The 121896-nt window shown below is 47.9% G+C and overlaps 2 protein-coding genes across 7 annotated transcripts; one reads left to right on the plus strand and one right to left on the minus strand.

Moving 5' to 3' along the window:
• The first annotated feature begins 32762 nt into the window (after window positions 1-32762).
• Window positions 32763-107921, plus strand: USP7 (ubiquitin specific peptidase 7). Of its 3 annotated transcripts, none has more exons than XM_055240743.1 (31): window positions 32763-33469; window positions 68528-68632; window positions 75852-76050; window positions 78312-78450; window positions 79158-79246; window positions 80459-80567; window positions 82362-82492; window positions 82969-83023; window positions 84002-84082; window positions 84183-84273; window positions 89027-89109; window positions 91745-91854; window positions 93610-93766; window positions 94856-95000; window positions 95606-95736; window positions 97287-97421; window positions 98218-98319; window positions 98513-98618; window positions 99458-99550; window positions 99635-99702; window positions 100068-100168; window positions 100947-101100; window positions 101519-101586; window positions 102068-102176; window positions 102270-102347; window positions 103574-103674; window positions 104949-105048; window positions 105539-105658; window positions 105834-105905; window positions 106053-106143; window positions 106587-107921. In XM_055240743.1, the coding sequence occupies exons 1-31, from the start codon at window positions 33388-33390 to the stop codon at window positions 106691-106693; spliced, it is 3312 nt and encodes a 1103-aa protein (XP_055096718.1). In that variant the 5' UTR covers window positions 32763-33387; the 3' UTR covers window positions 106694-107921. The 3 variants fall into 3 exon arrangements, with proteins under 3 accessions (XP_055096718.1, XP_055096720.1, XP_055096719.1); XM_055240745.2 differs by lacking the exon at window positions 32763-33469 and adding an exon at window positions 61285-61394; XM_055240744.1 differs by lacking the exon at window positions 32763-33469 and adding an exon at window positions 69373-69547.
• A 7396-nt stretch (window positions 107922-115317) lies between these two features.
• LITAFD (LITAF domain containing) lies at window positions 115318-120614 on the minus strand. 4 transcript variants are annotated; one of them, XM_055242690.2, is made up of 5 exons: window positions 120517-120594; window positions 120204-120318; window positions 117398-117463; window positions 116232-116382; window positions 115318-115481 (listed from the first exon to the last, which is right to left on the minus strand). In XM_055242690.2, exons 4-5 carry the CDS (start codon window positions 116360-116362, stop codon window positions 115373-115375), a joined length of 240 nt encoding a protein of 79 aa, XP_055098665.1. In that variant the 5' UTR covers window positions 116363-116382; window positions 117398-117463; window positions 120204-120318; window positions 120517-120594; the 3' UTR covers window positions 115318-115372. The 4 variants fall into 4 exon arrangements, with proteins under 4 accessions (XP_055098665.1, XP_063472978.1, XP_055098666.1 ...); XM_063616908.1 differs by having other exon boundaries at window positions 115333-115481; window positions 120204-120250; window positions 120517-120614; XM_055242691.2 differs by having other exon boundaries at window positions 115333-115481; window positions 116232-116462; window positions 120517-120606.
• Window positions 120615-121896: the final 1282 nt, after the last annotated feature.

The raw sequence follows: 121896 nt of genomic DNA on the forward strand, positions 1-121896 counted from the left end.
GCCGGGCTGGGTGGCTCGCACCTGTAATCCCAGCACTTTGGGAGGCTGACTGGCCAACATGGCAAAACCCCATGTCTACTAAAAAATACAAAAATTAGCTGGGTGGGGTGGCAGGTGTCTGTAATCCCAGCTACTCGGGAGGCTGAGGCAGGAGAATCACTTGAACCTGGGAAAGGGAGGTTGCAGTGAGCCAAGATAGTGCCACTGCACTCCAGCCTGGGCGACAGAGTGAGACCCTGTCTCAAACAAACAAACAAATCATGGATCCGATATAAAATAATCCTACTCCTGGTGTTTTACAGAGCAGGGAGAAATCACCAAATTCACCGTGAAAAGGACATGGACTCACTGTCCTGGGCATTGTGACCCAGAAAAATGGGAGAGACCTGTAGTCAAACTGTCTAGCAGGACGCTTTTAGGGTTCATCAAAAGGATTTCTTTTAATATACCCACGGAGCCTTCTCCTTGTGGAAGCTACTCTCACTGATGCCAGAGCTGCTTCCTAGAATAGCTACAGTTCAGGGGGGTGGAAGTGGGTATATTCTCATCCATCAACCACAAAGAGTCAAACATCATTTTTCATCACTACCTCCAGGGACAGCCAGCATCACCACCACCAACCGTTCCTTGGTAAACTGGGTATAATCCCAATCTCACCTCGCCGGGGTATTTGGCAAGTCTCTCCCTGTCAACGCAGGAGAATGATAGCTGTAACCAAATGCTTCCTCTGTTGTTAGGCATCTGCTGAGCCAGGAATGCAGCTATCTTAAGCAAAAGGGAGGGTTTGCTATAAGGATACTGGGCATCTTGCAAAACTTAAAGGCCCCAGGAGGGCCCAGAAATGGAAGCCATCAGAAACACTGGCCAGGGGTCGGGCACAGTGGCTCATGTCTGTAATCCTGGCACTTTGGGAGGCTGAGATGGATGGATCACCTGAGCTCAGGAGTTCAAGACCAGCCTGGGCAACATGTTGAAACCCTGTCTCTACTAAAAATACAAAAGTTAGCTGGGCGTGGTGGCACATGCCTGTGGTCCCAACTACTTGGGAGGCTGAGGCAGAAGGATCACTTGAGCCTGGGAGGTGGAAATCGCACTGAGCAGAGATCATGCCACTGCACTCCAGTCTGAGCAACAGGGTGAAATAGAAAGAAAGAAAGAAGGAAAGAAAGGAAGGAAGGAAGGAAGGAAGGAAGGAAGGAAGGAAGGAAGGAAGGAAGAAAGAAAGAAAGAAAGAAAGAAAGAAAGAAAGAAAGAAAGAAAGAAAGAAAGGCCAGGCGTGGTGGCTCACGCCTGTAATCTCAGCACTTTGGGAGGCCAAGGCAGGCGGATCACTTGAGGTCAGGAGTTCGAGACCAGCCTGACCAACATGGAGAAACCCTGTCTTTACTAAAAATACAAAATTAGCCAGATGTGGTGGCGCCTGCCTGTAATCACAGCTACTCGGAAGGCTGAGGCGGGAGAATTGCTTGAACCTGGGATGTGGAGGTTGCAGTGAGCTGAGATTGCGCCATTGCACTCCAGCCCAGACAATAATAGCAAAACTCCATGTCAAAAAAAAAAAAAAAAAAAAGAAAGAAAGAAAAAAGAAAAGAAAAAGAAAAAAGAAACGCTAGCCAGGGGGAGTGTGGTGGCTGTGGCCTGTAATCCAAAAACTTTGGGAGGCTGAGGCGGGCGGATCTCTTAAGGTCAGGAGTTTCAGACCAGCCTGGTCAACATGGTGAAATCCCGTCTCTACCAAAAAGACAAAAATTAGCTGGGCATGGTGGTACTCACTTGGAATCCCAGCTATTCGGGAGGCTGAGGCAGATGAATCTCTTGAACCCAGGAGGCGGAGGTTGCAGTGAGCCGACATCTTGCCACTGCATTCCAGCCTGGGCAACGGAGCCAGACTCCATCTCAAAAAAACATATAAAAATAAAAGATAAAGTCAGCTTGGATCAGGCGCAGTGGCTCACACCTGTAATCCCAGCACTTTGGGAGGCCAAGGCAGGAAGATCACTTGAGGCCAGAAGTTTGAGACCAGCCTGGCCAACATGGTGAAACCCCATCTTTACTAAAAAGACAAAAATTAGCTGGGCGTGCTGGTGGGCGCCTGTAATCCCGGCTACTCTGGAGGCTGAGGCAGGAGAATTGCTTGAACTCAGGAGGCGGAGGTTGCAGTGAGCCAAGATTGCGCCACTGCGCTCCAGCCTAGGTGACAGAACAAGACCTTGTCTTTAAAAAGAAAATAAAAATTAAAAATAGCTGATTAGCAATCTTAATTTCTGCTTGACATGTGAGGTAACATAGGCACAGGTTCTGGGGATTAGGGTGTGGACATGTTTGGGGAGCCATGATTCTGCCCATCACACCACCCCTCTGAGGAAATGAGTAACTGGAGCAGCCGCAAATCAGGTCTCATTTTATATCTTACATAGAACCCGGCTCTGCTGGCTGCTGCGAGCCGGGGGCTACCCTGGGACGCAGAGTGCATGTGGTTCTCACAAACTGGAAGAGACAAAAATAAGCAGGGTCTCTCAGAGGCATCTCTGACCTCTGCAGAGGAGACAGGGACCACCAGGTACCAAACCTGCTATCTGCTTTATCTTCCCACTGTGTTGATTTGCATAGGGATAGGGGAATAATCATCAACGTTTATAGCAATAAAGTAAGAAGCAATGTTTATAGCATAAGTGGTGCCCTGCTTAAAATAAGCTTATTGTTTTGGGGGGGCGATTTTTTTTTTTTTGCTGTTGTTTTGTTTTGTATTTTTGAGATGGAGTTTCACTCTTGTTGCCCAGGCTGGAGTGCAGTGGTGAGATCTTGGCTCACCGCAACCTCCACCTCCCGGGTTCAAGCAATTCTCCTGCCTCTGCCTCCCAAGTAGCTGGGACTACAGGTGTGCGCCACCACGCCTGGCTAATTTGTATTTTTAGTAGAAATGAGATTTCACCATGTTGGCCAGGATGGTCTCCATCTTTTGACCTCGTGATCCACCCACCTCGGCCTCCCAAGGTGCTAGGATTACAGGTGTGAGCTACCACACCTGGCTCTTTTTCCTTCTTTTTTTTTTTTTTAAACAGTCTTCCTCTGTCACACAGCCTGGAGTGCAGTGGTGTGATCATGGCTCAACTGCAACCTCAACCTCCTGGGCTCAGAGATTCTCCCACCTAAGCCTCCTGTAGTTGGAACTACAGGCATGCGCCACCGTGCCTGTTTGGACTTCCTGTTCTTTGTGCTCATGGGAATCTACCATATGCGTAGGGTATCTAGTCAATGAAGGCAGCACAGCCTGGGGGTTAAACACTCAGCGTTGATTTCAAATCCCAGCTCTCCCATTTACCAGTTGGGATTGGCTGTTTCCTCTGAGAAATGGAGATGATTATTATAATACTGTCTCCTGGGAGTGTTGTGAGGGTAAAAATGCAACTGCGGATGCAAATGTCATGCAAATTTGCCTAGTAGGTCCTAAATGAATGTTTGCTCTTGCTTTTACTATGATCTCAATAGGAGTGATTAGAAATTAAGAGCTCAGGCCGGGCGCGGTGGCTCACGCTTGTAATCCCAGCACTTTGGGAGGCCGAGGCGGGCGGATCACGAGGTCAGGAGATCGAGACCACGGTGAAACCCCGTCTCTACTAAAAATACAAAAAATTAGCCGGGCGTGGTGGCGGGCGCCTGTAGTCCCAGCTACTCGGGAGGCTGAGGCAGGAGAATGGCGTGAACCGGGGAGGCGGAGCTTGCAGTGAGCTGAGATTGCGCCACTGCACTCCAGCCTGGGCGACAGAGCGAGATTCGGTCTCAAAAGAAAAGAAATTAAGAGCTCAGAGATTTTCCAGACCCAGGTGATTCTGTCAGCTGTTACAAAGGTGTGTGAAGAGAGAAAAGACATTCACGCCCAGTTTAGCCATTCTCATGTAAAATTAAAATACCTTTCTAAAAGCTGGACATGGCTGGAACCCAGGAGTTCAAGTCCAGTCTGGGCAATGTAGGGAGAACCTGTCTCTAGAAAACATAAATTATGGGGCCGGGCGTGGTGGCTCACGCCTGTAATCCCAGCACTTTGGGAGGCCGAGGCGGGCGGATCACCAGGTCAGGAGATCAAGACTATCCTGGCTAACACGGTGAAACCCCATCTCTACTAAAAACACACACACAAAATTAGTCGGGCGTGGTGGCGGGCGCCTGTAGTCCCAGCTCCTCGGGGGGCTGAGGCAGGAGAATGGCGTGAACCCGGGAGGTGGAGCTCGCAGTGAGCTGCAATCGCGCCACTGTACTCCAGCCTGGGCAACAGAGTGAGACTCCGTCTGAAAAAATAAATAAATTAATTAATTAATTAATAAAATACCATATAGGCTGGGCGTGGTGGCTCACGCCTGTAATCCCAGCAGTTTGGGAGGCTGAGGCGGGTGGATCACTTGAGGTCAGGAATGTGAGACCAGCCTGGCCAATATAGTGAAACCCTGTCTCTACTAAAAACACAAAAATTAGCCAAGTGTGGTGGTGTGTGCCTGTAGTCCTAGCTCCTTGGGAAGCTGAGGCAGGAGAATCGCTTGAACCCCAGAGGAGGAGGTTGCAGTGAGCCGAGATCACACCACTGCACTCCTGCCTGGACAACAGAACGAGACTCCGTCTAAAAATAATAATAATGATAATAAAACACCATATTGCATTCCTAGGGTTTCTCAAAGGGTAGTCCAAGAATCACCTTTATTTTTCATCTTTAATTTTTTTGAGAGTGGGTCTCACTGTGTCGTCCAGGCTGGAGTGCAGTGTCGTGATCTTGGCTCACAGCAGCCTCGACCTCCTGGGCTCCAGTGATCCTCGTTCCTCAGCTCCCCAGGTAGCCAGGACTACAAGCATGTGCCACCACGCCCCGTTAATTTTTGTAGCGTTTTTGTGAGCTCAGGCAATCTGCCTGCCTTGGCCTACCTTGGCCTCCCAATGCTGGGATTACAGGCGGGAGCCACTGTGCCCAGCCCATAAGAACCACCCTTCTGAGGCTGGGAGGGGAGCTGGTGAATACCGCAGAGGTAGGAGGACTGAGGAATCTGCTTTTTAAAAACTCCCCAGGGATTCTTGGATTCTTATTCTACTAAATATAAAAATGATTCTCTCTTTGTAAAGAATCTCAGCAGGAAAAGGGAAATGACTGTCTATGTGTGGTTTTTGTTTGTTTTTGAGACAGCGTCTCGCTCTGTCCCCCAGGCTGGAGCGCAGTGGCGCAATCATGGCTCAGTGCAGTCCCGACCTCCCGGGCTCAAGTGATCCTCAGCACCCCAAGTAGCTGGGGCTATCAGTGTGTGCTACCATGCCGAGATAGATAGATAGATAGACAGACAGACAGACAGATAGACAGATAGATAGACAGATAGATAGATTTTAATTTTAGTAGAGACGAAGTCTCACTATGTTGCCTAGGTTGGTCTGGAATTCCTTTTTTATTTTTTTTTTTGAGACGGAGTTTTGCTCTTGTCACCCAAATTGGAGTGCAATGACATGATCTCAGCTCACTGTAACCTCCACCTCCCAGATTCAAGCGATTCTCCTGCCTTAGCCTCCTGAGTAGCTGGGATTACAGGCATGCATCTCCACGCCCAGCACATTTTTGTATTTTTTTTTTTTAGTACAGACGGGGTTTCACCATGTTGGTGAAGCTGGTCTCAAACTCCTGACCTCACGTGATCCGTCCGCTTTGACCTCCCGAAGTGCTGGGATTACAGGAATGAGCCACCGCGTCCGGCCTGGTCTGGAACTCCTGAATTTAAGTGATCCTTCCACCTCAGCCTCCCAAAGTACTGGGATTACAGGCGTGAGCCACTGTGCCCACAAGGTCTATGCTTGGGATGTCCTGAGCATCTGGGAGTGGCAGCTGGAGGGATGGAGCCTCTTCCTTCCCACTGTCTGGAGGTTCTTTTCCCTCTGACGGCAGACAGGCTGAGAGGAAGCTGAGTGCTGGGCCTGAATCAGCTGCCATCCTGCCCATGTCAGGACTGAAAGAGTGTTTTGTGGTTTCCATGAGGGCAGCAGGGCCGCTCACAGGTCACAGCTGGTCACAAGTCCTGGGGAAAAAGGCACTCGGAAGCTCATGACCTGCTTCCCGCCCAACAAGCGACAGCCAGGCTAGAAGAGGCCACACATCAAAGAGAAGGGGCCGGGGGGCCAGAAGGATGCCTTCTGGGAATCCGCCCTGTTTCACTGCAAGCAACAGGTTTGTGCCACCTACAGGTGGCGCCTGGGTTGAGTAAACCAGCCCCTGCCCCCAGCCCCCAGCCCCCAGTTATTCCTTGGGAAACTTTAATCTCTAACCCTGTCCTGCTTCTGGGAAAACACCAACTGCTCTGATTTTGCCTCAGGTTGGCACTGCATGGAGGTTAAGAGTGTGGACTTTGGGCTGGGTGCGGTGGCACACGCCTGTAATCCCAGCACTTTGGAAGGCCGAGGTGGGAGGATTGCTTGAGCCCAGGAGTTCAAGACCAGCCTGGGGCAACATAGTGAGACCTTGTCTCCAAAAAAAAAAAAAAAAAAAAAGTTGGGCGTGTCTCTGGCTTGAGCCCAGGACTTTAATACCAGTCTGGGCAACAATGTGAGACCCCGTCTCAACAAAACAATAAAATGAAAATTAGTCAGGCATGGCCATGCACGCCTGTAGCCCCAGCTTCTCAGCAGACTGAGGCAGGAGCATCACTTGAGCCCAGGAGGGTCAAGACTGCAGTGAGCTAGGATTGCACCACTGCACTCCAGCCTGGACAACAGAGCGAGACTGTCTCCAAGAAAAAAAAAAAAAAAGATTGTGGACTCTGGAGCCAGGCTGAATCCCCAGCTCTGCTGTGTGATATTAGGCTGGTTACTGAACCCCTCTGTTATCCTCATTACTTCATCTGTAAAATGGGGATCACATAACCTGTACCTCATTGAATTGGGATGAGGACTGAATGAATTTACAATTGTCCAGGGGCCCAGAGCACTCACTGCTTGCGCGGGCAAGTGTGAAATAAGTGTTTATTGGCATCATTGTCACACTACTAATAATAATTAGCACCGTTTTTGGCCAGGTGCAGTGGTTCACACCTGTAATCCCAGCACTTTGGGAAGCCGAGGCGGGTGGATCACGAGGTCAGGAGATCGAGACCATCCTGGCTAACACGGTGAAACCTGGCCTCTACTAAAAATACAAAAAAATTAGCTGGTGCGGTGGTGGGTGCCTGTAGTCCCAGCTATTCAGGAGGCTGAGGCAGGAGAATGGCCTGAACCCGGAAGATGGAGCTTGCAGTGAGCCAAGATCATGCCACTGCACTCTAGCCTGGGCAACAGAGCAAGACTCCATCTCAAAAAAAAAAAAAAAACAATAATAATAACAATTAGCACCATTTTCAAAGCATTTCTCCCATCCCTGAGCCTGGGCTGAAAACTTTAGGCCCGTAATGTCACTGAATTGCACACCTGAAAATGGTGAAAATGAAGCTGGGCACGGGCCTGTGGTCCCAGCTACCCAGGAGGCTGAGGTAGAAGGACTGCTTGAGCCCAGGAGTTCAAGCTTGCAGTAAGCCATGATCCCACCACTGCAGTCCAGCATGAGTGACAGAGCGAGACCCTGTCTCTAAAAAACAAAGAAAATGGTGAAAATAGTGATTTTTTTGTTATACATATTTTAACACAATTTTAAAAATTCAATAGGCAATCGGGCACGGTGGCTCACACTTGTAAACCCAGCACTTTGGGAGGCCAAGGGGGTCGGATCACCAGAGGTCAGGAGTTCAAGACCAGCCTGGCCAACATGGTGAAAGCCCATCTCTACTAAAAATACAAAAATTAGCTGAGTAAGGTGGTGCAAGCCTGTAATCCCAGCTATTCAGGAGGCTGAGGCAGGAGAATTGCTTGAACTCTGGGAGGCGGAAGTTGCAGTAAGCCGAGATCAAGCCATTACACTCCAGCGTGTATGACAAGAGCAAAACTCTCTCTCAAAAAAAAAAAAAAAAAATCCAGTAAAGCAGGAGCTACTGTGATCACTCCATGTTACAAATGATAAACAGTGAAGTTCAAAGAGCCCACACACCTCACCCAGGTTGAGCCCTGGGAGTGGCTAAGCCTGGACTTTATCCCAGTGTGCCTAACACTGTCATGAATGCAGAGACCTTTGTGCATTTATCCTTCTGTTCTTTCACTGAACAAACCTTGACTGGGCACGGTGGCTCAAGCCTGTAATCCCAGCACTTTGGGAAGCCAAGGCAGGCAGATTGCGTGAGTCCAGGAGTTTGAGACCAGCCTGAGCAACATGGCAAAACCCCGTCTCTATCAAAAAATACAAAAGTTAGTCGGGCATGCTGGTGCGTGCCTGTAGTCCCAGCTAGTCGGAAGGCTCAGGCAGGAGGATTGCTTGAGCCTGGGAGGTCAAGGCTGCAGTGAGCTGTGGTTGCACCACTGCTCTCCAGCCTGGGCAACAGAGCAAGATCCTGTCTCAAAAACATAAAACAAAAAAACCAAGTTGCCTCCCTACTAAGTGGTAGGCCCTGTATGAGATACTGAGGGTTCTGCAGACAACAAGAGAGTCGATGATTAAACACTTGCCCAAATAAACGTGTATTGACAACAGGAACAAGTACTGAGGAGGAAGGTGCCCGAGGGAGATGCTGATGAGGGGTTGAACTAGTCGGGGAGTGCACGAAAGGAAGTAGGAAGCAAAGAATTTTCTTGTCAGAGGGAGCCACTTTTGCAAAGGCCCTGTGGCCTATGTGGCTGGTGAGGAGGGGTTGGGAGAGGTGGAAGCAGCCGAGGATGCAGAGAAGTGCAGAGACCAGACCACCCCCTGGAAAGCTTCACCTTTGTCCCAAGAGTAATGGGGACCCTTGAGGGTTAGAAGCCAGGCTGGGTGTGGTGGCTCACGCCTGTAATCCCAGCCAAAGCCGGCAGATTCCTTGAGGTCAGGAATTCAAGACCAGCCTGGCCAACATGGTGAAACCCCATCTCTACTGAAAATACAAAAAATTAGCTGGGTGTGGTGGTGGGTGACTGTAATCCCAGCTACTGGGGAAGTTGAGGCAGGAGAAACGCTTGAACCCAGAGGGTGGAGGTTGCAGTGAGCCGAGATTGCACCACTGCACTCCAGCATGGGTGACAGAGCAAGACTCTGTCTCAAAAAAAAAAAAAAAGAAAGAAAAGAAGAAGGAAGAAGAAGAACAAAGAACCCAGGGAGCCAGAGAATGACACAATCTAATTCACCACCCCTAGAAAAGATCGACCACCTCTCCCTGGCCCCAGGCTTGGCATCCCATCAGCAGCAATCAGAAGTCCCAGCAGTTGGCCACTCCTGATGAGACCCCTCCTGCCACACCCTCCCCACACCCCTCCCTGCCTGGACACCACCCTGACCTCCAGAAGCCAGGGTTCTCCTGGTTCCTCGCTCTCCGCCTGCTTTCTCCCTGACCCCAGTCCACTGAGACTCCTGTGTATTTCACTTCTCGCCTAGTCTCTCTCCCTGAACTGGAATAAAAGCTTTTCAGGGTCAAAGACATCTTGCTCCACAGTGACCACAATACCCAGGACAGGGCCTGGCATCTCACAGGGACTCAATAAAAAGGCACTGAACTGTTCAGTGGAGTCCTAACAGCCCCTGCAAATGGGAAGGGAGCAAGAGTAGCCATGGGAGGTAGAATAGGTACCAACCGCAGGAGACAGAGTCTCACTACGTTGCCTGAATTTTTGTTCATTTCTTTGCAGCCCTGTGTCCAAGGACCATTGTCCCCTGCACAACCATCCCAGACAGAAATGGGGTGCGGGGGAGGCAATGGTGCTTGGACACAGGGCTGCAAAGAAACCAGGAGGCAGAGGTTGCAGTGAGCCAAGATCCCACCACTGAAATCCACCCTGAGTAACAAAACTCTGTCTCAAAAAAAAAAAAAAAAAAAAAAAAAAATGGCCGGGTGCGGTGGCTCACGCCTGTAATCCCAGCACTTTGGGAGGCTGAGGTGTGTGAATCACGAAGTCAGGAGATCGAGACCATCCTGGCTAACACGGTGAAACCCCGTCTCTACTAAAAATACAAAAATTGGCTGGGCGCGGTGGCTCACACTTGTAATCCCAGCACTTTGGGAGGCCGAGGCGGGCGGATCACAAGGTCAGGAGATCGAGACCACGGTGAGACCCTGTCTCTACTAAAAATACAAAAAATTAGCCGGGCATGGTGGCGGGCGCCTGTAGTTCCAGCTACTTGGAGAGGCTGAGGCAGGAGAATGGCGTGAACCCGGAAGGCGGAGCTTGCAGTGAGCCGAGATTGCACCACTGCACTCCAGCCTGGGCAACAGAGCGAGACTCCGTCTCGAAAAAAACAAAACAAAACAAAACAAAAACAAAAACAAAAATTAGCCGGGCGTGGTGGTGGGTGCCTGTAGTCCCAGCTACTCGGGAGGCTGAGGCAGGAGAATGGCGTGAACCTGGGAGGTGGAGCTTGCAGTGAGCCGAGATGGCACCGCTGCACTCCAGCCTGGGCGACAGAGAGACTTCGTCTCAAAAAAAAAAAAAAAAAAAAAAAGGCCAGGAGCACTGGCTCACGTCTGTAATCCCAGCACTTTGGGAGGCTGAGGCGGGCTGATCACCTGAGGTCAGGAGTTCGAGACCAGCCTGGCCAACATGGAGAAACCCCATCTCTACTACAAATACAAAATTAGCTGGGCATGGTGTCGCATGCATGTAATCCCAGCTACTCGGGAAGCTGAGGCAGGAGAATCGCTTGAATCCGGGAGGTGGAGGTTGTGATGAGTTGAGATCGCGCCATTGCACTCCAGTAGCCTGAGCAACAAGAACGAAACTCTGTCTCAAAAAAATAAATAGAATAGGACATGGTCCAGAAATGGTCGGGAGCACCCCTAGAAGGGCTTCTAAAGGTCATCTCATGGTGGGAGATGAGCCAGTGTTTCCTTCTCTGAGGAAAGATGGCTTAAGATCAACCTGGGTGTTGGAGCATTGGAGCCGAAGGAGATGAGAAGCTAAATCTAATCTCCACTCAGGAGCCTAGGGGCTTTTTTTATTTAATTATATTTTTAGACATAGGGGTCTCATTGTGTGGCCCAGGCTGATCCCAAATTCCTGAGTTCAAGCCAAACTCCTGGGCTCAAGCAATCCTTCCACCTTGGCCTCCCAAAGTGCTGGAATTCCAAGATCTTCTGAAAACCCAAGTCTGATCAAGTCAACCCAGGGAGAGCCCATCTCAGTCTTCTCACTGCTCCAGAAACAGCCAGTCACGTCCCTGCAGGCGGGACACCTGATGCCTTGGAACTTCTGTCTGTGTGGTTCTTCCCCACCATCTTTGTCTAGCCTCAAGGCTCGATTTATTTTGTTTTATTGTTAGAGATGGAGTCTCACTCTGTCACCCAGGCTGGAGCGCAGTGGTGCAATCTCAGCTCACTGCAACCTCTGCTCCCCGGGTTCAAGCGATTCTCCCGCCTCAGCCTCCCAAAAAGCTGGGATTACAGGCACCCACCACCATGCCTGGCTAATTTTTTTATTTTTAGTAGAGACGAGGTTTCACCATTCTGCCCAGGCTGGTCTTGAACTCCTGACCTCGTGATCCGCTCGCCTTGGCCCCCCAAAGTGCTGGGATTACAGGCGTGAGCCACCGTGCCTGGACTATTATTTTGAGTGTTCTGTATGGAGGTGAATGGACCCACTCCTCGGTCCCAGGCACGGCATCAGAATCAAGGCAGACGTCCTAGAAACAGGGCTTGCTGCCCGCACACTCAGGATAATAACGGCGCACACCTGGGGGCCTCTGTTTCATTTCATTGCCTCATTCCATCTTCAGAGTAACTCCAGGGGGGACCATCAGTACCTCCATTGTTACGAATTCAAACACTGAGACAGACCCAGAGGGGGGCCTCAGCCTGAGAAGCAGTGGTGCTGGCTGTCAGCGAAGCCCAGGGCTGTCTGACTCGTGGTCCCGGTCACCTCCTACAAGGTTGCCTTAGGCCCCATTCTGGGAAGAGTGCCCTCCACCACTCTCTCCCCCCTCTGCCTCCTGCCGCTCACAGATGTGTTCATTTCTTGTCTCACTTTCCCACCAGAATGTAAGGTGAAAGGGACACTCAAAGATGAATTATCCCCTGCCGGTGGCATCACGGACACAGCTGAAAGTCATTTGATTTAGGGAGAAATGAGTATAACAGACTTGAATGAACCCTTTAAAATCATGCCACTTTGTGGTTTTTTTTTTTTTTTTTTTTTGAGACAGTCTCACCCTGTCACCCAGGCTGGAGTGCAATGGCACGATCTGAGCTTATTGCCACCTCCACCTCCCAGGTTCAAGCAATTCGCCTGCCTCAGCCTCCCAAGTAACTGGGATTACAGGCATGTACCACCATGCCCAGCTAATTTTTGTATTTTTAGTAGAGACAGGGTTTCACCATGTTAGCCAGACTGGTCTCAAACACCTGACCTCAAGTGATCCACTGGCTTTGGCCTCCCAAATTGCTGGGATTACAGGTGTGAGCCACCGCGCCCGGCCAAACCGTATCACTTCTGGCAGCTCTCATAGTTGCTGAGATGGTTGCCACACTTGTTTTGTTCACACCTGTGTTCCCAGTGCCTAGTACAACCCCAGGCACATAGTACGTGCTCAGTAAATGCCTGTTGAGAGATTTAATTAATGAATGGAACGATTTCAGTCTTTTTTTTTTTTTTTTTTTTTTTGAGACGGAGTCTTGCTCTGTCACCCAGGCTGGAGTGCAGTGGCGCGATCTCGGCTCACTGCAATCTCCGCCTCCCGGGTTCACGCCATTCTCCTGCCTCAGCCTCTCCGAGTACCTGGGACTACAGGCGCCCGCCACCACGCCCGGCTAATTTTTTGTATTTTTGGTAGAGACGGGGTTTCACCGTGGTCTCGATCTCCTGACCTCGTGATCCGCCCGCCTCGGCCTCCCAAAGTGCTGGGATTACAAGCGTGAGCCACCGCGCCCGGCAAGGAACGATTTCAGTCTTTTCTTTTACTGCTGAATTATATCCATATTGTCCTCATCCCCTTGCCTCCTTCCTTCCTTTCTTCCTGCTGTTCACAGCTTTTGACCCCCTACCAGATGTCATGCACGTTTATACAGGCTGCTATAAAAAGCTAAAAGTGACATGAAGCCCATGATAGTTGCTTCAATGTGTATTTTAAAACTCCTCCCTTCTTTTTTTATTTTTATTTATTTATTCATTTATTATTTATTTATTTTGAAATGAAGTCTCCTTCTGTTGCCCAGGCTGGAGTGCCCTGGCACAATCTCGGCTCCCTGCAACCTCCAGCTCACGGGTTCAAGTGATTCTCCTGTCTCAGCCTCCCGAGTAGCTGGGATTACAGGGGTGCACCACCACGCCTGGCTAATTTTTGTATTTTTAGTTGAGACGGAGTTTCACCATGTTGGCCAGGCTTGTCTCGAACTCCTGATCTCAGATGATCTGCCTGCCTTGGCCTCCCAAAGTGCTGGGATTACAGGTGTAAGCCACCACGCCCAGCCTAAAAATTCCCTTTAATATAATGTGAAGGCTGGGCACGCTGGCTCATGCCTGTAATCCCAGCACTTTAGGAGGCTGAGGCAGGCAGATCACCTGAGGTCGGGAGTTCGAGACCAGTCTGAACAATATGGAGAAACCCCATCTCTGAAAAAATACAAAATTAGCCAGGCATGGTGGCGCATGCATATAATCACAGCTATTCGGGAGGCTGAGGCAGGAGAATCACTTGAACCTGGGAGGCGGAGGTTGCTGTGAGCTGAGGTTGCACCATTGCACTCCAGCCTGGGCAACAAGAGCGAAACTCCGTCTCAGAAAAAAAAAAAAAAAAAAAAAAAAAAAAAAAAAAAAATATATATATATATATATATATATATATATATATATATAAAATGTGAAAAGCACTATTTTATTTTTTCGTCACTTGTTCTTTTCTGCAGCTTTATTGAGGTATACTTTTTATTTTTTGTGGGTTTTTGTATTTTGGAGACAGGGTCTCGCTCTTTCTTGCAGGCTGGAGTGTAGTGACACCATCACCGTTTGGTTCAGCCTTGACCTCCTGGGCTCAAGGGATCCTCCTGCCTCAGTTTCCCAAAGTGCTGGGATTAGAGGCATGAGCCCACACTTGGCCTACTCTGCCATTTGATAATGGACTTCAGCATCCTCAAACTGTAGAATCAGTGGAACCAGTCTCCTGCAGATGCAACGGTGGACTTTGTGCCTTTTTTTTTTTTTTTTGAAACGGAGTCTCGCTCTGTCGCCAGGCTGGAGTGCAGCGGCACGATCTTGGCTCACTGCAACCTCCACCTCCCAGGCTCAAGTGATTCTCCTGCCTCAGCCTCCCAAGTAGCTGGGATTACAGGTGTGTGCCACCACGCCCGGCTAATTTTTGTATTTTTAGTAGAGACGGGGTTTTACCATCTTGGCCAGGATGGTCTTGATCTCTTAACCTCACGATCCGCCCGCCTCCACCTCCCAAAGTGTTGGGATTACAGGCATGAGCCACCATGCCGTGCCAATTTTGTACATTTTAACAAGCTTGGACATACGCATATACCCATGATACCATCACTATAATGAAGGTAAGAGACACATCCATCATTCCCAAAATATTTGCTGGGTCCCCTTGCTTTCTTTTGTGTGGTTTTTGTGGCAAGAACACTTAATTAATATGAGATCTGCCCTCTTCACAAGATTTCCAGTGTACAACACTGTATTGTGTATTAACCGTAGACACAATGGTATCCAGCAGATCTCTAGAACTTATTCTTTTGTATTCTAAAAACAAAATTAGAGGCTGGGTTGGTGGGGGCAGGGGGGTGGTGGCTCATGCCTGTAATCCCAGCACTTTGGGACACCAAGGTGGGTGGATTACCGGAGGTCAGGAATTGGAGACCAGCCTGGCCAATATGGCGAAACCCTGTCTCTACTAAAAATACAAAAATTAGCCAGGCATAGTAGTGGCATGCACCTGTAGTCCCAGCTACTTGGGAGGCTGAGGTAGGAGAATCACTTGAACCCAGGAGGCGGAGGTTGCAGTGAGCTGACATTGTGCCACTGCACTCCAGCCTGGGTGACAGACTGAGACTCTGTCTCCAAATAATAATAATAATAATAATAATAATAATAATAATAATGACGTTACCAGATTATTTCACATTAATAAACTAATGAGCAGAAGTAATGTATAAACTAAGCAACTTGGGAACTACTTGTAAAGATGTAATATAAATAAATAAGCAACAACAATATATAGTATGGCCTGCAATTGTGCTAGGTTAAATTATGTTTCTGTTAACCACGCACAGACCCTGTTCTGTAATGTAAACAATGAGATACTATGGTGAAGATGATAAGGATACTATCCAAAGTGGACCTGTCTGCATAGCCCCCCAAGGCACATGGCAGAAGCAAACACTGGGACCCGTGAAGGGCTAAATCTGGAAAACAATACGTACAATGAAATGCACAACATTTACATGGCAGACACTTATTTGGACCATTGCTAAATTTATCTGTGTATCTATGTATTGTTCATCAAATTGTCCTGGCAGATATTTGGAGAGTGACAGTGTTTTTTCTTTTTACTTTATTTTTTATTTTATTTTTTTTTTTTTGAGACGGAGTCTCGCTCTGTCGCTCAGGCTGGAGTGCAATGGCACGATCTCGGCACACTGCCACCTTTGCCTCCTGGGTTCAAGTGATGCTCCTGCCTCTGGCTCCTGAGTAGCTGGGATTACAGGCGCCCACCACCGTGCCTGGCTAATTTTTGTATTTTTAGTAGAGACGGAGTTTCACCATGTTGGCCAGGCTGGTCTCAAACTCCTGACCTCAGGTGATCCACCCACCTCAGCCTCCCAAAGTGCTGGGATTACAGGCATGAGTCACCACTCCCAGCCTTATTTTATGTTTGAGACAGGTTCTTGCTCTGTCGCCCAGGTTGGAGTGCAGTGGTGTGATCATGGCCCATTGCAGTCTCAACCTCCTGGGCTCAAGTGATCCTCGCACCTCAATCTCACAAGTAGCTGAAACTACAGGCATGTACCACCATCCCCAGCTAGTTCTTTTCTTTTTGTCTCTTTTTTGTAGAGACGGGGTTTCACTATGTTGTCCAGGCTGGTCTTGAACTTCTGGGCTCAAGCAATACTCCTGCCTCTCAGCCGAAAGTGCTAAGATTGCAGGCATGAGACATCATGCCTGGCTTTATTTTTATTTTTTATTTAATTTTTGTAGAGAGGCGGTCTTGCTATGTTGCCCAAGCTAGTCTCGAACTCCTTTGCTCAAGTGATTCTCCCACCTGCTGGGATTATAGGCTTGAGCCACCACACCAGGTCCTGTTTGTTTGTTTGTTTGTTTGTTTATTGTTCTGAGATGGAGTTTCATTCTTGTGGCCCAGGCTGGAGTGCAGTGGTGCAGTATTGGCTTACTGCAACCTCTGCCTCCCGGGTTCAAGTGATTCTCCCTGAGTGGCTGGGACTACAGGCATGTGCCACCATGCCCAACTAATTTTTTTTTTTTTTTTTTTTTTTTTTTGAGACGGAGTCTTGCTCTGTCTCCCAGGCGGGAGTGCAATGGCGCGATCTCGGCTCACTGCAAGCTCCGCCTCCCGGGTTCATGCCATTCTCCTGCCTCAGCCTCCCGAGTAGCTGGGACTACAGGCGCCTGCCAACACGTCCGGCTAATTTTTTGTATTTTTAGTAGAGATGGGGTTTCACTGTGTTAGCCAGGATGGTCTCGATCTCCTGACCTCGTGATCCGCCCGCCTCGGCCTCCCAAAGTGCTGGGATTACAGGCTTGAGCCACCACGCCCGGCCCGCCCAACTAATTTTCATATTTTTAGGAGAGAGTTGGGTTTCACCACGTTGGCCAGGCTGGTCTCAAACTCCTGACCTCAAGTGATCCTCCTGCCTCGGCCTCCCAAAGTGCTGGGATTACAGGCGTGAGCAAGTGCTCCCGGCCTGTTTTTACATTTTTTAGTGAGACAAGTCTCACTCTGTCACCCAGCCTGGAGTGTGGTGGCGTGATCACAGCAATCCTCCCACCTCAGCCTCCTGAGTAGCTGCAACTATAGGTGTGTGCCACTACTCTTGGGTGATTTTTTTGTTTTTAAGTTTTTTGTAGAGATGGGGTGGCCATGTTGCCCAGGCTGGCCTTGAACTCCTGGCCTCAAGAGATCTTCCTGCCTTGGCCTTCCAAAGTGCTGGGATTATAAGTGTGAACCACCAGGACCAGTGCCTGCACCTTTTTCTAAGTACACTACAAAAATGTCTCAGGTAAAGACTTTCATTCTCTCCTTTACTTGGGAGGCTGAGGTGGGAAGATCACTTGAGCCCAGGAAGTCTAAGCTGCAGTGAGCTATGATTGCACCACCGCACTCAGCCTAGGAGACAGAGAAAGACAATAAAGAAACAAATGAAAAGAAAATCAAGGAAGAAATGGAGGGAGGAAAGAAGGAAAGAAGAAAAAGAAAGAAAGAGAGAAGAAAGAAAGAAGTGCAGTAGTTTCTCATAGAAATTTCTGGGGCTGCACATTGCCAAGACAATCCTAAGCCAAAAGAACAAAGGTGGAGGCATCATGCTACCTGACTTCAAACTATACTACAAGGCTACAGTAACCAAAACAGCATGGTACTGGTACCAAAACAGAGATATAGACCAATGGAACAGAACAGAGCCCTTGGAAAGAATACCACACATCTACAACCATCTGCTCTTTGACAAACCTGACAAAAACAAGAAATGGGGAAAGGATTCCCTATTTAATAAATGGTGCTGGGAAAACTGGCTAGCCATATGTAGAAAGCTGAAACTGGATCCCTTCCTTATACCTCATACAAAAATCAATTCAAGATGGATTAAAGACTTAAATGTTAGACCTAAAACCATAAACACCCTAGTAGAAAACCTAGGCAATACCACTCAGGCCATAGGCATAGGCGAGGGCATCATGACTAAAACACCAAAAGCAATGGCAACAAAAGCCAAAATTGACAGATGGGATCTAATTAAACTACAGAGCCTCTGCACAGCAAAACAAACTACCATTGGAGTGAACAGGCAACCTACAGAATGGGAGAAAATTTTTACAATCTACCCATCTGACAAAGAGCTAACATCCAGAATCTACAAAGAACTTAAACAAATTTACAAGAAAAAATCAAACAACTCCATCAAAAGTGGGCAAAGGATATGAACAGACGCTTCTCAAAAGAAGACATTTATGCAGCTAACAGACACATGAAAAAACGCTCATCATCACTGGCCATCCGATAAATGCAAATCACAAACCACAATGAGATACCATTTCACACCAGTTAGAATGGCGAACATTAAAAGTCAGGAAACAACAGGTGCTGGAGAGGATGTAGAGAAATAGGAACACTTTTACACTGTTGGTGGGACTGTAAACTAGTTCAACCATTGTGGAAGACAGTGTGGTGATTCCTCAAGGATCTAGAACTAGAAATACCATTTGACCCAGCCATCCCATTACTGGGCATATACCCAAAGGATTATAAATCATGCTGCTATAAAGACACACGCACATGTATGTTTATTGCAGCACTATTCACAATAGCAAAGACTTGGAACCAACCCAAATGTCCATCAATGATAGACTGGATTCAGAAATGTGGCACATATACACCATGGAATACTATGCAGCCATAAAAAAAGGATGAGTTCATGCCCTTTATAGGGATATAGATGAAGCTGGAAACCATCATTCTGAGCAAACTATTGCAAGGACAGAAAACCAAACACCGCATGTTGTCACTCACAGGTGGGAATTGAACAATGAGAACACATGGATACAGGGTGGGGAACATCACACACCGGGGCCTGCTGGGGGGTGGGGGGAGGGGGGAGGGATAGCATTAGGAGATATACCTAAAGTAAATGACGAGTTAATGGGTGCAGCACATCAACATGGCACATGTATACATATGTAATAAACCTGCATGCTGTGCACATGTACCCTAGAACTTAAAGTAAAATTAAAAAAAAAAAAAGAGGCCGGGCGCTGTGGCTCACGCTTGTAATCCCAGCACTTTGGGAGGCTGAGGCGGGCAGATCACGAGGTCAAGAGATCGAGACCACGGTGAAACCCCGTCTCTACTAAAAATACAAAAAAAAATTAGCCGGGCGTGGTGGCGGGCGCCTGTAGTCCCAGCTACTCAGAGAGGCTGAGGCAGGAGAATGGCGTGAACCCGGGAGGCGGAGCTTGCAGTGAGCCGAGATTGTGCCACTGCACTCCAGCCTGGGCGACAGAACAAGACTCTCTCAAAAAAAAAAAAAAAATGTCTGGGGCTGGGCGTGGTGGCTCATGCCTGTAATCCCAGCACTTTGGGAAGCCCAAGGCCGGCGGCTCACTTGAAATCAGGAGTTTGAGACCAGCCTGGCCAACCTGGTGAAACCCTGTCTCTACTAAAAATACACAAAAATTAGCCAGGTGTGTGGCACGTGCCTGTAATCCCTGCTACTTGAGAGGGCGAGGCAGAAGAATCATTTTAACCCAGAGGGCAGAGGTTTCAGTGAGCTGAGATTGCACCACTGCACTCCAGCCTGGGTGACAGAGTGAGACCCTGTCTCAAAAAAAAAAAAAATTAAAATAGAAGAAAGGCCGGGCGCGGTGGCTCACGCTTGTAATCCCAGCACTTTGGGAGGCCGAGGCGGGCGGATCACGAGGTCAGGAGATCGAGACCACAGTGAAACCCCGTCTCTACTAAAAATACAAAAAATTAGCCGGGCGTGGTGGCGGACGCCTGTAGTCCCAGCTACTCGGAGAGGCTGAGGCAGGAGAATGGCGTGAACCCGGGAGGCGGAGCTTGCAGTGAGCCGAGATTGCGCCACTGTACTCCAGCCTGGGTGACAGAGCGAGACTCCGTCTCAAAAAAAATAAATAAATAAAATAAAATAGAAGAAAAAGGAAAGAAAATAAAAACAAAGGTGGAGGCTTCAAAATTACTTTAGCCTGTTCTTTTGTTCTGGGACCGCCTTAAGTAAACCTTTAAGCTATGCAAATGAGGTAAGGAGTCCAGATCCAGCCTTCAGTGAGCCGGGTGGGGAAGGGTGGGGAGGTGGGAGTTGAATTATAAGAAGCTGGAGGCGGAGAAGGCAGGGATCACATCACTTTCTCTTATTTCCTATTTTCATCTGAATGGGCTCAGAAAGCTCAGGAAGGCCCCAGACAGCTTGCTTGCCGGAGATTCCCCATGCCGCTCTTAAGACCGATTCGGAAATCGAGGCATCAGCCAAGCTTCAAGGGTAGCCAGAGGCGCAAATCTCAGCCCCTCCCCAAGGCCCTGAGGTACCTTCCCCAGGAAGACCCAAGTACCAGCCACCAGTCCCTATGGCTACTGGCTGAGTTCAGCTGCAGTGATCGCAGCACAAAACAAGGTATGTTTTGTAAAATTATATTTTCCAACTTTATTGCTGGCTATAAGAAAACTTCATGGACATAGATAATGCTGTTGGCCACCTGAGAGAAAATGTACAGTGCTTTCGAGAGCTTGTGTTTCCTCTGGAGGGTTTTAGGCATGCAAGCATGACATTTCCACATCCGTGTTTGGCCTCTTCTGTTGCAGTTGAGCTTGTGTTTTCTCTTCTTGCCTTTCCTGGTGTTCCTTGGAAATGGATTGGATTGATAAAAATGGAGTTGGTCGTGTTTTTTTTATTTATTTGTTTGTTTGTTTGATTTTTGAGATAGGATCTCGCTCTGTCACCCAGGCTGGAGTGCAGTGGTGCCATCTTGGCTCATGCAGCCTCAGCCTCCCAGGCTCAAGCAATCCTCCCATCTCAGCCTCCCGAGTAGCTAGGACTATAGGCGTGCACCACCATGCCCAGCTAATTTTGTTTATTTTTTGTAGAGATGAGGTTTCACTGTGTTGCCTAGCAGAATCCCCCTCATCTTGGCATCCCACAGTGCTGAGATTACAGGCATAAACCACAGTACCTGTCTAGGAGTTGGTCTCTTGAGCAACAAGTGGAAGGAAGAATTTGGGACACAGGCTAGAGGCAGGGTGAAGAGCAAAGGGTGAGATGCGACCTAGGGCAGCAAGGGTAATGGCTAAAGGACTCCTGCATAGAACAGAGGTTCCGAGATTGAAACAAATGCCAAAATCAAGTAGGATCATAATTACCCTTAAATCCCTTAAATCACCTTTGTAATCTCTTCCAAACTAGAACAGATCACCTCATTGAGTGCTGCTGAATTGACTATTTAGCAATATCATTACATCTCGCCAAGAAAGGTCTGCTGGCATTATCAATGTGAGCCACTGCGCCCGGCCCACACTGAACGTTTTCAATACTCAATGTACAATTCAATGGTTTTCAGTGTATTCACAAAAGTATGCAACCATCACCACCATCTAATCCCAGAACATTTTCTTTTTCTTTTTTTCTTTTTTTTCTGAGACAAGGTTTCACTCCAGTTGCCCAGGCTGGAATGCAGTGGCACAACTTCGGCCCACTGCAGCCTGGACCTCCTGGGCTCAAGTGATGCTCCCAGCTGAGCCTCCTGAGTAGCTGGGATTACAGGCGTGCGCCACCACACCAAGCTAATTATTTGTATTTTTAGTAGAGATGGGGATTTCACCATGTTGCCCAAGCTGGTCTTGAACTCCTGGGCTCAAGTGATCTTCGCACCTCAGCCTCCCACCATGCTGGGATTACAGGCGTAAGCCATGACACCCAGTGTCCTCAGAACACTTTCATTATGCCGAAAAGAGACACCATACCGGGGGTGGGCGTGGTGGCTCGTGCCTGTAATCCCAGCACTTTGGGAGGCTGAGGAGGGTGGATCACTTGAGGTCAGGAGTTCGAGACCAGCCTGGCCAACATGGTGAAATCCCGTCTCTACTAAAAACAAAAAAATTGACTGGACATGGTGGCTTGCACCTGTAGTCCCAGCTACTAGGGATGCTGAGGTGGGAGGATCACTTGAACCCAGGAGAGGGAGGTTGCAGTGAGCTGAGATCCTGATACTGTGCTTGAACCTGGGCAACAAATTGAGACTCTGTCTCAAAAACAAACACCGTACCCATTAGCAGTCAGGCCGCTTTTTTCCCCCTCTTTTCAGCTCCTGGCAAAAGCTAATCTACTTTCTGTTTATAATTTGCGTAACCTGAATATTTCTTATAAGTGGAAGCATATGTGACCTTTTGTGTCTGGCTTTTTCTCTTAGCATAATGTTTTCAAGATTCATCCAAGTTGTAGTATGAATCTAGTTTATTTCATTTTATGGCTGAATCGTATTTTATTATATGGAAGATATATTTTATTTATTATTATTTTTAGAGGTCATGTCTGTGCTATGCTGCCCAGGCAGGTCTTGAACTCCTGGCCTCGAGCAATCCACCTCAGCCTCTGGAGTAGCTGGGATTACAGGCAGCTGAGAGCATAGTGCTCAGCTCTTAGATCCCATTTTATTCGTCCATTCATTCTTTGATGGACATTTGGGTTGTTTCCACCTTTTGGTGACTGAATAACACTGCTATGTGTGTGTACATGTATTTGTTTGAGTCCCTGTTTTCAGGTCTCTTGGGTATATACCTAGGAGTGGAATTCCTGGGTCCTATGGTAACTCTTTAGCTTTTGGAGGAACTGCCTTTCACTTTGTAAAAGTTAATGTCGGGCGCAGTGGCTCATGCCTGTAATCCCAGCACTTCGGGAGGATCACGAGATCAGGAGTTCAAGACCAGCCTGGCCAAGATGGTGAAAACCCATCTCTACTAAAAATACAAAAATTAGCCGGGTGTGGTGGCAGTCACCTGGATTCCCAGCTACTCAGGAGGGTGAAGCAGAGAATTGTTTGAACCTGGGAGGCCGAGGTTGCAGTGAGCTGAGATCTGAATTCGCGCCACTGCCCTCCAACCTGGGCAACAGAGCGAGACTCCGTCTCAAAAAAAGAAAAGTGGCTGGTACAGAGTGGATAAGGGAAAACAATGGCTATTTGTATACATTCAATGGCAGAATATTAATTTAGGGTTTTCTTTGGATGTGGGTTTTGAAAAATTGATAAGCCTGGGTGAAGACATGATAGGACTCATTAGGAACTCCAGCGGGGAGTTGAAACCTCTTAAAAATAAAAATTAACAATAACAGCTTTTTTTTTTTTTCTGAGACAGAGTCTCACTCTGTTGCCTAGGCTGGAGTTCAGTGGTACAATTTTGGCTCACTGCAACCTCCACATCACAGTTTCAAGCAATTCTCCTGCCTCAGCTTCCTGAGTAGCTGGGACTACAGGCTCCTGACACCATGCCTGGCTAATTTTTGTATTTTTAGTAGTGACAGGGTTTCACACCATTGGCCAAGCTGGTCTTGAACTCCTGACCTCAGGTATCCACCCACCTCAGCCTCCCAAAGTGTTGGGATTACAGGTGTGAGCCCCCACCGTGCCCGGCCAATAACAGTTTTATTGAAATATAATTCACCTACTGCACAATTTGTCTGTATTAAATGTACAATGCAATGGTTTTTACTATGTTCAGAGAGTTGTACAACCATTACCACAGTCAATTTTAAGACTGTCATTTCTCCCCCCAAATCCTATACCCATCCGCAGCCACTCCCCATTACCCACCTCCTGTGAACCGCAGGCGATTGCTAGTCTGTTTTCTGTCTCTATGGATTTGCTTATCATGGGCGTTTCATAATCAATTAATCATATAATATTTCTCCTTTTGTATCTACTTTCTTTCACTTAGCATGGTATTTTCAAGGTTCATCCATGTTGTAGCATGAATCAGTACTTCATTCTTATTTATGGCTGAATAATATTCCATTGTGCTGATAGATCACTGTTATTTACCCACTCACTTGTTGATGAATACCGGGGTTGTGTTCAGAGTTGACATCTCGGTGTTGCTTCTTACTGGACCAGTTTTGGGGCCATTAGCCTCTTGCTGCCTTCGTGTCCTGTTCTGTAAAATGGGAGTAATCATAGCACCTCTCATAGGCAGGGCTGGTACTATTTTTTTTTTTTTTTTTTTTTTTTTTGAGACGGAGTCTCACTCTGTCGCCCAGGCTGGAGTGCAGTGGTGCAATCTTGGCTCACTGCAAGCTCTGCCTCCCGGGTTCACGCTATTCTCCTGCCTCAGCCTCCTGAGTAGCTGGGACTACAGGCGCCCGCAACCGCGCCAGGCTAATTTTTTGTATTTTTAGTAGAGACGGGGTTTCAGCGTGGTCTCGATCTCCTGATCTCGTGATCCGCCCGCCTCGGCCTCCCAAAATGCTGGGATTACAGGCTTGAGCCACAGCGCCCCGCCGGCACTAGCTTTTACAGTGCCCTTGTGCAAGCTAGTGGTGCCCCTCTGGGCAGACACCTGCCTCATCCCATGGCCAGGTAAGTAGGTGAAGCCTTTGGTGCCAAAAGCAATGTTGGTTGGGGGTAGTTCTTGGGCTAAATTGAGTCCTACCCCTCTTTAAAACATGTAGTTTTAGGCCGGGCACAGTGGTTCACGCCTGTAATCCCAGCACTTTGGGAGGCCAAGGCCGGCAGATCAGCAGGTCAGGATGAGACCATCCTGGCTAACGCAGTGAAACCCTGCCTCCACTGAAAACACAAAAAATTAGGGGCCAGGCACGGTGGCTCACGCCTGTAATCCCAGCACTTTGGGAGGCTGAGGTGGGTGGATCACGAGGTCAGGAGATCAAGACCATCCTGGCTAACACGGTGAAACCCCGTCTCTACTAAAAAAAAAAAAAAAAATGCGAAAAATTAGCCAGGCATGCTGGCGGGCGCCTGTAGTCCCAGCTACTCTGGAGGCTGAGGCAGGAGAACGGCGTGAACCCGGAAGGTGGGGCTTGCAGTGAGCCGAGATCGCGCCAACGCACTCCAGCCTGGGCGACAGAGCGAGACTCCATCTCAAAAAATTAGCCAGAATGTGGTGGCATGTGCCTGTGGCCCCAGCTACTCGGGGAGGCAGGAGAATCACTTGAACTCGGGAGGCGGAGGTTGCAGTGAGCCAGGATCGCACCACCACCACTGTCCAGCCTGGGCAACAGAGCAAGAGAATCTGTCTCAAAAAAAAAAAAAAAAAAAAAAAAAAAAAAAATGTAGTTTTAAGGCCGGGCATGGTGGCTCATGCCTGTAATCCCAGCACTTCGGGAGGCCGAGGCGGGAAGATCACCTAAGGTCAGGAGTTTGAGACCAGCCTAGCCAACATACAATGAAACCCCGTCTCTGCTAAAAAGATACAAAAATTAGCTGGGTGTGGTGGCGCACACCTGTAGTTCTAACTACTTGGGAAGCTGAGACAGGAGAATCGCTTGAACCCAGGAGACGGAGGTTGCAGTGAGCCGAGATTTGGCCACTGCACTCCAGCCTGGGTGACAGAGCAAGACTCTATCTCTAAAAAAAAAAAAAAAGGTAGTTTTAAATTTTAGCTTTACACTTTCCATTTAAAATGCCAATTTCTAGCCAGGAGTGGTATAATCACAGCCTATAATCCCAGCATTTTGGGAGGCTGAGGTAGGAAGATCACTTAAGGCCAGGAGTTCAAGACCAGCCTGGGCAACGGCAACATAGCAAGATCTTGTTAGTAACAATTTGACTAATTTTCCTAAAAATAAAAAATAAGAAAAGAAAAAAGATGACACTGATGCTGGCTGTCCATGTTCTCACTGACTGTCATTGCAACTTCATCTAAATGTGAGCCAACCCAGTCACTCTACCAAAGCATCTCTGTCGAGCTGTTTTCTTAAAAATGTTGGCCGGGTGTGGTGGCTCATGCCTGTAATCCCAGCATTTTGGGAGGCCGAGGCGGGTGGATCACCTGAGGTTGGGAGTTCGAGACCAGCTTGACCAACATGGAGAAACCATGGGCATGGTGGGGCATGCCTGTAATCCCAGCTACTCCGGAGGCTGAGGCAGGAGAATCACATGAACCCGGGAGGCGGAGGTTGCGGTGAGCCGAGATCGTGCCATTGTACTGCAGCCTGGGCAACAATAGTGAAACTCCGTCTCGAAAAAAAAAAAAAAATGAACACGACTCCAACCACTATACACACACCTGGCCAACTGGGAGCAGTCATTTTGGCATAAAGCTTACATTTGCCTTTGGCTGTCTCTCTTCCAAAACCAATCCCAGAAGAATGCTGGTCACATGACTTCCTTTTATTTAGCCACTCTGTGGCAGTCACTTTTGCTATTCATTTAGCCTGAGGCAACAGGGTCCCTATCTCATAATAGGCACTCATCCCATAAACACATTTGAGTGAAAGGATGGTGGATTTCGGGGGTCAGGAATTGGAGGCTGGGGTCTCATTCTGTTCTTTTTTTTTTTTTTTTGAGAAGGGGTCTCACTCTGTTGCCCAGGCTAGAGTGCAGTGGTGCGATCTTGCCTCACTGCAACCTCTACCTCCCGGGTTCAAGCGATTCTCTTTCCTCATACTCCTGAGTAGCTGGAATTATAGGTGCCCGCCACCATGCTTGGCTAATATTGTTGTATTTTCAATAGAGGCGGGGTTTCACTACATTGGCCAAGCTGATCTCCAACTCGTGACCTCAGGTGTTCTGCCCGCCTCAGTCTCCCAAAATGCTGGGATTACAGGCGTAAGCCACTGTGCCCAGCCTCATTCTTTCTGTTCTTAGAACAATGATCTCACAACCTCTGATTTTTTTTCCTTTTTTCTTTTCTTTCTTTTTTTTTTTTTGAGGTGAAGTCTGTCTCCGTCGCCAAGGCTGAAATGTGGTGGCGCAGTCTCAGCTCACTGCAGCCTCCACCTCACAGGTTCAAGCGATTCTCCTGCCTCAGCCACCCAGGTAGCTGGGACTAAAGGCATGCACCACCATGCCTGTTTTTTTTTGTTGTTGTTGTTGTTTGTTTGTTTGTTTTTTGAGACAGGGTCTCACTCTGTTACCCTGGCTGGAGTGCAGTAGTGTGATCTTGGCTCACTGCAACTTCCACTCCTGCCGGGCGCGGTGGCTCACGCTTGTAATCCCAGCACTTTGGGAGGCCGAGGCGGGCGGATCACGAGGTCAGCAGATCGAGACCACGGTGAAACCCCTTCTCTACTAAAAATACAAAAAATTAGCCGGGCGTGGTGGCGGGCGCCTGTAGTCCCAGCTACTCGGAGAGGCTGAGGCAGGAGAATGGCGTGAACCCGGGAGGCGGAGCTTGCAGTGAGCCGAGACTGCGCCACTGCACTCCAGCCTGGGCGACAGAGTGAGACTCCGTCTCAGAAAAAAAACAAAAAACAAACAAAAAAAACTTCCACTCCTGGTTCAAGCGATCCTTCCATCTCAGCCTCCTGAGTAGCTGGGACCATAGGCGCAAGCCACCACACCCATCTAATTTTCTTTTTTTTTTTTTTTCCCCTGAGAAGGAGTTTCACTCTTGTCGCCCAGGCTGGAGAGCAGTGGTGCCATTTTGGCTCACTGCAACCTCCACCTCCTGGGTTCAAGCGATTCTCCTGCCTCAGCTTCCCATGTAGCTGGAATTACAGGTGCACACCACCACACCCAGCTAATTTTTGTATTTTTAGTAGAGACAGGGTTTCACCATGTTGGCCAGGCTGGTCTCAACCTCCTGACCTCAGGTGATCCACCCACATCAGCCAACCAAAGTGCTGGGATTACAGGCATGAGCCACTGTGCCCGGCTACACCCCGCTACTTTTCTTGTATTTTTTGGTAGAGACAGGTTTTCACCATGTTACCCAGGCTGTTGTCAAACTCCTGAGCTCGAGCAATCTGCCCACCTCGGCCTCTCAAAGTGCTACAGGCGTGAGCGAATGCACTGGCCAACCTGTGGATTTTGAAGCGTTTGATATTCTATGGTTCCAGGTAGACTGTTTTCCCATTTCCCTGATAAGAATCCAGAATTAGAAAAGGTTGGGCCGGGCACGGTGGCTCACGCCTGTAATCCTAGCACTTTGGGAGGCTGATGTGGGTGGATCACCTGAGGTCAGGAGTTTGAGATCAGCCTGACCAACATGGTGAAACCCCGTTTCTACCAAAAAGGCAAAAATTAGCCAGGTGTGGTGGTGTGCACCTGTAATCCCAGCTACTCAAGAGGCTGAGGCAAGAGAATCGCTTGAACCCAGGAGGCGGAGGTTTCAGGTAGCCGACATTGCGCCATTGCACTCCAGCCTGGGCTGGACTCCGTCTCAAAAAAAAAAAAAAAAAAAAAAGAAAGAAAAAAGAGAAAAGAAAAGGTTAAGTAAGCTTCCCAAATTCAAGTTTATAGAACCCTGTATGGAGCTGGGTTCCATCTGGTTTCTGAATCCTAAAGCCCCTTACTTTCCCACACTGCTTGACCTTGGCTAGGTCCCTTATCTTCTCTAAACCCAAATCCTCATCAGTAACCTTGTGGTATGGGACTAGGTCATCTTTCTAGGTATGGATTATTTAGGAATTTAGTTATCCCGGCAGGGCGGGGGGTGGGGGCAGATGAAGGCATGGAGAGGGAGAAAGCTGGTAATCCCATTTCTTCTCTGACACTTCTATTAAATAATTTTAGACCCTGACCAACATAGCTTCCAAGTAGATAAATATTTTGGTTCTCAAGAAGAAAAACCAACCCTCTGTTTATGCCAAGTCATGGCATGGCCCTGGGAGCAGCAAAATATGTTTCGCTCCAAGTAATGATAGGGTGGCCCCTCCCTGCCCTTTACTGGCTCTAGCTAATGACAAGTCAGTTTCTCCAGCGGTTCCTGTCTCCCCGGTTTTTCATCGTCTCCTTAGTCCCCAGTTTCTGAACCACGGTAGGGGGTCATGAATTTTTTTTTTTTTAAATTGGCAGTGATCAAAAATGGTGCCCTCAGTCATCTTCCCCTTCAGAGCCCTTCATGTTCTTTGGAGGCATCTTGGCATTCACCCTCCAAGGAAGCAGGCATTACTCAGCGGATTCACTTCTGCCGAGTCCTTCCAAACACACCCGTTCTGTGTGCAAATGGACTTTATAGCCAATGCAGGCTTAATTCTACCAGGGGAGGAAGAAAACAGGCCAGCCGAGCCTGCTGGAATAATCGAGTGGGGGCCTTTTTAGTGGGCCTCCAAGGGCACTGGTCTTGCTTTTCTCATAGCTGTGGTGCCCTAGAAATGAACTCTCCCTCCACCATCCACTCCTCAGTGAAAGATGTGTACCAGCCAGGAAGAAGCAAAGAAGTGCTGTTTTATTGACTCCAGATGAGAGGCCTTCCAAGCAAGCAGGCACTGTCATTCCCAGCCTGTATCCCAGAGGCTCTGAGCTCCTAGCAGGCAGTAAACAGTTGCAGGGGTGAAAGCATTCATTCGGCAAATCGGCAAATCTTCACTGAGCATCTACTATAAGCTTGGTGCTGTACTGAGGATAGAGCTGTAGACAAGACAATTTCTTCCTCAAGGTGCTTCTAATTAATTTTTTTTTTTTTTTTTTTTTTTTTTTTGAGACGGAGTCTCACTCTGTCACCCAGGCTGGAGTGCAGTGGCGCAATCTCAGCTCACTGCAAGCTCCGCCTCCCGGGTTCACGGCATTCTCCTGCCTCAGCCTCTCCGAGTAGCTGGGACTACAGGCGCCCGCCACCACGCCCGGCTAATTTTTTGTATTTTTAGTAGAGACGGGGTTTCACCGTGGTCTCGATCTCCTGACCTCGTGATCCGCCCGCCTCGGCCTCCCAAAGTGCTGGGATTACAAGCGTGAGCCACCGCGCCCGGCCAAGGTGCTTCTATAAAGAGAGATAGATATTGTTTTTTGTTTTTTTTTGAGATAGAGTCTCGTTCTATAGCCCAGGCTGGAGTACAGTGGGGCAATCTCGGCTCACTGCAACCTCCACCTCCCAGGTTCAAGCGATTCCCGTGCCTCAGCCTCCTGAGTAGCTGGGATTACAGGCGCGCGCTACCACGCCTCGCTAATTTTTGTATTTTTAGTAGAGATGTGGTTTCACCATGTTGGTCTGGCTGATCTCGAACTCCTGACCTCATGATCCACCCGCCTCAGCCTCCCAAAGTGCTGGGATTACAGACGTGAGCCACCGCGCCCAGCCAGATTGGTTTTGTTTTTCTTTTTCTTTTTTTTTTTTTTTTTGAGACGGAGTCTCGCTCTGTCGCCCAGGCTGGAGCGCAGTGGCACAATCTCGGCTCACTGCAAGCTCAGCCTCCTGGGTTCAGGCCATTCTCCTGCCTCAGCCTCTCCGAGTAGCTGGGACTACAGGCGCCCGCCACCACGCCCGGCTAATTTTTTGTATTTTTAGTAGAGACGGGGTTTCACCGTGGTCTCGATCTCCTGACCTCGTGATCCGCCCGCCTCGGCCTCCCAAAGTGCTGGGATTACAAGCGTGAGCCACCGCGCCCAGCCTGCCAGATTGGTTTTGAACTCAGTGATGAGGATAAGGTTGGCCAATGTGAACTGACAGCCGTGTACATAACTTTCTGCCACCTTTTCCTCTGCCAGAAAGGCACTTTCTTCCCTCCCCCAAGCTTCTAGAATACTAGAGAGAAGGATTCTTTTGCATCTGAACACTGTTGATTAACATTTGTGAGAATCTGTGTGACTAACAATACCTCTTCTTCAGATTCTGGGGGTGACCCAAGGGATTCCTTTGAAGTGACTGGGCTCTCCCCTGCTCACCTCTGTGGTCTGGCAGGAAATATACTGGTGAGAAACCTTCAAGTGTACGAAATGCTGGTGAGGGGGATCCAGTCACGCTTGGATCATATGTTCATTCAACCAGTTGACTGATGATTGATTAATTGATTGGATGATTGAGATCAGGTTTCCCTATGTTGCCCAGGCTGGTCTCCAACTCCTGGGCTCAAGTGATTGATCCTGCCACCTCAACCTCCCAAAGTGCTGGCATAAGGGGTGTAAGCCACTGTGCCTGGCCCATTCAACCAATATTTATTTATGTATTTATTTATTTTAGATGGAATCTCGCTCTATTGCCCAGGCTGGAGTGCAGGGGTGTGATTAGCTGACTGCAGCCTCCACCTCCTGGGTTCAAGCAATTCTCCTGCCTCAGCCTCCTGAGTAGCTAGGATTACAAGCATATGCCACCATGCCCAGCTAATTTTTTTGTGTGTATTTTTAGTAGACATGAGGTTTCACCATGTTGGCCAGGCTGGTCTCGAATTCCTGACCTCAGGTGATCCGCCCACCTCGGCCTCCCAACGTGCTGATAATACAGGCGTGAGCCACCGTGCCTGGCCCAACCAAATTTTTTTTTTTTTTTTTTTTTTTTGAGATGGAGTTTCGCTTGTTGCCCAGGCTAGGGTGCAATGGCGCGATGTCGGCTCACCGCAACCTCCACCTCCCGGGTTCAAGTGATTCTCCTGCCTTGGCCTCCTGAGTAGCTGGGATTACAAGGCATGCGCCACCACGCCCTGCTAATTTTGTACTTTTAGTAGAGACGGGGTTTCTCCATGTTGGTCAGGCTGGTCTCAAACTCCCGACCTCAAGTGATCCGCCCGCCTTGGCCTCCCAAAGTGCTGGGATTACAGGTGTGAGCCACCTCGCCCGGCCTGGCCCAACCAATTTTTATTGAGCACTTGCTGTGTATCCCAGGCATTTGTGATACAACAGTGAGCAAAACATTCTTTCGGGGGGCGGGGAGATGAACAGTACATAAACGGGAGAAAAATGCAGGGAAAGCTGGTATAGGGAGATGGAGAGAAGACAGGTACCACAATCTTGTGCCCTTGTTAGGGCGAAATTCTATTCTCCCCTGAGATGTGTAGAAATGTATATCGGTTTGCTCCATTTTTATTGACCCACACTGCCTTGATTAACTGGAAAAGTTGAGACCCTAATCATCAGTCTGTCAAAGACTGAATGAGATAGGACAGCAGATACATTCACTGAATGTCTCCTGGAATAGGGAGGCCTCGGGTGAATGATCCCAGACTGGGTTGATAGGAAGGAAGTAAATTAATGCCAAATGTGAGGGGTAGTGGGCTTGTTTTATTTTTATATTATTATTTTATTATTATTATTAGTTGAGACAGGGTCTCATCCTGTTGCCCAGGCTGGAGTGCAGTGGCGCCATCTTTGATCACTGCAGCCTCAGTCAACCTCCGAAGTGAAACTCCAGCCTCAGCCTCCCAAGTAGCTGTAACTACAGGCGCGAGGCACCACACTCGGCTAATTAAAAATACATTTCAAAAATATAAAAACAAAAACCAAAAACTTTGTAGAGAGGGTGGTGGTCTCTTACTCCTGGCCTCAAGTGATTCTCCCGCCTCGGCCTCCCAAAGTGCTGGGATCACAGGTGTGAGCAGGTGCGCCCCGCTTGGTTGCTCTTGAGGAGCCAAACTTTGCCAGATTAGGCTGACAGTGAGAAAATAAATTCTTCCACGGTAGATATTGGGTGAAAAAGTGCAGGTCAGCGGGCGTGGGTAAATAACGACAATAACAGGAACTTCTAGGCGCTGACCCCAAGCTCCCTTCCGGGCCCTGTCCCGAGCAGTCCCCGGGCAACCTCCGCCGCTCGCCACGGCACGCTAGGCTACGACCTGAACCCCGGCTGCCGGGTGGCTTCTGGGCCCCTCCTCATTGCCGCTCCTGGGTCTTTGGGGGTGTTCGGCTCCCCAGGATGGGGAGGATTCCGGATCACCCCCGCAGAGCTAAGTCAGCGGGCGGCCCGCCAGGGACCCCAGGGCCCGGGGGCAGCGAGCGCCGAGGGTCCGCCGCTGGGCTGCGGGGCAGGCGGCGCCGGGGCGCGGCGCTGCGGGACAGGCGGGCCTTGGCGGCGGCGGCAGGCGGGTCGCTCCCTGCTCCGCCTCCCGTGCTCCGCCCTGCGCTCCCGCTCCGCCCTCCTGCTCGGCGCCCGCCCGCTTGCTCTCCTCGCTCGCTCGCTCGCTCCGCGGCCCCCCATGCGGATGTGACATTTCACGCCGCCGCCATTTTGAGAGCGAGCCGAGCCGAGCTGCCGGGCGCCGCGTCCGCTGCCGGAGCCCCGACGACGACGCCGAGGAGGCGGAGGCCGCGGCTCTCGGAACGCGGCCGGCCCGTCGCCCGCCCGCGCCGCCGCTCCCGCCGGCCCCAGGGCCCGCAGGCCCGCCGCGGCCGGCCAGGCCTCCCGTCCGCCGCGCCCGGCCCGAGGCGGGGCTGACTCCGCGGCCCCCGCCCGGCCGCCCTCCGCCCCCGGCCGGCCCGCGGCCCCGCAGCCCCGGCCCCGGCCCCGGCGGCGGGAGGCGGGCCCCGCGGCGGCGGCGGCGGCGGCGGCCGCAGCGAGCGACGAGGCCCCCCGGCCCGGCCCGCCGGCCGCCCGCCCGCCTCGGCGCCGAGATTGGGCGAATCGCGAGCAAGTACGTGCGCGTCTCCCTGCCGCCGCCGCCGCCCGCCGCGGGCCGCCCCGGGGCCGCCGTCGCCGACGACGCGCGGGAGGAGGAGGAGGAGGCCGCCCCGCCGCCGCCGCCGCCGCCGCCGCCCCGGCTCGCCGCCGCCCGCTCGCCGGGCTCGCAGCCCCGGCCCCCGGCCGCAGGCGAGGCCCAGGCCGCGGCCGACATGAACCACCAGCAGCAGCAGCAGCAGCAGCAGAAAGCGGGCGAGCAGCAGTTGAGCGAGCCCGAGGACATGGAGATGGAAGGTGAGGCCCGCGGGCTAGCCACGGCGGGGCCGGGGGCGCCTTTCATTGTGGCCGGGGGAGCCGCGGGAGCCACGCGAGGGGCTCGCCATCTTTAACCAGGCCCCGGGCGGCCGCCGGGCCTCGGCCTGGCCTCCCGGCCCCGGCCCGGCGAGGCTGCAAAGTCATGCCGGGTCCGCGGGCGAGGGGCGGCCGCCGGGACCCCGGCCCCGTGCATTGTCCCGACCCCGCTTCCGCCGGGCCTCCCCGGCACAAAGCGCCCGGAGTTGTAAATTCGAGCGCTGTGGTAGCGGAGGGACGGAGGTGTTTTGTCACCCAGGTTGGGAGGCGGACTCCGGGAACCGTCCCCGTTCTGGGGCGTCCGGTTGGATCTGGTGTGGCTGGGGAACTCCTGACCTCCCCGGGCGCGGGGCTCGCACGCACCTGCTCCGGTGCGCTCCCCCGGAGGGCGCGCCGTGGCTCGGAAGCGCTCTTCCAAATCACTTTCTAACAGCACTACCTAGCGTCGTGCTAGGTTCGAAAACACCTGCAAGGATCGCAGATGTTGTCAGGCTTTGGACTGGCCCAGAGTTCTGACCCGGGCGCTGTTGGTTTCCGAATGCACCTGTTTTTCGGGGAGTTTGTACCTGGCAGTGTGTGGTGCAGCCAGCATCCGGCCAGGTGTGCGCTTGCAACCGTGCGAAAGCCTCGCCGCACATGGCTGACTGCATCAGAATCAAACCTGACTCGAAAGGTAACTCGGTTTTCTGCCGATGTGGCAGTAATTTTCCAAGGCACTGTAGTTTGAGGTATAGAGTCTTGGTTATAAAGGTTGGATGTAAAGACACTGTAAAGAGAAGGGTGTTGGATTTACGGAGTTGGTCATTGGAAGGCACTTTTTCTCACGACCCATTCCACTGAAACAAAGCAAAGTCCAAATGGTCTTTAAAAAGTTTTCTTACCTACGTGACGAGTTCAGGCTGTCGGGAGTCAAATGAAGGCCACCTGAATAAAAAGGGCGTGGAATGCTTTAGTTTTGCTTTTAGCAAGGGATCTTGGGTTGCCTCAATGAATGAAGCTCCAGGGGAGCTCAGGAAAAGCAGTATTTGTCCTGTGCGGTGGCTCCAAGTGTGGGGCGCTGCACACCGGTTGGTGGGAACACTTAAGCGTGACTGGTGTTCACCTCTGAATAACTTACTTCCAGCGATTGGATAGTCACTGAAAAAATGGCTGGCCAGGTTGCAAATGGCAAAGTGGCTGGGATTCTGCAGTAGGCACTCCCCAGTGGTATTTATCAATGGCAGTAATGGGGGACAGAAGAGCGGAGTCCACGCCAAGGACTGGGTTATCTGTTTCACTTGGCCCCAGCAAAGCAGCAACTAAGCAGAGCGCCTGGTATATGTGATTAAACCAAATTGCTCAAAAGAAGTACTTTACTGAGGGAATTTTGTGTATTCCTTTTGTGCTGTATTTTGCAGCCCATCTAAAACATAAAAAAAGATTGCTTTTCGGTTTCCTTTTCAAATCGTACCCGGTCAAGACAAAAATCCAGTAACACAAGCATATGGATTTCCCATGACATTGTCCTACCGCTTTCCAGGTGTTTGTACACTAGTGAGAATAAACAGACGTTACTGCAGAGCATGTGTGTTACAGACCTGTATCTTTGGGAAAATGAACAGGTCCACAAATTTCAAGGTTTTTGCCCCCCCCCCGCCCCCCCTTTTTTTTTTGAGACGGAGTTTTGCTCTTGTTACCCCGGCTGGAGTTCAGTGGCGCGATCTCGGGTCACTACAACCTCTGTCTCCCGGGTTCAAGCGATTTTCCTGCCTCAGCCTCCCAAGTATCTGGGATTACAGGCATGTGCTACCACGCCTGGCTACTTTTGTATTTTTGGTAGAGACTGGGTTTCTCCTTGTTGGTCAGGCTGGTCTCGAACTCCCGACCTCAGGTCCTCTGCCCGCCCCGTCCTCCCAAACTGCCGATGTGCCCGTCTCGATCTCCCAAACTGCTGAGATGACAGGTGTGAGCCACCGCGCCTGGCTGATGTTTGCTTTTAAAAGACTAGAGGGTGTTGAATTTTTAGAAATTCAGCAGTCTCCATGCACATTTTCAGGGCTACTTTCTTTTCTCATAAAATGAAGCTTTATTTTCATATTACAGTTTGTATTGGAAAGGTAACCCCTAGGACAGTTAATCTGTAAATTTACCAGAATGTCAAATTGGATGGCAGAGGTTTTAGTTACTAATGCTGATTCCTTAAACTTAAGAAACTCATTTCTTCTGACTGGGCCTCTGTTTAAATTTCATTACCCAGAACTTCCCTTGTCTTGTAGTGAGCACATGAGGCTGTGGACAAATAATAGTGCCCTGTGAGTACCCACTGGTGTGTGGTTTAAAAATCTACTTGTGTCTTAGGCCATCTATTTCAGCCTTCCCAATCCTGAAATGTGGTGCTAGCCTTACGATTAGAATGTGACTTAGGACCCGAAAGAGTGACAGAACACTTCTGTTAAAAAGCCAGAAGGGTGGAATTTAGTGGACTCTGGTTGGCTTCATGGACCAGGCTGTGAGTGGGGTCCGGGTCAGAGCTGGAGACTTGGCACCTGTTTAGTGTCTGCCTCGGTTCCTAACGAACTAGCAGCTGGAAACTGTCAGGGTCTGAACAGCTTGAGGAAGGGAAGGCTTTGTAATAAACCTGGAGCATCCTGCCTGCACCTCCTGGGCAGAGTGGTTTCGAAGGAGCCTGGGAGACTGGTTCGGTTGGTGGTTTTTTCTCTATCAGTAGGTCAGTGTGAGTTTGTTCTCCGGCCTCACATTCTTGGGGTTGCATTTGCTTTTGAGTGAACTCTGCACAGCCCTTGCATATTCACTGGAAAACAGCGGTGCTCTGGAATAGTTGTTTTTGAAATGCCCTGAGCAGTTAGGAAAGTGATGAATGGTGAAGTGCGGAGAGGGAAGAGGTGAGGGGCCTGATGCAGTTTGCTGGGGTTGCAACCACACACTCCCTGTAAGGCCTGAAGCAGCCAGTTGCACGTTTCTAGTTGGAGGGCAGATAGAGCTGTGGAGGTGGTGGCATGATTAGGTCTGGCTGGGAATAAGGTTGCTTGGCAGTGTATTATTTATTCGCTAACTTTGGTGGCCATGGAGGTCTACGGGCTGAAGGGAGTGACTTGCATGGGTCTCTGCCCACTGAATACTCAGATGGTCCGTGTAGACGCTATTGAATCAACAGGAAGTTATCCGGAGGCCTTGCTTCTGCATACAAACTGTTTTTTCCCTGGTGTGGTTCTTCTGCCCGAGTGAGCAGTCTCTGTTTCAGTGTCAGCTCTGAGATGAATGGGATAGATGTTAGACTTTTGTATGACACTTAGACTGCTGCTATTAGGAGCAAATTAATGGGTCAGCCGCAGCTTCTGATCTAGGCTTCTGTGTTTTTGTTACGGGGGTGGTGGTGGGTTTCTTCCAAACTTGTGCAGTCACTTTTCTGCTGAAGCACGTTTGGGAGTAGAAAGTGAGTTCTCTTGAATACACCCAGCCAGATAAACTTGTGCTGTTGTAATTATAACCAATAGAAGATTCTTTCGGGCCGAGCGCGGTGGCTCACGCCTGTAATCCCAGCACTTTGGGAGGCCGAGGCGGGCGGATCACGAGGTCAGGAGATCCAGACCATCCTGGCTAACACGGTGAAACCCCGTTTCTACTAAAAATACAAAAAAAATTAGCTGGGCGTGGTGGCGGGCGCCTGTAGTCCCAGCTACTCGGGAGGCTGAGGCAGGAGAATGGCGTGAACTCTGGAGGTGGAGATCGTGCCACAGCACTCCATCCTGGGCAACAGAGCAAGACTCCGTCTCAAAAAACAAACAAAAAAAAGGATTCTTTCAAATAGCACTGTAACAAGACAAAAGTCAAATAATTCGAGGGTGTTGATTTTCCTTACATTGGCTTATGTTGCTAAGATAATTCTTTGCAAAGTTACAAGATGAACATCAGCTCAGACAACCCAGTAGAGAAGAAATTAGGCCAAACCTAGCATCTCACTCTGATGTGAGCATGTCAGGTTTTAATGATTCAAAGCGATTCCCCAGGCTCCAGCTCTCCTGATTCTTTCAGGCTGCTGATATCCTCATTATTAATTTTTTCTCTATAATGAAATGGTCGATATTAGCAAATATAGGAAGAAAGTATCCTTTTTTTTTTTGAATTGGTGTTTTGGAAAAGGAGAAAGAGGTCATTAAGTTAAAATTCATGATAGAACAGACTGTGGTGGCTAAGGCAGTCTAGATTTAGAGCCATGCCTGGGTTTGAATCTGGGTTTTGCCATTTAATTGCTGTGGGACCTAATGCACATTGCTTAAGCTTTTGGTTCCTCAGTTTCTCCATCCCTTAAAGGAGGTCATTCATGCCTGTCAAGGTTGTTGTGAGACTGGAATCGCCAGGCACATATAAAGTGCCTGGCATGGAATTTGGAGCATAGGAGGTGTTCAGCGTGTAGTGTTGCCTTGGTAGTAGGGCTTTTGCAGCCAAGAAAACGTGACACTTATGTTAGAACTAAAGTGGGGCACACACCACAGGTGGGGCCATCGAAATGGGTGCTATGCCGAAAGGGCCCACAGTAACCATATTCGATGTGGATTAGGAAGAAGCCATCCGGCCTCTGCCTAAGCAATGCTATTCGTGAAATCTTGGGCTTGATGTGCCTGAATAGGGATTTTAATATTAAATGTGTAATATTGTGAGAATGATTCACTGTATGATAAAAGTCAAGGGGATTTGGTGCCATGTGCCACTGATGCTTAACTCTAGTCAGCCTGGTGGCCTTCTGATGATTCTTGCATGAGTGCTAGAGCTCCCTGCGATGAGTGTGGGGAAGTGGAGCACTAGTTAGTGGCAGGAAACCAGGTCCCTGAGTGTGCAGACGTTGGGAGTCGGCCTTGAACTCTGCCATCTCTATCCCACATCCTGTTGCCAGGCCCGTTTGGCTTTCTCAGACATCCCCTGAAAGCAGGCCCTTGCTGCCTCATGCTGGAACTGTGGTGGTAGCCTCCCTCTTGGTCCTGCTTCCAGCCTACCCGACTCCACACATTATGAAAGCTGCTGCCCACAGGACTTCTGTCGTCACTGCCTTGCTGAAAAGGACTCCTTTTCTACAGGAGTCCTGCCTTCTCTACAGGAAGTCGCACAGCCAGAGTCTCAGGATGGCCCCAGCCTCCTTGGTGCTACTGGTTCCCAGCACACATGCACTTGTGTGGGCACAGACAGGACAGATACCCCAGGAAAGTGGTTCAGAATCTCACTCAGGGGCCACCTTTCCCCTAAGCCTTTCTGGTCGCCTCTCCCCGTTGGCTTGCATAAGACCCATGCACGTTTTCCCCACTTGCTACTGTGCTGGTGGGATGGGCGTTCGGGTGCCTCTTCTACACCGTTAGCTTGTTTGCTCTGAAGGTGACCGTCTTAGTTTCCTTTTTTGTTAAATTTATTTGCGGGAGATGCTCATTCAGGAAACACTTTTTTCAGTGTACTCTGAGAATAAACGGTAATGCAGGAGATGGCTGGCTGGCAAGTGGTTCTCAGAAAGAGACACTGAAGCCATAAAACGGTATTGCTTTGATAGACGCTCATTCAGTTTTATTGCTTTTAACGTTAATGTAATGGTGTTTTTTTGATCCTTTTGAAAGCAGAAGCCCGTTTTCCAGACAAAGACATTGATAGACTTTCATAAATAACTGAAAATTTCTTTTGGGTATTTTGTAAAGTCTATTTTTGTTATCATTTTTGTGTTTTTAAAATTTTTTTTTTTTTTTAATTTAAGAGACAGGGTCTTGCTCTGTTGCTCTGGCTGTAGTGCAGTGGGTGATCATAGCTCACTGCAGCCTTAAACTTCCGGGCTCAGGTGATCCTCCCACCTCAGCCTTCCAAGTAGCTAGGACCACAGGGTCGGGGTGACCACATTTGGCTAATTTTTTTTTTTTTTGAATTTTAAGTTTTGTAGAGATGGGGCCTTGTTATGTTCAGGCTGGTCTGGAATTCCTGGCCTCAAGCAATCCTGCCTGAACCTCTCAAAGCACTGGGATTATAGGTGTGAGCCACCTCACCCAGCCTGTTTATGGTTTTTTGCATGAGTAACAAATAGCGTGGATACCCTGCTTGATTTCCAAGGCAGAGAAATTTTATCCTGGAGAACAAGAGTTGTAACAACATATTTCTTGCCATGTACCATGACAGAGTTAGATGTTAAATGTCACCTACTTTAGAAATTACTTGTTCTAAACTAATTTGGACTTAAGAAAGTTGGAGGAAGCAGGGTTTTAAGTGTCATGCGTAGGCAAGAAAGTCAGTTATGCCATTTTTCTAGTAAGTTAACACATGCCTCAGCTAATGAGAAGTCAGATGTGTTGAAATTTTTGAAGAGAAGCAGGTCTACTTCTGAGGGTTGGTAATTTTAACTTTTTATTTGGAAGCTGGAAACAATAATTAGTACGTTTCTTGTATGGGGAAATACACCAACCTGAGCCAGAGCAGGGATGCTTCCAGAATTCAGTGATGACACTCCTGAGAGAAGCTGGCAAGAACCCAGCATGGGATGGGCAGAGGGGCGTCTGGGAGAAGGCACCCTGAGAGATAGTGTCGACTTGTCTGTGTTGTGCTGCCCAGAAGGGCTGGGCATGGCTGAGGCTGCGCTGGGAGTCCTGGTGGATAATGGGGCACTGCCTGCAGGGGAGCTGGGCTCTCACTATCCTGTGCCTGTGGCTGTGTAAAGCAAATTCAGTTGTTTTTTTTTTTTTTTTTTTTTTTTAATACGAAGTCTTAATTTGTTGCCCAGGCTGGAGTGCAGTGGGACGATCTCAGCTCACTGCAACCTCTGACCCCTGGGTTTAAGCCGTTCTCCTGCCTCAGCCTTCTCAGTAGCTGGACTATAGGCACACGCTTACCACGCCCGGCTAATTTTTGTATTTTAGTAGAGATGGGCTTTCACCATGTTGCCCAGGATAGTCTTGACCTCCTGAGCTCAGGCAATCTGCCTGCCTCGGCCTCCCAAAGTGTTGGGATTACAGGCATGGGCCACCGCACCTGGCCCGAATTCAGTTCTTAGCATGCCCCTTGAGGGGTGGAGACACTGTTGTGAGGTCACAGCTGTTCATAGTTGCAGAGATGCCCATGTGTCGTTGTAAAGAGCCCATGTTATCTGCCAGGAGCTTTAACTTCATGAATGTTTGAAACCTGAGAGCGAGCATTGTGGCCCATTCTCAAGGTGGTGATCATTCTCTTTGGGTCATTGAGAATCTAAAAGCTACGTAGAAGGAAGGAGGCTCCCTTGTGAAACCAGGACAGGTCATGTGATTTTCCTGCCTGCCATAGAAGATTAAAAAATCCAGGCCCCTCTGTTTTGATTACATGTCAGTAACTAAGGTTTCCTGACATCCCAATACTGGGAGGGCAGCGTCCTGTGTTATGTACTAACCTCCAGCTCTCGCAATAAGTTGTTAAACTGGCATCTGGTTTGGAAAGTGTGCTGTGTGCGTTTGGTAGGGTGACTTGTATTGCGGAACGTGGTCCCATCCCAGGGTGGGGCTGCAGGTGTCTGGGTGGTAATCTAACTTCTGGCTGTCTCTCTTGCCACCCCATTCACAGTACTTCAGAAAAAGTTGAGAGGAGTGTTTCCAGGGGACACCATGCGGCATTGCTCTGAATGTGTAGGCTGAGCAAACCTTTCTACTCCACAGCCCCTTAAAAAAGCTGTAAGCCATTGATCTCAAGTTGCAAGCACATTTCATCAATAAGACTTTGGGGAATAAATTATATTTCATGACTCTTAATTGACCCCGTGCAATGTCTTTTTTTTTTTTTTTTTTTGAGATGGAATCTCGCTCTGTTGCCAGGCTGGAGTGCAGTGGCGTGATCTCTGCTCACTGCAACCTCCTCCTCCCAGGTTCAAGCGAGTCCCCTGCCTCAGCCTCCCAAGTAGCTGGGACTACAGGTGCGTGCCGCCACACCCAGCTAATTTTTTGTATTTTAGTAGAGACAGGGTTTCCCCATGTTGGCCAGGCCTGACCTCATGATCTGCCCACCTCAGCCTCCCAAAGTGCTGGGATTACAGGTGTGAGCCACTGCACCTGGCCATGCAATTGCTATTTTAAAATAAGCTTGTGAGCCTGGGCATGGTGGCTTATGCCTGTAATCCCAGCACTTTGGGAGGCCAAGGTGGGGAGGATCACTTGAGCCTTGGAGGTCGAGGCCACAGTGAGCCAAGATTGCATCACTGCACTCTAGCCTGGGGTGAGACACTGGCCCCAATACTGTCCATCATATGGAAATGAAATGCAAACAGATTAATAAGAAGTAAAAAAAACCAGCCATACAGAAAGAGAAACCCCAGTTTATTAAATACAACAAATGTAAAATTACATTTCAGCAGTTATTCTTAGAACAAGCATACGTGGGAAGAAATAAAAGAATTGCAGAAACTGCAGATTCATAGAAAGTGGGTATAGGTGGTTAATTGAGTGACTCGTCCACACATCACTGTCATTCATCCTGTGGTAGCTGAGCAGAATGTTGTGTGAAACAGCAATTGCTGTTACTGTTTTTTTATTTTATTTTTATTTTTTGAGATGGAGTCTCGCTCTGTTGTCAGGCTGGAGTGCAGTGGCACGATCTTGGCTCACTGCAACCTCTGCCTCCCAGGTTCACGCCATTCTCCTGCCTCAGCCTCCTGAGTAGCTGGGACTACAGGCGCCTGTCACTGCCCTGGCTAATTTTTTTGTATCTTTAGTAGAGGCGGGGTTTCACCGTGGATGGTCTCGATCTCCTGACCTCGTGATCCACCCGCCTCAGCCCCCCAAAGTGCTGGGATTACAGGCGTGAGCCACCGTGCCAGGCCCGCAATTGCTGTTATTAAACTACGAAAACCTCAAATGAATACATACCTTCATATTTAGTTAGTAAAGTTTTTGGCAAGTCTTCATCTCCGTAGAAAGCTTCCAGAATACATCCTATATTTTGTTTATTTATTTTTTTTTTTGAGACGGAGTCTCGCTCTGTCGCCCAGGCTGGAGTGCAGTGGCGCGATCTCGGCTCACTGCAAGCTCCGCCTCCCGGGTTCACGCCATTCTCCTGCCTCAGCCTCTCCGAGTAACTGGGACTACAGGCGCCTGCCACCACGCCCGGCTAATTTTTTGTATTTTTTAGTAGAGACGGGGTTTCACCGTGGTCTCGATCTCCTGACCTCGTGATCGGCCCGCCTCGGCCTCCCAAAGTGCTGGGATTACAAGCGTGAGCCACCGCGCCCGGCCCGAGAATACATCCTATAAACTTATAGCTAAATTGTCTTCCTTTGCAAAAAATAGATTCTGGATTTGACTTTTTGAATTGTGGTTAACAGGGCAATCCTAAAATCTCACAAGCTGTAATGTGGTCCCATTGCACGTGACCTGAATGCAGTCACGCCTGATGTGATGAGTTTGAGAACACCCTAGCTACCTCATGCTCTGTTTAGAGAGATGAGCAAGCCCACTGAACATGTTTGGATGTTGCAGCAGAGTCAGATTTCTTAAAAAGGTATCTAAGGCTCAATCTCCATTTCCTTTAGTTTCCCAGGGGCACCTGTTCGAAGTCTCTGCTTCCAGTGGCACTGCATGGGGCATGTGTCTTCTCCCCAACCCCCGTTTCTTACTGTCTTGGTTTCCCCTTGGATCGTAGCTCAGACTTGACTTAGTGGCAGCAGGGGTGTCCTTGGTGTCCTGTAGTGTCCATAGAGGCTGGTGTAGGCTTTCATTCATCAAACATCTCCTGACTGGCAGGAACGGGTCTGGCTGCTGGGTTATGGTCCCAGCGCTGCCCCCGATGGGACTGCCTCAGAAAGTGAAGGAGCCCTGAACACGTGTGCAGGGGAGGGCTTCAGCAAAGCAGCTGTGGCATAGGAGAGACAAGACTGGCTTACCACGGGGAGGGGGAGCCTCAGGTGAGGCCTCACAGAGAAGGCGACACAGCTGATTGTGAAAAGAGGAGGTGAGGCCAGGCATAGTGGCTCACGCCTGTAATCCCAGCATTTTGGGAGGCCAGGGCGACAGATTACGAGGTCAGGGGTTCAAGACCAGCCTGACCAACATGGTGAAACCCCATCTCTACTAAAAATACAAAAAAATAGCCTGGCATGGTGGCACGCGACTGTAACCCCAGCTACTTGGGAGGCTGAGGCGGGAGAATCGCTTGAACCCAGGAAGCAGAGGTTGCAGTGAGCCGAGATTGAGCCACTGCACTCCAGCCTGGGCGACAAGAATGAGACTCCATCTTAAAAAAAAAAACGAATGTGGTCACAGGCGGGAGGGGTGGAATAGCAGGATGAGTTTGGGAACTGCCACACTCTGTGACTAGAGGTTTAGGGTCTGTGGTTGGCAGAATGATGCTCCTGTCCCCGAAAAGTGTCCATGTCCTAATCGCTGAAACCTGCAAATGTTACGTTATGTGGCAAAGGGATTTTGCAGACCTGATTGAATTCAGGATCCCTAGTGAGGAGGTGGGCTTGCATGCCCCAGGTGGGCCCAGTGTACTCACCGTCATCAGTGCCAGAGTGAGGGGACCTGAGAAGACAGGTGCAAGGGGGAGCCCAGGAATGGGGTGGCTCTAGGACCCGGAAGCGGCAGGGAAACTTTTCCCCCTAGAGCCTCCAGAAGGAATGCGGCCCTGTTGGCACCTTGGTTTTAGCCCAGTGAGACCCATTTCAGACTTCTGACCTTCAGAGCTGTGAAAGAACAAGGTGTGTCAACTTACCTGGGTCACCCAGAGCAAGTGGCAGAGCTGGGATTGGAACCCATGTGGTCTGGCTTCACCATAGCCAGTACGTGCTATTGGTCATAAAGTAGTGGTTACTGATTTTTAATTAATTAATAATTAAATTTTAATTATTTTTTTTTTGGAGTCAGGGTCTCCCTCTTGCCGAGGCTGGAATGCAGTGGTGCAATCACCGTTAACTATAGCCTCAAACTTCTGGAGCTCAGGAGTCCTCCCACCTCAGCCTCTCTAGTGACTGGGACTACAGGCATACCACCCCCAGCCAGTTGTTTTTTCTTTTTTGTATAGCTGGGGGTCTACTTTTTGATTTAAACACCCTCCTGCTTTCATCCATTTTCGTACCTCACCACCCAAAAGTCATGAACTGCAGTTGGGCTTCCCAGTCTGAAGGTTGTGGTGTGGTTCCCCACATGCTTTGAATATAGAATGTAGCCCACTGCCTGAAGTAGGCCAGGGCCACTGATACGCTGCAGGTGGCATTTGGTGGCATAAAAAGAGATGAAGCAAAATAACGCATGTTGGTAGATTTCTTCCTTCGTGAATCAGGTGTTCAGTAACAAGTTTTAATGAGATCCTGAGCTGAATGAATCGTTCCTAAAGCAAACCATCCTGGGCTGTATGTGTCTGAGTGTATGGAGAGATTTAAATGTGAAAAGGCCTGAGTCTTGTCTGCCAGGGCTTAGGGTGCAGGTGCACAGCGTCTCAGCATACCCAGGTCTCTAGATGTACAGTTAGATATTACAGCATTTTACACCTAAGTATAGCCTCATGCGCTCAGGTCCTCAGTCATCCTCATGCCCACACCTCAGTCATCCTCATGCCCACAAGCCCTCTGCATTTACAGATGAGCAAATAGGATATCCAGGCGCTCTCTCCAAGCCAGCAGAGCTCATCACATGAATCCGGCTGGCTCCGGGCCAGGTGGGTAAGCCCCCTGCTCCCCGGGCCGTGTTCTCTGTGGAGCCTTGGCCAGTTGGGGTGGTGTCCTTCCTGTTGCCTAAATCACCTGGTTTCTTTAAGATGGCAGCTTTCCCAAGGTGGAAGGAAAACTGGGTCAGGGCTACCAGAGGCTCAGGATTCCTTAACTGAGCAGAGGTTGAAGGAAATTAGGTGACTTAAGAGGCCAGTCTCCTTGCTTCATTAACTTGTAGCTAGCTGTGTGGTATTTATTGTTTTTGTGGCATATTTTGAATATTTTCCATGTGGGCCTCATTCCCTGACAGTAGATTTTAAAGATTAAATATATATATATGATGTACATCTTCATAGGCAACTTTGGGAACAATATTTAGTTTGTAAAGTGACTGTAGCAGTCAAACAGTGGCAAGACTACAATTTTAAATACAGAAGTCCTTACTTGGTTTGACTTTATGTCTTGCCTGTTGAGTCACTGAAGAAAGCAGAAATAAACGTGGCTTTTTAATCTTAGTTTTCTGCATGTCGCTGCTGCTTACACAATGCACAAGAGCTGTGAATTCTTGGGACGCTGCATCAGATCAGTTTTTTCAGTCCGTGCCCAGATAGTAGCTTGAATGGTTACTTACTGGTCACCAATTGTACATGAGGTTCTCTTGGGAAAAATAGGACAGGAGACCCAAGTTCTGGCTCCAATGAACTTGGTCAGGAGTGACTGTGTGCGCAGAAACAAATGACACATAGTGCCCGCTCAGATCACTGTCGTGCGCTCGTCAGTGCCTGGGGAAGACATGCATGTAAGCCAGGTCACCCTTGGGTCCCTCGCCAGTAGGATGTGGCCCTCCAGGTGACTGGTTGAGCTTCAGGATGCAGGGCAGCCAGGCACATAGCTTCTGAATGTTGGACAATTAGCAGTGCCATGTTCGTGGCAGACAGGGCTGGGGTGGTAACTGAGACTGTTGTCTCTGTCAGCGCCCAGTCCTCTGGGAAATGTGCTGCTGAAAGCTTTGTCCCAGCCCAAGTGATCAAAGTCTTCAGTGTTCTCAAGTTGGGGTTAATTGCCTTGGGGTAAGGGGTCTGGAGAGGAAGAACTTGCACCACACTTATTCTTAATGATCACACTTTACTCTTAATGATCAGTATTTCCTTTGGAAATCAGAAGCTGTTACTTAAAATCGAATTCTTTTTTGGTGACATTAAAGGGCTTTTATTTTTCTTAAAATACTGTTTTAATCTTGAGTGTTTATCAGAGAGCACTGGGTCCCATCTTTTTTTAGAGCAGAAAATGTCTGTTGTGTCCTCTACTCTACAAGCCTAGAAACCAAGGCTCTGAGTGATAAAATTATTTCTAGACCTTCGCTGTCCACTGTGGCAGCCACTAGCCACATGTTGGTTGATTAAATTAAATACATAAATATTTGATTTTTTGGTCTCCATGGCCATATTTCATGTGCTCAGTAAGCACATGTGGCTATTTAAATAAAATTAAATTGAATAGGATTAATAATACCAATTCCTCTGTCACAACAGCCATGTTTCAAGTGCTCAGTTGCCACATGTAGCTCCTGGCTTCTGTGGTTGATGGGACAGCGCTGCTGTTTAAACAGAGCCTGTGAATGGGGGTTTTCATTTGCTATTCTAGGGAATAGCAACCGTTAGACCTCCTTGACCAGGATGGTTTAGAATATGGAAAGCCAGGCATTTTCATGTAATAACTTCTTAGAAGGAGCTTCCTGAAGCTCAGCTTAGGGCATACTTGCTGGTAATCACTGCTTCAGGCCCTGGGGGCTTGGAGGGGAAGCAAAGATGAAGTGATAAGGTGTCTCTGCCTAAGGAAAGCCAGCATGGTTCAGATAGGTCATATGAGCAAATAATGAGGGCAGAAGGTGATGAATGCCCAGAGGTGAGCAGATAGGGGCCTGGAAATTGAAGAGTAGGATTGCACTCTGAGAGCAGGAGGCATGGTGAAGAGGTGGTGTTGTGGTGGGCCTTAAAGTAGGGTTAGGACTTGAGCTTGGGGAATTGGAGGTAAGGATGGCAGCAGCAAGGTTTCTGGGTGGATGAAAATAGAAGCACCGGCTGTCCTGGGCATGTCCATTGTATTGGAATTGCCACGTTGTGTTGTGTTACTTTGCTTTTCTTCTCCACTAGACTTTGAGGTTGTAAAGTTCAGGGACTGTTCCCTGGGCATTTTCAATGCCTCGAACAGTAGTTTCTCCCTCCATAGTACCCAATAATCATTTGCATTGCATTTTTATGTCTTAGTTTCAATCCGAGTGGAATGTGCCATGATGTTAAATGCCAGTTAACCTTAATTTTACCTGGTTTGGTAACAGTTGTAAAGGATTAGATTTGCATCTGTGCTTTTTGATAAAGTTCGCTAACAATCATGATTTTTAAAATAACTTCTTTGAGAGATAGTTCACATACCGCAATTCACTCATTTAAAGTGGGTTCAGTGGTTTTTAGTATTCACAATTGTGTGACTATCAGCATTCAATTTGAGCACATTTTCATCACCACAAAAGGAAATCCTGTACCCATTAGCAGTCACCACTAATCTATGGATTTGCTTATTCTAGACATTTCTTTTTTTTTTTTTTTTTCTTTTTTTTTTGAGACAGAGTCTCGCTCTGTCGCCCAGGCTGGAGTGCAGTGGCGCAATCGCAGCTCACTGCAAGCTCCGCCTCCCGAGTGTGCGCCATTCTCCTGCCTCAGCCTCTCCGAGTAGCTGGGACTACAGGTGCCCACCACCATGCCCGGCTAATTTTTTTTTTTTTTTTTTTTTGTATTTTTAGTAGAGACAGGGTTTCACCGTGGTCTCGATCTCCTGACCTTGTGATCCGCCCGCCTCGGCCTCCCAAAGTGCTGGGATTACAAGCGTGAGCCACCGCGCCCGGCCTATTCTAGACATTTCATAGACTGTAAGCTTTTTCTTCCCCCTTGGGAGACAAGATCTTGCCACCCAGGCTGGAGTGCCGTGGTTTGATCATAGCTCACTGCAGCCTTAAGCTCCTGGGCCAAAGCCATCCTCTCCCATCAGCCTCCCGAGTGGCCAGAACTACAGGCACACGCCACCACGCCCGGCTAATTTTTGTATTTTTTTCTAGAGACGGGGTCTCGCCATGTTGTCCATGCTTATTTTTGGCTGCTCTTACTTAGCTTAATATCCTTAAGGTTCATCCATATCGTGGCCAGTAGTCGTTCCCTTTTCTTGCAGAATAATATTCCATCGTGTGGAACTTCACCATGATTTAGCAAAGAGATATGCAGGTTCTTAGGATTGTGTCATCTGTAATAGGCTTTAGTCAGTATTTTTAAAGGGATTTGAACTTTTTTTGTAGTTAGGAATATGCTTCACTTACTAAGTTGAGTTAACTGGGGGCCAGGTGTGGCAGTTTATACCTGTAATCCCAGCACTTTGGGAGGCTGAGGCTGAGTGGATAGCTTGAGCCCAGGGGTTTGAGACCAGCCTGGGCAACACGGTGAAAGCTCGTCTCTACAAAAAATGCCAAAAATTAGTCAGCCATGATGGCGTGTGCTTGTAGTTCCAGCTACTCCAGAGGCTGTGGTGGGAGGATTGCTTGAGCCCAGGAAGTTGAGGCTGCAGTGAGTTGAGATGGTGCCACTCATATTCCAGCTTGGGCTGGTGGGAGGGAGGAACCAAGGTCAGTTGAGGGTTCCATCAGGGGAGCAGAACTGTGGGAAAGGGATACGGGGATTTATTACTGGGATTTTACCGGACACAGTGGTGGGTGCATCTGGGTCTGGTGCTAGAGCTGACTGACGTCTGCAGGGCATGCAGTCTTCGAGAGGTGGTAGGTGGTAGAGGGGAGCCAGGCAGTGCTGTACTCCAAAGTGCCTGTCACCATGTCCAAGCCTCCAGGGCAGTAATGGAGCCTAAAGACCCTGGAGGCAGAGAAACCCCCAGGCATAAGGGCATGTGGCAGCTGCTTTACTCTCATGTTCCAAATTGCACACTGAGGGTTTCAAAAGTGGGAGCTATGCAGGGAGGGGCATGGCATGCCCACCTAGCTGAGGCAGCGTGGCACAAACCCATCACGCAGTCCCACATCTGGAATAGCTAAGCATTTGATGGCAGGATCCTGTCCTACTGTTATTTACCATATAGAAATTAAGGGCAACCTTAAATATTTATTGATTGAAAAACAATAAGCGAACACCGGTAATCCCAGCATTTTGGGAGGCCGAGGTGGGTGGATCACTTGAGGCTGAAAGTTCGAGACCAGCCTGGGTAACATGGTGAAACCCAGTCTCTTCTAACAATACAAAAATTAGCTGGGTGTGGTGGTGCATGCCTGTAGTCCAGCTAATCAGGAGGCTGATGTGGAACAGTCGCTTGAACCTGGGAGGTGGAGGTTGCAGTAAGCCGAGATGGCACCACTGTACTTCAGCCTGGGTGATAGAGTGAGACCCTGTGTGTGTGTGTTGGGGGGCGGGGGGGCGCTGTGGAACAACAATAAACCAGCACATGGTAATGTTGTATAAAAGATAATTATTTTCCAAAAGTGTATTGAGAGGAATGGCATTGCTTTACATTTTTGTGAATTTCTTTATTGTCTGTCGCAATAGAAGACTTCTTACCTGCCTGTGCGTTCAGTCAGCTGCAGTGTAATTTTAATTAAAATATGAAAAAAACCCAATCTTACAGACATATACCGAAAAAAACAGGAGGAATGCTTTAGTAGCCTTTTTGGATGACTATTTTTTTTTTTTTTTTTTTGAGACAGAGTCTCGCTCTGTCGCCGGGGCTGGAGTGCAGTGGCGCAATCTCGGCTCACTGCAAGCTCCGCCTCCCGGGTTCACGCCATTCTCCTGCCTCAGCCTCCGAGTAGCTGGGACTACAGGCGCCCGCCACCGCGCCCGGCTAATTTTTTGTATTTTTTAGTAGAGATGGGGTTTCACCGTGGTCTCGATCTCCTGACCTCGTGATCCGCCCGCCTCGGCCTCCCAAAGTGCTGGGATTACAAGCGTGAGCCACCGCGCCCGGCCAAGGATGACTGACTATTCTCAGATACTACAGCAAAGCAAAACAAGTGCTGACTTAATGGAGGTTAACTCCCCCCCTCCCCGTTACCTTAAGTTCGTCATGCACTTTCAGTGGATTTTTTCCAGTTGCATTAATTGGCCATTTGGAAAATACGGATTCATCAAGTTGTAGAGGTCTGCTAAATGTTGATACATTTTATTATACAGTTATGTTAAAAAGTTGAGTTTATATGCCCAGACATCGGCATTGTTGGAAACCCTGCTGCTGTTTGCTCTGTAGGTGGAGCCTTTTGTGTGCTGGCCGTTGGTTGAGTGGTGGAGCGTGAGTGGCTGTGTGGAGGCTGCCTTTGCATCTGCCGGCGTGTGGCGCTGGGGTACAGGCCAGTGACCAGACTATCGGAGGTGTGCATTTGCCATGCCTGTGTGCTCTTCAGAATGCCAGTTCAGGTGTTCTGACTTTTTAGTTGGGTTGTGTCCAGCTGTTGAGTTTTGTGAACTGTTCATATATTTGAGATTTGAGTCTTTGTAAGATATGCGATTTGCAGATATTTTCTCCTGGTCCGTAGCTTGTGTGTATTCTCTTAACAGCTTCTTTCTGGAGCAGAAGTCTTTCTGGAGTGCAGTTGATCAACAGTTTTTTTTTTTTTTTTTTTGAGACGGAGTCTCGCTCAGGCACCCAGGCTAGAGTGCAGTGGTGCGATGTCGGCTCACTGCAAGCTCCGCCTCCCGGGGTCACGCCATTCTCCTGCCTCAGCCTCTCCGAGTAGCTGGGACTACAGGCGCCCACCACCACGCCTGGCTAATTTTTTGTATTTTTAGTAGAGACGGGGTTTCACCGTAGTCTCGATCTTCTGACCTCGTGATCCGCCCGCCTCGGCTTCCCAAAGTGCTGGGATTACAAGTGTAAGCCACTGGGCCCGGCCTAGTTTTTTTCTTTTTAGAGTTGCGGTTTCACCATGTTGACCAGGCTGGTCTTCAACTCCTGGCCGCAAGTAATCCTCCTGCCTCAGCCTCTCAAAGTGCTGGGATTACCGGCGTGAGCCACTGCCGCCTGCCGTTTTTTTTTTGTTTTTTTGTTTTTTTGAATCTTGCTTTTGGTATTATGTCCAAATATTTGCCCCACCCATCATGACAGATGTTTTCCTGTGTTTTCTTACAGTCTTACGGTTTTACATTTCATTGTGAGCTACGTTTTGTATAAGGTGTGAGGTTTAGGTTGAGAGTCTTGTGGGGGAGGGGCTATAGAGTCCAGTTGTTCCATGGTTCCATGACTTTTGTTAGAGACTGTCTTTGTCCATTGAATTGCTTTTGTACCTTTGTCAAAAATCAAATGGTATCTGTTTCTGGACTCTTCCATTCTCCCCTGTCCGTTCCTTTGCCAGCAGTGCTGCCTTGATTATGGAAGCTTCACAATCGGGTAATGTGATTTCTCAATCTGTGCTGTTGTTTTTTAATTTTTACTTTTTTTTTTTTGGCAATGGGGTCTCGCTGTGTTGCCCAGGCTGGTTTCTGACTCCTGGCCTCAAGCAGTCTTCTTGCCTTGGCTTCCCAAAGTGCTGGCATTATAGGGTATGAGCCACCACACCCGGTGGATCTGTGTTATTCAAAATTGTTTTACCTACTCAGTCTTTTATTGTTCCATATAAATATTAGAATCAGCTTGTCCATAGCTATTAAAAATCCTGCTTTTTAATTGGACTGTGTTTAAATGTATGGATTAATTTGGGGAGACTATCTTTACTGTGCTGTCTCCCACTCCATGGGCACGGTGTGTCCCCAGTCTCAGTGATTTTACCTCTTACGAATGGCTAGCATTCACAGTACATCACTAGTGCACAGAAATGTTCAAGGTGTCTGTTGGTTTATAGGTTGAACTGTTCCCCAAGCTCCCACTACCCCATGAACAAATAAAACAAGATTTCCTTTGCTACTCTCTGGACAACTAGTCATCCCAGGAACTTTTTATTTGTTTGTTTGTTTGTTTGTTTGTTTGTTTGTTTGAGACAGCAACTTGCTGTGTTGCCCAAGCTGGAGTACAGTGGCATGGTCTTGGCTTACTGCAACGTCCACCTCCCAGGTACAAACGATTCTTGTGCCTCAGCCTCCCGAGTAGCTGGGATTACAGGTGTGCACCACCACACCTGGCTATTTTTTTTTTTTTTTTTTTTTTTGAGGATGGAATTTTGCTCTTGTTGCCCAGGCTGGTGTGCAATGGCAGGATCTCGGCTCACTGCAACCTCCGCCTCCCGAGTAGCTGAGATTACAGGCGCCCGCCACCACGCCCAGCTAATTTCTGTATTTTTAGTAGAGATGGGGTTTCATCATCTTGGTCAGGCTGGTCTTGAACTCCTGACCTCAGGTCATCTACCTGCCTTGGCCTCCCAAAGTGCTGGGATTACCGGCGTGAGCCACTGCGTCCTGCCCACCCGGCTGATTTTTGTATTTTTAGTAGAGGCAAGGTTTTGCCATATTGGCCAGGCTGATCTTGAACTTCTGACCTTATTCCACCTGCCCCCGCCCCCCGAGCCTCCCAAGTGCTGGGATTACAGGCATGAGCCACCCTGTGCAGCCGCCAGGAACTTTTCAAAATACCTTTGACGCTAGTTTTTCAAAAGATCTGACAGCCCTTGAATTGCAGGTGTTCCATGAGAGTCTGCGTAGGTCCTCTCTAAAGGAGATTTAAATCTGAATGGTGGTCTGTGTCTCCGGTGGCCTAGAGTAGACTGGCAGCCTGTGACATGGTGCAAAAGAAAAGAAATAGTTTTCTTTCTGTACTAGGTTGTTCCCATTTGTGGTTTTATTCAAATAAAGGAAACTGTTTGAAGTTGGTTATGTTTGACTATTTTTAAAGGACTTAAATTAGCACAACCAAGAGTTTGTATAAAAATCTCCTTTCTACCTCTGACCTCATCCCCAGTCCCCAAACTGGCCTGTGTTTTCAAATAATTTTTAGGGAAAAACAGACATTTAAGAGAGGAAGCTGCTAGTTAGTTGCCAAGGTGTAAATGGACCTTCCAGGCCACAAATAGCCCAGGCAATTCCTTTGTTCCAGGACTCTGGCCTCCTCCTGACTCCAGGAGGGCAGCTGTTGCACCCCCTCTCTCAGCTGCCAAGGGGGTGTCAAGCCTCAGCCAGCATTTTGGCTGTGCTTTTTTTGCACCTCTGTTGCTCTGCGTATTTTTGCTTTTGTTTTAAGAATAATGCATATTCCCAGAAACATTCAAACATGCAAGCAAAAAGGCAAGAAGGAGAGTTTCTGTTCCTCAGAGGGAACTACCATTATATACTTGATGTATTATGGATACTGTCCCAGTTCATTCTTTTTTGTTTGTTTTTAATTTTAGAGATGGGGGTCTCCCTGTGTTTGCCCAGGCTGGTCTAGAACTCCTGGATACTGCCTCCCCTGCACCTTACAGTTTTGCCTTAAAACCCAGTTATTGTAGAATAAGCAATAAAATAAATTTAATAGAGAAATGAAATTTTAAAAACCAAAATGTTTTCCTGTAAAAAATTAAACTTATGTTTAATTTAAAGTTGTGTGTCAGTGCAGGAAGCACTGTTTGTGTTTATCCCCAGGCATGAATGCTCATTTTCTTGGGGAATGGGTTTTTGTGGTGACATTTCAAAATGAGTGAAAGGACATTCAACATTTTGGTTTTGATACATATTGCCTTTGGGAAGGACAGTTTAACTCTCAAAAAGTGTGTTCCCGTCAGCCATTTGACACTACCCATATGCTAGACCTTCAGTACTGGTGGGCATCTCCATTGCTTTTCACCATTAATCCAGCAGAGGAAGAGTGGTATCCCATGTTAACGAGGGAAGTGGAGCCTGTTGGTTAGTCCTTTGTGTTTCTCATGGCATTGGGGCCCTGCATTCTCGGTGTTAATCCTTTGGCTCTTGTGTGTCACAGATCCCCATCCAGGTGGTGGCATCCTTTGCCCTAACTGCGTCTGTGTAGCTCGGTTCCGGCCATGCGTGCTGCGACTTCCACTTGCGTTGTGCTGCACAGTTGAGCAGATAATCCTGTTTCTTTTGTGAAGCAAACCATACATGTAGGAGCAGTACAGGCATAATTATAAGCTCTGTACTTGTGCTGTATTTTAAACCCGTCAGTGCGCGACACAGCATTAAAACCAATCATCAGTGTTTGGATAGGCACTTTTGGTAGTTAGGATGATCTCTAGGGAACAGATGATTTTTACATAATGAATCTAAACTGAAAGCTCCAAACAAATAGTTTTATTTAAGGATCACATATTATATGTGGCCTTCTTTGGGGCTTGGTTTTCATATAGCTAATTTACATCAGGATTATTTCAGCATATAGAACAAACCGTCAAAGTGGGTCCACTTCGAACACTCAGGCTCCACTGCCTTAAAGCCAGGTGGGTGGCTGACCTCAGGGCCCGCAGTGCCTGAAAAGGCACAGGACTGAAGGCAACCTAGCTTAGTAGGACAGGACTGTCCCCTGGAAATGGCTTTCCAGCCAGCCTAATGAGGGTGCATATGGCCAAATAACTAGAGTGTATAAAATCACAAAGTGGCTGGACGTGGTGGCTCATGTCTGTAACCCCAACACTTTAGGAGGCCGAGCTGGGAGATTGCTTGAGGCCAGGAGTTCAAGACCAGCCTGGACAACGTAGTGAGACCCAATCTCTACAAAAAATACAGAAACTAGCTGAGTGTAGTGGTGGGCACCTGTAGTCCCAGCCACTTGGGAGGTTGAGGTGGGAGGATTGCTTGAGCCTGGGAGGTCATGGCTGCAGTGAGCCATGGTGTCAGCACTGCACTCCAGCCTGCCCAACAGAGCGAGACCCTGTCTCAAAAATAAATAAGCCATAAGCCAAATATTGTTAATAAGACCAGGGGAATTCAGAGTTACTTAGGAGGGCCCCTGTTTTAGAGTACACAGGGATCTACTTTGACAGGCTGGGGTGAGGTGCGGGTGGTCACACCCTCACAGTCCTGCAGAACAGCAAAGGAGCTTGTAGGGAGATCCCTAGCATGTGATAAGGGTGGGACAAACCCCACTGCTGTGATATTTGGCAAGGGCTGGCACCAGGATTCCCATGCTGGGGCTGTCTCAGGTCCGACAGAGCTCTCCACCAGGCATCCCAGTCACCCCGAGTGTCCCAGTACCTCCCAAGGACACGGATGGCTTCCTGTTCATTGGGTGGAGCACCTGCTGGGAGGGAACATTTTAGAGTGAAGTTAAGAATCCTTATCATGGCCTTCAAGGCCCTCCACAGCCTAGGCCCTGCCCACCTTCTACTTCCCACCCACCCCCTTCCCACTGCCCTGTTCCTGTTCTTGTTCCTGTTGCGGTTTGCTCTACCTGGACGGCACTTTTCCATCTCTGGCAGGCAGGCTTCTTGCACTCTGTGCCTGCCACCCAGTTGTCTCCTCCTTCATGACTAAGGGACATGAACCAGCCCCGTGGCTGTCACTGTGTGCCGTTTGCCCTCTATTGCAGTGATCACCAAGGGATTTGCCTCCCACTTTCTAGTGAGCACCAGGAGACCAGGGGGCTTGTCCACCCAGTTCCCTACCGAACCCTGGGCCCAGCCATGCTTGGGGCACGTACAAGTTACTGGACATGTCGGTTGACCGGCGAGAAGTGGGTGGGCTCTGCTGAACTGCGGCTGGATATACATGCCTTTACCCCTCAGGTCCTTCCTGCCTTGAAAAATAATGTATTAGGCTACAGAATAAAATGCTGCCTTTGTTAAAAGAGTTGTTTTTTTTTGTTTTGTTTTGTTTTTTTGAGACAGAGTCTGGCTGTGTCCCCCAGGCTGGAGTGCAGTGGCACCATCTCGGCTCACTGCAAACTCTGCCTCCCGGGTTCACGCCATTCTCCTGCCTCAGCCTCCCAAGTAGCTGGGACTACAGGCGTCTGCCACCATGCCCTGCTAATTTTTTTTGTATTTTTAGTAGAGACAGGGTTTCACGATGTTGGCCAGGATGGTCTCGAACTCCTGACCTCGTGATCCACCCACCTCGGCCTCCCAAAGTGCTAGGATTACAGGCTTGAGCCATCGCGCCCGGCCTAAAAGAGTTGTTAACTGCAGACTGCAGGATATATAGGGTATGTCCACCCTTTAGGGGATGCATGAAATCCTAGCTAGTGGCAACAGCTTAGAAAGGTGCTTTCAGGATTATTTTTGAGCATAGTTGAATTTTTCCACTTAGGTTCATGTTCTGGAATTGGTTCCTTCCAAGAGGTTTCAGGTGTCCAGTCAGGCACAGAGAGCGTGAGGGCTGGGAAGTATTGGGGGGGGGTCCTCATGGCCCATGGGCATGAGACATGGGCCCCATGTGAGTGGGGCAGCAGCTTGTTAGCAAACAAGGACAGTGTGGCCTGGCCAGCACCTACCACTTTCCAACCAGTGGCTGGAAGGGGTGGTGAACCTTGAGTCCCTGAGTGCTGGACGAGAAGAAGGGTCCTGGGGTGGGAGGAGAGATAATTATTTCCTGCTGTTTCTGACTTGATTGTATCCTTTTATGACCTTCACCCCCACTTGATTACCTCCAGGTTCTGGAGACTGTATATATTCCAGGTTCTGGACACTGTATATAAGCGATTTTCCTGCCTCAGCCTCCCGAGTAGCTTGGATTACAAGTGTGCACCACCACGTCCGGCTAATATTCCAGGGCCCTACCTGAAGCCAGCTTGAGCTTCACCTAGGAGACACCTCGCAGAGGGGATTGATCTCACTCCACAGCCTCTGATCTTTCCCACTCCCTGGAAATGTCCAGAAGATGGCTGTCAGGAGCTTCTTAGGGAGTGTGGTAACTCCGTCTTTATTGGCTACCGCCATCGTCCCTGTTTCTGTGGATGCCTTGGGAGCTCACAGGCTCCCACCTCTCCCTTCCTGATGCGGGGGCCATTGCTGTAACTGCCCCACCTCCTGCCCTGGGTTGCCTGGTCCCAAGGTAACCCCTGCCCTCCCACTCTGATCAACAGCCCTGATGGTGGCACTCAGCTTCTTGGACATTCCTAGTACACCTTCTGCCTCTCATTGTGTTCAAGAAGCCGAAGAGTTCTCCTGAACACTGTGCTGGAGCTCGCCAGAGCATTTGGTGGTGTTCTGGTTCTTGGATAACAGTGTTGACATTTGCCATTGGACAAAGCATGGTTAGCTACTTGCAGAGGCCAGATGTGTATATGACCTGGTTATAGGATGTGTAGACAGGTGACCTGGCTATAGGATGCATAGATAGGCAGCAGAATGGGGAGCCACAGGACAGAGCTGTTTGTGGGAGCATCATTTGGAGTCACAAAAATAAAATAAAAAACCTGGATGGATGTCCAACAACGATAGACTGGATTAAGAAAATGTGGCACATAAACACCATGGAATACTATGCAGCCATAAAAAATGATGAGTTCATGTCCTTTGTAGGGACGTGGATGAAACTGGAAACCATCATTCTCAGTAAACTATCGCAAGGACAAAAAACGAAACACTGCATGTTCTCACTCATAGGTGGGAATTGAACAGTGAGAGCTCATGGACACAGGAAGGGGAACATCACGCTCCGGGGACTGTTGTGGGGTGGGGGGAGGGGGGAGGGACAGCATTAGGAGATATACCTAATGCTAAATGAGGAGTTAATGGGTGCAGCAAACCAACATGGCACATGGATACATATGTAACAAACTTGCACATTGTGCACAGGTACCCTAAAACCTAAAGTATAATAATAAAAAAAAAGGACAAAAAAAAAAAAAAAAACCTGGATGGAAACAGTCTTTATTTTGGAGACAGAGTCTTGCTGTGTCACCCAGGCTGGAGTGCAGTGGCGTGATCTCAGCTCACTGCAACCTTCGCCTCCCTGGTTCAAGCGATTCTTGTGCCTCAGCCTACCAAGTAGCTGGGATTACAGGCATGCGCCACCATCCTCAGCTAATTTTTGTATTTTTAGTAGAGTCGGGATTTCACCGTGTTAGCCAGGATGGTCACGATCTCCTGACCTCGTGATCTGCCCGCCTCAGCCTCCCAAAGTGCTGGAATTACAGGCGTGAGCCACCGCGCCTGGCCAGAAACAGTCTTCTTTAGGGGAGTGGTTGATAAATCATGACAGTGTTTTGGAGTTACTAAACCTACCCACATAATGCGGATAGTATATGTGTTTTCCTTCATGAGAAAAAGTGCATGCACAATGTACATAATATGTACATATGAACATTACATTGAGAATGCCTGGAGGCGAAACATTCATGGTTTCCTTCATGTTAGCAGTCGGGGAAGGCCAGTTGATTTCTCCTTATTCATGTTTGCATCGTTGCTAGCTAACATTTGCTTGCTTGTGTTTACGTCTTTCAGAACTCAAAAGTAGAAATAAATAGAAACCAGGACCAGTCAAATATTTTCATAGCAGCTTTATTTGTGAATTTCCTGTATCTGGAAAGGACCCAGATGGGAGCAAGTGAATGGTGAAATGGCGATCCATCCCTGCCATGATATCCTAGAATACCAGAGAAAGGAACAACTCATTCCACACTGTGTCCATTTATATAGCATTGGTGAAGTGACAAGATCCCAGAGATGCAGAACATATGAGGGTTGCCGGGGATGATGGGGGAGCACGCACGCCAGGGTGGGTGGTCATAACAGGGCCACCGAAGGGATCCTTGTGGTGTTGGAACTGTTCAGGAACTTAACTGTGGTGGTGGACACACAAATCTACACACAAAATAAAATTGCAGAGAACTAAATACACATAAGTACATGTAAATGTGGAGAAATCTTCATTGGGTTGGTGGGTTACATCAGGACGCTGGCTGTTGATACTGCAGGGTAGTTTTGCAAAGTGGTGCTGTAAGGGGAAACTAGGAAAAGGGTACGTGGTCTCTCTGTGTCCGTTGGTATTAATGGGGGATTGGTTCCAGGACCCCTCTCGGTATCAAAATCCACAGATGCTCAAGTCTTCCTCATACAAAACAGTGTAGTATTTGCATATAATCTTCACACATCTTCCTGTATGGTTTAAATTATCTCTAGGTTTGCTTATAATATCTAATATAGTGTAAATGCTATGTAAATAGTTGGTAGACTATTGTTTTGGAAATAATGACGTGGAAAAAAATCTGTACATGTTTAGTACAGACTCCCCTCCCGCCAATTTTTTTTTGAGACGGAGTTTCGCTGTATCGCCCAAGCTGGAGTGCAGTGGTGTGATCTCCGCTCGCTGCAACTCTGCTTCCCGGGTTCATGCCATTCTCCTGCCTCAGCCTCCTGAGTAGCTGGGACTACAGGCGCCTGCCACCGTGCCCAGCTAATTTTTTGTATTTTCAGTAGAGATGGGGTTTCACCGTGTTAGCCAGGATGGTCTCCATCTCCTGACCTGGTGATCCACCCGCCTCGGCCTCCCACAGTGCTGGGATTACAGGTGTAAGCCACCGCGCCCGGCCCCCCGAGTGTTTTTGATGTGCAGTTTGTTGAATCCACAGATGTGGAAGACTGACTGTATTATTTCTTAAGACTGCGTTTGAATCTACAGTTATCTCAAAGTTTAATCAAGAAAAGTTTAATCAAGTCAGTATAGTATGGTGTAGTAGCAGTCCTACAGGAATCTGGGTTATTTTGGGAATATCCATATTTAAAAGCATATGTAGTCAAAGAACTTCAGCCTTCTCGGAGTGTCGTGCCTGTTTGCTCAGGACTTTTCCATTCTTCCTGCCTAGGGCCTCTTTTGGCAGTGCCTTTGCCAGTCCAGCTGTCACCCTGGTCTGGTAACATTGGGAGGATATTCTGCCCTACCTTACCCTGGAGCCAGTGACGATTACCTGAGAATTGTACAAGGCCTGGCACATAATAGGGGCTCATTGGAGTTACTGATTCATGAAATACTTAAGCAGATGGTAGTTCCTTCTCACGTGGTCAATATTTTCTCTCCCCCTCTTGCGCCCACGGAGATGCAAGCTCCCCAGACTGGCGACAGGTCTCCTGAGCAATTCTCTTGTCCAGTTGTCTCCTGGCATCTGTGTGGGAAGTGTTTTGTGTTTCACCTCCCAAACTGCTTTTTTGTCTGCCTTGAATTGCTTGAGAATTTAAGCCATGCTCTATGTAGGTGCATAGTGCTGACATTTTTCCTTTTCCATTTTTTTTATAGCCTATTTAGAGACAGGGTCTTACTTTGTTGCCCAGGCTGGAATGGCAGTGGTGCAGCCGCTGCTCTCTGCAGCCTTTACCTCTCACCTCAGCCTTCCAAGTGGCTGGGATTACAGGTGTGCACCACCACACCCAACTTACTAATTTTTTTTTTGAGACAAGAGTTTTACTCTGTCCCCCAGGCTGGAGTGCAGTGGCGTGATCTCAGTTCACTGCAACCTCCGCCTCCTGGGTTCAAGTGATTCTCCTGCCTCAACCTCCCGAGTAGCTGGGATTACAGGCATGGGCCACCACGTCTGGCTAATTTTTGTATTTTTAGTAGAGATGGGGTTTTGCCATGTTGGCCAGGCTGGTCTCAAACTTCTGGCCTCAGGTGATCTGCCTGCCTCAGCCTCCCAAAGTGTTGGGATTACAGGCTTGAGCCACCCTGCTTGGCCCAGATTGCTTATCTTATACACGTTGTTTCCTGTTAATCCTTTTTTTAAAAGACAGAGTCTCACTGTTGCCCAGGCTAAAGGGATCTTCCTGCCTCAGGGTCCTAAGTCCCTGGGATTACTGATGTGTGGTAAGGTGCCCTGAAATTTTTCACTTACATCAATTATTCCTCCTGGTTGTTAGGCTGAGAGGGCATTCTACTTTGCCGTTTTAAAATTAGCTTTTAATTTTGCAGTAATTCTAGATGTACAGAAAAGTTGCAAAGTTATGACAGAGCTCCTGTGTGACCCCCACCGACTTTCTTGGGTTGTTAACAATTTCTCTCACTGGTGTTTGATCCAGTGTTTTAAACTAGAGTTCATCACAGCCAAGGAACTGGCACTGGTGTGTTACTGTTAACCAGACTCAAATTCTTTCAGGATTTCACCAGTTTTTCCATTAATATCCTCTTCTGTTCCTGGACTGCCTTATCTAAATTGATGTTGATTGAATATGTTTCTGGTCCTAAAGACAAGGCTTCTGTGGGATGCTTTAAAAAATAAAAAAGAATGCTGAGATAGAGCTCCTAGAGATTCTATGCAGTCACTCTGATGTGGGTAAGAGAACCTCCCCCATCCCCCAGCAGACGCCACTGCAGAGCCATGCAGAGATGGCTGGGAACCACAGGATTGGGCTGGAAGGTGAGTCAGGTTTTCAGGTTGGGCTCCTTATGCTGGTGATGGATGGAGATAACCAATACTGACATGTCTCAGCCAGACTTCTGAAGTATATTTGGGGCTATACATCTAGAAATTGTATCAGTAAAATTTATATAAAGATCACTGCTTTCTAATTTACCTCTATAGCCTCTATTTTAAGTCATACATTTAAATGAGGTCAGTGTGGGGAGAGGAGATGAGAGGTCAAGAGAGGACCATGCAAAAGCCAGAGGGAGTTCAAGGTGAACTGATGGGGGTGGGGTGAGATTGGCTGTAGGGCACCATTTGAGCCACCCAGAGACCAGGTGTTGGCTCGTGCGTATCTGCCGTAATAACAGCTGTAGCTTTGATCACTAGGTTGTCACTATTGGAAGGATCAGGGGGGCTGAGTGGAGACACCTGTGGCTCAGAGGCTGAGCTGGATCTTCATGGACAAGGCACCACCTGGTGGCAGGACATGGACTTTTAGTTTCAACACACCAGGGTTTTATTGTGTTCACAACCCCCGCCTCCTGCCAGCTTTTTGGGGGAGGATTGATAAATCTTTGTGAAGTGGCAGAAAACATCAAAGCCAGCCAGTTGGAATCTTGCTTATTGTGATCTGTTATCTCAGGAGTGAGATTCGGGTGCTGAAGTGGTCTACCTAACTTCTATAGCGATTGGGAGGTGTTCTCTGGTGGGGTAACAGTTCTGTGTTATGACATCACAAATGGAATTCATGGGGAGGAAAGCTGGGTATAGGAGTAGGTGCCCAGTAGAGCAGGTGGGAATATAGGCCCTGGAACTAGCCAGGGAGCCTACTTGGTGTTTCGAAAACATATTTTCTGCCTTTTCATATACATATTGCATTAAAAGGCCTAGCAATCACCAATAATGGAGACTGTCTTTTATTTCTGGGTGGGATATGCATATTATGGGATGGTAATTTCTTTATATCCTACAGACGTTTTTCATCCATGGCTTGTCTGTTTGACATTGCACATTGTCACTTGTGTTTGCCAATCATGTCCCCAGTCTTTTTTTTTTTTTTTTTTTTTTTTTTTGAGGTGGAGTCTCGCACTGTCGCCTGGGCTGGAGTACAGTGGCTTGATCTCAGCTCACAGCAACCTCTGCCTCCCCAGTTCACACGATTCTCCTGCCTCAGCCTCCCAAGTAGCTGGGATTACAAGCATATACCACCACACCCAGCTAATTTTTTGTATTTTTAGTAGAGACGGTGTTTCACTATGTTGGCCAGACTGGTCTTGAACTCCTGACCTCGTGATCCACCCGCTTCGGCCTCCCAAAGTGCTGGGATTACAGGCATGAGCCACAGCGCCCGGCCCCCATTCTTATTTGAGATAATTTTGTGTCAAAAATAGTGCCATAGTCCAGGCATGGTGGCTCACGCCTGTAATCCCAGCACTTTGGGAGGCCGAGGTGCGCAGATCACGTGAGGTCAGGAGTTCGAGACCAGCCTGGCCAACATGGTAAAACCCCGTCTCTGCAAAAATACAGACAAATTAGCCGGGAATGATGGCAGGTGCCTTTAATCCCAGGTACTCATGAGGCTGAGATGGGAGAATCACTTGAACCCAGGAGGCTTGAACCAGGGAGGTTGCAGTGAGCCGAGATCACACTATTGTACTCCAGCCTGGGTGACAGAACGAGACTCTGTCTCAAAAAAAAAAATTAGTGCCTTAGCTCAAGTGTTTGGCCAAATCAGTTCCCAAGTCTTAAAAACTTCCGAAAAAGTGGGATATAAAACTTGGTATTACATCACACTTACATGGCAGTAAATGTATGTGCATGCCAATCTTGTACATCTGTCTTGAACAACAAAAGAAGGCAGCCTTATCGTTTAAGCTATTTCTAGAAGCCTAGTACAGATTTCTTGTGTGTGTGGCTGTCCTGTGCTTTCATCATTTACTTCTGGACCAGGGATTTACCATGTCTTAATTAAAATTTTAATCCTCTTGTGGAGCTAACTCATTTATGAGGAGCTTTTAAAAATGGGATCTCCTGCCCCTGGGAGCTGGGCTGGAATCACCTTGGCGGCTGCTTGGGCACCCATAGGGCTGTTGGTGGCCAGGACCCACCCCTTATGTACTCGGTGGCCAACCAGTGGCCTTTTGCCATTTCACAGCCACTGGCCTTGACCACTTTCTCTGCACCTGTCAGGTGGAAAAGGGCAGATTGGCCAAACCAACTCAGATGTGTTAATTTAGATGTAAAAGCTGGGGTCTTGCTCAGATTCTGTGGCAACCGCAGAGCTCTGCTTGCTTTGCTTTTTCAAGGCCAACTGCAGAGAAGCCCTAACTTCGCACAAGAACCATTTCAGAAAATAATAGGCTTTCTTGGCCAGGTGCGGTGGCTCACGCCTGTAATCCCAGCACTTTGGGAGGCCGAGGCGGGCGGATCACGAGGTCAGGAGATCGAGACCATCCTGGCTAACACGGTGAACCCCCATCTCTACTAAAAAAACACAAAAAACATTAGCCGGGCGCAGTGGCGGGCGCCTGTAGTCCCAGCTACTCGGGAGGCTGAGGCAGGAAAATGGCGTGAACCCAGGAGGCAGAGCTTGCAGTGAGCCGAGATAACGCCACTGCACTCCGGCCTGTGCAAAAGAGCGAGATTCTGTCTAAAAAAAAAAAAAAAGAAAAGAAAATAATAGGCTTTCTTTAGTCATCACACTGCAGTTAATCGCACTGCTGAAAAATGGGGGGTAGAGCTTACACATTTCCCCCACCCCATCCTGTAAGATGTTACGCGCTCTTGAATTGGTTTTGGTTTTTATTATTGCTCTAACTTTTGTAGACGATGCGGTCTCTCTCAAGTCACCCAAACAAGCCCTTCTTTGAGCTCTATTCTGAATTCACTTGTGTCTTAGTCTGATTTTACTGGACCTCGTGAAACCATAAGCTATACCTCAGAATTACAGAGCAGTTGTAGAGTTCAATTGTTTTCCACGCTTTAGACTGCTTACACTTAACATATGATCCTGATTTTAGACATGAAGTTTTATGTACAGAAAATGAACGCTCATTTTTGCATCCATGCATTAAAACCATGTTTTAAAGCTATTGTTGTAGGATAAGTTTGAACCAAGGAAGTTAAAAGTACTAGGTGTACCTCTAGCAAATTACTTCTAAGATTTATAGGCCAGGCGTGGTGTCTCATGCCTGTAATCTCAGCACTTTGGGAGGCCAGGACTGGCAGATCACTTGAGGTCATGAGTTTGAGACCAGCCTGGCCAACATGATGAAACCCTGTCTTTACTAAAAATACAAAAATTAGCTGGGCATGGTGGCACACGGCTGTAATCCTAGCTACTTGGGAGGCTGAGGCAGGAGGATTACTTGAACCCAGGAGTTGGAGGCTGCAATGAGCCGAGATCACACCACTGCACTCCAGCCTGCGAGACAGAGGAAGACTCCATCTCCAAAAAAAAAAAAGGTTGTATAGGCATGGCAGGGTGGCACATGCCTGTAATCTCAGCATTTTGGGAGGCTGGGAGGGGTGGATTGCTTGAGTCCAGTTGAAGACCATCCTGGGCAACGTTGTGAAATCTTGTCTCTTTAAGGAAGAAAGAAAATTGTAGCGCATACACATAGTGTGAGTGTGTGCATATACAGTGAAGAAACTCTACGTTGCTTCTGTGTAACCCTAATCTCTAGTAGGTTCTTATGTATCCTGCTGTTTCTGTAGACATCTTTTGAATTTTATAAAGGGAAATATGAAATTATATATTTCTATTTCAACACAGCTCTCTCCTTTTCTAACAGAGGTTGTATGTGATACATATCGCTTGGTACCTGAATTTTTTTGTTTTTAATAGAGTTGGGGATCTCACTAATTGTCCCGTCCTGGCCTCCCACAAGTGCTGGGATTGATTATATAGGCATGAGCCACCGTGCCTGGCTAAATTTTTTTTAACATTCCATTGGGAGCTGGGCGCGGTGGCTCAGGAGTGATCCCAGCACTTTGAGAGGCCACGGCAGGTGGATCACTTGAGGTCAGGAGTTTGAGACCAGCCTGACCAACATGATGAAACCCTGTCTCTACTAAAAATACAAAATTAGCCAAGTGTGGTGGTGCACACCTGTAATCTCAGCCACTTGGGAAACGGAGGCGGGAGAATCGCTGGCACCCCGGAGGCAGAGGTTGCAGTGAGCCCAGATCTCGCCACTGCACTCTAGCCTGGGCAACAAGAGCAAAACTCCATCTAAAAAAAAAAAAAAATTCCATTGGAATGTGCCATAATTTATTTAATAGGCCTTCATAGGTTTTTTTTTTCCTCTTCAGTTAGTATATAAATATATTCTTAAGTTTAAATATATGTTACTTCTTAAAAATTTTTCATCTTTAAATATCACAGATAAGGCACTAGCTTGCTTTGTCCATCCCCAGCCCTGTTCCCTTCTTGCCTCCTCCACTTTCTAGGGCCAGTCACTGTCCTTGGTTTACAATTTATAAATAATATAAAACTTCTTTTTTTTTTTTTTTTTTTTCTTGAGACGGAGTCTCACTCTGTCGCCCAGGCTGGAGTGCAGTGGCGCAATCTCGGCTCACTGCAAGCTCCGCCTCCCGAGTTCACGCCATTCTCCTGCCTCAGCCTCTCCGAGTAGCTGGGACTACAGGCGCCAGCCACCACGCCCGGCTAATTTTTTGTACTTTTAGTAGAGACGGGGTTTCACCATGGTCTCGATCTCCTGACCTCGTGATCCGCCCGCCTCGGCCTCCCAAAGTGCTGGGATTACAAGCGTGAGCCACCGCGCCCGGCCTAATATAAAACTTCTTAAAGATTTGATGTAGTTCTAGGAAAATGAATGTGGATGAAAGACTTTTCAGAGTATCTGATTTTTCTTTTTTTTTTTTTTTTAATTTAGCACATATGTTTGATTTAGAGCATTTGAGCTAGTTAACCAGCAAAAAGACATTTTTCCTTTTCTCCGTCTTGTGTCTTGAGTGTACATCTGAGTTCTTTTCCTTAACCCCCTTCCACAGTATTTCTGTCAAGACATGATGGTCTAGGGACTAGTTCAGAAGTATGTATATATGTTTTCAGAAATAAGCTTTAAAAATAATAATAAATTGAAATGAGGTCTCACTATGTTTCCCTAGTTGGTCTCAAACTCCTGGGCTCAAGCAGTTCTCCCACCTTTGCCTCCCAAAGTGCTAGGATTATAGGCAATGAGCCACGGGTCGGACCAGAAATAACTTTTAATGCATCATTAATTAAGTGTATTAAGAGACTGTCAACACTGAAATTGATCTTTAATGTCTTAATCTTAAATGTCTGGATGGTAATACCTGTTTCTTGGTATTTTGAATGTTTTGAGATGCTTGGGTGGCGGGGAGTACCATTTTATTCAGGAATTATTGAAGAGGTTTATGATATAATCTAAGCATTGGGGTTTTGGAGAGTTCCTGGAGGAGGAAGTGAGCATGGCACTGTCCATGGTGCTGAATCAGATTACTTGCTGGTTCCAATGGCAGAAAGGCTTTGAAATTGTGCAGACCACACACACAACTACCTGGCTGTTAAAAAGCACATCTCCTGTCTGCAGTTGAGATTCTTAATTTCTGTTGGTGTCCAATGCACCAGGGAAAGCCAACTGTGTGGGCAACCGTGGGACCAGCATTAGTTGCAGTGAGCTATTCTAATATGTGGAAAAACAAATTGATTTAAATGGGACGTGTGAGCCTAGGTAAAACCTAAGAGTCCTGCTGTGATTATTCTGCTTGTAGAATAACCACCCGTGTCACTGTGAGAAATTTATGCTTTGAAATTAATGAAAAGTGATTGGAATATTGTTGTAATTTACACCTTATTTGCCAGTGGTAACTTAAAATGTTTTGAATCCGAACTTGAGTTATATGTGTTTTTCAGCCCAAGCATTTAGCATGCATTTAGAGTGATCAAAGAGTTTTATCCTTTCCTAAATACTTTCCAGGCTCTTTACATAATTATACAGTAATTGTCCACTGACACCTTGAGGATGATGATTTGATGTTTTAAGACATTGGCCATGGGTGGGCGATCCCAGCACTTTGGGAGGCCAAGGCAGGTGGGTCACTTGAGGCCAGAAGTTCGAGACCAGTTGACCGACGTGGTGAAACCACATCTCTACTAAAAATACAAAAAATTAGCTGGGGTGTGGTGGCACGTGCTTGTAATCCCAGCTACTCAGGAGGCTGAGGCAGGAGAATGGTTTGAACTGGAAAGGCAGAGGTAGCAGTGAGCTGAGATTGCCCACAGCACTCCAGGCTCAGGGACAGAGCGAGACTCTGTCTCAGAAAAAAAAAAGAAAAAGAAAAAAAAAAAAACAGATACTGGCATGTGTTCATGATGAAAAAGTTTAAAATATTTGTTTTAATGTATACCATTTGCATATGTTCAGCAATCTTCACAACAAAATTGCCTGTAGAGTTGTTTTAATTACTAGGAAACCTATACTAAAATAATGACTTTGCACAATTAGATAAAGGTTCTTTACGCTGATTAGCTATTGTAAAGTAAGAACTACCTAAGGAATTTTTTTTTTTTTTTTTTTTTTTAATTTGAGTCTGAGTCTCACCCTGTCGGCCAGGCTGGAGTGCAGTGGCACGATCTTGGCTCACTCACCCTCCGCCTCCTGAGTTCAAGTGATTTTCATTCCTCACCCTGCCGAATAGGTGGGATTACAGGCATGCGCCACCACACCCAGCTAATTTTTGCATTTCTAGTAGAGACGGGGTTTCACCATGTTGGCCAGCCTAGTCTCAAACTCCTGGCCTCAGGTGATCTGTCCGCCTTGGCCTCTCAAAATGCTAGGATTACAGGCATGAGCCACCATGCCTGGCCTACATAAGAGATTTTACATAAAAAGTTTTGTGCAGAATATCATTGCAAATAAAGCCAATTACAGTGTGGTATAGCATGTTTTCAAATTCCATTTAGTGTTTTGAAACAACGAAAGTTTATACATAGTAAACGTTAGTATAAATATTTTTTGGATTAGAATGAACCTTTATTGTGGTACAATTGGAATTTATTAATGATTAGGCAACATCAAAAGTATAAGTTTATATTTTGCTTATTCCATTAAAGCCATAAATGTAAAACTCGTGGAATTTCTTTTTCTTCTTTAAAGCTGGAGATACAGATGACCCACCAAGAATTACTCAGAACCCTGTGATCAACGGGAATGTGGCCCTGAGTGATGGACACAACAACGCGGAGGAGGACATGGAGGATGGTAAGTGCCTGTGGTTCGCCTCCTCGCAGCGGGCGGAAACCTTTCAGAAAACAGATTCAGATCCATGTTTTTTCCTTGGGTACTTCTGAGCTTGAGTGTAGCTAGTTTTCAGGAGGCTGTAACTGAGGAAAATCCTGTTTGGGTTTTGAGTTTCAAGATTGCCTACACCATTTCCAGGTAAGTAGAGTCTCCCTAGCCTAGGCGAGGAGGTGTAATGTAGGTTTAAATGTAATAGGTGGGTATTTACTCATGCCTGCAGGTCTCCAGCCACTGCTAGTATTGGGAACAACAAGCATGTCTTACTCTCCTTCCTGTTTGTTTGCAGCAAGATACGTGCAGACATTGGAACTTGGCTTTCCATTGCATTCTCATTGCAGGGTGTATATCAGTTGATGATAGCTGAGAATCCCTCCCCGCTCCTGTTAGGGATGAAATCAGATTCAAGCTTTGGCCTTCATTTTCCCTCACTGAGTTTTGGTCTATAGCTTCTCTGTGAGAAAGCATACTCATATGTATGTGCATGGACATTTTTTGTGTAGGAAATCAGTTTTTTTCTTCCGAGACCATTCCTTCTTTAAATTTATCAGATTAGTGACCTCAACATTTGCAAGGTCACACTTGTGAGTAGGGAGCAGCCAGTAATTGCAGTATGCAGCCCCTGGAGTCTTGAGTGTAATATGAAACCATGTTCTGTCAAAAAGCATGTCCATCAATCCTCATGAGGGTTGTGTCCTTCCCAGGGGAGTAACGGGGCAGTTGAAAGAAACCATCAGTCACGGGCTGCACCACCAGAAGGACTGCTGTTCAGACCTCCTGCCAAAAGTTCAGCCTCCATGAGAAACTGCAGCCGTAGTTGAGAGTTCTCTCACAGTGCGGTTTACCCCTGGCAGCTGGCTGAGGCAATATCTGAGGAAGGTAAAAAGGCGTGGTCTAAACCCGCTGCTTTGTTACCTGTGGAGTGCGCTTTCCACCGTAGACAAGGGCAACGGTGTGGGTGTGGTCTCGCTGGTTGTTGGGCTTTTGGAGGTTTTACTTCAGACATCAGAGATGCTGAAAGCGGTTGAGTGAGTGCATTTGGGAAGGCATGGCCAGCTCTGAGGCGCCAGGTGTGCGTTTGGGATCAATTCTAGCCACTTGTGTAGCAGTGACAGACCCTGCCCTATCGGAGCATTCCCGGTGTAGTTCCCACAGAGCAATCTGTTCCAACATTTCCCTACTTTTTTTTCTTTTTTTTAGGGGGGAGGTCTTGGGAGGAGACATAGATATAGGGCAGAGCTTCTCAGCTTCTCATGGCAACTTGGATAATTCTTGGTTGTGGGAGGCTGTCTTGTGCATTCCAGGATGCTCATGGCCGCTGCCCCCCGCTTGCAGTCATGACATGTCTCTAGACATTGTCAGGTGTCTCCTGGGGAGAATGACTTATGAGGGGACAATATGGGTAATAGTCCCCTTCCTTTTGAGGTACACTTCACTAAATTAGTAGACAGTGGTCCCACGCCATAGGACCCGAAAGTGGAAATGCCCTTCTTGTGACCTCCTTGATGGAAAAAGCCTATAATCCGAGAAGGTTGAGTAATCTTCAGTAGCACCTTTCCTTGGTTTGGAACTGTGGTTGCAGTTGAAAGACCCAGCATGTGATATCTTTCTGATGGCAAAGTGCACGGGAGGGAGGTGCTCCTGACTGTAGGAGAAGAACTTGTAGCTGAGGGCAGCGTTTTCCAGCTGCAGTACAAATTGCGCATCCCTCTTCTTCAGGGGATAAGTGTGTTGTGAAAAATGCACAGGATTCTAGGAAGTTGGAGATGTGCTGGGCTAAACAAGCTTTATTTACCGTCATAAATCTCAGGGTTGTCTTATCAGAAGCAACATAAATTGCTTCTCCAAAAGAAGTTTTTGTTAATGATTCCCTAAGACTCTGAACTTCAGAGCTCCCCTTTTTTTGAGTGTCCTGTTTCCTTGAGTGTTGAGTGTCCATTTCAGACTAGGACACACAATCTGGGAAGCACCTCATTAGAAGTTTTGTCTGTATCCAAACTATCAGCGACTTGACTGATTTGCACAGAAGACTTCTTAGTAAGGGACATTTCTTGTGTAAGATGCTAAATAGCTAATGACAGAAAGAGATGGGAGACATATATAGTTGAGGAAGAAAACTTATTTAAAAATCCTGTTAACATAGAATTATTGGCAAGTATCAGAATTATCTTTTACTGTATCTACTCATTCTACTTTTAGTTCCTCGTTCACTGCTTTTCGTGAGATAACCAAGGAAGTACCGCCATGTGTGGCTAATTGTTTGTAGTGATGGGATGTCACTGTGTTGCTCAGGCTGGTCTCGAACTTCTGGGCTCAAGCAGTTCTCCTGCCTTGGCCTCCCAGTGTGTTGGGATTATAGGCATGACCCATTGCACTTGGCCCAAGGAAGTTTTATTTTATTTTATTTTGACATAGGTTCTTGTTGTGTCGCCCAGGCTAGAGTACAGTGGTGAGATCTCAGCTCACTGCAGCCTCCACCTCCTGGGTTTTTGCGGTTCTCCTGCCTCAACTTCCCGAGTAGCTGGGATTACAGGCACATGCCACCACGCCTGGCTGATTTTTGTATTTTTAGTAGAGACAAGGTTTCACCATGTTGGCCAGGCTGGTCTTGAACTCCTGACCTCAGGTGATCCACCTGCCTTGGCCTCCCAAAGTACTGGGACTGCAAGCGTGAGCCACCAAGGAAGTTTTAGAGCAAATATGGCCTCTGAAGATCTAGATGGATCTAGATTTAGAATGTTGTTCTCCATGAAACTAATTTGTGGGGATTGACTAGGACTTGCAAGAACTTGTGTTAGAATGAAGATCTGAACTTTGCTAAAATCACTGCAACAGCACCATTTGGAGAAATTTCATCCCAACCTTTCTGATTCAAAAATTTGAAGTATTGTGTTTTTCTTTAACTTTCTTTCTTTTTTTTTTCTTATTTTTCTTTTTTTCTTTTTTCTTTCTTTCTTTTTTTTTTTTTTTTTGTTTGAGACGGAGTCTCGCTCTGTCGCCCAGGCTGGAGTGCAGTGGCGCAATCTCGGCTCACTGCAAGCTCCGCCTCCCGGGTTCACGCCATTCTCCTGCCTCCGCCTCTCCGAGTAGCTGGGACTACAGGCGCCCGCCACCACGCCTGGCTAATTTTTTGTATTTTTAGTAGAGACGGGGTTTCACCGTGGTCTCGATCTCCTGACCTCGTGATCCGCCTGCCTCGGCCTCCCAAAGTGCTGGGATTACAAGCGTGAGCCACCGCGCCCTGCCTTTTTCTTTTTTTCTTTTTGGCCAGGCTGGAGTGCAGTGCCGCAATCTCGGCTCACCACACCCTCTGCCTCCTGGGTTGAAGCGATTCTCCTGCCTCAGCCTCCCAGGCAGCTGGGACTACAGGCGCCTGCCACCAGGCCTGGCTAATTTTTTGTATTTTTAGTAGAGACAAGGTTTCACTATGTTGGCCAGGCTGCTGGTCTCGCACTCCTGACCTCATGATCCGTCTCGCCCACCCCGGCCTCCCAGAGTGCTGGGATTACAGGCGTGAGCCACTGCGCCTGGCCTACCCTTCTTTTTGCAACTGAAGCCCAGGCCGGTCCATTGGCCTTTGCCCTGGGAGGATAAAATTGGTGTAACAAAGTGCACAGTGGGAACTTCGTGCTGTAGGTAATTGTCACTGCCCCTGCTACAAGAGTCTCCAGGGGCCAGATTGGAAGGTAGTGAGTTATCAAGGAATCTGGTTGAGGATTTGTGGTGACACCAGTTTGCGGAAGTTTGTTGCTCTGTCATTTACAATAAAAAGAAGCATGCGGTAATAAAATGGTACTCTGCTAATGTTAGTGGCATCGAGGCAGATTGGAGTCTTTGTGGCATCCAGGCAGATTGGACTCTTTGTGCATGAAGCGCTAATTTTGCAGTGAATGTGGGTGTCCTTGCTAATCTCTAGTATACTTGGAAGTTGCAAAAAATAGTACATAGGATCCAGTGTACTGTTAACTATTTTCTTGGGCAAAGATCTCCATCGACTCAGTCTCATGTAATAACTCGTGGGAGGACAATCTGGCTGACCGTATCTGTGAAAGCTGATTTCCAAGTCCACTTCTCCTTTTTATTGGCCCTCCTATCTTGTCTTTTTTTGGAGACCGGAGTTTTTAGCTCTTGTTGCCCAGGCTGGAATGCAATGGCGTGATCTCAGCTCCCAGGTTCAAGTGATTCTCCTGCCTCGACCTCCCAAGTAGTTGGGGTTACAGGCACGCACCACCACACCTAGCTAATTTTTGTATTTTTAGTTGAGACGGGGTTTTGCCACGTTGGGCAGGCTGGTCTCAAACTCCTCACCTCAGGTGATCCACCCGCCTCTGCTTCCCAAAGTGCTGGGGGATTATAGGCGGGAGCCACCGCACCTGGCCGACCTTTTGTTTTTTTAGTAAAAGTTTTTCTTTTTCTTTTTCTTTTTTTTTTTTTGAGACAGAGTCTCGCTCTGTCGCCCAGGCCAGAGTTCAGTGGCGAGATCTCAGCTCACTGCAAGCTCTGCCTCCTGGGTTCACGGCGATTCTCCTGCCTCAGCCTCCCTAGTAGCTGGGACTACAGGCCCCAGCCTCTGCGCCCAGCTAATTTTTTGTAGTTTTGGTAGAGATGCACTTTCACCGTGTTAGCCAGGATGGTCTCGATCTCCTGATCTCCTGATCCACCCTCCTCTGCCTCCCAAAGTGCTGGGATTACAGGTGTGAGCCACCGTACCAGGCCTAGTAAAAGTTTTCAATTATTCTATTAGTATGAAGAGTTTTCAGGAAGCGAGGTGAAATTTTAATACACCTGAAGTATCATCTAAACTTTGTGCTTAGCAGATTTGATAAGTCTGTTCTAAGAAATGTGCCTTGAGTGTGAGGCTGAAATTGAGTGTGCAGTGCACTAATTGTGAACTAACCACTGTGTGTCAGGGCAGTGTCACACTCGGGGGCACAGAGATGGATGCGTGGTGGCATCTGCGGGGCTGGGCAGCAGGTGGATCAAGTGCAAACTTCAATTCTGAGTCTCACCATTGTTTGGGTCTTTTTAATGTTTTAGGAATACCTTGGGAAATTTAATGTATAGGGTGAAAGTTCAAAAAGCACTCATAGTATGTATTGATTTTGTATACATAAAATAAAACCCTATAAAGAGCTGAATTATAGAAAATAGATTAGTTGGAAGAGAGGCATTACCTTGTTTCTTTAGCTTTTTAGGTCCTGCAGTGATTTTCCATTTGGTTGCTTCTGTGCATTTCTGTATACATGGGCTGTGTAAAGCGGGCAAGCTAGTAGTCTCATTTTGTTGAGGCCTGCGTTTTGTGAGTGTCATGGTAACTTCCAGAAGTGGTATTTTAAAAACCAGAGTCAGGGTCACTGCGCATAGTGTCTTGATAAGTCTTGGATATTAAAATCCTCTATTGTCACTTTGTAAAACAGCCTTGGCGAATCTCCGTTTCCTCACCTAAAATGTGGGCCTTGACATCTGTCTCTTGTCTACCTTGCAGAACTTAACTCCTGATGAGCTGTGAATTGCATGATCCTAAAAACACATGGCAAAACTTATTCCACCACGCCATTCTAGACGTTATTATCTTAAACAAGTTTCTTGCCTTTTAGTAGACTTCTGTCCCTCAAAAGGATTAGGGGAATACCACTTGAAGAGGCTCAAATAAATAATTCTTTTGGACAAGATGCACCTCTTTCAGCTGCTCATCCTTCCGAAGTGCCTGTGCTGTAAACAACTCAGCAGGGTTGTGTGGAATACAATAATTTGGGATGAAGAGTGTCTCAAAGGAGGTAGAAGTGCTTATCGTCACACATACTTTTGATATTTCAGTACTACCCTCCCAGGAGGACTGATGGACATGTTTTCTTAAGACCAAACTCAGTCACAAACTTCAAGCAAATTCTGTTCCCGGAGAAGTGGCTGATGCTGAGAACTCAGTTGTTAGTGAACTTTGGAGTCTGAAGGGTTGTTGGATGCCATGGTGACTGCCTTCAGGGGCCTGAAGATGAAGGATGGGAGGATGTTCTTATGCGCTCTTTACCCAAGCCTACAAGTCTCGTTTTGTGCCTTAGGAGCCTGGTGGTCAGGGATGTCAAAATACCACCTGATTCTAAGCCGGGAGCAGCCTTCCAGGCACTGCCTGTAGAGCTAGGCCCTTGATGTGGCCCTGGGTCTCCTTCCAGTCAGTGAGCTGTGTGCAGGCTATAATGAGATAGGTACAGAAAGTGAAAGGAAGCGTTTAGAAGCTTGTGTAGCATGTTGACCTTGCTGTGGCAATTTCATGATGCTTTATAAAAGTATTGGTCAATAACAGATTGGTGTGGGTGTGGGAGGACTGTGCCTTCGCAGGAGTCGTTCGAGAGGCAGTAAGATGCTGCAGGGTTTGTCAAAGGTGATTGACCCATGGCCACATGCAAATGAATAGTCACTGTCATCAGTGAAAGATTGAATTTTAAATGGAGACCTTCAGTTGGACCTCTGCTAAGAGGCACTGTGTTGTCAGCAACTTAAATATCTTAAATCAGCCTTTGGTCTTGTTATCATTGAACAATTTATACTACTCATGTGGGAAAAAATACCAGTTCTTAAAAAAAAAAAAAAATTATTCCACCAGGGTGTCCAGGCTAGTATTTTTGCAAAAATCGTGAACTAACGAGGTTACCGTTTATTATTAGGCTACTGTTGTAGCCATTGTCTTGCCTCTGGGCAGTGCTGAGCTTCCAGGGGGATGGCTGTTTCCCTGGCTCTCAAGTCCTACCTGTGTGTTCCGTGCTCTCTAAAGTCAGCCCAAGTCCCATGTCGTGGTCTTTCCCCCCAGAAGTCCTGTCCTTGAACAGATATGAGCCATGTCGTTCCTTCTCTCCAAGGTCTCTCCACTCACTTGGTGCTCGGGGTGTTTGGGAATTCAGCTTTAGTAAAGTAGACATTGTTCTCATGTGGAACTCAGTCTGACAGGAATGGCAAGTGTATGGTTAGCACTCTGAGTTTTGGACTTCATAAGGAAGAATTAATCCATTCAGAAACTGAATGTCATCTTCAGTCTTAGGCTTTTAATAAATTGGAAGCAATGTTTTCAAACTGTTAGATTTTAGCAGTTAAATCAAGATGTATAGAACAGTTTACTCCATGTCGATTAATGCTAGTGCTTTTGGTCAAATGCACAGGCTCTGTGACTGATGATGTGTTTTTTTTGCAGACACCAGTTGGCGCTCCGAGGCAACCTTTCAGTTCACTGTGGAGCGCTTCAGCAGACTGAGTGAGTCGGTCCTTAGCCCTCCGTGTTTTGTGCGAAATCTGCCATGGAAGATTATGGTGATGCCACGCTTTTATCCAGACAGACCACACCAAAAAAGCGTAGGATTCTTTCTCCAGTGCAATGCTGAATCTGATTCCACGTAAGACAGTTTAAATGATGCAACTACAAACCCCCACATAGTCGTATTACATTACTGGAAGCCAAATTTGATCAGCCTAGTGCAATTTTATCTTAAGTTATTTGCTGCCTCTACATAGCCTTTTGATTTTTAAATTAGATTAAATACATCTTTCTCTTTAAAACCCACTGGTGTATGTATAATACCCAAGCTAGAAAAGTATATTTTTATCTTGTAAGTAAAAAAACTAAAAATAGTTTGTTAGGATCTACCAGCCCATGGAATCAGGGCTGGCTGGATTAGCTGACCATTGAGCCACCAGGCTTAATTCTTACTCTGTCAGTGACTGCCTGAGCAGAAAATGGCAGCTGTCAGAGCCAGACATCCTTTCCATTGTGTGATAGCTAATTTGTCCGGGTTGTCCAGAAGGTACAAGTAAAACATACTTTGTGAAGGATTTATACAGCACGGCCCTCTGACTTGAGGAACATGTAAAGATTCATGTATATTATGAAATGTTCAAAAACTGAGAAATCTTTTTTTTGTTTTGTTTTTGAGAAGGAGTCTCGCTCTTTCGCCCAGGCTGGAGTGCAGTGGCGCTATCCTGGCTTACTGCAAGCTCCGCCTCCCGGGTTCATGCCATTGTCCTGCCTCAGCCTCCGGAGTAGCTGGGACTACAGGCGCCCGCCACCACGCCCGGCTAATTTTTTGTATTTTTAGTACAGACGGAGTTTCACATTAGCCAGGATGGTCTCGATCTCCTGACCTCGTGATCTGCCCGCCTCGGCCTCCCAAAGTGTTGGGATTACAGGCGTGAGCCACGGCGCCCGGCCTAAAACTGAGAAATCTTGATGGTCCTTCTATTTAGATGAATTAGAAAATTAATTCATCTTTTATCAAAAACACAGTTGATTCTGGGAGTGTGGACCACTTTGTCAACCTGTCTGCGTTGGAGCCAGGGGAGGCTGCTGACTTGGACTGCACCTGTCCTAGTCTCTCTGCCACCCCACACAGTGGCCCTTTGGAACCCTCAGTAACATGTTCCCCGGAGTGAACTGGCTCTAGCTGTTCTATCAGTTCCCCCAGGGAATAAAATTTACGGAGTCTTGCTCTGTCGCCAGGCTGGAGTGCAGTGGCTTGATCTTGGCTCACCACAACCTCCACCTCTTGGGTTCAAGCAATTCTCCTGCCTCGGTCTCCCAAGTAGCTGGGACTATAGGCGTGTGCCACCACACCCAGCTAATTTTGTATTTTTCATAGAGACGGAGTTTCACCCTGTTGGCCAGGCTGGTCTCGAACTCCTGACCTCAGGTGATCTGCCTGACTCGGCCTGGCAAAGTGCTGGGATTACAGGCGTGAGCCACTGCACCTGGCCGTACTTTCATTTTCTTTAATGTTTAAGGTAATTTTATGATGCAGCCAGGGCCTGTGGATGGTTTTCCTCTTCTGTTCACATTATAATGTGATCTGATGAGTATTTGGGCTAGGTTTGGTTTAGTCTAATGGACAACTTTAGCCTGAAGAGCACTTTGGAAAAACAGTGAATGGTCCATACCCAGTGTCAGCGTCCCGAGCAAGCAGGAAGTGCTGTGGGAACAGCACTGTCCTACCCTTGTCCTGAAGAGTCAGACCATTTCAGGGTTCATTGCAGCATTGATTGATAAGGCCCCACTTTAATCGCAAACCTTAACTTTCTTTGGCTTAAGTGCTGTATGTATGGTTTTTGAACCTGGATTTAGAGGCCCTTTTGTGGTCCACCCTACACTTGACTGCATATACAGTAGTTCTCTTGTGGTTGTAATTGTGTGCCTCATCAGTGAATTCCTCGATGCCGGGGGAGGACAGCAAGCTCTAAGGCCACAGAGCTCCCCGGTGCTGGTTTTTCCCCAGCGTGTGCTGGAGGGCATCCCAGGAGAGCTTGAGAGGCATGGCACTGAAGGGCTGCAGGGGCAGGAGCGACGCTGAGAGGTGAATCCTATATCAGCAGTAGAAGCAGAGGTCAAAATTGTATAGATACAATTAAAGAAAATTTGTTTCAACTTCTGAGGAATTAAAAAATGAAACCGTGAGTGAAATCACTACAGAATATACTGGGGGAGCCCCAAACACCCTTTTCTCTATTAAAGGTAAAAATGCCTCCGTCCTACCTTTAACCCCAACCCGAAAGGAGAGAGCAATGAAAACATAAATGGGAATTTTGGTGTGCTATGTTAACTGTCTTTAAAAATGTGTAACATCTGGTAAATAATGTCAACTAAGGCTCAGATTATTCTTTTAAACAGGTCATGGTCTTGCCATGCACAAGCAGTGCTGAAGATAATAAATTACAGAGATGATGAAAAGTCGTTCAGTCGTCGTATTAGTCATTTGTTCTTCCATAAAGAAAATGATTGGGGATTTTCCAATTTTATGGCCTGGAGTGTAAGTAACAGTGTATTTAGTCTGAACAATTGGTGCATTACTGCTTGTTGTTCCCTTAACTTTTTGATTTTTCAAGTCCTTTATTCATTTTAGAGTCAGATTTTTGCTTTCTAAATTGGACAGGTGTCTTTGAAAACATGTTTTCTCCAGTTTCATATCTTAGGTTTTTAGCAGCTTTCTGGATTCATGTCTCACTTTTTAGTCAGACATTCAAAGGGAGTTCCCAGTGGGCTAAATTTCCTTTAAAAGACATAATGCTGTTTGAGGTCCTTTCATGATTCAGGCACAGTACTGAGTGGTTCCATGTGACTCCAGTAACTTCATTCAGTTCATTTTGGCTCCTTTTTGCAGAGGTGGTAGCCAGTGGAACAATCTTAGGAATGTTACTTCTTACTACGCTAAGTCACTTATCATTGCATTCTCCAGCCCCTCCCCTGCTTAGAGGGGCACAGATTTCTCCTGTCCATGCTGTGGCACTGAGCCCCTGCGTACCTCTGGGATGCCTCTGAGGTGCCAAACATTTGCTGTATTTGTTGCGAGACCACTGTTAAAAGTAAATTGAAACAGTCTAAAATTAGCAACAAAGTTGGGATGTATTTTTTAAAGAAGTATTTTCATCTCAAGTAAAGGGCAGTAATGTAATTTGTCTCTTGGGAATAAAGTGTGTGTTCTTATTCAAGCTGGATATTCTTACTTACGTTTTATAGGAAGTGACCGATCCTGAGAAAGGATTTATAGATGATGACAAAGTTACCTTTGAAGTCTTTGTACAGGCGGATGCTCCCCATGGAGTTGCGTAAGTTTTTCTTTAATTGGGTGCTGTTAAAAATGTCTTTCATGCTGCAGTGAAAGAAGCTTTAGCATGCGTGTAACAGAGATGCACATATTTAATCAGTAAGCGTCCTCTCTGCACTTGCCCTGTGGCACACGGAGTCACACCTGCTTGACACTCGTTTAACAGATAGATTGAGCAGTTTCTATATGTTAGACCCTTGGAACATAATTGTATAATTATGGCCAACTAGACAGCTGTGGTTTTCTGTTCTTAGAGAATGTACACTCAGCTTTCATAGAGGAGCTAAGACCAGTACATAAATACCCAGAGCAGAGATGCTCTGTTGTTACTTTGATGAGGACAGGGAGGAAGTCCTCTCCAAGTGTGAGGAAGGGGGGATTGGGGGAAGAGGTGAGCATCACTGACAACATGGTGAGCGAGGAGTAAAGAGGGGTGACCAGGCCGTTAGGTGTACTTGAGCATTTCCAAGGATGGGAGCTCACCCCTGGAGTGGCAGGGTGTTGGTGAATGGTACTGTGCAGTAGGTGTCTCCTCCAGCACTGGTCCCGCGTGGTGACTGTCGTGTGTTCAGGTCGTGGCAATGTGTACAGAAGGAGATGGGCGTGGAGGTGGGAGGATTGCTCTGCTTTCTGGCACTGTTCTCTGTGGCTTCCTTTTACTACTTGGGGTGGGGGTGGGAAGGTACGAGACACAGTTAATTCTGAGAATCTTATCTTGCCCCCAAACAACCACCAAAATCACAAAATAAAAAAAGCTCTGGGAGTTTAGAAGTCTGAGGCGAAACTTGGCGAATACACACTTCTGTTTCTTCTTGTGTGTCTACAGAAAAGATGAGTTTCAGCTTTTTCCATGTTGTGCTGACCTCGCGTGTGATAAGTGTAATTATGTAACCAAACTCTACCGTGAGGCATGTTGGGTATGAGCATGCAGGTCTCTGTTAAGTGTCTGTTGGTGCTGGGGTTGATCAGTGGCAGGAGTGCCACCGTCAGCAGGCAGGTGCTTCGAAGGCTGTGCGAATGTGGGGGTTGCATTTGCACCAGTTCACACACTGGGGCAAGCAGAAGGGAATCAGTGACCATGGAAGGATGTTGTGTGATAAGTGTTCCTGGCCTCGGGTTCCTTAAGGCTGACCTTGAGTCAGATTGCTCCACACATACTGCAGGAGCAGTGGGGTATCTGTAAGATCCCCTCAACCTTGAACTGATCTTTCAGGTGGGATTCAAAGAAGCACACAGGCTACGTCGGCTTAAAGAATCAGGGAGCGACTTGTTACATGAACAGCCTGCTACAGACGTTATTTTTCACGAATCAGCTACGAAAGGTAAATGGATAGTGTTCCTGTCCTGCAGCCTTCCACCCACCCTTTCCTCTCAGGTATATCAGAGCAAAGTCCTCTCAGCAAACATCCCGTCTCCCTCCTCTAGCCCTGTCTTATTAGATGGGTGCTAGTTCATGCTGTGTTTTCATTTCCAAGTGCTGGGACACCTCCTTTGTAACCTGCCTCAGTGATTCAGAGTTACCACCGCCAACCTTTTTCTTTTTTGAGACGGAGTCTTGCTCTGTCGCCCAGGCTGGAGTGCAGTGGTGTGACCTTGGCTCACTGCAGCCTCTGCTTCCTGGGTTCAAGTGATTGTCTGGCCTCAGCCTCCCGAGTAGCTGGGATTACAGGCACCCACCACCACAGCCAGCTAATTTTTATATTTTAGTAGAGTCAGAGTGTCACCGTGTTGTCCAGGCTGGTCTCGAACTCCTGACCCCAAGCTATCCACCTGCCTCAGCTTCCCAAGGGGCTCAGATTATAGGCGTGAGCCACCATGCCTAGCCATGACCTAATTTTACAGACTTAAAATTCTGTTAGAAATCACCTTGTGAAGGTATTTAGAAAAACAACCATAAAATTCATTAACAGCAACATTTGCAAAGTTTTGTATCAAAACTGAGTTGAAAAGTCAAAGCAACTTTTATTGAAAATTTTAATAAAAAGAATAGACATACATTAAATCTAATATAGATGTGTCAGTTCTATTTTGAGAATTACTTGTGATTATTATGAAGCAGTACAGGAGATCGGCACTCCTGGTTGTGGGATGGGCAGGGAGCTGGCTGGCTTGTCAGCCTTCAAAGCATGTTTGCACAGCCACCCAGACAGGTTGTCTTAATATATCCCAGGGACAGCTCAGTGTGGGTAATTCTAGTCACATTTAAGTTTTTATCAAATCTTTTGTTCATAAGTAATGGTAAGTTAAGAAATGGTGCTCCATGGCCAGGCGCAGTGGCTCACGCCTGTAATTCCAGCACTTTGGGAGGCCGAGGCGGGCGGATCACGAGGTCAGCAGATCGAGACCATCCTGGCTAACGCGGTGAAACCCCGTCTCTACTAAAAACACAAAAAAATTATCTGGGCGTGGCGGCATGCGCCTGTAGTCCCAGCTACTGGGGAGGCTGAGGCGGGAGAATGGTGTGTACCTGGGAGGAGGAGATTGCAGTGAGCCGAGATCACGCCACTGCACTCCATCCTGGGTGACAGAGCAAGACTCCGTCTCAAAAAAAAAAAAAAGAAATGGTGCTCCAATAAGTAGGAAATAAAAGTAGTTCTCTGAGGGGTGATTTTGTTTTTTGTTTACTTCTTTCTGTATTATCTTTTTATCAAGAACCTATGGGTGAGGCTGGGTGCGGTGGCTCTCGCCTATAATCCCAGCACTTTGGGAGGCCAAGGTGGGCAGATCCCCTGAGGTCAGGAGTTTCAGTCCAGCCTGGCCAAAACCCCGTCTCTAGTGAAAATTCAGAAATTAGCCTGGCGTGGTGGTGCGTGCCTGTAATTCTAGCTGCTTGGGAGGCTGAGGCAGGAGAATTGCTTGAACCCAGGAGGCAGAGGTTGCAGTGAGCTGAGATCACGCCACTCTCACTCTGGGCGACAGAGTGGGACACCGTCTCACATGGGTGGTGATTGTCAAAATTTATTCTTGCGTTGTGTTTTCCAGTATTCCTAAAGACGTTCATGATTGTGTTACTAGAAATGATTTTTTTAAACATGAAGATTAAATTCTTACTGTTTTTTAAATTCCCCTGCATCTTCTCAGAGTAAAGGTCCTTATTTCTGAATTAATTCTTTCAGGCTGTGTACATGATGCCAACCGAGGGGGACGATTCGTCTAAAAGCGTCCCTTTAGCATTACAAAGAGTGTTCTATGAATTACAGCACAGTGATAAACCCGTAGGAACAAAAAAGTTAACAAAGTCATTTGGGTATGTATTAGACATCTGCCTTTGCCATTCTGCTTCCTCTTTTTTTTTCTTTTTTTTTTTTTAGGACAAGTGAGTAGAGAATAGAAAAGTTAGTAGAGCATACTGTAAGCACTTAATTTAGGGAGGCTTGAGCATTTAATGTTGTCAGTGCTTTTATCATTGTATTTTGTTTCATCTCTTTGGAAATAGACACTTTGTTTTAAAATTTTGCTTGAGAAAGAATTCACCGCTTAAGGTTTTTACTTTTCAACACAAGAACCTGTACTGCTTTCAGATTTGTTACATTTTTTTGGAAACACCACTTCCCCAGCAGTAAATCTATCTTTGAATTATGACTCCCAAAAATAATCTTCACAGAAAAGGAATTTGAGAATAATAGCTGATTATCCAGTTTAGTTTTTCAATCTAAGTTACTTTTGATTTGCTCATTTCAAAGTTGAGCGTTTAAATGGAGATGTTTGTTTTATCTTTGAAAGGTGGGAAACTTTAGATAGCTTCATGCAACATGATGTTCAGGAGCTTTGTCGAGTGGTAAGTTTCAAGCAATACTTGCATATTTCTTACAGTGAATATTTTGAAGCATTGTCAGAAGTTACTACCAAGTAAAACCTCAGACCTAATTCAGAAAATGCCCATCTTTGTTTAGGATCAGACTACAAAAGGCTACAAAAAGGCAGCACCTGTCTAGTTTTAAAGGCTGTTAAGAATTATTGGAATAGGGATTTAAAAGTGAAGTGAGGAAGCTTGAATTTTAATACTAGCAGGCAGTAGGCTTTTAAGTTGTTAAATTGGTATATATACATGAGTTATGAATCCAGGAACCAAAGACTGGCTTTGTTGGCTGTCCTGTTGGTCCTGAGTCACTGTAGAGTGGTGACTTCTGTTCTTACTCCAGTGTCCAGACCCCTCCTGTGCAGCGAGGTTCTCACTGAGCAGACCTCAGTATGCGGTGATGACTCTCCCAGCAGCATCACTAGTCACTAGCAAATCCTCATTCTTCCAGTTGTGATAAAAGACACAGAAGCACACACACACATGAAATGGCTATTCAAGGTGATTGGCTGGGCAAGGTGTGTTTTCTTTTTTGCAGCACTAGCTGGATTGAATCCAGTTCATTAAATATCCATGGACAAACCAGTCAATCCTGTTGACAGGCTCAACCTCATTAATCTCTTGGTGTGGACCATTACGAGTTAAGTTTAGTGAACAATTTTACATGCTTTTCCACAGAGGTAAAAAATATAAAAATGCTTCTAAAGGCACTACAGATTACTAATTTATTCCAAAGGCTGTATAAAAGGTTAACCTCAACTGTTGCATGTAGAGATGTTTGTAAAAATCCAACCAAGAAAGAAGATTTTGTATGTTTTTGATAATTGCATGCCAGAGGTCATATTTTTATAGTCTACAACTTCTTTGAACATTGATATTTCTAGTCAATTATAAAATTACTGTATATATTACTTAAGTATAAAAAACTTTTTTTAAAGCCAAAACATTCTTTTTCAGTTGCTTGATAATGTGGAAAATAAGATGAAGGGCACCTGTGTAGAGGGCACCATACCCAAATTATTCCGCGGCAAAATGGTGGTATGTGGCTACCAGTTCTAAAAGATGATTTTTCAAGGTTTTAGAATGTGAATTTTTTGACTATTACTAGTTAAACCACTTTCACTTTCCTTATTTGCAGTCCTATATCCAGTGTAAAGAAGTAGACTATCGGTCTGATAGAAGAGAAGATTATTATGATATCCAGCTAAGTATCAAAGGAAAGAAAAACAGTAAGTGTTGTGTGTATCTAATGGCATGGTCTTTTGATGATTTCTATTGTGGTTTAATGTTTCGTTTACATAAGTGATGTTTTTTTAAATAGTCTAAACACAGAGAATGGCTCAGATCTTAAGCAAACAGCTCACTGGGTGAACACAGGCTTGTCACCTCCACCCAGCTCTAGTGTTGGCCAGCACCCCCACAGCCCTTCCCAGCCACCACCACCTTCTCCTCACAGGAAACCACCACGTGGACTTCTAACATCCTAGGTTAACTTTGCATGTTTTAGGTGTCTGTTTAAATAGAACCTTACAGTAGGATGTATTTGTTTGTTTATTTTGCTGTTGTTTTTTGAGATAGGGTCTTGTTGTGCTGTACCGGCTGGGGTGCAACCACAGCTCCACAGCTCACTGCAGCCTCGAACTCCAGGACTCAAGCAGTCCTCCTGCTTCAGCTTCCCCAGTGGCTGGGAACAGAGGCGTGTGCCACCACTCCCAGCTAATTTTTTTTTTTTTTTTTTTTTTTTTTTTTTGTTAAGAGATGGGGTCTTGCTTTGTTGCTCGGGCTGGTCTTGAACTCCTGGGTTTAAGCAACCTTCCTGCCTTGGGCTCCCAAAGCACTGGAATTAGACATGAGCCGCCATGTCCAGCCTGTGTATGATTACTTTTGCTCAGCACATTCATGAGATACATCCACACTGGGAGTAGTCATAGTTTGATCATTTTTGTTGCTTTATAATATTCCATTTTGAGAATATACCACAAAAATTTTGAAATCTTCTTTTGATTGATATTTGGGTTGGTCTCCATTTGAGGTGGTTAGGCATAAGGCAGATTGACCATTCTTAATGCCTGTTTGCATTTGGAGGAAGAGAATTACTGGCCTGTAGGGTGTGCATATGTTCAGCTTGATGGATAAAGTTAGCAAGATTCCCAAAGTGGTTTATCAATATCACAGTCATCAGTAAGGTGTCAGAGTTGCAGTTGCTCCACACCCACACTGGAGCTGTCAGTTGCCAGACTTTGAAAGATTTTGGTGGTAGTATAGTGCTATCTGCGTTTTAGTTTGTATTTCCTTGAAGATCAGTGAGGTTGTTCTTACCTTTTCAAATGCTTATTGGCAATTTGGATGTCTTCCTTTATAAAATGCTTGTTTAAATACTTTAAAAATTTTAGTATTGGCTTCTTCTTTTTTTTTCCTTAACTGATTTATAGTCATTCTTTTAAAGAAATATTTAAAATAAGGGGGAGGATGGGTGTGGTCACTCATGCCTGTAATTCAGCACTTTGGGAGGCTGAGTCGGGAGGATTGCTTGAACGCAGGAGTTTGAGGCCAGCCTGGGCAACATAGTGAGACTCCATCTCTACAAAAAATAACAAAAATTAGCTGGGTGTGGTGGCATGCACCTGTAGTCCCAGCTACAGGCTGAACCTCAGCTGAGGCTGAGGTGGGAGGATAGCTTGAGCCCTGGAGTTCAAGTCTGCAGTGAGCGATGATTGCGCCACTGCACTCCAGCCTGGGCAACAGAGCAAGTGCCCGTCTCAAGAAAGTAAAATGAAATAGAAACAGTGAGGAGTGGAAGTGCTTTATGTTGACCCGCATATTCACAGCTTGCAGTGCTCCTCCATTTTTAATTTGGGTATGGATTCTCGTTAGGAATCATTTAGTGCAGGTCGGCTGCGATGAGTTTTTTCACCTTGCATGCCTAGAAAGATTTTATTTCATCTGCAGTTGTGAAAGACATTTTAACTCGGTGTAGACTTCTAGGTTGGCAGTTTCCTTCCTTCGGTCTGTTAGACGTTCCACCGTCTTCTTGCTCGCATCATTTCTGAGAAGTGGGCTGTAGTGACCTTACACTTTTTGTTCATCTGTTTCTTGGCGCCTTCACTTCTCCTGTCTTCTCTCTTCCCTATTCTCTCCTCTTATTGAGAGGGAGTCTCGCTCTGTTGCCCAGGCTGGAGTGCAGTGGTGCGATCTTGGCTCACTGCAACCTCCACCTCCTGGGCTCAAGTGATTCTCCTGCCTCATGCTCCCAAGTAGCTGGGATTACAGGCATGCGCCACCATGCCCAGCTAATTTTTGTATTTTCAGTAGAGACGGGGTTTCACCCTGTTGGCCAGGCTGGTCTCAAGTTCCTGGCCTCAAGTGATCTACCCGCCTTGGTCTCCCAAGATGTTGGGATTACAGGTGTGAGCCACCACACCCAGCGCCCCATGTGCTTTTAAGGTTTTTTCCTTCTCACTGGTTTTCTTTTTTTTTTTGAAAAGGAGTCTCACTCTTTCACCCAGGCTGGAGTGCAGTGGCACGATCTTGGCTCACTGCAGGCTCCGCCCCCCGGGGTTCACGCCATTCACCTGCCTCAGCCTCCCACGTAGCTGGGACTATAGGCACCCGCCACCTCGCCCGGCTAATTTTTTGTATTTTTAGTAGAGACGGGGTTTCACCGTGTTAGCCAGGATGGTCTCGATCTCCTGACCTCGTGATCCGCCCACCTCGGCCTCCCAAAGTGCTGGGATTACAGGTGTGAGCCACCACGCCCGGCCCTCACTGGTTTTCAGTTGTTTGATCCTGGCTGCCTGAGGTCACCCCCAGCCTACAGATGCCGTAGTCTCCTTTCTCTGGGTTTTGTGCTGCGGTTTCTGTTGCTCTGTCTTGACCTTCACTAATTGCCTGCAGTGTCTAGTTTGCTGTGAATCCCATCCATGGTGTTTCATTTTCAAACTTAAAAAAATTTTTTTTATTTTTAGAAGTTTGACTTGGCTTTTTTAAAATGAAAATCTTTATCTCTTCTTTTTTTTCTATGTATTTATCAATTAATTTTAATTATTTGGAGACAAGGACTTGCTGTGTTAGGGCAGGCTAGTCTCGGAGGTCCTGCGTTCAAGCAATCTGCCCACCTTGGCCTCCCAAAGTGCTGGGACCATGCCCAGCCCTGTGTCTGTTCTTAGTACGCTCTTGCTTTCTTCTCCTTTGGATTTAAGTATAGTTGATAATGCTCTTGTGTACTAATTCTGTCATCTGTGAGATTTCTGCATCTGTTTCTATTGAAGGATTGTTCTCTTCATCGTGGGTGGTGGTTTCAGCTTCTTTGCATGCTTGGTAATCTTTATTTTCTTTTTTCTTTCTTTTCTTTTTTTTTTTTTTTTTTTGACATGAAGTCTCACTCTGTCGCCCAGGCTGGAGTGCAGTCGTGCAGTCTCAGCTCACTAAAACATCTGTCTCCTGGGTTGAAGCAATTCTCCTATCAGCCTCCTGAGTAGCTGGGATTACGGGTGCCCGCCACCACACCCAGCTAATTTTTGCATTTTTAGTAGAGATGGGGTTTCAGCATGTTGGCCAGGGTGGTCTCGAACTTCTGACCTCGGCCTCCCAAAGTGCTGGGATTACAGGCGTGAGCCACCGGGCCACTGCTCTGGTTCACATGCTTGGTAACTTTTTTATTGAATAGCAGGCATGGTGGTTTTTATCTTGCTGGGTGTTAGATATTCCTAACCTTTGCTCCTATGCACAGATAAGTGACTTGTAAATCATTTGCTTCCTTTGAGGCTTGTTTTTAAGCCTTGCTAGGTGGGAGAACAGGTTTTACTTGAGGAGTAACCTGTCCCCACATCCTTTCAGTTGGTAGCTGAGTCTCCCAGGTGTTCAGAGATTTTTCCACAGTGACTGGTGGGAACACAGACTTCCCAGCCTGTCATGAGTTCTGAAGGTTGTTCCCCCCAGTCCTCATCCTCTTGCTGGTTCTTTTCCTTGCCCCAGGTAATTTCCTCAAGTTCACTGATGAGTTCTCACCGACAGCTTTGGAAGAAACTGCACATCCCCAGTTCTCGCTTTCTGGGCAGCATTCTGCTTTAGGCTACTCTGCCCAACAGGTTCCGGCTCCCTTGAGCTCCTCTGATTCTCACTTCTTGGATCTGTCTGGGTTTACCTTCTCTGGACTGCAGCCTGTAAACTCTCAGCAGGGCTGAGCCTATCACGGGGCTCTCATTTGTCCCTTCAGGGCTCCCTGTCCTGTACCGCATGCGTCTGGAGCATGACAACGCTGTTTTCAGTGTTGTGCAGTTGCATTTTTCCTTCATGAGAGGAGCAGGAGGAGCTCTCCATACACTCTGGATATACAGTTCCGTGTTGGATTGAGAGCTTGTCCCTCAGCATGTGGCTCGTCCTTTCACTCTTAATGTTACCGTTATTAATTTTAGGGAAATACAGTGTGTCCTTGTTTGCTTATGTCCTGAAAAATTGTTACCTTTTCCTATTTTGCCTTTTCCATTTATCTACAATCCACCTGGAACAGATGGGGGTGGGGAGATGTCAGGACCAATTTCCACCCCCGCCCCCCCACCCCCGTGTTGACCTCTGAGGAAATCGAGGTTTTCCTTGTCGTTCTGCCACATCAGCCAGCCATTCACATTTGTGCATCTCTGCTTTTGAGACCAAGGGGTTGTCCACACTGCCCAATTCCAAGCTATCTTCATAATCATAGCTTTACAGTATGTGCTTTGTTCAAATAACAGTAAAACGTTAACTGTTACCTCCATATTGTCATTTTAATGTCCTTAAGAAAGATACCAATGACCTTTGGCCAATGAGCAAAGGTGCTAACAGCACATTTACATAGAGTCTTGGCTACAGGGGGAGAGTTACTGTTCTCAGTGTTGTTTACCTTCTCTGCTATTCCTAAAATGCTGATTTAAATAACTTATACCTGGGTTGGCTATATTATAAATGAAGCTTTAGCACTTGACCTTTCTCTCTCTCTCTTTAAAGTATTTGAATCATTTGTGGATTATGTGGCAGTAGAACAGCTCGATGGGGACAATAAATACGACGCTGGGGAACATGGCTTACAGGTAAATTGGGTGTTTTGTGCTAGTGTCCTGTTGTAGCTTTCTTCTTTATTTTCAATTCTTTTAATTGCTAAATAAAAAATTTGTTTGTGCCTTTTCATGTGTTTCTGGTATTTAGAGTATACAAGGATTCTGTTTCTTGGATAATGGAATGGGGAGGGAGAGGGGGTTGCTGGGAGATGGGAGTGTAGCTGGTTTATCCTGTAGAAGCACATCCAGCAGGCCGGAGGGTCTTGTGGGGTTTTAGGCATCTTGTCCTTTCCCCGTTCCTCACCTTACTGGTGTCAGTGCTGCAGTTTTCCCTCAGTTTTTCCTGGTCACAAGTGGCATTTCTTAGTGAGTTGGACTGTGTTCAGGTTGTGTTGCTTTATTTTTATTTTTTTTATTTTTTATTTTTTATTTCTTATTTTTTATTTTTTTTTTGAGACGGAGTCTCGCTCTGTCGCCCAGGCTGGAGTGCAGTGGCGCAATCTCGGCTCACTGCAAGCTCCGCCTCCCGGGTTCACGGCATTCTCCTGCCTCAGCCTCTCCGAGTAGCTGGGACTACAGGCGCCCGCCACCACGCCCAGCTAATTTTTTGTATTTTTAGTAGAGATGGGGTTTCACCGTGGTCTCGATCTCCTGACCTCGTGATCCGCCCGCCTTGGCCTTCCAAAGTGCTGGGATTACAAGCGTGAACCATCGTGCCCAGCCGCTTTATTTTTAAATGTATTTTTAATGAATTTAGTTTTCTGAGGATCACGACTTTAGAATGAGTAGTGTGTTCTCTAGGGTTGTGGCCCCCAGGTTTCGGGGCATGTGACAGAGCAGTGAGCATGGTGGGCGACCAGGTGGCCAGCCCCTGCTTGGATGAAGGGAAACGGACTGTTCCTGGTTGCTGTTCTGGCTGGTCTGTTGGGTCTGCAGTGTCCTCATGGATCCAGTGATCCAGGGTCTGTTTTGTAATCTTATAACCTTGACTCGTTGACTCAACTAATTTATAATTTAAAATGTCAGTCTGGCCCATGCTTACAAAGCCTGCCGATGTAGTTCATGGTGCCCGTGTACCCATTTTGTACTCAGCTGTCAGCTCCAAATGTACTCTTCTGTTAGGTCAGTCCAGTTGGACTGAGGGACTGAGGTATAGATCAGAAAGTTGCTTTTTTTTTTTTTTTTTTTTTGGAGATGGAGCCTCACTCTCTTCCCCAGGCTAGAGTGCAGTGGTGTAATCTCAACTCACCGCAGCCTCTGCCTCCCGGGTTCAAGTGATTCTTCTACCTCAGCCTCCCAAGTGGCTGGGACTACAGGCGCCCACCACTATGCCCAACTGATTTTTGTATTTTTAGTAGAGATGGCATTTGACCATATTGGCCAGGCTGGTCTCCAGCCCCTCACCTTGTGATCCGCCTGCCTCGGCCTCCCAAAGTGCTGGGATTACAGACGTGAGCCGCTGCGCTCGGCCAAAAAGTTGCTTTTTAATGAGAACTTTGGCAGCTTGGTGTGATTAAGAAATATTCTGGTCTGTTCACAAGAATTATTGTTCTCTATTCTGGATGTTTTAGGGTCTGGTTGAGCAATGTTTATTTGAGTCAAAGCCTCAGTGGACAGTGGTGGAGACAGAATCCTTTTATCTTTCAGACTGTGTTAAAAACAGGCCCTTCCCCATTGTGGGGTGGGCGCCTGAGGTCTGTTTTTGTCTTTCCTGAGATAGCCCTGTCTTCTTAAATGAGCTCATATATACCAAAGAACCTTGGCATATGGGTGCGCTTTGTCATGGCCCCCAGTTCCTCCAGGTCTCTCGCTGGCTGCTGGGCAGGTGGGTTTCCAGCCAGAAGGAAGGTCTGCATTGGAAATCGAGCGGTGAGTCAGACATGCAGTGAGCGACTCTGACCGCCTGGCCACGGTTGAGATTGGCAAAGCCTGATTTTACTGAGGAACAAAGAGCTGGCCAAGATGGAGCAGAGGGAGAGCGGGGCGAGAGCTGTAGAGTCCGCTGTCCCCAGAGAAGGCTTGTTGAGAAGTTGGGGTGTCCTGTCCCACAGAGTCCGGCAGTCAGCTGGGGAAGGGCCTTGCTGACACTGAATCAGAACATTTTCTTAGAAGTGGGATTGAACCATAAGCACTAAGGGCGTTCCCTGTGATATATGGGTTCTTACGCAAACATCAAAGAGCCCAAGGAAAGGAAGTTTATAATCTTGCCGACCCATCACTGTTCATTGCTGCTTGTTCTGTTTGAGCATTTCATAAGCATACCTAATCTTGCATAATTGTAACCAGAGTTTTCTGATTTTCCATGTAACGATTTTTCTGTGGATCTCCATAATTTGCAGTGTTTAATGACTGTATAATACAGCAGCAAACGACTGTCTAAATTTTCTTAACCATTTCTTCCCCAATTGCTGGGCATCAAGTTAGAATATAATCCAAGGTAAGAGAATCTCTCACAGTCAATGCTGGTGCAGCATTATTTTAATAAAGAGACCCATAAAGAGACCTAAAGAAAACATTTCAAAGATGCCCTAAATGGACACCTAAACTTCCCTGCCTTTGTCTCCAGAGTCCTCAGACACGTTCCAATCTTGCTGAACCGCTGTTGCTTTCATTGCTTGTGGGGGTAAATAGAGGCTAACTACATTTGTATTTCTTTTTCAATGTTTAGGAAGCAGAGAAAGGTGTGAAATTCCTAACATTGCCACCAGTGTTACATCTACAACTGATGAGATTTATGTATGACCCTCAGACGGACCAAAATATCAAGATCAATGATAGGTAATCTATAGTGGGATATAAAGTTAAGATTTCATCATCATGCTGGTCTAGGGGTTAGTCTCAGTGCTTTCCTCAATCTTTATATTTTCAGTCCCACATCTGATTTATTTAGATTTCCCTTCTACCTCTGTGTTCCAAGAACAGCAGTGTTAAAGGAATGATTTTATGTCAAGTTTCAGAGGTCACCTCTGCCAAGTCCATTTCCCCTTTCAGGATGCTTTGCCCAGTTCCTAGCCCTGCTCTCAGCTGTGGCTGATTTAAGTCCACAAGGATGGGGTTGTTTCTGCTTCACAGATCTTGCATTCACAGGATTTCTAATAAATTTAATTTTGACCGATTCTAAATGTTATTTCAGAGGGGACTTTTAGTGTATTTGTTTAAATAGGATTTTCCACTATTTTGTTATCTCTCAGTTGGTGTCAACTTCTAGAATGTGCTAGAGTTTTCAAGAATGCTAAAGTAGTTGTTTGTATGCCAGTTACAAGTAGTTATTTTATTTTTGTTTTGTTTTATTATGTTTTCGAGACAGAGTCTTGCTCTGTGGCCCAGCCTGGAGTGCAGTGGCGTGATCATGGCTCACTGCAGCCTTGAACTGCTGGGCTCAAGTGATTCTCCTGCCTCAGCCTTCCAAGTACCTGGCTAATTTTTGTATTTTTAGTAGAGACAGGGTTTCACCATGCTGGCCAGGCTGGTCTCAAGTGATCTGCTGGCCTCAGCCTCCCAAAGTGCTGGGATTACTGGTGTGAACCACCACACCCGGCCACAAGTAGTTTTTTAGATTGTTAAAATACCAGATGCAGGAGTGACAATGTGCACTACCTTATCTGATTTAGAATACAGTATTTTTATCCTGATTAGTTTGAGCACCAGCTTTGTTTGGAATATAGGTTGGTCATTCAGCCTTCAGGTTTGAGGGAGAGTGTAATCAAATCACTTTACTTGCCACCAGCTGAGCCTTTGGTCACCCATTCAGTCTTTACCATGGTCAGAAACTGTCTCAGCCAGAACTCACAAACTGGCAGCCTTCAGACCAATTCCAACCTGTTGGTATGTTTCTTTGGATCCTCACTCTGTTTTTGTTTTTATTGGAGCCAGTGGCAAACATTTTTTAAATTGTGAGATTTCACGTAAATGTACAGATTTGGGCATCATTTAGGAATCAGAAGATTTGGCAACTTAAGGCCACCATTCCTGAAGGCCGCGGGGGCTGTGAGCTGAGTGGTGGCTGCTTCGCAGGCCGGGTGCATGCTGTGCTTGGGACCAGTCCCTACCCATCTAACTTGCCTTCCTGCCTCTGTTAATTTTGCAACACCGATGGTGAAATTTGGTCAAGTAAATCAAAATTTGTAGAGCCAGTTAAAACTAAGTCAATTTCAGGATGTCTGTAGAATATTAAAACTAAATCAGTATTCAGAGTGGGAAGGGAAATACTTTTACATGTCTGTCTGAATTTTTTCATGTTTCTCAGTTTGCAGATATCCTTAGTAGTCTTAACCTCTCGACCTTCAGAATCATTTCTTGATATATTTGGAATTCCCCCACCCTAAATTATTCATAGTGTATATTTATGTTGACTAGGAATAATTATTTCTATCGAGTAGGGATTACGTTATGTACTTCATAGGCCTTCCCAAGGAATTCATGCTTATCCCATTAAAGATGAGCCAATACATTAAATGGCCTTACCTACTGTAAAGTGTGATTTTTTTTGTGTGTAAATTAATACTGAATTTCTTTTAAAATGTTTTCTAATAGGTTTGAATTCCCAGAGCAGTTACCACTTGATGAATTTTTGCAAAAAACAGATCCTAAGGACCCTGCAAATTATATTCTTCATGCAGTCCTGGTTCATAGTGGAGATAATCATGGTGGACATTATGTGGTTTATCTAAACCCCAAAGGTGATGGCAAAGTAAGTGCTGGGACCCAGGGCTGAATGCGAGCTCATCAGAAAGTTAACACTGAAGCTCTGCTTCAGCCTGTTCTGGTTCCTACTCGGAACCTTGTCACGGACCCCTAACTGATCCGTGTATTCTCTGGCTGCTAAGTGCTATTTTCCCATCCATTTAATTGCTGAGATTTGAAGGTAAATAGTAAATTAGCATTTGTGCTTCTCTTTGTTAGTAATCAATGTTGGGCCCTACAGAATCCCTTATATCTCATATGAGACACTTATATTTTCTTCTGAATGCTCATGGGATAATTACCCATGCCATGGGCCCAGTCGGGGAGGCTGGCTGGTCGCATGTCCCTCTGCATGCCCCGTGGTCCTCCCTTGTTTCCTCTCATGGGGATCTCATGCGGTCTTCACCACCAGTCCTGGGAGTGTACAGGGCGCCATGCTCACTTAGCAGATGAGGATCTTGCAATCTACCCCCAAGACCACAGGGCTGCACCCAGCTCCTGCCAAGGGGGTTTGATGGAGGGACCCGACAGCACGAGAGAACAGTGAAGGGTGCCTGTAACAGCAGCGTTCGTCACTGTTTAATATGGCTCCATCCACAACGCAGATGGGAAGATAACTGTTAGGAACATGCTATGTTGACTTCAGTCTGGCCCTTAACTTGATTCCATAAAATGCCATGGGATAGGATAAAACAGCCCATTTAATTTTACAACTAAAGGATAAAATTTGAGCTCTCATTCGGTGTGCTCAGTATGGCCTTTTTAATTCTGTAAAGAGTTGATAGTGTCAGTAGATTGAATGTAAGTGGAAAATGGGCTATTTGAGTAGATTATAAAAATTGCCATTGGGCTTATGGTAGCAGTGCCCACAGAATGTTGAATGGGGACTGCGCAGGTCCTAGTGAATTGTATGAGCGGACGCCTGAGGCTCTGCCTGCCTAGCACACCCCATCAGGTTGTGTAAGTATACACATGGATATTTTTTCAACTAGGGGCATACCTAGAAGTTCACACATTTTAGAACAACGCTGCCTTCTAGTGTTGGGTGCTTGTCACAGTGCTTGATCGCTGCTGATGTGTGTTGCTTTCCTTGCAGTGGTGTAAATTTGATGACGACGTGGTGTCAAGGTGTACTAAAGAGGAAGCAATTGAGCACAATTATGGGGGTCACGATGACGACCTGTCTGTTCGACACTGCACTAATGCTTACATGTTAGTCTATATCAGGGAATCAAAACTGAGTGAGTAGCGTTCACTTTTGTTCTGTTCTTTACTGTGGTGGACTTGGACATTTGTACCATGAATCCCCAATATCCTTTTATGTCTAAACACATTTTATGCTTATTCCACTGTATTCACAGCAGCCCAGAAACAAGTAGGGTTGGGTTTGCACGTTTCGATGCAGACTCATGGTACCAAGTAATTTCACATTAATAGATTATTTTATTTTATTTATTTTTTTTGAGATGGAGTCTTGCTCTCTTGCCCAGGCTGGAGTGCAATGGCGTGATTTCGGCACACTGCAAGCTCCGCCTCCTGGGTTCTCACCACTCTCTTGCCTCAGTCTCCCGAGTAGCCGAGACTACAGGCACCTGCCACCACGCCTGGCTAATTTTTTTTTTTTTTGCAGTAGTGGAGATGAGGTTTCACCATGTTAGCCAGGATGGTCTTGATCTCCTGATCTGGTGATCGGCCCTCCTCGGCCTCCCAAAGTGCTGGGATTACAGGCGTGAACCACCACGCCCAGCCTAATAGATTATTTTATTAATGATGACCTAGAATCGGAAGCTTCTAAGGAGGGGAAAGTCCATCTGCAGAGGTCAAAGAGGATGCCTTTGTCCTGCAGGTGAAGTTTTACAGGCGGTCACCGACCATGATATTCCTCAGCAGTTGGTGGAACGATTACAAGAAGAGAAAAGGATCGAGGCTCAGAAGCGGAAGGAGCGGCAGGAAGCCCATCTCTATATGCAAGTGCAGGTCAGCCCCCTCCCCTCTGGGTCTCCCAGGTCACCATGCAGCAGGGCACCCATCTCTGTACGCAAGTGCAGGTCAACCCCTGCCCCTCTGGGTCTCCCAGGTCACCATGCAGCAGGGCACCCATCTCTGTACGCAAGTGCAGGTCAACCCCTGCCCCTCTGGGTCTCCCAGGTCACCATGCAGCAGGGCACCCATCTCTGTACGCAAGTGCAGGTCAACCCCTGCCCCTCTGGGTCTCCCAGGTCACCATGCAGCTGGGCACCCATCTCTGTACGCAAGTGCAGGTCAACCCCTGCCCCTCTGGGTCTCCCAGGTCACCATGCAGCAGGGCACCCATCTCTGTACGCAAGTGCAGGTCAACCCCTGCCCCTCTGGGTCTCCCAGGTCACCATGCAGCAGGGCACCCATCTCTGTACGCAAGTGCAGGTCAACCCCTGCCCCTCTGGGTCTCCCAGGTCACCATGCAGCAGGGCACCCATCTCTGTACGCAAGTGCAGGTCAACCCCTGCCCCTCTGGGTCTCCCAGGTCACCATGCAGCAGGGCACCCATCTCTGTACGCAAGTGCAGGTCAACCCCTGCCCCTCTGGGTCTCCCAGGTCACCATGCAGCTGGGCACCCATCTCTGTACGCAAGTGCAGGTCAGCTCCCACCCCTCTGGGACCCTTGAGTCACTGCACAGCAGGGCAGCTGCCGAGAGAGAAGCTGCTCCATGTGCTCTCCTGAGCTTGGTCTCAGCCCCAGAGTAGTTCCCGATACACAAACCGGGACTGTTGTGCCCTGAGCTGCTCTGGGCAGCTGCCTGAGTATTTGTAACACCTGGCACTGTTGGTGGCGGGCAGAGCCAGTTCAGGAGTAAAGACTTGGGTGTCAGAAGTCAGGCCACCAGACAGAGTAGTGATCAAGTGCACGTCAGGTTGCTTCAAAAAGTACTGAGGGGGTTGGAGAAAGGGAGGAGGTCATCTCACGGTTGGCTGTCTAGCTAGGTCCAATTTATAGGTGAGTTAAGTTATTGCAGTGAAACACAGCCTCCTTTTCTTTTTTTTCTTTTTTTTTTTTTTTTTTTTTTTTTTTGAGACAGAGTTTCACTCTTGTTGCCCAGGCTTGAGTGCAGTGGCGCGATCTCTGCTCACCTCAACCTCTGCCTCCCGGGTTCAAGCGATTCTCCTGCCTCAGCCTCCCTAGTAGCTGGGATTACAGGCATGTGCCACCACACCCAGCTAATTTTGTATTTTTAGTAGAGACAGGGTTTCTCCTTGTTGATCAGGCTGGTCTCGGAACTCCTGACCTCAGGTGATCCTCCCGCCTCGGCCTCCCAAAGTGCTGAGATTACAGGCATGAGCCACCGCGCCCCGCCCACAACCTCCTTTTCTAAATAAATACCTGATATAAGTTTTGGTTATTTTATGCTGTTTTTCTTCATTGGTCTTCTGAAGAAGTTTCTTTGGAACAAAAAATGAGTTTTCAGCATTTTAGTGTTTAAATGTGTTCAGTGTGGACTCGTTTTTTGTCAGTTGTCAAGTCTTTTCTGTGTTTTCATACATATTTTCAGATAGTCGCAGAGGACCAGTTTTGTGGCCACCAAGGAAATGACATGTACGATGAAGAAAAAGTGAAATACACTGTGTTCAAAGTATTGAAGAATTCCTCGCTTGCTGAGTTTGTTCAGAGCCTCTCTCAGACCATGGTACGTACCGGTCCTGTGGACATATCCCACCCTGGCTCCCAAGGTCCACCTTCCTTCCGTGTCACTAGAAAATACTAACTGCCTTTGGGGGTAGATGCTGTGTCCCGCCACTGCCTAACAGTGAGGAGAGTGACCCAGGAACATTTCCTGCCTGAGAAAGTGCAAGAAAACCGTTGAGCCCGTGACTCCTGCACAGGGGAACCCACAGGATTTTGCAGACATGTTTCCACCCCTTTTCCTCATCTCCCACTCCACTTCCTGCACCCCCAACCCCCTCTTTATTTTTGTAAATGGGCATTTGATCCTGAAGGATAAGTCACAGGTGTCCAAATCAACCGGGGAAGAATTAGAATTCTTTTTCTTACAATCACAGTCTTTTTTCTTTTTTTTTTTTGAGACAGAGTTTCACTCTTGTTGCCCAGTGGTGCGATTTCGGCTCACTGCAACCTCCGCCTTTCGGTTTCAAGCAATTCTCCTGCCTCAGCCTCCTGAGTAGCTGGGATTACAGGCACCCGCCACCATGCCCAGCTAATTTTTGTATTTTTAGTAGAGACGGGATTTCACCGTGTTGGCCAGGCTGGTCTTGAACTCCCGACCTCGTGATCCACCTGCCTCGGCCTCCAAAAGTGCTGGGATTACAGGCATGAGCCACAGCACCTGGCCTACAATCCCAGTCTTAACATTGACTATATATGTATATGTATATATATGTATATGTATATATATATGTGTGTGTGTAATATAGAGGACTAAAATATGAGCGTGTTTTTATTTTAATCTATTAATATTTTTTCAGGGATTTCCACAAGATCAAATTCGATTGTGGCCCATGCAAGCAAGGAGTAATGGAACAAAACGGCCAGCAATGTTAGATAATGAAGCCGACGGCAATAAAACAGTAAATATTGTTAATAGCGTATCTGGTTTGGAACCGTGCAGAAGGCGTTAGTCCTCTGCACTTAGTGCAGCTTGTTTCCCTTTTGGTCCACTTAACTAGAATTGGACGTTTTCTTCAGTACTTGACTGTAGTTTTTCGCTCTGTCACCTAAGCCATTAGACTCTTCTAAAATCAGCGTCTCTTTTGGAAATAGATGATTGAGCTCAGTGATAATGAAAACCCTTGGACAATATTCCTGGAAACAGTTGATCCCGAGCTGGCTGCTAGTGGAGCGACCTTACCCAAGTTTGATAAAGATCGTAAGTGCCCACGAGACGCCTGCCTGCACTTAGAGCAGTAGCGTTGGATTCCTGGATTGTTGTTCTAAACACACAGGGTTAAGCCTTCTTCCCTTGCAGAAAGATCTGTTGATCAATTCCACAAATGCTCAGTAGACTTCCTGATGAAGTCAAATAAGACTGACTTGGCTGCGAGTTTCCTGTGAGGCCCGGAGACAGTAGCAGTCACGTGGGGCCGTCCTGTTCTGTCTTCAGTCTCAGCTGCTGTGCTGTGCTAATCACGTTGGTCAGATCCTAAAGAGCAGGGTTGCAAACGTTGTCTGTCAGGGACCAGATAGGCAATATCTCAGGCGTTTCAGGCCTGTCTGTCTGTACTAAGGCGGCCACAAAGAATATGTAAATGAACGGGCTGGCTGTCTTCCAGTACATCTTTATCGACAAAACAGGTGGATCGGAATTTGCTGACCCTTGCTATAAAATGACAGACTTCTATTGCTGTGAGTGGTCACTTCTGGCAAAGACACAAGACCATGCGCAATCTTCCCGTGGCAACGCTCTTCCAGCCAGTCAGTGCCAGGTCTCAGAACTAGGAATTCTAAGTTTGCTGCACTCAGTACCGTCTTGACTGTCTAAATGTAGTGGGTTTCCATGGGTCTGATGTTTGGAAACTCAGCGGTCATAGCCTCAGCTTCGTGAATAAGCCACATCTGAAGTAACTTTTGGGTACCTTAAGCTGTCATTTCACTTGTCATTGAGCTATTCAACTTACTGGTTTTTTTTGGTTTTTTTTTGTTTGTTTGTTTTTTAAGCATTGTGCTGAGTGTTTGGATCTTAACAAAACTTGTTTATTAACCTTGTAGATGATGTAATGTTATTTTTGAAGATGTATGATCCCAAAACGCGGAGCTTGAATTACTGTGGGCATATCTACACACCAATATCCTGTAAAATACGTAAGTCCTTCGTGCACTTACCTTCTGAGTAGATTTTGCTCAGTACATTACAGCTACACATTTAAAATATCTTCTTTCTCCTAGGTGACTTGCTCCCAGTTATGTGTGACAGAGCAGGATTTATTCAAGATACTAGCCTTATCCTCTATGAGGTTTGAATGGTTTATTTTTCCATAATTAGTATATTCTTAGTAGTATGTGGAGGGTTTTGTTTGTTCTTTTTACCCCGAATTTGTTACAGTGTTAGGTCTACCAGCTAACTCAGGGCCTCAGATGATCTTGAGAATGACATATTTAGATTTGTGATTTTTTTTTTTTTTTTTTACCTGTTTTAGAATCAAATCTGATTGTTACATATTTGTGGATTTATTTATTTAGCTTTTCCCTTTAACATTTTAACTTAAAACGTGGATCGAGTTGGGTGTAGAGAAAATACTTAAGTACATGGAAGACTATCTGGCCATATTAAACGTTAGACAAACTTCGCAATGTAACAATTTTATATCTTTCACTGTAGGAAGTTAAACCGAATTTAACAGAGAGAATTCAGGACTATGACGTGTCTCTTGATAAAGCCCTTGATGAACTAATGGATGGTGACATCATAGTATTTCAGAAGTATGTACTTTGTGAAGGATTGTATCAGTTTGTACTAATTTCAGGATTTTTTTAAGTTGTAAAACCAAGAAACATTTGTACCTAGATCCTGAGCCACGTTTTTGTTTTTGTTTTTTTAACGTAACTCTGTTGACAGGCTTTCTCTGGGTTTTGAAATTAGGTGTGGTGAACAATTTTCATCTCATAAAGCTCTTCTCAATTCCTTAAAAATTCCTTAAAATGTCTCAAGTGCACGTGGCAACTATTAGCAGAGTGGGAACAATTGCTTCATTCCCTTAAGATTTATGAAATCGAAACTCCTTAGAATGTACCTACTTGGGTAATTCATTTCAGTCTGTCCTCATGTAAACCAGCCAGTCTTTGGTCTTAGACACTCAGTGTCTGAAAGTGGCTCGATGGCACAGGAAAGCCCAGATTTGCTGACTCATGGTTAGAGACGGGGCTCCCACCACCTGTCAGGTCTGTGGGCAAGACACTGCGTCCGAGTCTGCTCCTGTAGAGGAGAGCAGGTGCTGTTACCTAAGGGGGTTTTATTTTGTAGTGGGATGAGAATGTAAAGCCACTACTTTCTGCCTGGCTCAGTGCATCCCCATACATACTTGCCTCACTTACAGAGGGAGTTCAGGCAGATGCCTGGCCCCTTCAAAGGGGAACCTGAATTTATCTTGCAAGAGAGCCTGTTGGTGTCACTGTTGTGTAAAAGATGATGCCATTTTTACCAGCTACCCCCTGCCATGATGGACTTTGATTCAGACTGCAAACTTTCTCCCTCCACCAGGGATGACCCTGAAAATGATAACAGTGAATTACCCACCGCAAAGGAGTATTTCCGAGATCTCTACCACCGCGTTGATGTCATTTTCTGTGATAAAACAATCCCTAATGATCCTGGATTTGTGGTTACGTTATCAAATAGAATGAATTATTTTCAGGTATTTAATAAATGCTCCTTTCCTCTTCAGATCCCACTGCAGAAAGACAAATTTCTTTCTTAAAATGCTTGTTGAAGAAGCTATCTCATGGTTTTGGTTCAGAAGGGGCTATGCCCAAGGAAATCTCCCACTGAAGTGGATTCAGGCTGGTGTTGCCATGGGAGCTAGAATAATCGCCACCAGGAAAGAACCTGTAGACCTCACCATTAAAAGTGAAAACCTTTTCAAAGTTATCTTTATCAGATATGCCACTCCCATGGTGATTCATTAAGGAATAATATAGTGTATTCCTGTTTAATAAATTTCTAGGGAATTTACATTCAGGCTGCTCATAGCACATTTTAAGTAATTAATCATGAAGTTTATGACCAAGTTTCAATTTTTTCCCAAAATGTGAACCTTCCTTTCTGTGTCTCAGGTTGCGAAGACAGTTGCACAGAGGCTCAACACAGATCCAATGTTGCTCCAGTTTTTCAAGTCTCAAGGGTAAGTCGCATGCACGGACCCTTGCTTGGTCTTGCCTGCATGCTTTCCACAGTTCATTGAAACATCTTGGAACTAATTTTAATAATTAGCTCGCCATTTCACCTGACATGCCATTTCTTGCTTAGTTTCAGAATTATCACCACTCACATCTTGACCACATTACTCTGAGATGTTAAAATAATTGACAGCCTCATCCACAGCCAGACTGACTTTAGATACATCCTCAGTGCATCTCCCATGTGTCCAGCTGGTCAGTCCTGCCAGGCTGCTGTGTGTTTTGTCACTATTGCAGAGAGCATTCAAGTGTGAAAGCGAGTGGGATTTAGTTCTCGGGAAACAGGAGTATTAAGTTAAACCCCATGCTAGGTCCAAATTTCAAGACCAGGTGTAAGGCCAGCGGTTTGCTTTTATGCTCACTCACAGATATTTGTTTTTAGGCAAATAAACAAGTCATTTATTTATATGCTGTTTTCTTGTGTAGTTATAGGGATGGCCCAGGTAATCCTCTTAGACATAATTATGAAGGTACTTTAAGAGATCTTCTACAGTTCTTCAAGCCTAGACAACCTAAGAAACTTTACTATCAGCAGGTATGAGTCCAAATTAATGTAACTATGGGTCATAAAGAGAAGGCTTGGGGTTTTGGTGACGGTATCTGATGTGAATCTTTCTTTTCTTAATAGCTTAAGATGAAAATCACAGACTTTGAGAACAGGCGAAGTTTTAAATGTATATGGTTAAACAGCCAATTTAGGGAAGAGGTAAGTTTTTTTAATACTATGAATTTTAATTTTTATTGGAACTTGCTTATTATTTCTACCTGTTCCTAGACATTGAAAACTAAGACACCAAAGAAAAGCACTAAACAACAGCACATGAAGGGGGCTGGGGGATCCCTCGGCCAGTCTTTCCTGCCTCCTGGCAAGACCTCCTGAGGCCTCTGGGGTGCATCACATGTTGAGCTAAGGAACCATTCAGCAGCCAGCCCTTCCCTCCCGGGTCCCACTGTGATGCTTGCGCATTGCCACTCGGCTGATGGGGAGGATCCTTCTCCAGCTATTCCTGCCGCGGCCTGATCTCAGGGAGTCCAGCAGGCCTGTGAATGGAGCAGTCCTTGACTCTGCGCTTACTCCCCAAGCTGCTAGTGTAGGCAGCTCGTGTCACATGCTTGCTCTAAACAGAAGACACACCCAGCCACATTTTAGGTGGTTCTTTTTGAGACAGGGTCTCGCTGTGTCACCCAGGCTGGAGTGCAGTGGCACCATCACAGCCCACGACAGCCTAGACCTCCTGGGCTCAAGTGATCTTCCCACCTCAGCCCCCCCGAGTAGCTAGGATTACAGGTGTATGTCACCACGCCCAGCTCATTTTTATGTATATATTTTTTTGTAGAGACAGGGTCTCACTATATTGCCCAGACTGATCTTGAGCTCCTGGGCTCAAGCATCCTTCTGCCTCGGCCTCCCAGAGTGTTGGCATTACAGGCATTAGGTGGTTCTTCAAAAAAGTCTGCGTGCCTATTTGGATGCCAAATCTCTCACCCTTTCTATCTCTACAGGTATAGAGGGAAAATTTGAGACATAAATAGCCTCACCTTTGTAGAATTGAGCTCCCTGAAGGCCTACAGTCTGCCTCTGGTCTTGTATCTGGACCAGCGTTCCTCTCTCATTGTGCTGAGAGTTGGGAAGGCCCTGGGTGACCCCTCGGGATCATTTCCTGAGAAGGTGTTCTGTAAATGACAGGTTTTTTGCATCAAGGCCACTTTTGTTAAGCTCCTGTCAGTATTTGGTTGGTTCTAGATTAGGGCCAGTGTTCTCACTGTGAGTGAATTCACAGATGAGGGAGTTGGGGTGGGAATGACAGCAAGAACATGGGGGCCAGCTGGGGACAGATGAGAACAATGATGCAACTTTCTCCTCTCTTCCTTTGTGGTAGCAGACCTTTTATGCTTTCTTGAAAGCACTTATTTTATCTTTTCATTACTTAGGAAATAACACTATATCCAGACAAGCATGGGTGTGTCCGGGACCTGTTAGAAGAATGTAAAAAGGCCGTGGAGCTTGGGGAGAAAGCATCAGGGAAACTTAGGCAAGTATTTCTTGAGCCCAATTGTGGACGGTTAGTTAGGGGTGGCAGTAACGCTGACCTCTGCAGTTGTGTTGGTGGAAATCACCCAGCCGGGATCCATGCGCATCATTCCCAGACTCAGTGGGGTGTGCCTCAATTGCAAAGACAGTTGCACAGCAGCTCAACACAGATCCAGTGTTGCTCCAGTTTTTCAAGTCTCAGGGGTAACCCTCAAGCCGGTGTGGTGCAGAGGGTTATGCCATGTTTCACAATTAAGCCATGTTTTTCGTCCTTCCCCTTGTACCTTCTGATAACATTAGCTGTAGTAAAAAGGCGCAATTCCCAGAGAAAAGCCAAACAGAGGAAGGATATGATTCCATTTGAATGACGAACAAACTGGAAAGGGTGACTCTTGATTTTGTATTTGACAGATTGAGTCACTTCTGATCCATCTAGCCAACATTTGGGCTGTAGAAAGAAGCCCCTGAATTGATTATTTCAGAGAGATGGGCATGATTCTCACTGCTTTGCTGTGTAGTCGCTTGGAGGACAAATGGGTTTTGGGGCCATTTGGTTCCCAAACTTTCTTTAGTTTTAATAAAACAATTATTAAACAGTGAGACCGTAATCTGTTACCTAATAAGAGTAAGTGAGGAAAACGCCTCAATCAGCTGAATGTGAATTCCCTGTGGGAAAGGTTTACACAACTTTCGGAGGCCCAGTCTGTACATCTCTGTGCCCAAATGTGGCCACTTCCACTTTGTCCAGCAGAGCCGTTTAATCTTATTCTTCGAGGGGACCCCTCTCCTTGCCTTGCCGCCAGTCTCTGTTTCTGATATTTCAGATCCTCTTTAAAAAAAAAAAAAAAACACTAGGCGTGGTGGCTCACGCCTATAATCCCAGCACTTTGGGAGGCTGAGGCGGGCGGATCGCGAGGTCAGGAGTTTGAGACCATCCTGGCCAACCAACATGGTGAAACTCCGTCTCTACTAAAAATACAAAAATCAGCCCAGTGTGGTGGCACGCACCTGTAGTCCCAGCTACTCGGGAAGCTGAGGTGGGAGAATCACTTGAACCCGGGAGGCAGAGGTTGCAGTGAGCCGAGACCATGCCGTTGCACTCCAGCCTGGGCGACAGAGTGAGACTGTCTCAAAAAAAAAAAAAAAAAAAAAAAAAAAAAAAAAAAAGGACAATCATGTCATGGTAACTTTGTTTCTTTCTGGAAAACCATTTTATTTTTATGTGAATATATATACTTCATTTTGCCCTATTTTTTTTTTTTCCTCTCTGTTCAGGCTGCTAGAAATTGTAAGCTACAAAATCATTGGTGTTCATCAAGAAGATGAACTATTAGAATGTTTATCTCCTGCAACGAGCCGGACATTTCGAATAGAGGTATCTGTCCCCGACACTGTTGGCACCAAAGAGAATTCATGAGCCCCATCTGCTGCATATTTAAATATCACAGCAAGTTGTAGAAGTAGCTTGGTCTGTGTTTGTATGCCAGTAATTGAGGTATATGATTCCATGAGTGGACCTACAGTGTTTTTGCACAGAAATTAGTCCTCAGTTTGGGTTACCAACCCAATCCAGACAGAAACTGTGGATCACTTGAATTTAGAGCTATTGACACTTCCACAGGAACTGGGATAATACAGTATTTGGCCTCTTAAAATTCCGTTTTTTGGGGGAGGGGGAAGAAACTTGGATATCTTCTGGCTGAGACTCCCATGAGTGCCCATCACTCTGGCTGGATCCAGGTGTGGCATTTTTAGCAAAAACAGGCTTTACCCTCCGGGTTAGAGTAGTGTGAGAATTGAGATGTGGACACTTTGACCACGTCACTTGCACTTAACAGAACTGTGTCTGTCGTCCGTGTCCCCAGGAAATCCCTTTGGACCAGGTGGACATAGACAAAGAGAATGAGATGCTTGTCACAGTGGCACATTTCCACAAAGAGGTCTTCGGAACGTTCGGAATCCCGTTTTTGCTGAGGATTCACCAGGTATGATGTTGTGGTTGGCCGAGCAGCTCGCATCAAAACCTGGAGCCTTCGAGTGGCCGCTGTTGCTGAATCTGTGCTCCTGCTGGGGTTGGGCCTTGATTTTGGCGGCTGCCACGTGACGTGGCCCAGGGGTGCTGGGAGTGACCGTGTGAGCACGTGTCCTTTGCCATTCTAGGGCGAGCATTTTCGAGAAGTGATGAAGCGAATCCAGAGCCTGCTGGACATCCAGGAGAAGGAGTTTGAGAAGGTGTGCAGCTGGGGCCTCCTGGGGGCTTGGCGGGCCACAGGCTACAGGCTCACAAAGCCTAGCATAGCGGCCTAGGCTTTTTTGCCAGAGATGTGAGTTTTCTGATATACAGAAATAACGGAGGAGTTTTAATTTTTTTTCTTTTAGTTTAAATTTGCAATTGTAATGATGGGCCGACACCAGTACATAAATGAAGACGAGTATGAAGTAAATTTGAAAGACTTTGAGCCACAGCCCGGTAAGGGTTCTCCCCCCGGGGGCTGGTGTGGGTTTCAGACTGAGAAACAAGTGGTCTAGGGCTGGGAGGGGCAGCCCCAGGGTCAAGTGTCAGCTCTTCTCTCTCCACTGGGCGACCTGTGGAACCAGGAGCAATAGCATTCCATAACCTACGAGTTCTTAACAGATCCTTACATCCTTTGTAACCTGTGAGTTCTTCAAGGAGAGAAGCTTGCACGTGTGTGCAGGGTGATGGAGACTCAGGGTTGTGAGGGCAGTGGCTCTGAGGCGCAGTCAGGGTGTGGGCCTCCTTAGCTCCAGGTGGGCGCGCAGCTCAGGTCCTGGCTTCCCTGCGAACTTACCCCTTGCAGAGCCACGGGGATGCATGCCTCACTGGCCACCACCCCGTTGAGGGGTTCCAAGGGCTGCTCTGTGGCCTCACTTGCTTTTCTTCATCCCTGCCAGGTAATATGTCTCATCCTCGGCCTTGGCTAGGGCTCGACCACTTCAACAAAGCCCCAAAGAGGAGTCGCTACACTTACCTTGAAAAGGCCATTAAAATTCATAACTGATTTCCAAGCTGGTGTGTTCAAGGCAAGGACGGTGTGTGGGTGGCCCCTTAACAGCCTAGAACTTTGGTGCACGTGCCCTCTAGCCGAAGTCTTCAGCAAGAGGATTCGCTGCTGGTGTTAATTTTATTTTCTTGAGGCTGTTCAGTTTGGCTTCTCTGTATCTATTGACTGCCCTTTTTGAGCAAAATGAAGGTGTTTTTATAAAGCTTGGATGCCAATGAGAGTTATTTTATGGTAACCACAGTGCAAGGCAACTGTCAGCGCAATGGGGGAGAAGAGGTTAGTGGATCGGGGGGTCCCTGGCTCAAGGTCTCTGAGCTGTCCCTAGTGGGCACGAGTGGCTCGGCTGCCTTCCTGGGGTCCGGTGCACCAGCCCTGCAGCTAGAAAGTCTTGTGTTTAGGCTCGTCTGACCTATTTCCTTCAGTTATATTTTCAATGACCTTTTGTGCATCTGTAAAGGCAAAACAGAGAAACTCACAACCTAATAAATAGCGCTCTTCCCTTCATTGTGTGCATTGTCGGCCCTTCCTCGGGTTCTCCTCCTCCAGCTGCCTGGGGGTTTTTAATAAACTCGTCTCACCTCGTCAGCCACTACTGTCTGCAGCCCCTTTGCAAAGTGGATGCACTGAATACAGTCTGGACAGACATTGTGGGGGTCTTTTTATTAAATCGAAAACGTTGTTAAATTCAATTAAGGTTTACTCTGCTGCCTTGGCAGACTTATGATCTCAACAGTTCATTCGAGCAGGTGAAAGAATTATAAATAGAATTTCGTTAAAGTGGAACAGACAGCAAGAAAGCCTTTTAGCAAGAGGGCATGCTCACTAGTGGTTAGTAAGCTGTCGACTTTGTAAAAAAGTTAAAAATGAAAAAAAAAAGGAAAAATGAAATTGTATATTTAATGAATGAACATGTACAATTTGCCACTGGGAGGAGGTTCCTTTTTGTTGGGTGAGTCTGCAAGTGAATTTCACTGATGTTGATATTCATTGTGTGTAGTTTTATTTCAGTCCCGGCCCTGTTTCCTTTTATTTTGGAGCTAATGCCAGCTGCGTGTCTAGTTTTGAGTGCAGTAAAATAGAATCAGCAAATCACTCTTATTTTTCATCCTTTTCCGGTATTTTTTGGGTTGTTTCTGTGGGAGCAGTGTACACCAACTCTTCCTGTATATTGCCTTTTTGCTGGAAAATGTTGTATGTTGAATAAAATTTTCTATAAAAATTATAATTCAGTGAGTGACGTGGAAGTGGAGGAAGATTTCTACTCTCCCTGGAAACAGGCCTGGGAAACCTTGGCGTTTGTAACAAGGTTTCACTAAGATGTACTTTTCCTTCTAATTCTGTTTTGCGGGGGCAGGGTCTCTTGTTTTCGTTTCTTTTTTTTTTTTTTTTTTTTTTTTTTTTTTTTGCCTCTAACTAGTCACATTTACTCTTAAGAAATAAAAGGTTTTCCAGGAGGGAACTGTATACAAATAAGGTGACTGGAAATGTGACCTGACGTGTCACGAGGCCCCTCGGGGCGGCAGGCGCTGTCGTGGGCGTGGTCCTCGCACCGCCTCATCAGCTCTGCCTTCCAGCTCCGTGGCACGGTTTCCTGGTCTCCCGGCCAGTGTGTACCTTGGAGGGACTTCCTTTCTCAACTTCCACTGCAGTGTGTGTGCCTTCTGCTCTGAGAGCTGCCTTGTGACCCGTGTGATAGAAAGAGGGAGTGAGGGTCCCCGGGGTCCTGGCCCTTCCCTCCTTCCTCCCCCAGAAAGAGGAGTTAGAGCAGGGGTGTGAGAGCCGTTCGCTGTGGGTTTGTCTTTGAACGAACATTAAGGTGTCTTGTTTTTGTTCTAGGCTGGGGGTTGGCTGTAGTCTTAGGTAACTGAAAGTTCCTACTCTCCCTTAAGATATTAAATGACTCTTTTTCCAAAGAACATGTTGTAATGTTTCCGTCGTGTGCCGCGTTCCCTTTTCCACTCACTCCCAGTTACAGTGTCAGGAGTTTGAGTTTGTTAAACTAGTTTTGGGGAGACAAGCTGAAATTTTAAAGAAAGAAAAATGAACTCCTCTTCGCTGGCCTGACTGTAACCCCTGGGACTATTGTGTCCTCTCCCTCTATGGGATGTGGATGCCATCTCTTGACGGCATTTGGAGTCTTCACAGCAGGGGGCCCTGAAAACCACTGCGTGACAGCGAGGGCCTGCAGTCACAGTGGCCCTTCCCGCGCCCTCACACACAAGAGCAGCGAGCTGAAGCAGTCTTGTTTCAAAATGAGAAGAGCAGCCAGGCACGGTGGCTCACGCTGTGAGCAAAGCCCAAGGGAGACACTGTGGAACCCGGCAGAGTCCCCTGCAACGTGGGTACCGTGACAATGGCGAGAAGCCACTTCTAGACACCATCTCTTCCTGATGGAGGCCCTAACCCAGCTTCTCTTTCACGAGACAGCAAGGACGTTTGGCGTCATATATAACATCGCTCATTTGCTGTGAGGCAAATGTTTATGGTGCCAGGGGTGGAAATTGTGAGTAGTTTAAAGTCTTAACTCTGAAACCACCTTCACAGTTAAAGCAAACGCAATAAAACCTATAGCACCTGGGCTGGATGCGGTGGCTCACGCCTGTAATCCCAGCACTTTGGGAGGCTTGAGATGGGTGGATCACTTGAGGTCAGGAGTTCAAGACCAGCTTGGCCGGCATGGTGAAACCTTGTCTCTACTGAAAACACAAAAATTAGCTGGGCATGGTGGCAGACACCTGCAGTCCCAGCTACTCCAGAGGCTGAGGCCAGAGAATCACTTGAACCCAGGAGGCAGAGGTTGCAGTGAGCCGAGATCGTGCCACTACACTCCAGCCTGGGTGACAGAGTGAGGGAGACTCCGTCTCAAAGCCATAGCACCTGAAGGTTCCTTGAATTACTAAGGTGAGGTGTGTAAGACAGACTTCTCTTGTGGTTTGGGCTTATGTTAGGGTCAGGGTTGGTAAACTTTCTGTAAAAGGCCAGAGAGTAGGTATTGTGTGATGGTCTCTGTTGGGACCCTTAGCTCTGCCAACATAGCATGAACGCAGGCACAGACAACAGTTGAGTGTGAGGCTGTCCCCACAAAGCTTCGTTTTTAAAAACCCCGTTTTGTAGGTTTACCAACCCTGGATTGCAGGGAAATGATCTGTCTTCATGGCTTGATATAAGGGCCTCTTGGGCCAAGAGAGCTTCAGATGAGATAGCTGAGTCACTACCTCCTAGTGGTGTAGGTAGGTCCCCTGGGGAGGAGGGGAGCCAAGATAACAACCAGGCCTTGCCAACCCCATTGGACTACATCCCTAAGGCTTTTGTGTGAGTGAGTAATGGGCAGTGTTTCCGGCCAGCCTTGCTACCACCCTGTTCTCACCCAGTCGTGTTCACCAGAACTTTGTCGCGGTGGAGCTTCTGGCCACCTGTGGCTATAAAGCACTTGAAATGTGGCTTAAGTGGTAGAGGGGGTTGAATTTTAATTTTATTCTAATTTGCACATGTGGCTGATGTCTTCCTTACGGGGTATGCAGTTCTAACAAAACATTCCCCACCTCGGGAGTTACAGTGACTAACTCGAGGGCTGTTGAGTGCTACGTGAAGCACACGCATTGGAGTGGTCGTTCCTTATGGCCTACTCCCTAAAGCCTTCGGGACATTGGTTTTCTGGGTGAGAACAGTTAAGGACAGACTCCCCCATCCCTGCATCTTGCCGTTGGGGGAGATGGGTGCCTGTGCATCTTCTTCTGACTTGCCTTTCACAGCCTTTAACTGAGTGAGGCCTGGGAGCTGGAGGCCATGAATGGTCTGTGAGCAAAACTGCAGGTTCCAAAGGGAGGCCCCTTCCCATCAGCTCCAAGGGGTCACTGACCCCCTACACGCTGCCAGCTGTCAATGTCTGGATCTGGGGGTGGGCCTGGGAGTTCACAGCACGGTGCCTGCACAGCTCGTGGACAACGTCGGAGAGGAAAGAAGTTACGGATTCAGACCACTCTTGAAGTCCAGTGACCACGAGTAAGAGACTGGCACCACCTGTCCTTCCCCACCGGTACTCAGCGTCACTCAGCCCTCTGAAGCTCATTGCTGCAAAGCTGGTTTTGCAGCGAGGAGGCAGAGAAAGGTGGTTAAGGCCAGCCCCTCTCTGGTGGTGAGGGTTAGTCCAGGAGCTGCTCAAGGCTCCCAGCCTGGCCTTGATGGCCCCTCCATGCCTTTATCCCACAGGGCATGGCTGGAGGCCACGTGCCCCTGGCGCATCTTTCTGCCCCGCCTGAGCTGAGAGCTCCAGTAGGGAAATGGTGTGGGTGGCATTGTGAGGAAGGTCACCAGCCACCACCGAACTCTGCCCACGAGCTGGCGCCAGTGCCACACCTGCCCACTGGGCTCCTGTGAGAAGGTGGGGTGGGGGCTGTTCTGACTCTTGCCTCCGGCTAATTAGGAGGGACAGTAGCAAGAAACCCCTTGTGATAACCATTGTGTACAGTGAGCCAGCCCTGAGGGGTCAGCAGCGAGGTGTCTGGTGGCCCAAAGCAGGCCAGAACCCTGAGCCATGGGGGCTTGAGCCTTGCCCAGTGTGGAGCTGGCATTCAGACCCCCACTGGCTGCCGGCCTCACCTCCCTGTTTTACAGGTAGCCCTAGCTCAGCCCTCCGTGCGGGGTAGGATGGGGGCTGTCCCCAGTTTCAAATGAGGGTTCAGCAACTTTCCAAGCTCATCTGCCAGTGGTGGGCTGCCCCTCTGACAGGCCCCGAAGCTGGGGAAGAGGCCGGCCCTGGGCCTGGAGGCCCACGTCAACGGTCAGGGAAAGCGGTGCAGGAGAAGGAAGCCCCGGCCCTGCCCGAGCCTGGCCCTGCGGCAAGGTCTTGGCATAGGAGAACCTAAGGCTTCCCTGGGACAAAGCTTCAGACACATGAACACCGAGAGACTTAGAACAGTGGCTCAGGTCCTGTTGTCTAAGGCAGTGACTGCAGACACCCCGAGGCTTGGGTCTAGAGGTATTCCAGGGGGCTGGGCCAAGGGACAGATGAAGTCCCGCCCCATTTGGCAGCCTCTCAAGACCCCAGTTCCTCTGCATCTACACCTTCAGACAACAGAACCTGAGAAGCCTCGACTTTTTTTTTAATGTCTATTTTTGTTTGTCTTACTTTTTTGAGATAGGGTCTCACCCCATCGCCAAGGCTGGAGTGCAGTTATGCAGTCATGGCTCATTGCAACTTTGACCTCTTGGGCTCAAGCAATCTGTCTGCCTCAGCCTCCCAAGTGTCTGGTACCACAGGTGTTACCACCATGCCCGGCTAATTTTTAAATTTTTGGTAGAGACAGGGTCTCCCTAGGTTGCCCAGGCTGGTCTCAAACTCCTGGGCTCAAGTGATCTTCTCGCCTTGACCTCCCAAAATGCTGAGGTTACAGGGGTGAGCCACCTCGCCAAGCTGAAAATCCTGGATTTTTGATGCGAATTCTCCTATTTCTAAGGGTTGGCAAGTGACGTTTTCCTAACACGGGGCAGTCTGCATCCAGAAGGCCTGGGGACTGATCCATAGAGTCACAGCAGAAGCTTGCAGCCATGCCAAGGACCTGGCCACCTCTGAAGGCACAATGGTGACTGACTCAGGCCTATGAAAGCTCTCCTGTGACTGAGGAGGACCTGGCACCCCAGCGAGTCCGCACTGAGTGAGCAGAGCCTGGCCGTGGTCGGACACTGTCCCTGGACTGCAGGCGCTCATGTCTCCGGAGCCATCTGGGAATCCGAGTGAAAGCCAACAGGCTGTGTGGAATCAGAACGAGAGGCTCCAGCTGAACTCTGCAGATGGAGGGTTCAGGCTGCAGGTGGGCCTTGCCAGCAAGACCAAGCAGTCCCCTGATTGTCACCTGCCACAGCCTGGCTGCTCTGCAGAGCCAGCAAGTCTCCCTCTGGATGGTGGAGGCCCGGTGGCTGGGCCCTCGTCCTAGGTGAGACCCTCACACCTCACCTTGAAATAGAGCCTGGATGGATGACCACCCGCCTCGTCCACCAGGGGCTTTTCTGTCTCCCTATGTTGACCCTGTGTCCTCATTTATTACAAATGAGAGGTTGCTTCCTTTGTCTTCAGGGACTTAACCTGGGTTCCCAGGTACTAGCTGCCTAATTTGTGTCAGAAACTTCACCATCCAACCCTAAAAATCTTGCTGAGTCTCTGAAGTGGAAATGGAGGCTCTGAGGCCTGCAGCTAGTGTGGACTAGGAAGTTGTTGTCCCGATTTAGCCAGGCCTTTGGGTGGTGGCAGAGGCACAGGCATTGGGGCATTTTACTCCAGGGAAACCTGTCCCATAACTTGTCCTTCCCCGGGGCCGGTGTGACCTGAGGACCTGTCAGCCCCATCACGCCAGGCTTTGGCCAAGGCTGTTGCCTGGCCTGTGGCCTCCCGGAACCTCTACCTGTGAAGACCACAAGATGGAAGACAGGTAATGCTTCCTTCTATCCCTCCAGGCCTTTGGCCACAGACATGCACACACACACACCCTTCTAGACCCTTCCAGACCCTCAGACACACACCCCTCCTCCAGGCCTTCAGCCATACACACGCGCGTACACGCATGCATTCACACCGTTTCTTCCATGCCTTCAGCCACACGCACACATGCACCCCTCGCCTCTGTGCCTTCCTCCCTGCTGGACCCTGAGGACAGACCTACGTCTCCAGCGCTGACCTAGTTACTCAGCCTCAGCTTACACATCTGTAGGGTGGGGCAATAATGGGTCAATACCCCATTGATGTGAGCCTTACAGCGCCCCCAGCCACATTTTAGTGAAGATGGCTTCACATGCCCCCAGCTCCTGATTACTTCTTCCCCCTAATTCTTCCCTTACTTCTTTTGTTCCCTCTGTGAAATTCATCTTATTTGAAAACATGACGAGTAGAACAATATTTCTACTTTACAAAATTTATTAACTTTTTGAGACCCCTTCACCCAGGCCGGGGTGCACTGGCATGGTTAGGGCTCACTGCAGCCTCGACCTTCCAGGCTCAAGCAATCCTCCCACCTCAGCCCCCCAGGCAGCTGGGACTACAGGCACTCGTCACCAGGCCTGCTAATTACCCCCAGGCCCGCATTTCAGTAGAAACGAGGTCTTGCTGTGTTGCCCGGGCTGGTCTGGAACTGGACTCAAGCAATCCTTACAGCTTGGCCTCCCAAAGTGCTGGGATTACAGGCATGAGTCACAGCGCCCAGCCTATTCTGCAAAATTTAAGTCCTTTAGTGATGATACTGGATTTTCCTCTACCCCATCGTCCCCCTCCTGACCTTGTTTGCAGGCAGACCCTGAAGGGGGTCCTATTCATCAGCTTATTTGGGGCCTGTTAATGTCCACCTTCCTCCACAGCAGCTCCGCCGTCCTGTAAAGCTGCAGCTGTAAGGGAGTCTTAAGGGTTAAACCTCTTGGTGGGAGGCCAGACAGATATGGGCAGACTTGCCCCATCCTAGCTTCTATAACCCGCCTGTCCCCACCAGGCCATGGGCTACAGAGGTAAGCCAAGACCTCACAAAACGCCTGGGGAAAGTGACACACCAGAGGGCGGGTGACCAGACTGTGACAGGGCAGGGGTTGATGGAGGGCTGGACGCTGCTGGGAGCAGCCTGGGGAGGTCGGGTGGGTGGTGAGGGAGCGGCACTCAGTCCTATCTGGTTGGGGTGGGCAGGGGAGCTGGAGCCAGCTCACAGACGGCCTCAGGGGGCCTCAGGGGAAGCATGTGGACTTGGGCTGAGAGAGGCACATTGTCGGCAGGTGTCGGGCATAGTCCGAGCAATTCCGGATCCTCACCCACAAGAATCACCGGCTCAGTGCTGGCCACTGGCTGCTGGAGAACAGCAGGAGCAGGTGAGACTCGATAGGGAAACCCAGGGCTGCTGCCTCCTTCAAGGAGGGGATAAAGCGGAGGAAAGAAATCACTGCAGGGCAAGGACAGGACTGAAGGGCTGCCCTGGAGGGGGCACCGTCACCCACTCTTGTCCCAGCTACCAGGCCCAGGAGGAGAAAGAGGAAGGAGTTAATGTGAGACCTGTCGGCTCTGCAGGGCCTCAAGCATCCTAGGGAGAAGGTTGTGGGTGGGATGCAGGAGCTGGCGACGGAAGCATTGGGTGTGACAGGAGGAGCCAAGGCCAGACCCTGAGGAGCACTGGCCAAGTGACAAACCCACCAGGAGGGGCTGGAGAGCTGCTGCAGCCCAGGAGATGGGGGTCTCTGGGGAAGGGAGGGAGAGTGCCAAGGGCTACAGAGAGCCCAGTCAGGTAGCAGCGAAGGAGCAAGTGCCCGTAGGATGTTGCACTTAGCAACGGAGCCACTGGTCAACCAGGCAGGGTCAGGGCCCGGAGTAAGCCCGGATGTGGGTCGAGGTGCACGCAGTGGATGAGGATGTGGCTATCAGGGAGAACAGGTCTCTCCTTCCGGCTGGAGTTGCAGGGAGATAGTTTTCCCAAAGAGGCAGAGGCTTGAGCTGATGGGGGGGAGCCCAGAAAGATGGGGCTGAACTATGGACTATGGCTCTAAGGAGTCAGAAGAGGGTGGAGGTGGACAGGACGGCGCGGCCCCCACACACTCAACATGGGCTCTCGGAGCACTGGCGGCCGCCCAATCTCCTGGGCTGACAGAGCAGAAGGCAAGGACATAGACACGGGTGTGCCCAGGTGGCACCCCTGGCATTTATTTCTTGGGGGCTCACAGGCGGTGGTAGTAGAAGAGCTCGTGCTGGCACACGGGACACGAGTGCTTCACGTCCATTAGGCTCCTTATGCAGAATGGGAGGAAGCAGCAGCCCAGGACGCACCTGCAGCCCCGGAGCAGAGGCTGGACGTGAGCAGGGCCACCTCTCACTGCACGCTGGATGCACCTGGGGCCCAGGCGGAGCCTGGGAGGGGCCCGGGCGTGTGTGTGTGTGTGTGTGTGTGTATGTTTGAGACATAGTCTCACTCTGTAGCCCAGGCTGGGGTGCAGTGGCGTGATCTTGGCTCACTGCAACCTCTGCCTCCCGGGTTCAAGCGATTCTCCTGCCTCAGCCTCCTAAGTAGCTGGGATTACAGGCACGTGCCACCACGACCGGCTAATTTTTGTATTTTTAATAATGATAGAGACAGGGTTTCAGCACGTTGGTCAGGCTGGTCTATAACTCCTGACCTCAAGTGACCCACCCACCTCGGCCTCCCAAAGTGCTGGGATTACAGGCATGAGTCACCGTGCCTGGCCCCTCTGTGTGTTTCAAAACTCCACAGCTGAGAGGTAAGAGCCATCCTGAACCCGCGTGTTCTCGGCTGCTAGTGACAGCAGCAGCTGCCGTGGGTGCCCTGAGCTGGCGGCTTTGCAGGCATCACTCACTCCTCTGCTCCCTGCTGTTCTCATGGGAGATCCCTGCGTCAGAGGGCTGCCGCCTCCTCTCGAGGTAATGGCCCCACCCAACTGGCCTCCCCTATGCTTCGTCCGGCTATTTTCCCCGGAAGCTCCCCCTACCCTGCAGGGACCCACCCGGACCCATCCCTACCAGTGCTCAGGCCTCTGCAGCGGCGGAGGGGCAGCCACTCACCCGAACACGAAGAGGGTGGTACACAGCAGCCAGGTGAGGGCACCCGGGACAAAGGAGGTCACTGTGATGATGCGGTTTCCACAGTAGGGACACATGGCCTGCACCGGCATGGACGTCCCCACCACAGGCATGCCGGCATACAGCTCTGGGACTGGGAAGCGGGAAGCAGGTGGGACCCCCCTGGCCAGGCCCCCTGTGGCTTCTCACTTCCCACGGGCTGTCGGTGCTCACCTGAGATGGGGAGATGCTGGGATCTGGAGACTGGGGACCTGATATGCGGGGGTGTGGTGTGGCTCCCCCACCCCGGTTTGGAGGAAACTAAGGAAAGAAGTGTTCATAGCTGGAAGTGGGGTTTCCAGTGGGCCCTAAGGGCGCTTTTTTCTTTTTACTTTTTGAGACGGAGTCTCACTCTGTTGTCCAGGCTGGAGTGCAGTGCTGCGATCTCGGCTCACTGCAACTCTGCCTCCCGGGTTCAAGCGATTCTCCTGCTCAGCCTCCTGAGTAGCTGGGACTATAGGCATGTGCCATCACACCCGGCTTATTTTTGTATTTTTAGTAGAGACGGGGTTTCACCATGTTGGCCAGGCTGGTCTTGAACTCCTGACCTCATGCGATCCACCTGCCTTGGCCTCCCAAAATTCTGGGATTACAGGCCTGAGCCAGCGCACCCGACCTAAAGGGTGCTTTTCAGTGGCGACGTCATCTTCACTGTGCCCTCCAGGAATCTATCCAACCCAGCAGTTCTGAATCTGGAGACTGCCTGAGAATTCCTTGGAAAATTTGTTTAAAGTCCCAAAACCCAGGACCCACCTGGGGGGCTCTGCCTTCCCCTCCTCTGTGGCCTGAGGGGTGGTGTGTTTGCAGAGTAGAGAACGGGAGTCCACTCCATAAAAATTTCCTGAGTGCCTACTGTATACAGGCCCCATCCACCAGTGATTTCCCTCTGGAGAGAGATGCTTCGGTGGCCATTGGCAACACAGCTAGCATGGGAGCAGAGGCAGCTGGCCAGCTGCGGGGGCCCACAGCTGTGGGGTCAGGGGAGGAGAACTTTCCAGAGGACGTGCTGTTTGGGCAGAGTCTTGGCCGGTGGTCAGGAAAGAGAATATTCTGGGCAGCTCTGAGCATGAGACAGAAAGCAAGGAGGGAAGGCTGGCAGGGGCACTCACCTACGCCTTCAAAGTACGTCCAGGGAGGAGGACCATAGGGAGGAGGGGGACCAGCAGGATGCGGATCTTTAGGAGAGAGGAAGAAAAACGTCCTCAGATCGGTGGGCTCACTATATGCCAGGGACTTAGCTCAAAACGTAGGCCCAGATGCAGTGGCTCACACCTGTAATCCCAACACTTTGGGAGGCCAAGGCAGGCAGAGCACCTGAGATCAGGAGTTCAAGACCAGTCTGGCCAACATGGTGAAACCCCCATCTCAACTACAAATACAAAAATTAGCCGGGCACAGTGGCGCACGCCTGTAATCCCAGCTACTCCAGCCTGGGCGACACAGCCAGATTCCGTCTCAAGAAACAAAAAGCAAAAATAAACTCAGCCAGCCTGAGTTAGGTACCCATTTTACAGAATAGAAAACTGAGGCCATTAGCTGGGCATGGTGGTGCATGCCTGTATTCCCAGCTCCTTGGGAAGCTGAGACGGGAGGATGGTTTGAGCCTAGGAGTTTGAGGCTGCAGTGAGCCGTGATTGCACCACTGCACTCCAGCCTGGGTGACAGAGTGAGACCCTGTCTCTAACAAAAAAGCACGCAAGCAAGCCGAGGCCTAGAGGAATCAATAAAATTGCCCATGTTTGTATGGTTAGAGGTAGAAGAACTAGGATTTCAACCCAGGCATATTTTGAGACGGAGTCTCCCTCTGCCACCCAGGTTGGAGTGCAGCGGTGCAGTCTTGGCTCACTGTAGCCTCAAACTCCCAGGTTCAAGCGATTCTCCTGCCCCAGCCTCCCGAATAGCTGGGATTACAGGCACGTGCCACCACGCCAGGCAAATTTTTGTATTTTTAGTAGAGACGGGGTTTCAACATGTTGGCCAGGCTGGTCTCAAACTCCTGACCTCAGGTAATCCACCCATCTTGGCCTCCCAAAGTGTTTGAATTACAGGCGTGAGCCATCGTGCCCAGCCACACCCAGATATTTCTGACTCCAGTTATGCCCTCATGTCTTAAGATATAAGATCTTCCCGGAGGTAGCACCAGAAAGTTAAGGATGCGGAGATAGTGCGGGGCCTCATGATCTTTTTAAAAAATATATTGAGCATTTATTACGTGCTGCATCCTGTACTAAGCGCTACACCCGTCACTGCATTTACTCTTGCCAATGCACCATTGAGGTATGTGGTATTATTAGAATTTTGCAGGTGTGGAGACTGAGCTCAGACAGGGTAAGTAACTTGCCTGAGGTCACCCAGGAAATAAGCATCAGAGCCAAGGATGGAACTTAAATGTGTCTAACTCCAGAGCACGCACTGCAAACCCTATGCCATTGCTTGTGGTCAGGAGGACTCCAAACGCGGCTGCGTTCCATCTACTACTTCAAAGGAGGACTTTTTGGGTCCTAGTGAACCACAAGGAACCTGTCAGTGTGTGGACACCTCAGCTCCATCCCCTCGCTTCCCAGGAGCCACTGCTTGGCCGGTCCTGGGGCCTCGAGAAGAGTCGCTGCAGACGCTGGAAGCAGGCTTATGGCCGTTTGGACAAGGAATTCTGGGATCTCGGATATCCAGAGTGTGTGGTCCAGGAGCGCGGAGGATGGGAGCCTCATCAACTAATGCTGTGTGGGCGATGGGTTTCCACTGAGAACCACGTGGGCGCTTTGCACAGGGACCTGGGCTTTGTCTGGACCCCCAATTCCTGCTGCCCCTCCCAGGACCTGGGGGCACTCAAAGGGCAGGAACCGCCCCCCGCTCCTCCTGTGGCTACTTCTGACCACACAGTCTGGGCTCTGTGGGACAGAAAGTGGTTTCATGCCTGTCCTGTGCCCCAGCAGCCCTACTCGGGGCTGTTCTGCATGCCCATTTTACAGATGAAGAAACTGAAGGTCGGCCGGGTGCAGTGGCTCACACCTGTAATCCCAGCACTTTGGGAGGCTTAGGTGGGCAGGTCACTTGACGTCAGGAGTTCGAGACCAGCCTGGCCAATATCGTGAAACCCCGTCTCTACTAAAAATACCAAAATTAGCAAAATTAGCCGGGTGTGGTGGCAGGCGCCTGTAATCCCTGCTACTCCGGAGGTTGAAGCGGGAGGATCGCTTGAACCCAGGAGGCAGAGGTTGCTGTGAGTCGAGATCGTGCCACTATACTCCAGCCTGGGTGACAGAGGGAGACTGTCTCAAAACAAAACAAAACAAGAAACTGAAGGTCAGAAACTAAGGACCTGGCCCAGGGCTGCCAGCTGGAAAGTCATTCTGATCTCAGGCCCAGTTAGCAACTGCCCTACTGCCCAGCCCTACATCGACCCTCTTTTTTTTTTTTTTCTTTTTTTTTGGGACAGCGTCTCACTCTGTTGCCTAGGCTGGAGTACAGTAGTGCTATCACGGCTCACTGCAGCCTCTACCCCCCAGGCTCAAGCCATCCTCCTGCCTCAGCCTCCTGAGTAGCTGGGACTATAGGAGTGCGCCACCACCCCTGGCTAATTGTTTAAAATGTTTTGTAGAGATGGGGTCTCCCTATGTTGCCCATGCTGGTCTGGAACTCTAGGCTGAAGCCATCCTCCTGCCTTAGACTCCCAAAGTGCTGGGATTATAGGTGTCAGCCACATGCCCGGCCAATCATCTTCTTAATCCCCTTGATCACTGCACATGGTCTACGCTGTTTTCAAGATGAGAAAGAAAACAGATTCTGAAAGATACGGTAACTTTCCCAATTCCATGCCAACATGGCCAGGCAGCCCCAGGGCCAGGACGGCCTCTGCCTCCTGCTGCCTCCACGCTCAGCCTGGGTTGTCTCTGGCCACAGGCAGGAGCGTCATACCTGATGTGGGGGAGTCGTTTGTCTCATTTGGCGACTTCTTTGCAACACTGTAGGAGTGAGTACAGCACGTTGAAGGCCCCACTGCCCAATGGTCTCTATTGGGTTCCGTGGCCCCCTGCTTGGTGGGGACAGTAGGATTTCGGGGAAGGGTGGTGAGGACTGAGGGCAGCCCCAGCTCAGCACAGGGACCCTCGTCTCCTCTCTGCTTCCTGTGGGCTCCAGAGTAGACTTCTTCCCGGTCCCTACCAGCCCGGCCCCTGAATGAGGGGAGCCCTCACCCTGGGGATGATTCCATCCCGGCGCTCTGCAGGACCTCTGTCCAGCAACAGTGCCTGGGCAGCACCGCGTTCCGAGCTCTGAGCGCTCATGTGCTTATTTCCAGAAATTCTCATGAGGAGGCTCGGTTGCCAGGTGTGAGGAGCTGGGGCCACACCCGGCCACCCCTTGCTGGGCCTGGCTCCAGTGGAACAGCCATTGTGATGTGTGCCTTCACTGTGGCCTCATCCTCACTTCCTGCAGGAGGAGGGCAGGGGCTTCCTGCGGGCGCGGCTCGAACGGCCTTTGGAGGTGGCCCTGCTCCACATTTCCACGGCCCCACATGGTGGATAGGTGGGAGGTTTCTGACGGCTGGGTGGGGAAACTGATCAAGGTTCTGAAATATAGTCCTGTTAGAGCCCAGCCATTCTGTTTGGAGGAATTTATCCTGAGGGAGCTAACCAGATGTATGTGAAGATGTAATTGTGGCATGTTCATGTCCTGTTAGGAATGTGGCCGGGCGCAGTGGCTCATGCCTGTAATCCCAGCACTTTGGGAGGCCGAGGCAGGCGGATCACTTGAGCTCAGGAGTTCGAGACCAGCCTGGCCAACATGGTGAAACCATGTCTCTACTAAAAATACAAAACTTAGCCGGGCGTGGTGGCACGTGCCTGTAATCCCAGCTACTCAGGAGGCTAAGGCAGGAGAATCACTTGAACCTGGAGGCAGAGTTTGCAGTGAGCCGAGATCGCGCCACTGCACTCCAGCCTGGGCAAGAAGAGTGAAACTGCATCCAAAAAAAGAAAAAAGAAAGAAGAAATGTATGTATGTATAGGTTCACATGTCCACGCATATTCGCAGTGTAAATGTGTGTGTGTTTACCTGCTCGAAAGTCCAGTCTGCCTCCTGCTTATTCAGCTTTTTGAGCTTGGGTGAGGTCCCACTTTTTTCTTTTTGCTTTGAGACAGGGTCTTGCTCTGTGGCTCAGGCTGGAGTGCAGTGGCGCAACCATAGCTCACTGCAGCCTCAAACTCCTGGGCTCGTCTTCCTCCCCACCTCAGCCTCTGGAGTAGCTGGGACTACAGGTGCTTACCACCATGCCTGGCTAATTTTTTCTTATTTTTAGTAGAGAAGGGATCTCACTATATTGCCCAGGTTGGTCTTGAAACCCTGGCCTCATGTGATCCTCCTGCCTCAGCCTCCCAAAGTGCTGGGATCACAGGTGTGAGCCACCATGCCCGGCCCCCACTTTTCTTTAAACCTCCAACCCCTCCCTTCCTCATCTGTAAAATAGGGGTAATAAGAAGCTCATAGGGTTGTTGTGAAATCAGATGACATAACCCAGGTGAGGGGTCTGCTCTTGATGTGGTCAGCGAAGCCAGCATTCTTTTCCTTTTGCCTGCTTCATTTTCCCTTCCTAATGAAGCCAGCAATATTA

Source organism: Symphalangus syndactylus, chromosome 14, assembly GCF_028878055.3.
Source record: "Symphalangus syndactylus isolate Jambi chromosome 14, NHGRI_mSymSyn1-v2.1_pri, whole genome shotgun sequence".
Lineage (NCBI taxonomy): Eukaryota > Metazoa > Chordata > Mammalia > Primates > Hylobatidae > Symphalangus > Symphalangus syndactylus.

Excerpts from the sequence above, each read along its gene's own strand:
- USP7 (XM_055240743.1), top strand. The coding sequence starts at position 33,388 with ATGAACCACCAGCAGCAGCAGCAGCAGCAGCAGAAAGCGGGCGAGCAG. Across the intron at positions 68,633-75,851 it reads GGAGGAGGACATGGAGGATG|ACACCAGTTGGCGCTCCGAG; the intron begins GTAAGTGCCTGT and ends TTTTTTTTGCAG. Across the intron at positions 93,767-94,855 it reads ACCCCAAAGGTGATGGCAAA|TGGTGTAAATTTGATGACGA; the intron begins GTAAGTGCTGGG and ends CTTTCCTTGCAG.
- LITAFD (XM_055242690.2), bottom strand. The coding sequence starts at position 116,362 with ATGCCTGTGGTGGGGACGTCCATGCCGGTGCAGGCCATGTGTCCCTAC. Across the intron at positions 115,482-116,231 it reads ACCACCCTCTTCGTGTTCGG|GTGCGTCCTGGGCTGCTGCT; the intron begins GTGAGTGGCTGC and ends CCGGGGCTGCAG.